The sequence below is a fragment of the Theobroma cacao genome, chromosome 1, assembly GCF_053813885.1.
Source record: "Theobroma cacao isolate CCN51 chromosome 1, ASM5381388v1, whole genome shotgun sequence".
In the NCBI taxonomy this organism is placed as follows: Eukaryota; Viridiplantae; Streptophyta; class Magnoliopsida; order Malvales; family Malvaceae; genus Theobroma; species Theobroma cacao.
The window spans coordinates 4,952,294-5,091,158 of record NC_142639.1 but is presented as its reverse complement, the minus strand read 5'-3'; the positions used below and the strand labels follow the sequence as shown (position 1 = coordinate 5,091,158).

The 138,865-nt window shown below is 34.5% G+C and overlaps 15 protein-coding genes, 1 long non-coding RNA gene and 2 other non-coding genes across 21 annotated transcripts; 5 read left to right on the top strand and 13 right to left on the bottom strand.

Annotated features, from left to right (window-relative positions):
- Positions 1-2,442: 2,442 nt before the first annotated feature.
- LOC148764459 (uncharacterized) lies at positions 2,443-4,394 on the bottom strand. Of its 2 annotated transcripts, XR_016025452.1 has the most exons (3): positions 3,820-4,394; positions 3,154-3,516; positions 2,443-2,713 (listed from the first exon to the last, which is right to left on the bottom strand). It is a non-coding gene; the product is annotated as an uncharacterized LOC148764459 (long non-coding RNA). The 2 variants fall into 2 exon arrangements; XR_016025451.1 differs by lacking the exon at positions 3,154-3,516.
- Positions 4,395-8,767: 4,373 nt separating this feature from the next.
- LOC18611528 (ABC transporter G family member 1-like) lies at positions 8,768-15,083 on the bottom strand. Its single transcript, XM_007047820.3, has 8 exons — positions 14,556-15,083; positions 11,436-11,515; positions 10,701-11,165; positions 10,466-10,552; positions 10,247-10,369; positions 9,947-10,141; positions 9,780-9,866; positions 8,768-9,682 (listed from the first exon to the last, which is right to left on the bottom strand). The coding sequence occupies exons 1-8, from the start codon at positions 14,986-14,988 to the stop codon at positions 9,005-9,007; spliced, it is 2,148 nt and encodes a 715-aa protein (XP_007047882.3). The 5' UTR covers positions 14,989-15,083; the 3' UTR covers positions 8,768-9,004.
- A 6,307-nt stretch (positions 15,084-21,390) lies between these two features.
- LOC148764458 (ABC transporter G family member 1-like) lies at positions 21,391-27,083 on the bottom strand. The gene is made up of 8 exons (XM_088804883.1): positions 26,541-27,083; positions 23,963-24,042; positions 23,228-23,692; positions 22,993-23,079; positions 22,774-22,896; positions 22,468-22,662; positions 22,301-22,387; positions 21,391-22,204 (listed from the first exon to the last, which is right to left on the bottom strand). The coding sequence occupies exons 1-8, from the start codon at positions 26,971-26,973 to the stop codon at positions 21,527-21,529; spliced, it is 2,148 nt and encodes a 715-aa protein (XP_088661009.1). The 5' UTR covers positions 26,974-27,083; the 3' UTR covers positions 21,391-21,526.
- Positions 27,084-49,020: 21,937 nt separating this feature from the next.
- TRNAI-AAU (transfer RNA isoleucine (anticodon AAU)) lies at positions 49,021-49,094 on the top strand. Its single transcript has one exon. It is a non-coding gene; the product is annotated as a tRNA-Ile (tRNA).
- Positions 49,095-49,796: 702 nt separating this feature from the next.
- Positions 49,797-51,962, top strand: LOC18611525 (ras-related protein Rab11A). The gene is made up of 2 exons (XM_007047817.3): positions 49,797-50,221; positions 51,279-51,962. The coding sequence occupies exons 1-2, from the start codon at positions 49,989-49,991 to the stop codon at positions 51,721-51,723; spliced, it is 678 nt and encodes a 225-aa protein (XP_007047879.2). The 5' UTR covers positions 49,797-49,988; the 3' UTR covers positions 51,724-51,962.
- A 590-nt stretch (positions 51,963-52,552) lies between these two features.
- Positions 52,553-59,029, bottom strand: LOC18611524 (uncharacterized). The gene is made up of 15 exons (XM_007047815.3): positions 58,731-59,029; positions 58,534-58,622; positions 58,362-58,428; positions 58,149-58,264; positions 57,469-57,535; positions 57,315-57,363; positions 57,072-57,157; positions 56,596-56,861; positions 56,449-56,504; positions 56,289-56,374; positions 55,313-55,405; positions 54,550-54,862; positions 53,740-54,344; positions 53,210-53,444; positions 52,553-53,131 (listed from the first exon to the last, which is right to left on the bottom strand). The coding sequence occupies exons 1-15, from the start codon at positions 58,902-58,904 to the stop codon at positions 52,887-52,889; spliced, it is 2,547 nt and encodes an 848-aa protein (XP_007047877.3). The 5' UTR covers positions 58,905-59,029; the 3' UTR covers positions 52,553-52,886.
- Positions 59,030-63,873: 4,844 nt separating this feature from the next.
- LOC18611523 (Peroxidase superfamily protein) lies at positions 63,874-65,929 on the top strand. Its single transcript, XM_007047814.3, has 3 exons — positions 63,874-64,204; positions 64,304-64,495; positions 65,156-65,929. Exons 1-3 carry the CDS (start codon positions 64,007-64,009, stop codon positions 65,735-65,737), a joined length of 972 nt encoding a protein of 323 aa, XP_007047876.3. The 5' UTR covers positions 63,874-64,006; the 3' UTR covers positions 65,738-65,929.
- A 933-nt stretch (positions 65,930-66,862) lies between these two features.
- EMB3010 (Ribosomal protein S6e) lies at positions 66,863-69,329 on the bottom strand. The gene is made up of 6 exons (XM_007047812.3): positions 69,195-69,329; positions 69,043-69,107; positions 68,056-68,113; positions 67,846-67,954; positions 67,476-67,748; positions 66,863-67,321 (listed from the first exon to the last, which is right to left on the bottom strand). The coding sequence occupies exons 1-6, from the start codon at positions 69,198-69,200 to the stop codon at positions 67,083-67,085; spliced, it is 750 nt and encodes a 249-aa protein (XP_007047874.1). The 5' UTR covers positions 69,201-69,329; the 3' UTR covers positions 66,863-67,082.
- Positions 69,330-72,357: 3,028 nt separating this feature from the next.
- Positions 72,358-75,423, bottom strand: SNRK2.7 (SNF1-related protein kinase 2.7). Its single transcript, XM_007047810.3, has 9 exons — positions 75,074-75,423; positions 74,845-74,919; positions 73,919-74,020; positions 73,749-73,802; positions 73,565-73,657; positions 73,390-73,482; positions 73,186-73,290; positions 72,992-73,090; positions 72,358-72,892 (listed from the first exon to the last, which is right to left on the bottom strand). Exons 1-9 carry the CDS (start codon positions 75,191-75,193, stop codon positions 72,605-72,607), a joined length of 1,029 nt encoding a protein of 342 aa, XP_007047872.3. The 5' UTR covers positions 75,194-75,423; the 3' UTR covers positions 72,358-72,604.
- Positions 75,424-78,322: 2,899 nt separating this feature from the next.
- Positions 78,323-82,169, bottom strand: GCL1 (GCR2-like 1). Its single transcript, XM_018114173.2, has 5 exons — positions 81,885-82,169; positions 81,508-81,701; positions 80,711-80,822; positions 79,245-79,715; positions 78,323-78,801 (listed from the first exon to the last, which is right to left on the bottom strand). The coding sequence occupies exons 1-5, from the start codon at positions 82,038-82,040 to the stop codon at positions 78,460-78,462; spliced, it is 1,275 nt and encodes a 424-aa protein (XP_017969662.2). The 5' UTR covers positions 82,041-82,169; the 3' UTR covers positions 78,323-78,459.
- Positions 82,170-83,532: 1,363 nt separating this feature from the next.
- On the bottom strand, positions 83,533-86,619 carry LOC18611518 (Myosin heavy chain-related protein). Its single transcript, XM_088804785.1, has 2 exons — positions 85,740-86,619; positions 83,533-85,580 (listed from the first exon to the last, which is right to left on the bottom strand). Exon 2 carries the CDS (start codon positions 85,541-85,543, stop codon positions 83,681-83,683), a length of 1,863 nt encoding a protein of 620 aa, XP_088660911.1. The 5' UTR covers positions 85,544-85,580; positions 85,740-86,619; the 3' UTR covers positions 83,533-83,680.
- Positions 86,620-87,060: 441 nt separating this feature from the next.
- TRNAL-CAA (transfer RNA leucine (anticodon CAA)) lies at positions 87,061-87,144 on the top strand. Its single transcript has one exon. It is a non-coding gene; the product is annotated as a tRNA-Leu (tRNA).
- A 408-nt stretch (positions 87,145-87,552) lies between these two features.
- LOC18611516 (pentatricopeptide repeat-containing protein At4g13650-like) lies at positions 87,553-91,415 on the bottom strand. Of its 2 annotated transcripts, XR_001928901.2 has the most exons (3): positions 89,981-91,415; positions 88,272-89,688; positions 87,553-87,971 (listed from the first exon to the last, which is right to left on the bottom strand). XR_001928901.2 is itself a non-coding variant. In XM_018125269.2 (2 exons), the coding sequence occupies exons 1-2, from the start codon at positions 90,810-90,812 to the stop codon at positions 88,727-88,729; spliced, it is 1,794 nt and encodes a 597-aa protein (XP_017980758.2). In that variant the 5' UTR covers positions 90,813-91,415; the 3' UTR covers positions 87,553-88,726. The 2 variants fall into 2 exon arrangements, 1 of the variants encoding a protein (XP_017980758.2); XM_018125269.2 differs by having other exon boundaries at positions 87,553-89,688.
- A 147-nt stretch (positions 91,416-91,562) lies between these two features.
- On the bottom strand, positions 91,563-93,147 carry LOC18611515 (histone H3.3). The gene is made up of 5 exons (XM_007047804.3): positions 92,999-93,147; positions 92,438-92,511; positions 92,260-92,336; positions 92,071-92,161; positions 91,563-91,975 (listed from the first exon to the last, which is right to left on the bottom strand). Exons 2-5 carry the CDS (start codon positions 92,507-92,509, stop codon positions 91,805-91,807), a joined length of 411 nt encoding a protein of 136 aa, XP_007047866.1. The 5' UTR covers positions 92,510-92,511; positions 92,999-93,147; the 3' UTR covers positions 91,563-91,804.
- Positions 93,148-93,877: 730 nt separating this feature from the next.
- On the bottom strand, positions 93,878-96,533 carry LOC18611514 (cyclin-dependent kinase-activating kinase assembly factor-related / CDK-activating kinase assembly factor-like protein). Its single transcript, XM_007047803.3, has 5 exons — positions 96,218-96,533; positions 96,046-96,119; positions 95,866-95,969; positions 95,675-95,740; positions 93,878-94,885 (listed from the first exon to the last, which is right to left on the bottom strand). Exons 1-5 carry the CDS (start codon positions 96,280-96,282, stop codon positions 94,619-94,621), a joined length of 576 nt encoding a protein of 191 aa, XP_007047865.3. The 5' UTR covers positions 96,283-96,533; the 3' UTR covers positions 93,878-94,618.
- A 1,133-nt stretch (positions 96,534-97,666) lies between these two features.
- LOC18611513 (signal transducer, putative (DUF3550/UPF0682)) lies at positions 97,667-104,058 on the bottom strand. The gene is made up of 9 exons (XM_007047802.3): positions 103,241-104,058; positions 102,024-102,236; positions 101,676-101,918; positions 101,079-101,145; positions 100,785-100,976; positions 100,542-100,633; positions 99,135-99,317; positions 98,893-99,029; positions 97,667-98,556 (listed from the first exon to the last, which is right to left on the bottom strand). The coding sequence occupies exons 1-9, from the start codon at positions 103,733-103,735 to the stop codon at positions 98,370-98,372; spliced, it is 1,809 nt and encodes a 602-aa protein (XP_007047864.1). The 5' UTR covers positions 103,736-104,058; the 3' UTR covers positions 97,667-98,369.
- Positions 104,059-113,605: 9,547 nt separating this feature from the next.
- On the top strand, positions 113,606-120,879 carry LOC18611512 (LMBR1-like membrane protein). 2 transcript variants are annotated; one of them, XM_018113866.2, is made up of 14 exons: positions 113,606-114,014; positions 114,112-114,200; positions 114,686-114,844; positions 115,164-115,377; positions 115,769-115,855; positions 115,952-116,091; positions 116,362-116,442; positions 116,541-116,605; positions 117,550-117,725; positions 118,032-118,162; positions 118,259-118,343; positions 119,027-119,240; positions 119,654-119,754; positions 119,940-120,879. In XM_018113866.2, exons 1-14 carry the CDS (start codon positions 113,847-113,849, stop codon positions 120,414-120,416), a joined length of 2,187 nt encoding a protein of 728 aa, XP_017969355.2. In that variant the 5' UTR covers positions 113,606-113,846; the 3' UTR covers positions 120,417-120,879. The 2 variants fall into 2 exon arrangements, with proteins under 2 accessions (XP_017969355.2, XP_017969356.2); XM_018113867.2 differs by lacking the exon at positions 113,606-114,014 and having other exon boundaries at positions 114,708-114,844.
- Positions 120,880-121,408: 529 nt separating this feature from the next.
- On the bottom strand, positions 121,409-122,126 carry LOC18611511 (protein SALT UP-REGULATED GENE A). The gene has a single exon (XM_007047799.3). The coding sequence runs from the start codon at positions 122,071-122,073 to the stop codon at positions 121,615-121,617; it is 459 nt and encodes a 152-aa protein (XP_007047861.1). The 5' UTR covers positions 122,074-122,126; the 3' UTR covers positions 121,409-121,614.
- Positions 122,127-138,865: the final 16,739 nt, after the last annotated feature.

Genomic DNA, 138,865 nt, shown 5'->3' with positions numbered 1-138,865 from the left:
CACAGGTAGTGGCTGCCATTGCACGGTACTCTGCCTCAGTAGAGCTGCGAGCAACAACCATTTGTTTCTTGGATTTCCAACTTATCAAAGAATCACCAAGGAAGACACAAAAACCTGTGACAGACCTCCTAGTATCAGGACACCCTCCCCAATCACTGTCACTATATGCTTTTAATTGTAAAGAAGATCGAGAAGAAAGTAAGATGCCTTTCCCAGGAGCACCTTTGATATACTTGAGAACTCGAAAAGCAGCATGTAAATGACTTTAAGTGGGTTTATCCATATATTGGGATAATATATGAACATCATAAGAAATGTCAGGTCGAGAAAAGGTCAAATATAGAAGCTTACCAACAAGCTGCCTATAATTAGTTGCATTAACCAACTGATCAGTGTCTGTAGCTTTATTTATCCTATGATTGTAATCAATAGGTGTAGTGATAGGCTTGCAGCCAAGAACTCCATATTCTGCTAACAAATCAAGAGCATATTTACGTTGACAAATAGAGATGCCAGCTTCAGATTGGGCAACTTCCAAACCAAGGAAATACTTTAATTTGCCAAGATCTTTAAGCTTAAATTTGGACTTTAAGAACTCTATAATTTGCTCAGTAGCATTGGAAGAGGAGCTGACAATAATGATATCATCAACATACACCAGAAGGACTAGTATCTCATCATTAGTTGTCATTTTAACGAACAGGGCATAATCAGCTAAAGATTGACAAAAGCCAAACTCCAATAAAACACTTGTGAATTTTGCATTCCACTGTCGAGAAGATTGTTTTAGCCCATATAAATACTTGTGTAGCTTGCAAAGTAACTTAACATTAGAAGGAAACTCCCCCTTAATTTGATATCCTTGTGGCAAAGTCATATAAATATCCTCATCAAGATCGCCATTAAGAAATGCATTATCAATATCTAATTGGGTAAGAGTCCATCCTTTGATGGCAGCTAAGGCTAAAAGCACACGAACAGTTGATTGTTTGGCAACAGGGCTAAATGTCTCTTTATAGTCAAGACCCTCCTTTTGATTATAACCATTTGCCACAAGCCTAGCTTTATATCTTTCTACTGTACCATTTGCATTGAGTTTAACTTTATAAACCCATTTACACCCAATTATATGTGCACCATGAGGTAAAGTTACAACTGTCCATGTCCCATTGGCTTCCAAAGCAACTAATTCAATTTGCATTGCATTGATCCATTGATCATACTGAATGGCTTGATGATAATGATTTGGTTCTGGAATTTTAGTTAGTAAGGTGGTAAAGGCTTTATGGGAATGTGAGAGTTGTTGAGGTGATAAGTATTGGGAGATGGGATGGTTTGTGACACTGTTAGCATGAGAAGGTAATTGACAATCATAAGCTTCAAGGTATGGTTTAATGACTCTAGAACTTTTCCTAACAGTAGGATTTTGATTTGCAAAAGAAATTCAGAGTCACAGTTTGGAATAGGATCAATAGAGATAGTGTCATGGTTGGTTTCAAATTCAATATTAGTTGTTGAATTGGAGGAAACAGGTGCTAAAATATCAGAAGAAAAACTGGTGGAAGAATTTTTAACAGAAGCAATATTATTAGGATCAAAAGAAAAATCAGCAGAGGATAAAGTATCACAATGTAAAATACAAGGATCATTAAAAGAAGAATGCATAGATTCAGATGATGATTTGCCCTTTTGAAAAGGAAAAATGGACTCATGAAATACAACATCTCTAGATATGAATGTTTGATGGGTTTCCAAATCATATACCTTGTATCCCTTGATTCCTATAGGGTAACCTATGAAGATGCATTTTTTAAATCTGGAATCAAACTTAGTTCTATCTCTTTTGAGGGTGGAAACAAAGCATAAACAACCAAAAACCCTCAAATGTGAATAAACTGGTGATTTGTTGTAAAGCAATTCATATGGAGATTTATTTCCTATAATGGAAGATGGTATTCTATTGATGATATAAGCTACTGTAAGGACTGAATCTCCCCAGAATTCTAAGGGTAAGGATGATTGAAAAAGAAGTGCTCTAGCAACAATCAAAAGGTGTTGATGTTTTCTCTCAACTACCCCATTTTTGTTGGGGTGTATCTACACAAGATAAGTGATGCACAATACCCTTAGCAGAATAAAATTCATTAAGTTGGAACTCAAGTCCATTATCAGATCTGATCTGTTTGATTGATTTATTGAACTGAGTGTAAATAAGGTTGTAAAATGTTGGAATGATGGTTTTGACATCTGATTTAGAACGCATTAAAAAAATCCATGTGAATCTATTAAAGTCATCAACAACTGTTAAAAAATAATGGTGACCAGACAAAGAAGCAGTAGAATAAGGTCCCCATATATCCATGTGAATCAATTCAAAAGAAGAAACAGTAGTTTGAATATGAACAGGAAAAGGTAAACGTTTTTGCCTTGCCTTTGGACACGTTTCACAACATAAACTTTCAACAGAGGAAACATTAGCACAATTTTCATGAATAAGTTTGATTCTATTCAAATGAGCATGGCCTAACCTAAAGTGCCATAAATCAAAATTTTTAGGCAAACTTTTACAAGTATTGGAAAACAACTTGGAAGGAAAGGAAATAAACTGTTCAACTTTAGCTTGACTAAGAGTATGTGCATCCCACTTGTCCTGCATAAAGTATAGTCCAGAAATGGCTTTAGCAAGCCCAATCGTTGTCCATGAACTTAGTTCCTAGACAATACAATATGAATCAGTAATCAACAGTAAGATATTTTTAGACTTGGTAAGTTCAGTAACTGAGATCAAATTGAATTTAAAGGAAGGCACCAATAGAACATTCTTTAGTATGAGTGATGAGGAAAGCTTGACTGTGCCTATATGTGAAACTAATACCTTTGTTTCATTTGGTAACTGAATGTACATGTTATGTACGGGTTTAAAGGAAATAAATTTATCTAGATAACAAGCTATATGATCTGTAGCCCCCGTATCCATAATCCAAGATGTATTACAAACATTTGGGATTGCTCTAAAAAAAGAAAATGCATTATGTGCATTAGATGAATAATTGTTGCTATGATAAGAATAAGAATGTAATGCAGCAGACAGACAACCTAATGACTCAATGGGTAAATTATCAGAAGAAATATATAAAGGGTTTAAGATTATACCAGATAACGCTGAATTCACAAGAGAAGTTGGATTGGTTGGTTCTTCATTCTCACCATCAGCAATATGATCATTGATCAATGACATTAGCTTTTGAATTTGATACTTAGAAAGAGTCAGTGAAGACAAAGATTCAGTTGATTCATCATATTCTTCCTTCGATGTAACAGGGCCAACACTATTAATAGACCATACATTCCCTTTCTTAAGAAGTTATTTCCCCTTTGAAAACTTGAAATCTGGTGGGAATCCGATCAATCTATAACACTTGTCCTTAGTATGTCCCTTCTTATGACAGTAAGAACAAACAACATCCACCTTAGACTTAACCTTTCCTTCTGTCATTGTGGCCATGGCAGAGGACTCTATGATAGGCATAGTATGCAAATATAAATTCCTTTGTGACTCATCCCTAATCACCAAATTATATGCCTCATTCAATAAAGAAAACGGTTTCATCATCAAAATTTGAGATCGAAGAGCAGAGAATGACTCATTTAGTCCATTCAAAAATCTAAATACCGAATCCTTTTGATATTGATCTATATAAGTTTGAAAGCAAGTTGAGTTATATTTGCCACAACTACAATGTGGGAGCAGTCTGTAATTCCTAAGTTTTTCCCAAATGCAATTTAACTCAATGAAATATGCATAAACAGATCTTGTACCTTGGGAGATATTGTAGAGATTGAACTGGAGATTGCAAATTCTTGCAACGTTTGGTTGAGAGAAGCGTTCCTTCAGAGTTTCCCAAACCTCAGATGTTTTTCTAATGTAGAATACCGTAGAGGCTATGGGTGGTGAGATTGATTCAAGAAGCCAGGCAAGGATGAGGCTATTGCATCTTGTCCATGGCACAAAGAGTTTATCTGAGACATCAGGTTCTGGAATCGAGCCATCTATGAACCCAGATTTGTTTCAAATGGAGAGTGCTAGCAAGAAAGATCTGCCCCACGATGAGTAGTTATTTGATGTCAGCTTAGGAGTGATGATGATGGAGCCATGGTGGTGTGAGTGGTGGAGATAAAATGGTGACAATGGATCTTCAATGGGTGAAGTTGACAATCGAAGGTCAGAGGTGGCAAACATTGAATCTGTCATGAGGCTTGAGAAATTTGCAGAAATTGTAATGGGTATTTGGAAGGAATATGAATGATCAAGAAAAGAAATCTAAAGAATCTCAAGAGAAATGAACCTGGCTTTGATACCATGAAAAAGGGGAATCAGGAATGTCCCCTGAATTTCATTTCTCTAGAAAGTTACTTTTTACAATTGTTTTCCACACTATTTATATACAGACACTACAACGAAATAACAACATGCTAACTAAACTAACTTTAATAATCTATTTACAATATAAACATGATTAATTTATACTTAAGATTGAACAACCATATATATGAGGGCTTAACTGTTTTGATACGTTCCTAGTAACATGAGATGATATAAAATCACCATGCCAAACAAGATGGCCACATCAATCCATTTAGAGCAGCCATCTGTTGCCAAAAGTTTCTCAACACTTCATCACCAGTAATATGGTGGGAGGTCCCCTTTGCTTGATATGTTAGGGGAAAGTAAATCCTTGAAATTCATTCTTGTAGAATCCTTGATGTGATTGCTTGTGAAATGCCATATATGGTACATGGGGTATCTCCAAAATGGTTTAAGGAAGATTATCCCGCAGAGGTTGTACATGAAAATTTTGATAAACTTAAAGATGTTGGAGTTAGGATCTACTTGCAATACTCTTTAGTGTGAAAAGTTAGTTTTTAATTTGGAGAAGTAGTACTTTGTGCTAATTACATATCTTTTATTTTGTGGTTATTTAGTTTCTTTTATTTAGTGGTTATTTTATTTGGTAGTTATTTGATTTTTCATGTTAGCCATGTTTTGACAATTAAAGCAAATGTAAGGGATAACCCACAAACTTAATGGTGTGGCAATCTCAAGTAGTGCTATTTATTTTTTTTTATTTTTATCAATTTATTTTTTAACATTATCCTTTGTAAGGCTATAAAAGTTGTTATCCTTATTAATGAAATAGTATGTGATTATCTTCCTCTTTTTTGTTTTTTAGCACTCAACAAACTTTTAAGTTTTTCAAAATTTTAACATGGTATCAAAGCGCTTATCTTAAGGGACTGTGTTAGTGTACAATTACTTCAAAAAAAATTTCCATTAGTTTTTCTTCCTTGCCCTTTACTGTTTATCTTTGAAATACCAAGAAAATGATCTTTACAAATTTCAATGCGGCTACTCCACCCGTTTTTATAGGAGAAAACTACCCAATATGGGTAGTAAAAATAAAGGCATATTTTCATGCATTCGATCTTTGGGAAATCGTTGAAGTTGTGGAAATCCTCCTGAGATGAGGCAATCAAACCCAACAATCGCACAATTAAAGCAGCACAGTAAAGAAATTACAAAAAGATACAAAACTTTATCCTGTATTCATTGTGCTGTTTTCGACTCAATTTTTACTCATATAATGGATTGTGAGTCTATAAAAAAAGTATTGATTTGTTAAAATTTTGAAAAACTTAAGGGATTATTGAGTACTAGAAAACAAAAAGGAAGAAGATAATCACACACTATTTCATTAATAATGATAACAGCTTTTATAACTTTACAAAAGATAATGTTAAAAAATAAACCGATAAAATTAAAAGAAAATAAATAGCACTACTAGGGATGACCACATCACTAAGTTTGTGGGTTGTCCCTTACATTTGCTTTAACTATCAAAACATGGCTAACATGAAAAACTAAATAACCACCAAATAAAGGAAACTAAATAATGACAAAATAAAAGACATGTAATTAGCACATAGCACTACTTCTCCAAATTGAAAACTAACTTTTCACACTAAAGAGTATTGCAAGCAGAGCCTAACTCTAACACACCTCCTTAGGGTCAGCTTTCAATACTTTCAATTTGGATTAGAATTCAAATCTATCATTTAGAGTCATATGTTCCTGAATCACTCCCATGCTTATCTTTATAAGTCTCCCATGGATAAATAATTTTATCATTGTCTTAGTCAAAAGAGGCAACATGTTGCTGATGGAGACTCATATCTTCCAATGCTCTAGAGCTTATTAACCTCTCAGGAATCTTGGCCATGAATAACACCTCTTCATTCACCTCATGTTCTTCAGGTACTATAGCTTTTTCTTCTCCTTGATTGGCTTTATTCTTGCAAATTTTCTCTACATGACCAAGTTGGTTACAAGACCTGCATGTAACATTTGGTTTGTACCAGAAAAAACACTCAATATGGTTGCATTTTTTACAGTAAGAACAGGGAAAGTACTGAGCCTTTTGCTTACCCTGTTTCTTATCACCATTTTTCTTCTCACTTGCATGTGCTAGTAAAGCATTTTCTACATGATTGTCCTACCTCAAAGCTCTTCTTTGCTATTGACCTTGAAGAACATTTACAAGCTTTGTCACGGTTAATGTGGACATGTCCCTCGAGTCCTCCAGAAAAGATATCTTGGTCTCAAATTTTTTATACAAGCTTATAAGGAATTTGTTGACTATTCTTCTGGTAAATTTTTCTCAAGTAATCTTAACTGATTGACTACTTTCAAAACCTTTTTCGAGTAATCTTTCACACTGCCCTCATCCTTTATCTTCAATACTTCGAACTTTCTAAGCAGATTTAAGACTTGTATTTGATGGGTCCTATCACTACCATGAAACTCAACCTTCAACCTGTCCCATGCTTCTTTTGTAGACTCACAATCCATTATATGAGTAAAAATCGAGTTAGAAACAGTAAAATGAATACAGGATAAAGCTTTGTACCTTTTTGCAATTTCTTCGCTATGTTGCTTTAACTGTGCGATTGTTGGGTTTGATTGCCTCATCTTAGGAGGATTTACAGCAACTTCAACGATTTCCCAAAGATCGAACGCACGAAGATACGCCTTCATTTTACTACCCATATTAGGTAATTTTTTCTTGTAAAAACAGGTGGAGCAACCGCATTGAAATTTGTAAAGGCCATTTTCTCAGTATTTCGAAGATAGATAGTAAAAGGTAAGGAAAAAAAACTATTGAAGATTTTTTTTTGAAGTGATTTTACACTAACATAGTCCTTTAAAATAAATGCTCTGATATCATGTTAAAATTTTGAAAAACTTAAAAGATTATTGAGTGCTAAAAAACAAAAAGGAGGAAGATAATCACGCACTATTTCATTAATAAGGATAACAACTTTTATAGCCTTACAAAAGATAATGTTAAAAAATAAACTGTTAAAATTAAAAGAAAGTAAATAGCACTACTTGGGATTGCCACACCACTAATAGCACGTTTGGTTCGCGGAATAGATAGGAATGGAGTAGAATAGTTATTACGTGGGAATAGAATGAGGTTGGAATATAATAGAATAAGTATTACGTAGTTTAGTATAATGAATGGAATAGAGTAAGAATAATTATTATGACTTATTACAGTGTTTGGTTGGTAACAATAGCTTTGAAATAAGAAATAAATAAAAAATAAAAAGATAAAAATATCCTTTATTATATATAATTATTTTTTTATTTTATTTTTTAAATATTAATAATTTATAATTAATTAAAATATTAATAATTAATAATTTAAATATTAATATTTTAGTATAATTTAATTATTAATATTTTAATTAATAATATTTTATTTATAATTTAATATTATTATGATTAAAATATTAATAATTTTTATTTTTTATACTCATTAAAATTTTAATATATTAATAATTTAATAAATAAAACATTAATAGTTTAAAATTTTAAAATTTAATATTTTAATCATATTAATATTAATAATGTTTAAATTATATATAAAATATTATTAATTAAAATTTTATAAATAATTTATTCTTTTTTATTCTATTTTTTCCTTTTTTCTTTTCATGGGCCGATCACCGGAAAGGCCATCGGTGTAACAAAACGTCGATCTGGAGCACCATGTGGCCGGATCTAGCCACTACGGTGCCAGATCGGTGCTTTCCAGTGGCTGGATCTAGTCATGGAGTGCTAAATCCAACCGTGGGATCTGGTCAGGAAGCACCATATCCAGTGCTCTGGATCTCGGTTGAATATTGTCGGAAAGGACTAGATCAACGCTTTCTGACCATATTTGATCACTGTCGTCGTTGTCTCCAATGTTGAGTGCCAGTTAGAGAGAGGAAAGAACGTGAGAAGAGAGAGAAAGAAAAGGGGAAATGAGAAGAAAAAAAGTATTTATAGGTCTAAAGTTGTAATATTTTTAAGTTATAAAAGGTATTTTAGTCATTATATATTTGAAAGCTATTCCATGTCTCATGGAATAGATATTACCAGGGGGAGAGAAGGGAATAGCTAAGGTTGAGTTTTAACTGATTTTGCAGAATCTTTATTCCTACAGAATCTTTATTCCATGTCTCAATCTTAAACCAAACAAAGGCACAAAAAGGGCTGGGAATAAAGGGGGAATAGCTATGTTATTCCTCATACTAAACGTGCAGTAAGTTTGTGGGTTATCTCTTACATTTGTTTTAACTACCAAAACATGGTTAACATTAAAACCAAATAACCACCAAATAAAAGAAACTAAATAACGACAAAGTAAAAGACATGTAATTAGCACACAATACTACTTCTCTAAATTGAAAACTAACTTTTCACACTAAAGAGTATTGTAAACAGAGCCTAACTCTAACAAAGGATTTGCAAATCAGAAATAGGCTAATACTTTTATCCTCCATTTTCACACTAGGAGAGTAGTCAAGTTTTATTCAACCTGCAAACGTAACAAGCAAACCTAAAGAAAGCCATAAATAATACTAGTAGTTAAATACATCGTAGCATTTCTTATTTTTAAGGACTGGAGAGTGGATTTTCTGATATCTGACTTGACTGCGTAGGAGCAACTGACTTAACTGCCATATAAGCTTTAATGAGAGGCTTAACCTTTTCAACAGTCTTAATAATTCCCCAAAACATGAGACGATATATAACTACCATGCCAAACAAGATGGCAATGTCAATCCATTTAGAGTAGCCCATCTCTACCTGCCAAAAATTTCTCAAGATTTCATCACCAGTAATGGTGGGAGGTCCTCCTGCTTGATTGTTGGGAAAAGTTAATCCTTGAAATTCATTCTTGTAGAATCCTTGATTTGCGTACTTGTGAAAAGCAATGTAGTACATGGGGTATCTCCAAAATGGTTTAGGAAGATCATCTGGCAACCGAAAGAAGCCTCCATTTAGCATCATCACCCCTTGGATACCGGCTCCCGTTATGATTCCCATGAGAAAATCTGGCACGATGCTTGCAACAGTCATCATTAAGCTCTCAACCAGCATCATGCAAGTGAAGAGCAATATCACGAAGTAGGCAAAATGTTCAAAACTCTTCTGAAGTCCAACCAGGTAATAAGCTAGAGCTCCAGGGATCAAAGAGATCAAAAACAAGTAAGGGACGGATGAAAGCGTGTTTCCAATGACAAATGCTCCAACCCCATAATGTCCATTTAATCTTTCACGTCCAAAGATCTGATTTCGAAAAAGACAAAGAAAAATGTCAACACTAATGGACTATGAACCTACCATGTCTTAAGTCATTATAGATAATAAAAAACAAAGCTAATACCTTCATGTCCTCAACGAAAGAAGGGAATCCACCTATTGCCATGAATGTCAAGAATGCTGCAACAAACATGAGCATGGAGCCTCTAGCCTGAAAATCCAAAGGTATTAATCAGTTGTTTTTATCTAATTTAGTAAAGCAAGGATAGTATTTGTTAATCATCAAGTTACCTGAATGGAGCCAAAAGTCAAGCCAATATCATAGAAGATAGTCCCAACACATAAACATAATGCAATGTAGATTGCAAGGCGAAGCCAGTAATAACCTAGATCACGATACATATTGACAAAGGATCTCTTTGTAAGAACAATGCTTTGGGTAATGAAGCTTGCTTGGCTTCCCTTCTTCTCTAGAGGTCCTCCTCTCTGCAAACAAAGAAATCTTACAAGTTACAATTGGTTTTCATAGAGTGGGATTTTTTTTAGTGGGGGGTAAGGGGTGGGTGTGGTTTAAATTTCAAACAAGCATACATTTTGGGATATCTTGAGTACGTGTTGCTCAACTTGCTTCCATATCTCTGAAGACTTGTAGGACTTGACGAGAATGTCGATGACTTTTTCTGTGTTAATGCTACCTCTTCCTTGTTCTATGTCCTAATCAACATCAATAAACAATTTCATAAATTGCTAACTTATCAACTGCATAATAATTTATCCTTGCAGTGAAAAAGAGCAGAAAAATATACTTACTTCATCAAAGTCTTTGTTGATGGTTCTAAGATAGTGATCTGATGGGTTCCTCAAAACTGGACATGGGAAGCCATTTGTAGCAAAAAACTAGAAACAAGATTAGTTTGCAAAATCCATCAATTGCTTATAATTACTGTGCCACTTTGCACTAATAGAACGTTAGATTTTGCCATTTCAAACGTCTAAGAGATTTGACATAATTCGAATCAATATGCACTTTGGAAAGGAATTAAACCTGCTCTGCCATTGAAATAGGACCAAAATAGACAGTTTTGCCAGAAGAGAGAAGGCAGAGATCGTGGAAGAGCTGAAAAACTTCACTGCTAGGTTGATGAATCGATGCAATTACAGTCCTTCCATCTCGGCGGGCTAGCTTGACAATGCGACTCATGACATGGTAGGATGCTGCACTGTCTAGTCCACTAGTAGGCTCATCAAGGAAGAGAAGCTTTGGCCTTGTTAAGATCTCAATGCAAATGCTAACTCTCCTCTTTTGTCCACCGCTAAGTCCTTTTGTGCTCCACCCTCCGATTCTTGTATCCATGGAATCTTGCAACCCCATTTCCCTAATTGTCATCTCAGCTCTTTCCTTCTTTTCAGATTTTGACATGGAGTCAGGTAATTGAAGCTGTGCCGAGTAGTAAACAGCTTCCCTTACTGTGAGTGTTGTCATTAGAGTATCATCTTGAGTCACGTAAGCCTAAAATAGAAACCCATCAGAAAAGCCGTTGATTAGTGAGAGATTACCAACATCTGTTAAAGTAATATGCAAAATGCTTTCATTTATTTTTACTTTATGCTCGAATTTTAGACATGTGAAATGTGAAAAGAATGGAAAGAGAGGGTTTTCAATCAAGCCATAAAAACTAAGTTGAAAAGCTTGTGTTACTTTTAGAATCAGAGCAGGGCATAAAAAAATTTAGAACCACTCTTGGGTTGTATTGCAATTTCCCTCTTTGCTTTTCCTTACCGAAGTTCCAAAGGCAAGTGTTTCCTTTCGACCATTAATTAAGATCTCCCCAGTCTGTCGTGTATTCGAACTTAGTCTTCCTGCAATTTTTTTTTTTAAAATGGAATTTTATTAGTGATAAAAGCTAGAATGCCATGAAGAATCTTAAACTAGAGACTCTTTTGGCATAGGAAAGAACCTATTCTATACAATTACAAAAGAAATAGCTGCTAAAGGAACAAATGGCAGCACCCTCAACAAGAACAGCCCCTAAAACAAAAGTGAGTTACCGATAAGGCCCTAAAACAAAAAAATGAAATCTAGAGAAACTCTGTTCCATAGAGAAAAAGACAAACGTAAACAACACCAAAAGATCAAAAGGGTCTTCGGCGAACTTTTTGACCATGTTAAATGAAATTATTTAGAAATTCCTTATGAGAGTGGAGAAACATATAATCATACCATTGATAAACAATAAATTTATAATGAGATATATAATATTTTTAAAAAATTGAATTATTTAAAATTTTTTAAATAAATTTTTATTTCTTATTTACATTCAATCAAATCTTTATATTGTTATTAGTCAAAATAATTTTTATCATTTTATATTACGTGAAGCTAATATGACATACTGATATATAATAATAATTGATGACATGATTATGTGTCATTTTTACACTCTACGTTAATAGCACGTGAAAATAAAAGTTATAAAATGATATTTTAACTTGTTAGTTATAAAAGTCTCTTTGATTTAAAATAATAATATATAAGATTGATTAAATATAATAAAACAATAAAAATAATTTAAAAATATTTAAAATATTATGTCTAATTAATTTTAAAATTAAACACAATATGTCATTAATTACTTGAATAATCAAAACTTGATGAGGTGAGTGTGAATATGAAAGCCCATTTAGCTAGTCAAATTAAAAGAGCTAAACTTTGATCAAGTGCTCATTTTTCCTATAGTATTTGACTTGACCCATGCCCGCGACATAGCAAGAATTCATATAGGCTACAACGGCCACCTACGAAAAGTGTTGACGTCAACTAAAAAAGGGTAAAGAAAAGGGGTACGAACAATCCTTAAATTATAAATGGATGACGCGCCATGAGTTAAGGGAGAAAGGAGAACTTGTATCTAGTTGTATCTCAAAAAGCCAAAACCCCGACTATGTGTTTTAGCAATTACTTCAAATTCAATTTAAAAAACTTAAACTAAAATAGCTAGAATCTATAATTGGATGACACGTCCCACATCCTCAATGTTTGAGAAACACAAATAATACGTTTGGTTAGGAGAATAGCTAAATCTATTCTTCAAAAATTGTTTCTCTATATTTGGTTTGTTTATGAAAAAAGAAATAACCAGAATGATTATTCATCAAAATCTTGCGAAACCTTAAAATAATTAATATTACTTTTTCTCCTGGTATTAGCTATTTAATAGTCCTGAGAATAGAATTTAAAACATTTTAGACTAAATTTATAAAATTAATATTTTATTTTCTTTGAAAAATTACGAACCTAAACTTATAAAATTAATATTTTAAATTAAAAAATAATATTTTATTTATAATAATATTTAAATTATAAATAAATATTTTATTTATAATAATATTTAAATTATAAATAAATATTAATCTTTTAAAAATATTAATTTTAAAATTATTAAGTAAAAATATAAATTAAAAAATAAAAAAATACAAATAGAGAAAAAAATAAAAAAATAAAAAATTATACTAATACTTAATAAAAAATTATTAAATTACTAAAATTTTAAAGTTTTAATAAAAAATAATTAAATCATTATAAAAGAAAATTTCACTTAATTTTATCTTTTGGTATAAATTTTACTAAATTATATAAAGAGCATTTTTGCTTTTGATGCAAATAAATCTTATTATCATAAAGAGTTTAAATTTTCAATTATATATTAAAAAATATTTTGAATTTAAAAATTAATTGAAAGTATTAATATTTTAATCATTGTTATATTTAAATTATAAATAAAATACTAATATTTAAACTATCAAAATTAATATTTTAAATTAAAAAATAATATTTTATTTATAATAATATTTAAATTATAAATAAAATATTAATCTTTTAAAAATATTAATTTTAAAATAATTAAGTAAAAATATAAATAAAAAAATACAAATAGAGAAAAAAATAAAAAAAAAATAAAAAATTATACTAATACTTAATAAAAAATTATTAAATTACTAAAATTTTAAAGTTTTAATAAAAAATAATTAAATCATTATAAAAGAAAAATTCACTTAATTTTATCTTTTGGTATAAATTTTACTAAATTATATAAAGAGCATTTTTTCTTTTGATGCAAATAAATCTTATTGTCATAAAGAGTTTAAATTTTCAATTATATATTAAAAAATATTTTGAATTTAAAAATTAATTAAAAGTATTAATATTTTAATCATTATTATATTTAAATTATAAATAAAATACTAATATTTAAACTATCAAAATTAATATTTTAAATAATTTATAAATTATTAACATTAAAAAATAAAATAAAAGTAAATAATCATAATAATATTTAAATTATAAGTAATATATTAATATTTTATAATGTTAATATTAGATTATAAATAAAAATTAATATTTAAAAATAAAATAAAAATAAATAATCATAATAATATTTAAATTATAAGTAATATATTAATATTTTATAATGTTAATATTAGATTATAAATAAAAATTAATATTTAAAAATAAAATAAAAATAAATAATATATATAATAAAAATATTTTTATCTTTTTATTTTTTATGTTTTTCTTATTTCAAAGTTAGTTTTACAAACTAAATACTGTAATAAATTTTAATAATTATTTTTATTTTATTCTATTCATCGTATAAAATAAAATAATAACTATTCTATTATATTTTTAAAAAATAATTTTTTTTTTTATTTATTTCACGAACCATGCAAAAACTTCTAAATTTCTATCTCAAAAAGTCAGAACCCTGAATATATCTGTTACCGCTTCTATTATTTTTTACGTTGTATCTTAATCCAGAAGATGTGACTGATGAACGTCCGATCAGAAGAAAATGCTTTTGGAAAATGGAAATCAAACACAAGCAATTATGTACAAATATACCTGCCAATGCATCAAGAAGTGTGGACTTGCCACAACCTGAGGGTCCCATGATGGCTAGTACCTCGCCAGGCTGAGCATACCCGGTGAGCCCCTGTAAGATCGCCCTGGGTCCCTTTTTGCCTCCGGACACGGTCACCAATAGATCAGTCCATGTCAAGAAAATACCATCTCCTTGTGTTGTGCAGTCAACTGGCTCCATCTCAATCCTGAGAGAGGGAACTCCATGAATACCCGAGTCAGGAGGAGGATTACTGCTCCTCGTAAAGCCAGTACTGAAGGGAAAATTTGTTGCCATCTTGGATAACTTGTTGTTATCTTCTTCAGAAACTATGCTTTGGACTTCAGAGTCATCGTGATCAGCTGGTTCAGGCTCTTTTTGTGGTGATCTTGCCGGGCTTGGTGTCCATCTTGGGACATTGCCTGAGGAATCCATGCTTAAATCCCGGGCAAAAGAAATGGATGAGAGAGAGAGCTATGGCGGATCGGATCTGGTTTCTTGATGACTATGGCGGTGCATTTATTTTGTATGGTACTTGAAAACACTTTGTGCTCACGATATTTATAACCTCAGCCTTAGCCACCGTAGAAGAAAAATGTATTACATTCTTCACAAAGCTCCAACAATAGAAGGTGGGGTCCCTAGCCAGTTCATAAACATTTAATTAAATTAAAAACATACGCTTTAGGCCGTGACCTTTATTATATATGTTAATTAGTTGCACTTCTTTTGTTTTTTTTTACTCCCTAACATTAATCTATGTACTTTTCAAACTTTGGTTTCCTTCGACTCTCTAGCAACTTGTTAAATATTATTACAATTTCTTACATTCCTTACAATGGTAGCTTTAGTTTTGATGATTTTAATCCATTGAATGCAAAACTATAAATTTAATAGTAGTAACTTTACCTTTTGCCTTACGGAATAGATGGACTAGACAAACCCCAAATGAAAATTGATCGGTTATTTACTTTAATTTATATTTAATGTTTCCAAAAGAAGAGTATATATACTCTTTCATAATCAATATGTCATTTATAATAGGTTTTTTTTTAATTAGAAAAAGAGGATTCGAACATGTACTAATTAATTAGTTAAATATTCGAATGCACTATTTATAGTCGTTTTTCTTAAGAAAATATTCTAATATATTTCACTTGTAATTTTATAATAATGTGCAATTTGTAATATTATGTTAATGCACTCAAATGTGTTTTTATATAGCTTAATTAGTGATATTTGAATCTTTCTTAATATTTTGGCGGAGTAGTGCAATATTTTTAATAAAAACAATAATTATTAAATAAAAATTCATATTTGAAATATTTATTAATATAAAATAATTAATCATGTGAGTTGCTGAATTCAAAAGGAGTAGAAATATCTCGTGAACTTTGACGTAACCATCAACGACGTTGACTTCTTGGCTAATTGTCCAATTCCACAAACTAAATTTCACGTGATTGGCTTGGTGGAAAAACTTGCTTGAGTTTGACCGTGGAAAAACTTGCTTGAGTTTCACTGTATTAAAACATAATCTTGGAAAGCTCTGATTCCTTGCTTGTGTGGATCACATTTCTCCTTCTAGAACCATTATCCATTAGTGGACTTTTCAATTATTCATAACAAGAAGAAAAAAATTAACTTGGAAAAAACGCTACCAACTGTTGTTTGTCCTGCTCGCCACCTTCTGATGGCTTGGAAATTTCTACCCAGCGCACGAATGAATGCCCAGACAGCGCCGTAAAGCAAACCTCCAAACCCTGCGGTCTCCTTGGTCCCAACCTCGGCTCCAAAAGTCCCACTTCCCCACTTATGCCACAGTAAATATCCAAAAGTCAACTTTCCAATTTATTCCACACTAAATTTCGTAAGTTTTTAGATTTTATATAATAATTCTCTCGTTGCTATCCCTCACAAAGGGTACACATATTTTTAATTATGGGTAATTAATATTTTTATGGGTGCTTTTGCTTTTTATTCATGCTTTTATTTTATTTTTCTGTACTTTAATTTATTTTATTATCTTATTTACTTTCTTTTGTATTTAGTCAATTCAATTAAATATGCAGTGGACTTTAAGGCTTATGCTTTTTCCTGGTTGCTCATCAAAAGCCTGTTGGATTTAATAAACAGACCCGATGTGATTAAAATTGAAATAGAATGGATCAAAAACTAAGAAAACTAAATTAAGACTAATAAGGTGGAATTAAAATGATCTAAACAAAGAAATTATGGAACACAGAAAAAAATGAGAAAATAGAAAATTTTGAAAAAAAAAAGTGCCAGCACCCCAAGAGGGCAGCGTTTTCTTACTCGGCCTTGCAAAAAACCCTAGAAACTAATTTTCAACCGGCTGGTTTTCACAAACCAAAAAAAGCCATTTTTTTTATTGTATGAAAGTAGATTTAGGTAGATAAAAAATAGGTTAATAGAGAATTTAGTTATGATATATGTATAGGGATCAAAAAATAAAAATGAGGAAGAGAAAACTTCCAAATGGTGGAATAATAGGGATAGATAGTAATTAATATTGAAACTAGTTATATATCATTTAACTATCATGGCATATGGACATATCGTATGCACAAATTTAAGCATTGATGATAGATGAGTTCTTTCAAAAAATTCTTTAGGTGAAAGGATACTTTCGAGCCCTATCAATACTATGAGAGGACTTGAAGAATATCTTTAATAAAAAGCTTTTGCTCATACTAGGATCTATATTTATAAAAATATCATTTTTACTTATAAATGACTATCCCAATAATGAAATTTATTCGTTAAACTTGCGAATGCAAGTTTACAGGAAATTTCTCTAGGTAAAAAAGTATCCTTGGATCTCACCAGTATGATGGACGAATTTAAAAAATATCCTTAATTAAAAGTATTCGTTTGGCATTTCTAGATTTTATGTCATGCATTTCATAATTACATTATATGCATGCCACATCTGTAAAACCGAATAAAATACTTTTACGTTGTTAATAAAATAAAAAATAATAAATAAAATAAATAAACAATGGTTAAGGAAATGAGATAATAAAATTAAAAATTAAAGTTCAAATAAGATAACATCTTATTATATGGTACTATTTGTAGAATGGGCATCAAGAGAGTGTTGATCCTTCCTCGTGCATAACCGTACTCATAAATTCAACTTTAAAACTCACAGATCAAATTATTGTCCTTTACACGGACCTAAAATCAAATTTAAAACCTTGTCAAATGGAACTAATTGAGTCTCTAAAATTCATAGACTAAATTATTATTCTTTAGATAGATATAAAATTAATTTAGGACCTCTTCGAATGAAACTAATTTAATAGGTGACCAATCATACCTAAATAAAAAAAAATAAGTGACAACTCTTAAACTTCCACATCAAACGGTTGAGTTCTCGGATCCACACGTTACGACATACACGATTTTTGTACGAAGTCTTATACCTTCTATAAAGATAATAATATGTTTATATATAATTTATAATTGACAATCCCATAAGGATATTTTAATTTATAAAGTTTAAAATTTTATTTGAAGGTTACGGGTCCAAATTTTGAAATAAAAGGAATGAGATTTATAAGATGAAAAATTAAATATATATCATGTGTATAAACAAATGATTAATTTAATTTGTAACTGGTGCATTTGAATAAATTGCTCAAATAAACTGCCACTTTTATAACCTGATTCATGCAATGAAATTCTGGTACTAAAAAGTAGTGATGTTTACAATTATTGTACTTTAGTTTTATATTGTTCTATAATTTTTAATTAAGTTTAAACCATGAATCGATATGAGTCAGGTATAGGCCTGACAATTCGTGTTAACGTGTCGTAAACGTGTCAGACACAATTAGACATGAAACACGTTAAGGTTAAACACGAACACGACACGTTTAACATTTGTATCTTAAATTTGAAATACGTACACGTATACGTTTAATACACGTGTAACACGACACGACACGATTAACACGTTTATTAAACATGTTAATATACGACACGACACGATTAATAACACGTTTAACACGATTAACACGATTAAATAAAAATATTTACAATTAAATATAATTTTATTATTTAAATTTAAAATCTATAATTATAAAAATAATTATAATAAAATAAAAATAATAATATCATCAAATAATCACTAAAAGTTAAAAATTAGGATTGAACATGTATAATTACATTATATCCTTTATAAAATTAAAAAAACTTATTAAAATAATTATTTAAAATTATTTATATAAGGTTAAAATAGTTTTTAACTATTAATTTTTAATAAGTTAATAAATGTGTCACGTATACACGTTTAAACACGATAACACGATTAAACACGATAACATGATTAAACATGATAACACGATTAAATACAATAACACGATTAAGTAAACGTATTTAAACGTATTTGTCGTGTCAGACACTTTAAGACACGATAACACGATTAAGTAAATGTGTTTAAACATGTTTGTCGTGTCAGACACGAAACACGTTAACACTAAACCCAAAACCTGTTTAACCCGTGTCTTCTCGTGTCATGTTAACGTGTCGTATACAAAATTGTCAGGTTTAGTCAAGTATTTTATCATCACTTTAAACTAGCAAGTATTTTATCTACGTACAAAGTATATGGTTTGGCAATTAATGCACGATGGTAGGCATTAAATTCAATTTACATGAATAATTGTTACAGATTAACAATTTTAATCCAATATATATATATATATATATATTATGTGGAAGAAAATCTTTATTTATAAGTCTAAGACTGATCTCATTTATAGACTTGTATTTGATGGGTCCTATCACTGCCATGAAACTCAACCTTCAACCTGTCCCATGCTTCTTTTGTAGACTCACAATCCATTATATGAGTAAAAATTGAGTCAAAAACAGTAGAATGAATACAGGATAAAACTTTGTACCTTTTTACAATTTCTTCGCTATGTTGTTTTAACTGTGCGATTGTTGGGTTTGATTGCCTCATCTTAGGAGGATTTCTAGCAACTTCAACGATTTCTCAAAGATCGAACGCACGAAGATACGCCTTCATTTTTACTATCCATATTAGGTAATTTTCTCCTGTAAAAACAGGTGGAGCAGCCGCAATGAAATTTGTAAAGGCCATTTTTTCAGTATTTCGAACATAGATAGTAAAAGGTAAGGAAAAAAAACTATTGAGGATTTTTTTTTGAAGTGATTTTACACTAACATAGTCCTTTAAAATAAACGCTCCGATACCATGTTAAAATTTTGAAAAACTTAAAAGATTATTGAGTGCTAAAAAACAAAAATGATGAAGATAATCACGCACTATTTCATTAATAAGGATAACAACTTTTATAGCCTTACAAAAGATAATGTTAAAAAATAAACTGTTAAAATTAAAAAAAAGTAAATAGCACTATTTGGAATTGACACACCACTAATAGCACGTTTGGTTCGCAGAATAAATAAGAATGGAGTAGAATAGTTATTACGTGGGAATAGAATGAGGTTGGAATAGAATAGAATAAGTATTACGTAGTTTAGTATAATGAATGAAATATAGTATGAATAATTATTATGACTTATTACAGTGTTTGGTTGGTAACAATAGCTTTGGAATAAGAAATAAATAAAAAATAAAAAGATAAAAATATCCTTTATTATATATAATTATTTTTTATTTTATTTTTAAATATTAATAATTTATAATTAATTAAAATATTAATAATTAATAATTTAAATATTAATATTTTAGTATAATTTAATTATTAATATTTTAATTAATAATATTTTATTTTATAATTTAATATTATTATGATTAAAATATTAATATTTTTTATTTTTTATACTCATTAAAAATTTAATATATTAATAATTTAATAAATAAAACATTAATAGTTTAAAATTTTAATATTTTAATCATATTAATATTAATAATGTTTAAATTATATATAAAATATTATTAATTAAAATTTTATAAATAATTTATTCTTTTTTATTCTATTTTTTCCCTTTTTCTTTTTTTCTTTTTCATGGACCGATCACCGGAAAGGCGATCGGTGTAACAAAACCCCGATCTGACGCACCATGTGGCCGGATTTGGCCACTACGATGCCAGATCGGTGCTTCCCAGCCGCTGGATCTAGTCGTGGAGTGTCAGATCCAACCGAGGGATCTGGTCAGGAAGCACCATATCCAGTGCTCTGGATCTCGGTTGAATGTTGTCGGAAAGGACTAGATCGACGCTTTCTGACCATATTCGGTCACTGTCACCGCTATTTTCGATGTTGTGTGCCAATTAGAGAGAGGAAAAAACGTGAGAAGAGAGAGAATGAAAAGGGGAAATGAGAAAAAAAAAGTATTTATAGGTCTAAAGTTGTAATATTTTTAAGTTATAAGGGGTATTTTAGTCATTATATATTTGAAAGCTATTCCATGTTTCATGGAATAGATATTACCAGGGGGAGAGAAGGGAATAGCTAAGGCTGAGGTTTAACTGATTTTACAGAATCTTTATTCCTACAGAATCTTTATTCCATGTCTTAATCTTAAACCAAACAAAGGCACAAAAAAAGGGCTGGGAATAGAGGGGGAATAGCATAGCTATTCCCCATACTAAATGTGCAGTAAGTTTGTGGGTTATCTCTTACATTTGTTTTAACTACCAAAACATAGTTAACATTAAAACCAAATAACCACCAAATAAAAGAAACTAAATAACGACAAAGTAAAAGACATGTAATTAGCACACAATACTACTTCTCTAAATTGAAAACTAACTTTTCACACTAAAGAGTATTGTAAACAGAGCCTAACTCTAACAAAGGATTTGCAAATCAGAAATAGGCTAATACTTTTATCCTCCATTTTCACACTAGGAGAGTAGTCAAGTTTTATTCAACCTGCAAACGTAACAAGCAAACCTAAAGAAAGCCATAAATAATACTAGTAATTAAATACATCGTAGCATTTCTTATTTTTAAGGACTGGAGAGTGGATTTTCTGATATCTGACTTGACTGCGTAGGAGCAACTGACTTAACTGCCATATAAGCTTTAATGAGAGGCTTAACCTTTTCAACAGTCTTAATAATTCCCCAAAACATGAGACGATATATAACTACCATGCCAAACAAGATGGCAATGTCAATCCATTTAGAGTAGCCCATCTCTACCTGCCAAAAATTTCTCAAGATTTCATCACCAGTAATGGTGGGAGGTCCTCCTGCTTGATTGTTGGGAAAAGTTAATCCTTGAAATTCATTCTTGTAGAATCCTTGATTTGCATACTTGTGAAAAGCAATGTAGTACATGGGGTATCTCCAAAATGGTTTAGGAAGATCATCTGGCAATCGGAAGAAGCCTCCATTTAGCATCATCACCCCTTGGATACCGGCTCCCGTTATGATTCCCATGAGAAAATCTGGCACGATGCTCGCAACAGTCATCATTAAGCTCTCAACCAGCATCATGCAAGTGAAGAGCAATATCACGAAGTAGGCAAAATGTTCAAAACTCTTCTGAAGTCCAACCAGGTAATAAGCTAGAGCTCCAGGGATCAAAGAGATCAAAAACAAGTAAGGGACGGATGAAAGCGTGTTTCCAATGACAAATGCTCCAACCCCATAATGTCCATTTAATCTTTCACGTCCAAAGATCTGATTTCGAAAAAGACAAAGAAAAATGTCAACACTAATGGACTGTGAACCTACCATGTCTAAGTCATTATAGATAATAAAAAACAAAGCTAATACCTTCATGTCCTCAACGAAAGAAGGGAATCCACCTATTGCCATGAATGTCAAGAATGCTGCAACAAACATGAGCATGGAGCCTCTAGCCTGAAAATCCAAAGGTATTAATCAGTTGTTTTTATCTAATTTAGTAAAGCAAGGATAGTATTTGTTAATCATCAAGTTACCTGAATGGAGCCAAAAGTCAAGCCAATATCATAGAAGATAGTCCCAACACATAAACATAATGCAATGTAAATTGCAAGGCGAAGCCAGTAATAACCTAGATCACGATACATATTGACAAAGGATCTCTTTGTAAGAACAATGCTTTGGGTAATGAAGCTTGCTTGGCTTCCCTTCTTCTCTAGAGGTCCTCCTCTCTGCAAACAAAGAAATCTTACAAGTTACAATTGGTTTTCATAGAGTGGGATTTTTTTTAGGGGGGGTAAGGGGTGGGGGGTGGGTGTGGTTAAAATTTCAAACAAGCATACATTTTGGGATATCTTGAGTACGTGTTGCTCAACTTGCTTCCATATCTCTGATGACTTGTAGGACTTGACGAGAGTGTCGATGACTTTTTCTGTGTTAATGCTACCTTTTCCTTGTTCTATGTCCTAATCAACATCAATAAACAATTTCATAAATTGCTAACTTATCAACTGCATAATAATTTATCCTTGCAGTGAAAAAGAGCAGAAAAATATACCTACTTCATCAAAGTCTTTGTTGATGGTTCTAAGATAGTGATCTGATGGGTTCCTCAAAACTGGACATGGGAAGCCATTTGTAGCAAAAAACTAGAAACAAGATTAGTTTGCAAAATCCATCAATTGCTCATAATTACTGTGCCACTTTGCACTAATAGAACGTTAGATTTTGCCATTTCAAACGTCTAAGAGATTTGACATAATTCGAATCAAGATGCACTTTGGAAAGGAATTAAACCTGCTCTGCCATTGAAATAGGACCAAAATAGACAGTTTTGCCAGAAGAGAGAAGGCAGAGATCGTGGAAGAGCTGAAAAACTTCACTGCTAGGTTGATGAATCGATGCAATTACAGTCCTTCCATCTCGACGGGCTAGCTTGACAATGCGACTCATGACATGGTAGGATGCTGCACTGTCTAGTCCACTAGTAGGCTCATCAAGGAAGAGAAGCTTTGGCCTTGTTAAGATCTCAATGCAAATGCTAACTCTCCTCTTTTGTCCACCGCTAAGTCCTTTTGTGCTCCACCCTCCGATTCTTGTATCCATGGAATCTTGCAACCCCATTTCCCTAATTGTCATCTCAGCTCTTTCCTTCTTTTCAGATTTTGACATGGAGTCAGGCAATTGAAGCTGTGCCGAGTAGTAAACAGCTTCCCTTACTGTGAGTGTTGTCATTAGAGTATCATCTTGAGTCACGTAAGCCTAAAACAGAAACCCATCAGAAAAGCCGTTGATTAATGAGAGATTACCAACATCTGTTAAAGTAATATGCAAAATGCTTTCATTTATTTTTACTTTATGCTCGAATTTTAGACATGTGAAATGTGAAAAGAATGGAAAGAGAGGGTTATCAATCAAGCCATAAAAACTAAGTTGAAAAGCTTGTGTTACTTTTGGAATCAGAGCAAGGCATAAAAAAATTTAGAACCACTCTTGGGTTGTATTGTAATTTCCCTCTTTGCTTTTCCTTACCGAAGTTCCAAAGGCAAGTGTTTCCTTTCGACCATTAATTAAGATTTCCCCAGTCTGTCGTGTATTCGAACTTAGTCTTCCTGCAATTTTTTTTTGGAAAAATGGAATTTTATTAGTGATAAAAGCTAGAATGCCATGAAGAATCTTAAACTAGAGACTCTTTTGGCATAGGAAAGAACCTATTCTGTACAATTACAAAAGAAATAGCTGCTAAAGGAACAAATGGCAGCAGCCTCAACAAGAATAGCCCCTAAAACAAAAGTGAGTTACTGATAAGGCCCTAAAACAAAAAAATGAAATCTAGAGAAACTCTGTTCCATAGAGAAAAGGACAAACGTAAACAACACCAAAAGATCAAAAAGGTCTTCGGTGAACTTTTTGACCATGTTAAATGAAATTATTTAGAAATTCCTTACGAGAGTGGAGAAACATATAATCATACCATTGATAAACAATAAATTTATAATGAGATATATAATATTTTTTAAAAATTGAATTATTTAAAAATTTTTAAATAAATTTTTATTTCTTATTTACATTCAATTAAATTTTTATATTGTTATTAGTCAAAATAATTTTTGTCATTATATATTACGTGAAATTAATATGACATACTTATATATAATAATAAATGATGACACGATTATGTGTCATTTTTACACTCCACGTTAATAGCACCTGAAAATAAAAGTTATAAAATGATATTTTAACTTGTTAGTTATAAAAGTCTCTTTGATTTAAAATAATAATATATAAGATTGATTAAATATAATAAAACAATAAAACTAATTTAAAAATATTTCAAATATTATGTCTAATTAATTTTAAAATTAAATACAGTATGTCATTAATTACTTGAATAATCAAAACTTGATGAGGTGAGTGTGAATATGGAGCCCATTTAGCTAGTCAAATTAAAAGAGCTAAACTTTGATCAAGTACTCATTTTTCCTATAGTATTTGACTTGACCCGTGCCCGCGACACAACAAGAATTCACATAGGCTATAGCGGCCACCTACGAAAAGTGTTGACGTCAACTAAAAAAGGGTCAAGAAAAGGGATAAGAATAATCCGAAAATTATAAATGCATGACGTGCCATGAGTTAAGGGAGAAATGAGAACTCGTATCTAGTTGTATCTCAAAAAGCCAAAACCCCGACTATAAGTTTTAGCAATTGCTTCAAATTCAATTTAGAAAACTTAAACTAAAATAGCTGGAATCTATAATTGGATGACACGTCCCACATCCTCAATGTTTGGGAAACACAAATTACACGTTTGGTTAGGAGAATAGCTAAATCTATTTTTAAAAAATTTTCTCTCTATGTTTGGTTTGTTTATGAAAAAAAAAATAACCAGAATGATTATTCATCAAAATCTTGCAAAACCTTAAAATAATTAATATTATTTTTTCTCATGGTATTAGCTATTTAATAGCCATGAGAATAGAATTTAAAACATTTTAGACTAAATTTATAAAATTAATATTTTATTTTCTTTGAAAAATTACAAACCTAAACTTATAAAATTAATATTTTAAATTAAAAAATAATATTTTAATTATAATAATATTTAAATTATAAATAAAATATTAATCTTTTAAAAATATTAATTTTAAAACTATTAAGTAAAAATATAAGTTAAAAAATAAAAAAATACAATTAGAGAAAAAAAATAAAAAAATAAAAAATTATACTAATACTTAATAAAAAATTATTAAATTACTAAAATTTTAAAGTTTTCATAAAAAATAATTAAATCATTATAAAAGAAAAAATTCACTTAATTTTATCCTTTGGTATAAATTTTACTAAATTATATAAAGAGCATTTTTGTTTTTGATGCAAATAAATCTTATTATAATAAAGAGTTTAAATTTTCAATTATATGTTAAAATTTTTTTTGAATTTAAAAATTAATTAAAAGTATTAATATTTTAATCATAGTTATATTTAAATTATAAATAAAATACTAATATTTAAATTATCCAAATTAATATTTTAAATTATTTATAAATTATTAATATTAAAAAATAAAATAAAAAATAATCATAATAATATTTAAATTATAAATAATATATTAATATTTTATAATGTTAATATTAGATTATAAATAAAAATTAATATTTAAAAATAAAATAAAAATAAACAATATATATAATAAAAATATTATTATCTTTTTATTTTTATTTTTTTCTTATTTCAAAGTTAATTTTACAAACTAAATACTATAATAAATTATAATAACTATTTTTACTTTATTCTATTCGTCGTATAAAGTAAAATAAGAACTATTTTATTTTATTATCACAGAATAATTATTTTATTTTATTTTTATTTATTTCACAAACCAAACATGTAAAAACTTTTAAATTTCTATCTCAAAAAGTCAGAACCCTGAATATATCTATTCTAAATTTCTATCTCAAAAAGTCATAACCCTGAATATATCTGTTACCGCTACTATTATTTTTTACGTTGTATCTTAATCCAGAAGATGTGACTGATGAACGTTCGATCAGAAGAAGATGCTTTTGGAAAATGGAAATCGAACACAAGCAAATATGTACAAATATACCTGCCAATGCATCAAGAAGGGTGGACTTGCCACAACCTGAGGGTCCCATGATGGCTAGTACCTCGCCAGGCTGAGCATACCCGGTGAGCCCCTGTAAGATCGCCCTGGGTCCCTTTTTGCCTCCGGACACGGTCACCAATAGATCAGTCCATGTCAAGAAAATACCATCTCCTTGTGTTGTGCAGTCAACTGGCTCCATCTCAATCCTGAGAGAGGGAACTCCATGAACACCCGAGTCAGGAGGAGGATTACTGCTCCTCGTAAAGCCAGTGCTGAAGGGAAAATTTGTTGCCATCTTGGATAACTTCTTGTTATCTTCTTCAGAAACTATGCTTTGGACTTCAGAGTCATCGTGATCAGCTGGTTCAGGCTCTTTTTGTGGTGATCTTGCCGGGCTTGGTGTCCATCTTGGGACATTACCTGAGGAATCCATGCTTAAATCCCGGGCAAAATAAATGGATGAGAGAGAGAGCTATGGCGGATCGGATCTGGTTTATTGATGACTATGGCAGTGCATTTATTTTGTATTGTACGTGAAAACACTTTGTGCTCAAGATATTTATAACCTCAGCCTTAGCCACCGTAGAAGAAAAATGTATTACATTCTTCACAAAGCTCCAAAAATAGAAGGTGGGGTCCCTAGCTAGTTCATAAACAATTAATTAAATTAAAAACATACATTTTAGGCCGTGACCTTTATTATATATGTTAATTAGTTGCACTTCTTTTGTTTTTTTTTTCTCCCTAACATTAATCTATATACTTTTCAAACTTTGGTTTCCTTCGACTCTCTAGCAACTTGTTAAATATTATTACAATTTCTTACATTCCTTACAATGGTAGCCTTAGTTTTGATGATTTTAATCCATCGAATGCAAAACTATCAATTTAATAGTAGCAACTTTACCTTTTGCCTTACGGAATAGATGGACTAGACAAACCCCAAATGAAAATTGATCGGTTATTTACTTTAATTTATATTTAATGTTTCCAAAAGAAGAGTATATATACTTTTTTATAATCAATATGTCATCTATAGTAGTTTTTTTTTAAAAATTAGAAGAAGAGGATTCGAACATGTACTAATTAATTAATTAAATGTTCGAATGCATTGCGTATAGTCGTTTTTCATAAAAAAATATTATAATATATTTCACTTGTAATTTTATAATAATGTGCAATTTGTAATATTATGTTAATGCACTCAAATGTGTTTTTATATAGCTTAATTAGTGATATTTGAATCTTTCTTAATATTTTGGCGGAGTAGCGCAATATTTTTTAATAAAAACAATAATTATTAAATAAAAATTCATATTTGAAATATTTATTTATATAAAGTAATTAGTCATGTGAGTTACTGAATTCAAAAGGAGTAGAAATATCTCGTGAACTTTGACGTAACCATCAACGACGCCGACTACTTGGTTAACGGTCCAATTCCACAGACTAAAAATTCCACGTAATTGGCTTGGTGGAAAAACTTGCTTGAGTTTGACCGTGGAAAACTTGCTTGAGTTCACTGTATTAAAACATAATATTGGAAAGCTCTGATTCCTTGCTTGTGTGGATCACATTTCTCCTTCTAGAACCATTACCCATTAGTGGACTTTTCAATGATTCATGCCAAGAAGATGTAAACAAACTTGGAAAAAACGCTACCCAACTGTTGTTTGTCCTGGTCACCACCTTCCGATGGCTTGAAAATTTCGACCCAGCGCACGAATCAATGCCCAGACAGCGCAGTAAAGCCCACCTCCAAAGCCTGCGGTCTCCTAAGTCCCAACCTCGGATCAAAAAGTCCCACATTCCCATTTATTCCACATTAAATGCCCAAAAGTCAACTTTTCAATTTATTCCACACTAAATTTTGTTAGTTTTTAGATTTTATATAATAATTCTCTCGTTGCTATCCCTCACAAAGGGTGCACATTTTTTAATTATGGGTAATTAGTATTTCTATGGGTGCTTTTGCTTTTTATATATGCTTTTATTTTATTTTTCTGTACTTTAATTTATTTTATTATCTTGTTTACTTTCTTTTATTTTCAGTCAATTCAATTAAATATGCAGTGGACTTTAAGGCTTAGGCTTTTTCTTGGTTGCTCATCAAAAACAGACCCGATGTGATTAAAATTGAAATAGAATGGATCAAAAATTAAGAAAACTAAATTAAGACTAATAAGGTGGAATTAAAATGATCTAAACAAAGAATATTATGGAACACAGAAAAAAATGAGAAAATAGAAAATTTTGAAAAAAAAAAGTGCCAGCACCCCAAGAGGGCAGCGTTTTCTTACTCGGCCTTGCAAAAAACCCTAGAAACTAATTTTCAAGCGGCTGGTTTTCACAAACCAAAAAGCTATTTTTTTATTGTATTCAAATAGATTTAGGTAGATAAAAAATAGGTTAATAGAGAATTTAGTTATGATATATGTATAGGGATCAAATAATAAAAATGAGGAAGAGAAAACTTCCAAGTGGTGGAATAATAGGGATAATTAGTAATTAATATTGAAACTTGTTATATATCATTTAACTATCATGGCATATAGACGTATCGTATGCACAAATTTAAGCCCTGATGATGAGACTTTTGAAGAAAGTTTACGAAAACGAGTTGTTTCAAAAAATTCTTTAAGTAAAATGATACTTTCGAATCACACCAATACGATGAGAGGGCTCGAACAATATTCTTAATAAAAAGCTTCTGCTCATATTAGGGTCTGTATTTATAAAAATATCATTTTTACTTGTAAATGACAATCCCGATAATGAAATTTATTCGTTAAACTTGCAAATGCAAGTTTCTAGAAAATTTCTCTAGATGAGAAAGTATCCTTGAATTTCATCAATATATGGACGAATTCGGAAAATATTCTTAATTAAAAATATTCGTTTGGCATTTTCAGATTTTATGCCATACATTTCATAATTACATTATATGCATGCTGTAGACACTAGATTAAAAAGACAATGAACAAAAAATGATGGAAAGAAAGGGAGAGAGGTACGACTGGCAGGGTGCGGACGCACCCTGCCAGGCACCTCTCTCACCTGCCAGACGCGAAAAATTCGCGTCTGGCAGGTTAGTGGAACTTGCCCCTGGGTGCCCAGGGACAAGGCAGTACTGGAGCGCCCCCTCCAAAGCCCAGAAATCGGGTATAAATGGGAGGGGGAGAACCTGCAGCAAGGAGGCAGCTTTCAAAACAATGGAGAGCAACCAAGGAGCAGAAAAATAGAAGAGGAAGGAGAGCTGGGCAGAAAAATAGAGAAGAGAGGGAGAGGTGTTCTGCTGCCGGCGCAAGAAGAAGGAGCATCGAACGGAGGAAGAGAGAGAGGAGCGGCGGCTGGCGCGGCACCAGAGAGAGAGGAGCGGCGGCTGGCGCGGCACCAGAGAGAAAGGGAGCAGCAGCAGCGAAGATCTGGCGCGAGGGGAAGGAGCACCGAACGGAGGAAGAGAGAGTGGAGCGGCGGCTGGCGCGGCACCAGAGAGGGAGGAGCGACGGCTGGCGCGGCACCAGATCTGCAAGTGACGCAGTGCCGGCGACAGTGAAAAATAGAGAAGGAGAAAGGGAGAAGAATGGTGCGTGAAGAAAGAGGGAGGGTCCAAAGATTTAAAATGGCACCGTTTTGACTCACCCCAAGACCCCTTTTGATTACAAAACGACACTGTTTCGGTGTTGGAGGGTGTGGCTATTCATAACAAGGTAAATTTTTCATTTTTATTATAGATATATTGGCTTGATTTTGTGGTGCTAAGTTTGACTTAAAATATATATATGTATATATAAAATAAAAAAAAGGAAGCTAATTGGTTTCGTTAGAGTATTAATTTAGCTAAAAAACATATAATATTTAGCGGATTGTTTGTTTTAAAATATATATATATAAATATGGGAAAAGATGAAATGTGGAACATATTTATGAGATTCATAGTCATGAAAATTTATATAGAGATAATAAGAGTGAAAATAAATTAGGGAGAACTAGAATTAAAATATGATGAAACAAAAATGTGGAAAAATCAAATTAGGTAAAAAGGTAGTTCTATATAAACGGAGAAAGAACAAAATAGAAGGAGATAAAGAACTATTTAATATAGATAAAGAATCATTTAACTTAGTGCCGATGATGGGATAATCGATCGGGATGCGAGAAGTCGCAATCCCGGGCCGATATTCCTTAGGTTCAGAATCCGAATCAAGGCTCCACCAGTACGATGGGAGGGCCTCGATTTCAAGGTTCCGAAATTCTTAATAAATGAAAAGTTTGACTATATCAAAAAATTACTTGATAAAAATAATAAATAAATAATTAAAAATAAATAAATAATAAATAATAATAATTCAAACATATAATAAATAATAAATTTGAAAATATAATATACATGACATTAAATAAATGAAAATAAATAAATATATAATAGTAAAAAAAGAACTAATTTAAAATTAAATATTGAGCATTAAGTGGCATAAACTATAAGAAATGTAAAGATAAAAAAAAAAAAATAATAATAATAAATATATATATATAAAATAAGATCTTAAGCATTAGGTTTGAATAAAAATCGCTTATGAAAAATATAATAATAATAAAAATATAAAAATACATAAAAATAGTACGATAAAAAAAATATATAATTTTTACTCACTAAAATAACATAGAATTATAAACAATTTGTCTAACTATAAGTGAAAAACAAAGAACTTAGAACAAAAAATGTAAAGTATAAAAATAATAATAATAATAATAATTAGAAATAATAATAGGAAATATGATAATAAAATAAAAATAATTAATAACAACAAAAAATATAGATAATTGCATTAGCATAGCATATACGTATTGCATCATACATATCATTGCACATAAATATTTCTGTTTTCGAGTCTAAGCCCCGATGATGGGATCTTTCGGGGATCCTGCGAAGGCGGGTATTTCTCGAAAAGTTCCTTAGGTGAAAAGATGTCCTCGGGTCCCACCAGTATGATGGGAGGGCTCGAGAATCATCTTTAATAAAAGGCTTTTGCCCGAATTAGGTTCATTATGCACAAAAATATTATTTTAAAAAGAAAACGTACGATGACCCCGATGACGGGAATTATTCGTCGAATTTGCGAAGGCGAGTTTCTCGGATAATTCCTTAGGTGAGAGAATATCCCGAGTCCCACCAGCATGATGGGCGGATTCGGAAAATATCCTCGATAAAAGGTTATTTGTCCGGCATTTTTATCTCACGCCACGCATTTCATCTCACCACCCATTTGCATTCCATTTTAGGTTAAATAGGAGATAAAATAAAAAATAATAATTAAGGAAATCTAGTGAAATTAAAAATTAAAGCCCAATAGGATAATCTAAAAATGGTACCGTTCATGGAACGGGCGTCCGAGGGGTGCTAATCCTTCCCCGGGCGTAACCGTACTCCCGAACCTAGGTCCAGAAAATTGTAGACCGGTTTAAGGTTCTTTTCGGTGGGCTTAAAATTAATTTAAGTTTGCATCGATTAGAATCGAGTCAATAGGTGGCCAATCACACCTAGTAAAAAAAAAGATTGGTGGCGACTCCTAGTTGAATTTTTTAGTGAGTTTTCACAGGTCACGTCTAGCGATCGGGTTCCCGGACCCGCACGTTACGACAGCTGGCGACTCCACTGGGGACTAGAGAGTCGAGCCATAAAAAATAATAATAGGTTATCCAAGGCTTTAAATAATTCACTGTTTTCTTAATATTAATGATTTGTACTGCATACTTTGTTTGGTACATTAGTTTATTTCGCATTTATTACTTTATTACTTCTAATACTTGTGGGGATTTAAGGTAGAGGGATGTGAGATTGTTACTTTGAACTCATGATTTCCTTCACACACACAGCACGTTCTACCTTCATGCATAAACCCTCCACCCGGGTTATGTCCTTTTTAGGAGGGAGTTTAGTAGCTACGCTCTCGTGAGGTGATAACCTCCGCACGGGCTAGTGAAGACTCCCACTCAAATCGAACCTAGTCCGTTTGAAGCCTGTAATGGGTGAGGACCGGGGTGCCTTACTAGTCCGCGTGGACGACAGTGAGGAACGATTTGGGAACCTTAGCTCTGTTTATAAACCCCGCTCAGCATATAGAGTACCGAGAGCAGCTTAACCTTAGAAAGAGCCATACCCGTGAGAACATACCTTATAAATAGGTACACATGAAGGAATTTCTTCCACTCCCTCCATTTTAAATTATGCCCCGAGATAATAAAGTATCGTGGAGTAGACAATAATACCCATGATATTGCTTGTTATTCTCTTATTATTTTTAACACCACATTATTTCTTTTTACCATACTAACTTAAGTTTATTTTGCTTGTCATGCGCATGTTACATGTTCATTTGCATACATCGTAATTGCATATAGGAGGAATATTGGCTACACAACATTCAACCTAAGAGATCCCAGTTATATCCATGGCATCGTCATCAGCCGGCCCGCTCAACATATACAGAAATGACTATGAGATAGAGTTACAGATGAGGCAGACTCAACAGGAAAAAGGAGACTGTTTGACCCAAGGACATATCTCAAATTTACCCGAGAGAGTTCACTTGGATCTTCAGCAGAATGACCTCACAGAGATGGTAGGAATTTGGGAACAATGGAGACGTGCTCACCGAGACGATTTTCAGAACAAGTATGGACACATTGCATGGCTCCTATATGTACCAGTCGATGACCAGATGCTCCGAGCCATTGTCCAGTTTTGGGATCCCTCATATAGTTGCTTTGTCTTTAACAAGGTGGACATGACCCCTACCATAGAAGAATACTCCTCTCTGCTCCGGATAGACCATATGCAGCCTGACAAGATCTATTGGAGGGCCCAGAAGACGGGACACCGACGAAAGTTGGCCAAGTTATTAGGAATGACTACGGTGGAAGTGGATCAGCATTTGAAGAAGAAAGGAGACACAGAATGCCTTCCGTGGAGTTTCTTGAACGGATATATTAAAAAACACATGGAGGATGAACAAGGTCTCTTGGCTTTTGCGATGGCGATTTACGGCTTAGTGGTCTTCCCAAAGGTTCTAGGTCATGTGGAGGTGTCAGTCATAGACTTCTTTGATCAGGTGACAAGGAGCATCAACCCGGCCCCGTCCATCTTAGCTGAAACCTTCAGATCCTTGAATTTCTGTCGACGCAAAGGTGAGGGACGGTTCATCGGATGTGCTCAACTCCTAACCATATGGATCAAAAGCCATTTCGAATGCAAAGAGAGCAAATTTCGAAAGCTTTATCTGTCTGCGAGTTGTCCTATCCTTGAGTTCTGCGAAAGTGAATGGCCTGACTACAAAAGGAAAGAAGAGTGGGTCACAAGGCTCCGGAGGTTAATGAGCATTGAAGTGACTTGGAGAGCTCCATGGATGCCACGAATGCAAGTAATGTATAAATGTGGGGATAAGCCGTGGGTACCACTGATGGGACCTTGGGGAGCCATCAGCTATGCCCCAATAATGGTGCGGAGACAGTTCGGATCTGAGCAATTCGTGCCCATGACTCACCAGCTCGACCAGTTAGAGTTTACATATGGAGAGCCAGAAACGCTAAAGAGAATTGAGGAAATTGCTCAAGACTGGAAGAAAACTTGCCGAGTAGATCAGGGAAGGGTTACTGATGAAGTCACCACAGGATATCATACTTGGCATGACCAAAGGGTGAAAAATGTCATACATCCCCCGAAGAACCCATCCAAACATCCCGTAAACCCAGAACCTCAAGACGTCCTGTTGGAGAGTGAGTTAACGAGGAAAAGACTTGAAAAGGAGATGATGAATATGAAGCGTAGGCGTGAGGATGAGCTAGAAGAAGTGAAGAAAGAAACTGCAAGAAAGGTACGAGTGGCTTTGAAAGAGCGGGATGAGTGGCAAAACAAGTTTGAGGAAGCGAGCGTGGCAAATTCTTCTCTGTTAGCCCGAATACAAGAACTCCAAAGTGCCAACAACGCTTTGCAGCACGAGGTACAAAGGAAAGAACAAACCATCCAAGAGTTGAAAAATGACTGCGACATGTTGGAAACTGCCATGGAGGGCTATAAGGCACAGTATGAAGCAGTAAGGCAAGAATATTTCCAAATGAGGGAAAGAAACAATTCATGCGCACAAAGCCTTCAAAGGAAAGAAGCTGAAATGCAATGGATACTGAGGCAGATGAGAGAAGTGGCATTTAGAGCTCGAGTAATGGCAGACAAGACTGAAGAACTCAGGCGGGAGATCCTTCCCAAGGATGAATTGAGTGAGCGGTTGATCAGTCACCTCAAGATGGTTAGGGACCAATATGACAAAGTCGGTTTTTCTTTTTGATAGTTATGAATGGTTTTAGACAATGATGTAATTGGATATTTAAGTTTTATGGATGCGGATTTTCTTATGGTAAATGTTGGATGGCCAATATTTTTTCTATTCAAATACATTTCATTTGCATCATAAAGCATGATTCAGACAAAAATAATAAATAATAATGCACTCAATATAAAATTCTAACTTATTCCTTGAACTAATAGAACAAAATTCCAGAAAAACAAATTCTCCACAGATACAATACAAGAGCCCGTTCTAAGATCATGGGGGACGAGCATTCAGAGAGGATGGATAAGATTGAGAAGAAGCAAGAAGAAATCATGGGTCAGTTATCAAAAATTTTGGAGTTAATATCTACAGATAAAGGAAAGAAAGTGGCGGGGAGTTTTGGTACACCAGAAGCCGTTCAACAGACAGAAACCAATACAGACCCCGTGTATCCACCAGGATTTACACCTCCACCTGCAAGGAATGCTTCTATTCCCATGCCATCCATGGGTCAATATCCATTTTTTGGGATGCCAATAGGACCACCACCGACTTATGCTCAACAAAGGCCAATTGGAGGGGCAAGTCCTTCAGATCCCATCTCTGTGCCTGATTTGGATGATCCAAAGGAACAAGAGAAGCTCAAATGTGGATCCGTTGAATCGAAAGATAATCCCGATACTCATCAAAAATTTGACCTTTTTGAGGAAAGACTGCGCATGGTAGAAGGAATGGGAATGTATTGTTCTATGGATGCAATTGAGCTTTGTCTGGTTCCAGATGTGGTTATACCCCCAAAGTTCAAAGTTCCAGACTTTGAGAAGTATGATGGAACCAAGTGTCCGGTCACACATATCACCATGTATTGTAGAAGAATGGCCGCATATGCTCATGATGACAAACTCTTGATACATTGCTTCCAAGATAGCCTTACTGGTGCTGCAGCAAAATGGTACGTCCAACTGGACCGCAATCGAATCCACACGTGGAAAGACCTTGCTCGGGCGTTTGTAGCTCAGTATAAGCACGTTACAGATATGGCTCCAGATCGCCTTTCTTTACAAAACATGGAGAAGAAAACCACTGAAAGCTTCAAAGAATACGCTCAAAGATGGAGGAATGTGGCCTCTCAAGTTCAGCCACCATTGACTGAGAAAGAAACCACTGTAATGTTTGTTAACACCTTGCGAGCCCCTTACTATGAACGATTGGTTGGTAGTGCCACCAAGAACTTTGCTGATATGGTGATTTCGGGAGAAATGATAGAAACTGCCATTAAGCAAGGGAAGATAGAAGGAGGTGATATGGCAAACACAAGGAAAGGGGGAACTTTCAAGAGGAAAGAAGGAGAAGCCCAAGCCATTACTTCAGGACAACACCAAGGAGGAACATACAACCCTTACCAGCCATACCTACCATACCCCTATTACCCAGCTGTGCACAACACTTCACAAAGCCCATACCCATACCCGCCTATGCCAAATGCCTTCCCTAACCCGTACCCATATAATCCCATCCAACGGACACCTTACCCGCCTGCTTCCACACCTGTTACAGCTTCAACCACACAACAAACAACACCTTCAAACAACCATACTACCGGTGAATCAAGAGGATGGCGAAACAAGCAAGAGAAAGTGCAGTTTGACCCTATCCCAATCCCTTATGCTGAACTCTTCACTCAGTTGGTTGCAAACCATCTAGTAGCTCCCTTATACATAGAGCCATTAAAACCTCCGTTCCCAAGATGGTATGACACGTCCGCCCATTGTGATTACCATTACGGAATCGAAGGTCACTCGATTGAGAATTGCACGGCATTTAAGCATAAGGTGCAAGGGTTGATCAAGGCAGGAATCCTGAACTTTGAAAAAAAGCCAGAACAGAATGTTAACAACAACCCACTGCCAAATCATGCTGGGGCGGGGGTAAATGCAATCGAAAGGGAGGTGTATGTTAAAAGGAACATTCGGGAAGTGGAAACCTCCATGGAGAAAGTATTTGAAGCCTTGGTAAAGGCCGATATGCTCGAGGTGTGGCCTGAATGTCCTAATGTGAATGACTCACGAGATATCCAAAGACTATGTTGCTTGTACCACAAAGGATGTGTGGGACATTCAATCCAGGGTTGTAGTTCTTTCCGGAAGGAAGTGCAAAGAATGATGGACGAATCAAAGATCGAGTTCTATACGGAAGTTTCAGAGTCAGCAGTAAACATGATATCCAAGGAGTCTACTCACCCAATGAAGATAAAACCTTTGACCATTTTCTACGAACCAAAAGGAGAGCTTGTGGAGGACAAAAACCATGCCAAGATGGTCATCGAAGTCCCTAAACCCTTCCCCTACAAAGACAACAAAGCTGTCCCATGGAACTACAACTGCAATGTACAAGTTTCGGAAGCGAAGAAATGGATAGCTGAATCTCAAGATGATGCTGCCAATATAACTGGTGTTGGAGGGATTACCCGCAGCGGGCGTTGCTATTCACCGGAAGCATTCGAGAATCTCAAGAATGAGAAGGGAAAGGAAAAAGAGCAAAGTCCTAGAGGAGAAGAGGTACAACCTCCGGAATCGACAGATGGTTCGAAAAGATCGGTGACAGAAAAAGAAGCTGCCGAGTTCCTCAAGTTCATCAAACATAGTGAGTACAATGTAATCGAGCAATTGAACCGGATGCCCGCTCGTATTTCACTACTATCTTTGCTCCTCAGCTCAGAACCACATAGGAACTCTCTGATGAAGATTCTGAACCAAGCATATGTGGATCATGATATCTCGGTTGAAAATTTGGACTACATTGTTGGGAACATTTCGGTGGGTAACATAATATCCTTTAGCGATGAAGAAATCCCTTCTGGAGGTAGAGGAAATTACAAAGCCTTGCACATCACTACCAAGTGTAAAGGTTGTACCGTCGCAAAGGTACTGCTTGACAACGGATCGTCCTTAAATGTGATGCCCATGAGGACCTTGGCCCGTTTACCCATCAACATGTCCTACATGCGAAAGAGTCAGATGATCGTAAGAGCTTTCGATGGAACAAGGAGAGAAGTAGTAGGGGACATTGAGATACCAGTAGAAATTGGCCCATGTACCTTTACCATTGAATTCCAGGTTATGGATATTGCTCCTTCATACAATTATTTGTTGGGAAGACCTTGGATACACATGGCTGGGGCCATACCTTCATCTCTTCATCAGAAGGTCAAGTTCATCGTGGAAGGGAAGATTGTCTGTGTTAACGGGGAAGAGGACTTACTCATAAGCAAGCCAGCAGATACGCCTTACGTGGAAGCAGCGGAAGAAGTGCCTGAATGTTCCTTTCGATCCTTCGAGTTTGTTAACACCACGTATGTGGGAGAAGGAACCACACCGCCTATTCCGAGGCTTTCCAAAACCACCAAGATGATTGTCAGTCAGATATTAGGAAAAGGATACCGAGCGGGGGCAGGATTGGGAAAAGAACTGCAAGGTATTAGAAGTCCCATACGCACTACCAAAAATGAAGAAAGGTTTGGCCTGGGGTACAAGCCAACTAAGAAGGAAAGAGAAGAAATGATAGCCGAAAGAAGAAAAGAAAGGTTGGCTCGCTTTAAGGGGCATGAGTTGGAAATCCGAGGAATGACATATCCTCATCTTTACAAGACATTCCGATCTGGAGGTTGCATCTTTCCTGAATCACTCACCGTTGAGAACCAAGAATCAGTGTCAGCTCTAGGAGGGACTTTTTCTGATTTGTCAATATGTGCAACGGAGGAAGGTGAAGAACAGCCAAGAAATGCGGATGAGATTCCTACTACATACCTTGGGCCACCAAATCTAAAGCTGAGCAACTGGACCACCATGAGTTTACCAGTCACTTGTGATTCAATTTCAAAGTAATGCAAACTAAACATCCATGCTTATGCCCAAAAGCATTGGAATTTTATGTATCGGGCTTTTTATCATTTATCATTTTAATAAATTGACATGCGTAGTGCATTTCTCATATCTCCTCTCATAATTAATCATTTTCATTAGTGTCGTTTCATCCTTTTATTTTAACTATTTACCTATACAATAGTTCTACATATTTCAATTCCCTTTACCTTCCAGGATTCCAAATAATGAATGCAAAGATGATAATGACAGTGGTTTTGAAGTTGATTTTGAAAAAGGTACAAGTGTCAGTGAACTTGACAGTACAGAAAACGTGGAGGATTATGATTTAACTCCGGACTTGTTAAGGCTAGTAGAACAGGAGGGGAGACAAATTGTCCCACATCAAGAGATACTTGAAACAATTAATTTGGGAGATGAAGAAAATAAGAAAGAAGTTAGAATTGGTGTGACGTTGGTGTCAATGGAAAAAGAAAAACTAATAAAGCTACTTCATGAATATGTAGATGTGTTTGCATGGTCTTATCAAGATATGCCAGGACTCAACACAGACATTGTAGCCCATAAACTGCCTTTGAAACCTGAATGCAAACCGATTAAGCAAAAGTTGAGAAGAATGAAACCCGAAATGTTGTTGAAAATTAAAGAAGAAGTGAAAAAGCAGTTCGATGCAGGATTCTTGGAAGTAGCTAAGTACCCTGAATGGGTTGCAAATATTGTCCCAGTTCCTAAGAAAGACGGGAAGGTGAGAATGTGTGTGGATTATCGAGACTTGAATAGAGCTAGCCCAAAAGATAATTTTCCTCTTCCCCACATTGACACCCTTGTTGACAATACTGCCCGCCACTCCATGTTTTCCTTTATGGATGGCTTTTCAGGGTATAACCAAATTAAGATGGCACCAGAGGATAGAGAGAAAACTACCTTCATAACTATGTGGGGGACCTTTTGTTATAAGGTAATGCCATTTGGTTTGAAGAATGCCGGGGCAACTTATCAGCGAGCTATGGTGACTCTCTTCCATGATATGATGCACAAAGAGGTTGAGGTGTATGTGGATGATATGATTGTAAAAGCTCGCAAAACAGAGGACCATGCGACTAATCTTGAAAGATTATTTAAGAGGTTACGGAAGTTCCAGCTCAGATTAAATCCGGCAAAGTGCACTTTTGGAGTCACTTCAGGAAAGCTACTGGGTTTCATCGTCAGTGAAAGAGGAATAGAAGTTGACCCAGATAAGATTCAAGCAATCCGTGATTTGCCCCCTCCCAAGACGCAAAAAGAAGTTAGAGGATTTTTGGGGAGATTAAATTATATAGCCCGGTTCATATCACAACTCACACTCAAATGTGACCCGATCTTCAAACTCCTTCGCAAACACAATCCGGGGGCGTGGAATGAGGAGTGCCAAGTTGCTTTTAACAAAGTTAAAGAATATTTGTTGAGTCCACCAGTATTGGCACCACCTGTGGTCGGGAGACCCCTCCTCTTATACTTAACGGTAAATGAAGGATCCATGGGATGTGTGTTAGGGCAACATGATGAAACTGGTAAGAAAGAAAGGGCAGTTTACTACTTGAGCAAGAAGTTCACTGAATACGAGTCCAAGTATTCCTCGTTGGAAAAGATGTGTTGTGCTTTAGCATGGACGGCGCATCGACTCAGGCAGTACATGCTATATCATACCACTTGGCTCATTGCAAAGTTAGACCCAATTAAATACATCTTCGAGAAACCTTCCTTATCAGGTAGAGTGGCAAGATGGCAAGTGTTATTGTCTGAATATGATATTGTATATGTGTCCCAGAAAGCTATCAAAGGAAGTGCAATCGCAGATTTTCTTGCAGAAAGGGTGGAAGAGGATTATGAACCAATGGAGTTTGAGTTTCCAGATGAGGACTTGATGTCAATATGTCAAACAAGTGGGGAGGAATCAGAGAAAGAGAATTGGAAGATGTTTTTCGACGGAGCTTCGAATGCCTTGGGGCATGGCATAGGGGTCGTGTTAGTATCACCAGAAGGAGATCATTATCCCGTTATAGCTAAACTCAACTTCTATTGCACCAATAATGTAGCTGAATATGAAGCTTGTGTCATGGGCATTCAAGCAGCAATCGAGAGGAAAATTCACATTTTGGAAGTGTATGGGGACTCTGCTTTGGTTATTTATCAGTTGCGAGGAGAATGGGAGACACGTGACTCAAAGTTAGTTCGGTATCACAAGTATGTATCAAAGCTGATTGAAAATTTTGATGAAATTTGCTTCAATCATTTGCCCCGAGAGGAGAACCAAATGGCCGATGCATTAGCCACGCTGGCAGCAATGTTCAAAGTTGGTACCAATGTCAAGATCCAACCCATCATGATTAATCTTCGAGAGTGTCCCGCGCACTGCTCTAGTGTAGAAGAAGAAATAGACGGGAAACCGTGGTATCATGATATTGTGCACTATCTCAAATTTCAGCAGTACCCGGATCAAAGCTCAGAAAATGATAAGAAAACCATTAGAAGGTTGGCAATGAATTTCTTCTTGGATGGGAACATCCTATACAAGAGAAGTAGGGATCAAACACTTTTGAGATGCGTGGATTCAGCCGAAGCTCGGAGAATAGTCGAAGAAGTTCACGAAGGAGTTTGTGGAGCACATGCAAGTGGACATAAGTTGGCAAGACAGGTCATGAGGGCGGGGTATTACTGGCTCACGTTGGAAAGGGATTGTATAGACTTCGCTCGAAAGTGTCACAAGTGTCAGATATATGCGGACAGAATCCACACCCCTGCTAATTCACTGCATGTATTGACATCACCATGGCCATTCTCAATGTGGGGCATGGATGTGATTGGGTTGATAACTCCGAAGGCATCAAATGGGCATCGATTTATTCTGGTGGCAATTGACTACTTCACTAAGTGGGTAGAAGCATCATATTATGCCAATGTGACCCAGAAAGTGGTATGTAAATTCGTCCAAAAAGAAATAATATGCCGCTATGGTCTCCCAGAAAGGATCATCACGGATAACGCTAGTAACCTCAATGGTTCGATGATGAGAGAGGTTTGTGCCAAGTTCAAGATCAAGCATCACAATTCAACACCTTATCGCCCAAAGATGAATGGAGCAGTGGAAGCAGCCAACAAGAACATCAAAAGGATAATTGAAAAGATGACAGATATATACAAAGATTGGCATGAGAAGTTACCTTTTGCTTTGCATGCTTATCGCACAACAGTCCGAACTTCCACGGGAACTACACCGTTCTCTTTGGTATATGGGATAGAAGCAGTTTTGCCAATTGAAGTGGAAATCCCTTCCCTTCGGGTCCTTAAAGAAGTACAGTTGGAAGAAGCCGAATGGCTTAATGCTCGTTATGAGCAATTGAATCTCATAGAAGAAAAAAGGTTGACAGCACTTTGCCATGGGCAGTTATATCAAAAGAGAATGATGAGGGCATATGACAAGAAGGCACACTCTCGACAGTTCCGAGAAGGAGAATTAGTATTGAAAAGAATTCTCCCGAACCAGCATGATCCTCGCGGGAAATGGACACCGAATTGGGAAGGACCATTCGTGGTGAAGAAAGCTTTTTCAGGAGGAGCACTAATTTTGGCGGAGATGGATGGAAGGGAGTTTTCCAACCCGGTGAATGCCGATGCTGTCAAGAAATATTTTGCATAAAAAAAAAATAATAATAATAAAAAAAAAAAAAAAAAAAAAAAGAGAAAGAAAATTTTCAAGTTGAAAACCTGAAAAGGCAGCTTGAATTTGGGAGATGTGTTTAGGGCGAAAACCCGAAAGGGCGGTCTAGACACGGAAAGGTCCAAATACTACAAAAGCTTAACACAGAATGGGTGAAGCTCATGATCCGAGATGTTCATACAAAAGGCAAGGGAGCTGACAAATGTGCCTATTTCGGGATAAAATTTTGAGACTACTGTTAATATCTATCGAAACAGTCATTAAGAAAAGACTGTATCCCTTTTGTATTAATCAATTTTCCCTTGTTCCTTGTCATTATACTTGATTGTAGAAACTTCACTTTTTTCTAATGAAAAATAGCCTTTCACTCCCAACAATGCCCTCATTTCCATTCTGCCAAAAGAGGAGATATGAGTACATTGCATTGCATTTGTCATAAAATTGGAATGATACTTAATAAAGAGCATGATAAAGTAAGAAATGTTTGCAATATTTTGAAAAAGGATTGTAATTGACAGGGAATGAAATGGAGTCTAAGAAGAGAAAGAAAAGAATGGAATTAGCAATAGAATGGAGCACAGTAAAAATGTGAAGAGTGATTGGACTATGCATATGATAGAAGAAGAAAACAGTTATGAGCAATGAATTGAGGAAGACGAGAGATCAGAAATGTGATCGATTCATCCCCCATTGATCAAAGAAAAGGCTCTAAAAACACCAAAAAAGGGAAACTAATGAAGATGAATTGACATGTTCAAAATTTTAAAACAATTGAAAAATAGGGAAATTTATCTCTAAAATCATAGGAATTTCAGATGAGGAATTGGTTATTTTTCACCATTTCGGAAAAATGAAAAAGTTCCATTGTCTCAGTTTTGAGGAGTTCATATAAAAGTTTCGTTGCCTCAGTTTTGAGGAGTTCATATAAAAGTTTCGTTGCCTCAGTTTTGAGGAGTTCATATTAAGGTTTCAGTGCCTCAGTTCGGAGAGGTTCATTTTAAAAGTTTCGTTGCCTCATTTTTGGGGAGTTCATTTTTAAAGTTTCGTTGCCTCAGCTTTGAGGAGCTCACTTTTAAAAATTTTCATTGCCTCAGTTTTGAGGAGTTCATCTTAAAAGTCTGGTGACCTCAGTTTTAAGGAATTTATTAAAAATATATATATATATGAATATAAATATAATAATGATAATAATAAATATATATATGTAATAAAATTTGATAAGAGAATTAAAGAATTTAGTCAAATACAGTGTCTACGTCTTTGCACTATTTCGAATTTTCGAAAAGCTCAAAGAGGGGCAGCTGTAGACACTAGATTAAAAAGACAATGAACAAAAAATGATGGAAAGAAAGGGAGAGAGGTACGACTGGCAGGGTGCGGACGCACCCTGCCAGGCACCTCTCTCACCTGCCAGACGCGAAAAATTCGCGTCTGGCAGGTTAGTGGAACTTGCCCCTGGGTGCCCAGGGACAAGGCAGTACTGGAGCGCCCCCTCCAAAGCCCAGAAATCGGGTATAAATGGGAGGGGGAGAACCTGCAGCAAGGAGGCAGCTTTCAAAACAATGGAGAGCAACCAAGGAGCAGAAAAATAGAAGAGGAAGGAGAGCTGGGCAGAAAAATAGAGAAGAGAGGGAGAGGTGTTCTGCTGCCGGCGCAAGAAGAAGGAGCATCGAACGGAGGAAGAGAGAGAGGAGCGGCGGCTGGCGCGGCACCAGAGAGAGAGGAGCGGCGGCTGGCGCGGCACCAGAGAGAAAGGGAGCAGCAGCAGCGAAGATCTGGCGCGAGGGGAAGGAGCACCGAACGGAGGAAGAGAGAGTGGAGCGGCGGCTGGCGCGGCACCAGAGAGGGAGGAGCGACGGCTGGCGCGGCACCAGATCTGCAAGTGACGCAGTGCCGGCGACAGTGAAAAATAGAGAAGGAGAAAGGGAGAAGAATGGTGCGTGAAGAAAGAGGGAGGGTCCAAAGATTTAAAATGGCACCGTTTTGACTCACCCCAAGACCCCTTTTGATTACAAAACGACACTGTTTCGGTGTTGGAGGGTGTGGCTATTCATAACAAGGTAAATTTTTCATTTTTATTATAGATATATTGGCTTGATTTTGTGGTGCTAAGTTTGACTTAAAATATATATATGTATATATAAAATAAAAAAAAGGAAGCTAATTGGTTTCGTTAGAGTATTAATTTAGCTAAAAAACATATAATATTTAGCGGATTGTTTGTTTTAAAATATATATATATAAATATGGGAAAAGATGAAATGTGGAACATATTTATGAGATTCATAGTCATGAAAATTTATATAGAGATAATAAGAGTGAAAATAAATTAGGGAGAACTAGAATTAAAATATGATGAAACAAAAATGTGGAAAAATCAAATTAGGTAAAAAGGTAGTTCTATATAAACGGAGAAAGAACAAAATAGAAGGAGATAAAGAACTATTTAATATAGATAAAGAATCATTTAACTTAGTGCCGATGATGGGATAATCGATCGGGATGCGAGAAGTCGCAATCCCGGGCCGATATTCCTTAGGTTCAGAATCCGAATCAAGGCTCCACCAGTACGATGGGAGGGCCTCGATTTCAAGGTTCCGAAATTCTTAATAAATGAAAAGTTTGACTATATCAAAAAATTACTTGATAAAAATAATAAATAAATAATTAAAAATAAATAAATAATAAATAATAATAATTCAAACATATAATAAATAATAAATTTGAAAATATAATATACATGACATTAAATAAATGAAAATAAATAAATATATAATAGTAAAAAAAGAACTAATTTAAAATTAAATATTGAGCATTAAGTGGCATAAACTATAAGAAATGTAAAGATAAAAAAAAAAAATAATAATAATAAATATATATATATAAAATAAGATCTTAAGCATTAGGTTTGAATAAAAATCGCTTATGAAAAATATAATAATAATAAAAATATAAAAATACATAAAAATAGTACGATAAAAAAAATATATAATTTTTACTCACTAAAATAACATAGAATTATAAACAATTTGTCTAACTATAAGTGAAAAACAAAGAACTTAGAACAAAAAATGTAAAGTATAAAAATAATAATAATAATAATAATTAGAAATAATAATAGGAAATATGATAATAAAATAAAAATAATTAATAACAACAAAAAATATAGATAATTGCATTAGCATAGCATATACGTATTGCATCATACATATCATTGCACATAAATATTTCTGTTTTCGAGTCTAAGCCCCGATGATGGGATCTTTCGGGGATCCTGCGAAGGCGGGTATTTCTCGAAAAGTTCCTTAGGTGAAAAGATGTCCTCGGGTCCCACCAGTATGATGGGAGGGCTCGAGAATCATTTTTAATAAAAGGCTTTTGCCCGAATTAGGTTCATTATGCACAAAAATATTATTTTAAAAAGAAAACGTACGATGACCCCGATGACGGGAATTATTCGTCGAATTTGCGAAGGCGAGTTTCTCGGATAATTCCTTAGGTGAGAGAATATCCCGAGTCCCACCAGCATGATGGGCGGATTCGGAAAATATCCTCGATAAAAGGTTATTTGTCCGGCATTTTTATCTCACGCCACGCATTTCATCTCACCACCCATTTGCATTCCATTTTAGGTTAAATAGGAGATAAAATAAAAAATAATAATTAAGGAAATCTAGTGAAATTAAAAATTAAAGCCCAATAGGATAATCTAAAAATGGTACCGTTCATGGAACGGGCGTCCGAGGGGTGCTAATCCTTCCCCGGGCGTAACCGTACTCCCGAACCTAGGTCCAGAAAATTGTAGACCGGTTTAAGGTTCTTTTCGGTGGGCTTAAAATTAATTTAAGTTTGCATCGATTAGAATCGAGTCAATAGGTGGCCAATCACACCTAGTAAAAAAAAAGATTGGTGGCGACTCCTAGTTGAATTTTTTAGTGAGTTTTCACAGGTCACGTCTAGCGATCGGGTTCCCGGACCCGCACGTTACGACACATGCCACATCCGTAAAATCGAATAAAATACTTTTAAGTTGTTAATAAAATAAAAAATAATAAATAAAATAAATAAACAATGGTTAAGGAAACGTGATAATAAAATTAAAAATTAAAGTTTAAATAAGATAACATCTTATTAGATGGTACTATTTGTAGAATGTGCATTAAGAGAGTACTGATCCTTCATCGTGCATAACCGTACTCCTAAATTCAACTTCAAAACTCACAGATCATATTATTGTCCTTTACACGGACCTAAAATCAAATTTAAAACCTCATCAAATGGAACTAATTTAGTCTCTAAAATTCATACACTAAATTATTGTTCTTTAGATAAATATAAAATTAATTTAGGACCTCATCGAATGAAACTAATTTAATAGGTGACTAATCATACCTAAATAAAAAAAATTGATGACAACTTCTAAACTTCCACGTCAAACGATTGAGTTCTCGGATCCACACGTTACGACATACGCGATTTTGGTGCAAAGTCTTGTACCTTCTAAAAAGACAATAATATGTTTATATATAATTTATAATTGACGATCCCATAAGGATATTTTAGTTTATAAAGTTTTAAAATTTTATTTGAAGGTTACGGGTCCAAAATTTGAAATAAAAGGAATGAGAATTATAAGATGAAAAATTAAATATATATCACGCGTATAAACAAATGATTAATTTAATTTGTAACTGGCGCATTTGAATAAATTGCTCAAATAAACTGCCACTTTTATAACCTGATTCATGCAATGAAATTCTGGTACTAAAAGTAGTGATGTTTACAATTATTGTACTTTAGTTTTATGTTGTTCTATAATTTTTAATTAAGTTTAAACTATGAATCGATATGAGTAAGGTATTGCATCGTCACTTTAAACTAGCAAGTATTTTATTTACTTGCAAAGTATATGGTTTGGCAATTAATGCAAGATGGTAGGCATTAAATTCAATTTACATGAATAATTGTTACAGATTAACAATTTTAATCCTATATATATATATATATTATGTGGAAGAAAATCTTTATTTATAAGTCTAAGACTGATCTCATTTATTACTGAAATGAGATTCGTGTTATTTTAGCCATCCAATTGTACAACGATTTCATTACATTAATTCTTTCACTCATAGAGAAAAAAAACTCATTTTAATCCAAGTTCATATCGATTCTAAATCTCTCACGTCAGTAAAAGGTTAAATATGCTATAATACCATTAATATTACGAATCTCACATTAATAACAGATGAAATGAGTCGTACACTTATATATAAATGTCTTCCTCTATTTAATTATGAATATACCTTTTAAGTTAAAATATGAGATTTTGCCTAACATACATATTATGATTGAAACGTTGTCCCTTAATTTCCGGCAGTTTGCGAGATAGTACGTGCATTTGGTATGTGATGGAGGATCATCAGTTCCTACCGCTTTAAAGAAGCCAACGTGGTTCCAATTTATAAAGAAAAGCTAAGGTGGTTCCAATTTATAAATTATAATCAGATCTCCGTGTAAATGAAGAATCAATTAAAATTGAAGTCCATCGCCAGATGTCAGATTCGAAAAAGAATCTAACAGAACAAATTAAAAAAAAAAGTAAAAAATTGAAGTTCCCGTGTAGAAGCACTAAAACACCCTGGAAGGATTGAAAGAATCTCAGGAGGATTTCCAATCTTTGCGAATCAAAATTACGGGCATGCTATTTCACATGGAAGAGTTGCCTTGCAATTTTTCATTCATACGACATGCTCCACTTAAGGTTTAATGGTAAGAAAAAGGGATTATTTTACCTCTAAAATTAAGGTTTTCAAGTTCTAAAAACACCCCCTGCCCATTCTTGTTTATTAAGGTTTCAGATAATTTCACCTAAGCAAATGTCCAAGAGATTATTAAATATTACTATTAACATTAAAATGGCAGATGTCCAACTTTCTCAAATGGCCTACAGCCTACAACTACAAGCTAGGATCAGAAAACCCAACAAGAAATAAAAAAACAGAAGGGCTTATATCATGCTGAACTGCCATAGCATTTGGGCCATTTTTGGCAATGGAATTTTAGGTCTGTCTACACTTTCATACTGATAACAGAAATGCATCCAACAAGATGGTTTCATATTGATGATTTTGGTTTGTGATGATGGCCCTTTTTTGCGAGTAAACTTTTGAATCTATATATGTCATCATCAAAAGTGAATATCTTAGTGAACTTTAAATAATTATACATACTATCACATTGTATAGATGGAGAAACGAATATAAGGCATTAATAATTGAAAAAATAAGAACTCTAATATGTGAATTCTTTTTTATGTACATGACGTTAACCTTTTCCATCATTTATTTACGCTAATCCTCTTTTTCTTTGTTCGGCCTACCTTCGTTATTCACTAATTTCATTCAAATTGAATTTCCTTGACGTATCCCTCACCAATTGTGTTTTGGGTTCGATCTTCTCACGGGACGGGTGAGCAAGTTAAGCCTAAATGTGGGCTTTGACCCATATAAGATACTCATTAGAACAAAACATGCTATACCAGTGAAATAGAGTGGATAACCACCATTTTCACAAATGGCCTATTAGCTCAGTTGGTTAGAGCGTCGTGCTAATAACGCGAAGGTCGCAGGTTCGAAACCTGCATGGGCCATTTTTTACATTTTTACTTTATTGCTACTTCGTTAAGGGTGCGGGTGGTCGGTTCTGGGGTCTGGCCGTCTGGGATGCCTGACCATGACTTGGTAAAGATCAAAATCAAAATGAGCCTTGGAAAGATCAAAATCTTGGAGCGGGAGGTCGGATCTGGGTCTGGCCGTCTGGGATGCCTGACCATGACTTGGTAAAGATGAAAATCAAAATCAGCCTTGGAAGGATCAAAATCTTGGAGCAGTGGAGTCAGATGTAATGGCGGTTGTTAAGAGCAAATTTGGCAGAAAAGGCAGAGAGAAAAAATATATATATTATTAAAAGAATATGGAAAGCAAGGAGTAAAGAGACAACTCACCCGTAACATACGCACAGAGCACACTCTCACGTCACTGACACCGCATCACACATTCATTCCATAGCCTCCCCTTCTAACTTTTTTTATTACCATCAAATACCAATTATTACTACATTTACACCCCATTATCTTCCATCTCCCTGCACCCTATCTCTTCATGCCACATCATCATTCACCTTTCCAAATATGAAAGGCAAAGTTTTAGAGAAGAACACTTCCTAGATTTGAAGCTTTTCAACATACAATTTAATCCCAAAATAAATGTCGACTACTCATTGGATTATCTTCCCTCCTTACTCTGTACCCACATCCACTCAATCCCCTCCTTTACCCTCATAATTAACAAATTTTCTTTCTTGCCATCAATGATTTAGAACACCCTTCCCTTTGCCTTTACACAACCAAAATCTCAACTTTACCAATTGCCCACCCGCGTCCTCTACTCTCCCTTCGCTATATTTCAGGGGGGTAAACAAAACAAAAATCAAAATCAAGTGGAAAAACAAAGACTAGAACTAGAAAAGAAAAAAACCAAGAGAAATGGCTAGTGGAGGAGGGTATGGAGACCCAAGCCAGAAGATTGATTATGTCTTCAAAGTAGTTTTGATTGGTGACTCTGCTGTCGGCAAGTCTCAGATACTTGCTCGGTTTGCCAGAAACGAGTTTAGCTTAGATTCCAAGGCTACCATTGGAGTTGAGTTTCAGACAAGAACTCTTGTTATTGAGCACAAGAGTGTTAAGGCTCAGATCTGGGACACTGCTGGTCAAGAACGGTACTCTTTTTTTCTTTTTACTTGTATTGCAAGTACTATGCTTTTAACTTTTCATGCAAAAAGATTTGTTTTTCTTACTTTTTGTTTTTGGTGAATGTTTTTTGGGTCTTTCGTTTTATGTGCATGTGCTTCTTTTTTCTGGTTCTTTAGTTTTAGATCTGTAGTTTGTACTTCGTAGACAGAATTATAAGCTTGCTAAATCTGTTTGAAAATGAAAACCCAAGATCAGGATTCTAGAATGGCAGTAGAAATATTTTGTTTGACAAGATTTAATGTGGACCGACAAGACATGGTTTAGTTAATGATTGCATTTAGCTGTCTAGATAGTTGGGTGGTGAAAGGTTTTCAATTTCAATCAGGATTGGATGTTTGAAGGATGAATTGTACAGTTACTGTTGATCGTTATATATTTGTTTTAATTTAATGATGGGATTGATAAAAATTTACATGGTGGTCGATGGCAATCTGCACCGCAGATGAATCTTAATACTTGCTGGTGTCACCGAGTCACCTTTCTGTGTAGATGATGTAGCTTGGTACAAAGCATTATATCCTATTAGATTCTTGATCTCATCATATTGGCAACAAATTTTGGCCTAGACATTGAAATTATGTGCTTGTGGGTGCTCATACTTGTATAAATGGTTCTGTGTTATCATGCCATGCTGCTAAGCAGGGTTGTGATCTATATCATTTATCTTGAATTTGAGCCCTTTAGTTGCAATTATATTTTTTGATATGTACCTCATTAAATAAGTGGTTGATCAACTGCCTGGCTTTGGTAGCTTTTAATCATTCAACCACTTGGTAATGGTTGAAGCAGTTGAATGCAACCCTTGACAGTTGATGTTTGATAAGGTACAGTCTGACCTGCTGATCCTGTCCAAGGCACTTGTTACTTGGTTATGGGATTCTTTTGCCTAATCATATTCCTGGCTGGATATACAAGTCTAGCCATCTACGTAGATTAATATTATTCACCTATATGAGTAAAACTTTAATACTGTTTTCTGAGCAGTTGATGATTTTGCTTCTTCTCTTATATTTCATTGAACAGATACAGAGCTGTTACAAGTGCATACTACAGGGGTGCTGTTGGGGCAATGCTGGTTTATGATATAACGAAACGCCAGACCTTTGATCACATTCCACGTTGGCTGGAAGAGTTGCGTGGCCACGCTGACAAGAACATTGTTATTATTCTGATTGGTAACAAAAGTGACCTTGAGAACCAGCGGGCAGTTCCAACAGAGGATGCCAAAGAATTTGCCCAGAAGGAAGGACTATTTTTCTTGGAGACCTCAGCTCTTGAAGCGACTAATGTGGAGACTGCCTTCTTAACTGTGCTTACAGAGATCTTCAACATTGTGAACAGGAAGAACCTAGTTGCTGGTGAGAATCAGGGAAATGGTAACCCCGCTTCACTGGCAGGCAAGAAGATCCTCATTCCTGGTCCAGCGCAAGAAATTCCAGCAAAGAGCAACATGTGCTGTAGATCGTGATTTAATTGGATTTGTCTCCTAATGTCAGTTTCTTTTTTATGCATTCTTAATAGCAATTTTTGAAGGGTGTGGTATAGTCTGTTTGTATATTTACATTGCATTAGATTAGTTTGCAAGGGCAGCTAATTAACTGCATGTTCTGAGATGGAAAATAGAAAAACAGAATTTGAAGCTGAGTTGCAGATTGCTTCAATGTTGTTTCTTAAAGTTATATATTTTGTCCATTTATCCTGTTAAAATTATTGTCTTCAACAAATGGTGTCGAAGAGAGAATAAGAAATGAGTTACTTTTAGAATGAGCAGATCTAAATAGCATTCTGGTCATTATTTAGTTTCCATTTTACAGTTTTAAGATGGCTGCCAAAGTGGTTGACAAGCTGCATTCCGGTATGGCAAGTGATTTAGCATATTATTGCATCCCGACTCTCCTTTTGTTTTGTACAATCCTTGAATGAATAATTGCAGCGCCTTGTATTTGTGTGGATAATTGAAAGCTCATGCCTACTGAAGTGCCAGAGCCAGAAGCCAGAAGCCAGGTTGGTGATTCCTGAGCAAAGCGTCCAACCTAACCTACCTAATAATACATGGGAGCATATGGTACTTGTATGAAGAGAGGAGTTGGTAACTCAAATCTCTAGTGCTTGATGCTTTGCATGAAAAGGATGCTCACTAACACATCATCCCTCCTCTTCCAAATTTTTTTTTTTTTTTACTTTTATTTGTTCATATAACAATAACAGTATGATTCCTCTTTCCTGATCAGCGAGGTTAAATCAACATAGTATAGTTGAAGACAGACAGAACCAAGAATTTAACTACAATGCTCTGATGCCCTACCAAAAATTGCATTTGCCTATTACATCAATGCAGATTGACAACGTTCGCAAAATGAACGAGTTATTGTTAAAACTGTGATAATCCACTATACCCATGGTGACAATAATTAGACCCTCAAATTGCTCGAGAATACATATAGGATCACTAAACACTCAAAACTCTGTTGTGTTCAACCTATCAGTCAGCACTTTTAAGGCTTTTAAAGTGCTTAAGAGTACAAATAGGATCTCTAAAATACTAAAAAATTTCTAGTGTTTCATCTATCAGTCGGCACTTCAATTTCAGTGTCCTTTTCAGTCCCATCCATATCCTGTATTTTCTCTGCCTCAACATTGTGTTCCTCCATTGAGGTTTATGTTTTCACCACTCATGTCCTGCTTTTCATCTGGCTCGCCACTGATTTCTTGTGCCAAAGTTCCCTTTTCAGTCTCCATGCGTGCTGAAAGCCTTTCTAGCAGTTCCTGGCAGTCAATTGCTGTAACCATCACACTCACACTTGCCCTACCCTTCCAGCAGCCAATGGCTATTGTTGATGTGTCCAGTTGAACACAATCTGACGAGGTTTTGCCACCTGCCAAAAAAGATTAGTAAAGGAATCGTGTACAGCAATCACTCTTACAGGCCCAGCAGATCAAATGAAGTTACTCACCTTCTCTCAAAACAATCACACAGCAGCCTAACATCAGGTTTGCTGCCTTCTGACCAAACTCAGCATCAACAAAGTCTGCAAATTTGATTGTTTTATATTGCAAAAGATGCTTGAAATCTGCTGGGGAAGCATATAGGATTTGTTTGGTAATGTATGGGAGAATCACCGGCAACCCTTCTGATGATATCCGGAATGCACATGGTGCAGAGGTACCTTCTTTAGATGATTGACGCTCCTATTTTTCAAACAAAATCAAATAAAATAAGAAAAGAAATCCTATGCGATTCAAAAGCAAAGCAAGCTATATAATTTCTGATGAAGATATATTTTTGACAAGTGTGGCAAAATAAAGTTAATAATTTAGCTTATCCAAGAAAAGGTTAATAATTTGACCTTTTCTTACTCTTATATTCAATCTGGAACAAGACATAAATTGGTAATAGACCTAAGAGATGGAAAATAATAATACCATGTTTCTAGATGTAAAAATCACATGACAGGATTTGATTAAAGAATATAAATATACTCACAAATATCTTCAGGCCAACAGAAGTTATCTTCAGTTGCTGTCCCACTCGAAAATTCAGTTCCAAAACATCCTTAACTGACTTTGAAACATAATAAATTCTCTTCACGTGGTTAGTTTCGCTGTTTCTACAAACAAGGTGGCCACTAAACGGGAAGGATTCATCAATACCATAAAATGTCTTAATGCTGTTTATTATAGCTTCATCTTTGAAGAAAAGAACAGGATCAACTCCTCTCCACTTGCCCTGAATCTGCAACTTTCTCTTCTCTCCAGCTTTTGCAGAATCAATTTTCTTATCAGCAGGTGCTTGAGCTGCCACAGAATTGGTCTCCAGAGCAACTCCATCTGGCCCATCACCAACCAAATTGGTCTCTAAAGCCACTTCTGAGATCTTTTCATCAGCCTCTGAAGCCACTTCTGAAATCTTTCCATCTGCCTCTGAAGCTACTTCCTCGACCTTTTCATCTGTCCCATCCGCAGAACTACTTTCTAATCCATTTATTTCTTCAGTAACTTGATCTGACCATTTTTCATGCAGTTCATCATTTTTAGTTGACAAATTCTGTTGTGCACTAACAGACTTGTCCAGAATTGCTGCAGCAAGTACTAGGGAAAACCATTGTAAATGCCCGATTAAGTAAGAAAAAGGAGAAAGAGTGGAGGAAGAGAATCAAAATCAAATGGAAGCAGCAAATAGCATATCTGAATCAAAGTACAGATGAAGCATCTTAGAAACTGCTTATAAAGAAGTATACGCAACACACTGAAAACCACCCGTAGATATAAAAAGAAGGGGATGATTTTGAATTACCTGCCAAAGGAGATACTTTGTGGAGAACAGCAATGAAAAAGGCTCCTGTGTTCTGATCATGAGGCACTATTCTCATGCAGCGTTCTAGTGGGAAATCAGAAACTTCTTCCTCCAAATTATCCGAAGAAGAAACAGGATCGTCAGGCTGGGCTACATCTTCAGAATTTCCATTCTCAACATTCTCACTCTTCTGGCTATTGTCAGTTGGATCCATATAATTTCTGCCAGAAGGGAACATGCTGGGAACAATCCCATTTCTGCGGAACTTGCGAACATCCTGATATGATGCTAACCAGACTCCCTTATCACGTACCTAATGCACATGGTAAAAATTTGACATCACATGAAAAGAAGAAAAATGAAATGCTGAAAGTTGAGGTTTTTTATACAATAGTATATCATTGTTATTAATTGGTAGTTACTTTATATTGGTTTTATGTGGGTCTGGAGATCTATTTTTCACGTCTACACAAGGTCGGGAGCACATATCAAACATCAATACCCAGCACATGTATCAAATGAAACCGTTACCGACTATTGCCATTGATAACTTAAGGAATACATATGACACATTTGTTCAGACATGAGGCACCATATATTAAACTTGATTGCATCCTTAGATACAAGGTGAAATGCATGCATATGCACACGGCAAAACACAGAAAATGATGCAAAATCAGAATTTCCACTTGTACGACTATGACATTCCAATTTTTCAGTAGAATGGAATACCCAAAAACGGATTTGCTGAAAGGTAACTAACCTTCCACTTTCTTAGACCTGGGCGTCGAATTAATTGAGGCAGCTGATTTGAGACATCAACCAGTTCAACAGACCCTCCACATCTCCGTAAAATCTGAATCAAATAGGAAAGGGGGGTCAAAAGGGAAAAAAAAAGAATATGTTCAAACAGGAATGCAAAATCCAGCAAAATTAAAGGATGAGGAAGAATAAGATGAAGAAACTAAAGAAGAAAATCTCATATATATTGATAGCAAAAATTGGCTGCAAACTGTAGGAGTAACTATTCAGACCAGGGTTGCAGTAAAAACTTCAGAACAAAGAAACTGAAAACATACAATTAAAATTTAATATTATCTACTAAAATACTTTAATTTAAATATATAAAACATAAAAATACATGTTCAGAATAGAACATCTCATCAGATGCCAGAACTGAACACCTAATTCAAACACTAGGGCACTAACTAGTTCCATGTTAATCTTTTATTATCACTGGCATGACTTTATCAATATAACTTCTCACCAAAGATTCATCTTGGAGGGATGAGTTATAATTATTATCTACTTTCATCACCTTTCAAATTTATATCCGACAACTAGAAGTTGCATTTTTTCATCTTTCTTAAAATTTATCTGGTTCTGACATGGTCGATTATCTTCATAACATTAGGATCCTTCTTGGGCCTTCAACTTTCATTTTAATGCAGCTCCAGCACATTATATTTTATTAGGTGTTATTCTTTTCCTAAGAGGAGATGATATTCTAAATCTCTGATGCAACTAACATCAGTATGCACTACATTATTAACAAAGAAAATAAAGCAGCAAATGTACCATGTTGAACAAAAAAGGCCGACTAAAGTTCTAAAGGATATAAATGGGCCATAATGAGCTAAGATTACCAAAACTAAATTTAAAAAGAAAAAAACACTTTATAGGAGATATTTTAGTTATTTTAAATTTAGTACTTTTTACTTTCACGTAGTATACATTACCTCAGCAACCACAGCTTCATTTTCAACTGGATTCATTGAGCAGGTTGAGTAAACCATTCTTCCACCAACTTTTAGCAGAGATAGACCTGCCACAATGCAACAATTTAGAGACTGCAACATCCACTCAATTAAATATCCGAGGTCTCCAATAAATTGATACCTCGCATGGCAATGTGAATTTGTAGGCAATGAAGTCCATTGCCCATTCCTCCGTTCCTGTATAAATACACACAAATATAATCTAATGAAATGTGACATTAACAATTTAAGAAAATGTGAAAGGAGGAAAGGGAAGAGCAACACAAACCATTTACGCCAGATATCAGGAGCCTTGCGAAGAGTGCCATCCCCACTGCAGGGAACATCACATAATACACGGTCAAAGAGAAGTTGATTAATGCTCGGCTCCAACTTATTCGTTGTTTCTGAACCATTTGAGATATTTTTGTGGGAACGGCAGCCAGGGAAGTGTTGACCTTCATGATTTGTGACTATCAGGTTAGCGGTGCACATTCTTTTTGTTTGGTGGATGAGAAGGTTACATCTTTGTACATCAAGATCATTTGCTAGAACCTAACCAAGAAAAAGACAATGAAGAATTAATTCTGCATACAGAATAAAGGGTAAAAGTTGTTATCAAAGCAGGCCAAAACGCTACCCAAGAAAATTAACAAGTATATTAAAATCTACCAATTCATGATCATTGTAAAGTGAGGATAAACAAGACCAAGTAAAACCTAAAGTTAACAGAGGAGACAAAGAGATAAATAAAAGCAAACAAACCATGCCATCAGGTAGAGATCCTTCTTTGGCTGAGTGGTGTATAATCTCAAGCAACTGAAAAGTTTTCGAACCAGGTGCTGCACACACTGCATAAGGGAGTAGCAGGTATAGTAACTCTATTTCCAATATTGATCAGATATAGCTTCTTGGTTAAAATTAAAGGTGCAGAAAGCATGGCTGTGATCTTTAGAAAGAAGAAAAAGAACAATATAAAGCTATCTGAATGCATCATAAGGTGCTTACTATCAAGCACAAAATGATCTGGATGTACATCAAGGAAGAGAGGAGGCACCTGCACCACAAACAATTGGAGAATATTGTTTAAAAACAAAACCTATTGAAACTTCCCAAAAAAGTAACAGCAAATTATAAGAATTAGTAATTCAAGTCCACCTACCATGCTGACAGCCTCTTGTCTGCTGATGTTTCCAATTTCAGTTTCAAGTTTCAAAAACTCATGAAACCTGAAAGTTATTTAACCAAATCATGAATCGACCAATGACTATATGATAATAAATGAAACATCACTTGAGTATGGAAACATTTGAAAGAATACTGGACGGGTTGCTCAGGATGCAGACATACTTAGTAGCCAACAAGGCATCAACTTGAGATAAAAACCACTTAGAAATCACATCATAGATATTACAAGTAAAAAGTAGGAATGTTGAAATGATGAAAATATTCATTTCAGACATCCTTGTTTCTTTTCTTTTCAAGTTAAGATCATAATGGGCAGTTGCCCCAACAGTAGATCTGCCCCTAAGCATGTAGCCACAAAATATAAGAATGTATTCATCTACAGAATATAAATAGATACAAACAGAAGGACATAAGCATTTTGTCTTTATAACATTTGCAGCACTTAACTAACCAGAGTTGGTAATTTGTACAATCAATATATAGACCTATGTATTAATCAGGATTCTATGACAGCTGAACCCATTGTACAAATTTATACACCATAAAATTCAAGATCAACAAATACCAATACCCCAACCGTTACTAAGGCATTATGTGAACACCTTGTTATTTACATGAGATAGCTGATGCATGATTATGTATAATATGACTTACCTCTCAAGAGTTTGGTTTTTCCTTATCTGCATGCGTGAAAAATTCGATTGCCACCCAAGATTATCAGGGTACCAAGGCAACGGTTTGATAGGCTCCAAATCACTCCCTTCATTAGCCTGTAAAAAAAGAATTATCAACAGCCAAAAGACAGTTACTTAATAACACCATAAAGATTAAGATATCCTAAACACAAAGTAAACCTATGCCACTTACTTCAGCTTGAAGAGATTTCATAAAGTCATTCTCTAATAGTGAACGAATATCGTCACAAAATTGGCTACTGCAGAAAAAATAAGGAAGATATTATTAAGCAAACAAATGGTTTTTTACATTCAAAACTCAAAACCAAATCTTCATAAAGTAAAAAAGAAAATGAAAAACCAACGTGGAATTAATTCTGAAAGCAGCAGGCAATGGTTTTCTAAGCATGTCCATGAAAGCATCCCATTCTTCAGGAGAAACAAGCCCTTGTTCCTGCCAAACAAAAAACAGCACAAAAGCAATGAAAAAAAAATTACATTAAAACATTTCCATTTTCAAACATGTAGATGAAATAAAAGCTTATAAAAAGATAAATTTTACTTTGTAATATTCATCAAAGGAAGGGTTTTGGGTGGCAAAAGGCTGCCAAGCTGTATTATTTGAGTTGGGGTTATTGGGGTCAGATGAAGAATCAGTTTTCGGTCGTTTCCAAACATTTTCTCTGCTTTCTTTGAAATGTTTTCTTTGAGTACGAGACCCTCTTCGACCTCCCATTGTTTCTGCTTCTTCTTTTGGATGGTGTCCGCCGCCGAGGTCTTAAGAGGGGAGCAGAGAGTGGGATTTTTTATTTTTATGTGCGTTTTCTTTCTTCCTTTACTCCGTTGTTTCGTCAGAAAACCTCGGCTTTCAACATAGACTTTGTACAACGTAGCCCATTTGGTCTTGTCTAGACTGAAATGAAATCCAGGCAACTCGGGGCCTGGGGGGGTTAATTAACAGGCTGCCTGTGCAGGTCGCATAGGAATAATGGCTAAGGCCCATGAATTAAAAGTTGGGTTGAGTTGAATATATATCGGCCTGCTGAAAATTGGAGTTTGGACTACACGCTCTTCAGGCCTTGAACTCCGACACCATCCTAACATCTTCATTGCTGCTTGCGCAAGCCTGCACTTTTCTTATATTTTTCATCCGCTCTGTTACTGCAACTGCAAATCTCATGTCCCATGGTGAATCTGTTACTGAACATTATTTAAACAACCAAATGACTCCAAGACCCAATAGTTTTTTACACCAAACAATAATCCAATAGTTCAATACATATAATTAAAACATATCCCATATCGTGCAAATGTGTAAAGCAGATTGTCAGTTCTTACTCTGCCAACCTTAAATCCTTCAGGAATTCCATATTAAAAAAAAAAATTTCTCTCCAAATGGAAAAAGATAGTCGGCTTTTCTAGCACTGGCATTGTTTCAACCAAACAGTGTCAAATCATGGAAGCCTCAGAAAAAAACACTCCCACTAGCCGACCTCCTTTTAAAGATTCTTTCAACTCTCGAGAAAGTTGATCATGTTCTTATCCTTTGAAATTATCTTACACCCATAAAGTGATGGCACAATTGGTTTAATGAAAGCTTCGCATCTGTGCAAAAACAATTTTTATATCAACACAAATCAATATTGGGTAGTTAGAATGCTTAGCCCACAGTCAATTTGTCTGTACTTTGCTTTAAAATATATTCTAAAAACTTATATTTACATTTGGCTCAAATTAGTCTTTCTAAACCTTGGGAAGGGAAGGCTTCAAATCATAATTATTTCTATCTTTCACTACTTGCCTTCCTTTATGATAAATGAAATCTCATGTGAATTGAGGTTATGACTTTAGATATTATCTATTATTAAATGATTTTAGATTAGAATTTAATTATTCAAATTTAACATGATATAAAAATAAACATCTTTCTGATGTTATCTCCTTCCTGATAAGATTATTATTTTTACATGTAAAATTTATGTCACATGATATGTTTATTATATTTACATGTAAAATTGATGTCACGTGATAGTAAATTTTAGTATTAAATTAAATATTTGTGTTTACGCTCTTTTTCTTACCGATATATTCCTCTTGTTAAAAAGAAGAAAAAATAAAAAGATTGCCACTTCTCTTTTGCGGGGATAACGTTCTAATATAGCTAAAGGCGACACAATTGATCAGCAGGCATCCAAATTTGATCCCACTAGTGATTTTGATGGTGTAAAAAGTTTGGTGTCCTATTTACACTGTTTAGGATTTGGTCACTGCCACTAGAGTAGATATTCCAAATGAGAGCCATTAGTGATTGAAACGTGTGTTCCATTTTTGTCCAAAGATAATATCATCGTTTCACCCTGCCATTTCACTGGCCTTTTCCCTCTCCTTGAATTCAACTCGTAAGTGAAGGGGATTTTGAGTCAACAACAGATTGTGTGACTAAAAGCACAGACAGCCGTATCCTCCATGCAATCAGGGACTCGTTTGATTTCTGTTCGATAATCTCTGCTACCCATCGTTCTTATGAGTTATTATAACACAAATGAAGCTAGTTATTTCAAACTATCACATGTCACACTTGTTTGATATAAACTTAGCAATTTGTGCTAACGTGTCAGACATTATTAAACATGAAATATATTAAAGTTAAATACAAACATGACACGTTTAATATTTATATTTTAAATTTAAAATACATACACGTATATATTTAATACACGTATAATATGACACGACACAATTAACACGTTTATTAAACGTGTCAATATACGACACGACACGATTAATAACACGTTTAATACGATTAACACGTTTAACATGATTAAATAAAAATATTAATAATTAAATATAATTTTATTATTTAAATTTAAAATCTATTATTATAAAAATAATTATAACAAAATAAAAATAATAATAATATCAAATAATCACTAGAAGTTAAAAATTAAGGTTAAACATGTATAATTACATTATACCTTTTATAAAATTAAAAAAAATATTAAAATAATTATTTAAAATTATTTATATTAGATTAAAATAGTTTTTAACTATTAATTTTTAATAAGTTAATAAATATGTCGCATATACATATTTAAACACGATTAAATACGATAATACGATTAAATAAATATGTTTAAATGTATTTTAAACGTGTTTGTCGTGTCTGATATGTTAAGATATGAAAATTTTCGTATCTTAATGTGTTAGACACGAAACACGTTAAGATTAAATCTAAAACTTATTTAACTCGTATCTTTTCGTGTCGTATTTAAAATTATCAAATCTAATTTAACAATAAAGTATCGTATAAGATAATAATAATAATAATAATAATATGATAATTAATTTTCATCCCACTGCTGGGTTTTTTTCAAAAAAAGAAATCCGGGAAAGCAAGGAGAAGAAAGATCACTTAGGCCTAGCCCACTCTGCTACCTATCATTCTTATGAGTTATTATCAGGCAAATGAAACAAGTTATTTCAAACTATCACATGTCCAACTTGTTTCACAATGGAGTATCGTGAAAGAAAAGGAATCTGAGAAAGCAAGGAGAAGAAAGTTCACATCATCCACGTGTACACTCGTGTGAAGGAGGAAAATCTGAATTTTTTTAAAATTTAATCTGATTTTGTGTGTGCATGAATTCACTTTTTTTTTATTCTTTATATTAAATTTATAATGGGTTCACTTATTTAAAACATTCACTTATTTTTATATCTTAATAACGTGAGATATTGAAATCTTATAAAATATATTTTTTTTTCAACATAACGACGGATTTTCAACTTGACTCTCGAAACTTGACAGTACACACTTTGGGGGAAGGCATACGTACCATACAAATTGCACAATGGACCACTAATTTCACTCATTTTTACCTTTTTTTTACAAGAAAATTACTCACATCTTGAATAATATAATTAATAAAATTATATAATATTACAATACAATCACGTTGCAGTCAATAGAAATAATCACATTATAACTAAAAATCAATGTAATCTTACTTTTACCACTTACTTAACAAAGTAAAAAAAAAAAAAATTGATTTACTATTATTGTCCCGTTGTCTTCTTCTTTTTTGACCCAAAGAGACTCACTGTAGTACTTTATTAATAGAATCCTCTAAAGTAAGTAGTAAATCATATGGTATTATTGCATTGTATTAATTTAATGGTGGATATATATGTATATTTGTTTTTGTTTTGGTTAGTATAAGTTAGAAAAAGGGTCAAATGGACTTATTAGAGTTTAAGATTTTGCAAAACCCTAGGCTAAAATTATGCTTAAACCCTTTTATGTTGCCAGAATTGAAGCCCTTTGTCTAGTGGTGGGCGTAGATCCTTACAACATACATTTATCTCAAAATGGGGTTTTCTTTTTCCATAGGATAGATACAAGCACAAATCCTTGATCAGTGTTTCATTAACTTTTCAAGCCTCTCCCATGTGGCCCATGAGTGTAAGAGAATTGGAAATATCATTACAGTAGCAATACCTTGTGCATTTAAATTTCCTGCAATTAATTGCGGAGCAAATCATAGGGGGGAAACTGACAAATCAAGACCTAATAAAAAGCATAAAATATTAAATTAGAAGATGACAGACTTACGTCTTGCCAATAATAATACAAATAAATGAAAGTACCAAGATAGCCTAACCTTGAAATAATCCACTCTCCCTTGAAACAGAAAAACGTGAAATAATATATATAGTCTATGAAAGTCTAATCCACGTAATGTATCATTTCCAAGCTTTCTCCTTCAATTATGGCCAAAAACTTTAGATGATGCACCTACCACTTTATCATCAACAATTGCTGCCAAAATCACCTCATGCCTAGTTTTGTATCGTGATTAAAAGAGAATTTACCGTTCGCAAAAAAAGTAATTTGTGATTAAATTCGTCTTCAATTCAACAATTGCAATCAAATACAACTCCAATCACAAATATATGCCTCATCAACTTTATAACCATTTGATATCAAATTGGCATGCAATACGCACATTATCTTTAGATTTTATTAAAATGGAAAGTAGCAATGATGACCGAAGATGCCATTGGTAAATATGTTCAAGAAAGTGCATTGAAGAATTTTCCTTCTTCTTTCTTTTTTTGTTTTTTAATTTTTGGGAAAGGGATAAAGGATATCTGTTGATGGCATAGTGGACGTCGCAATTGCTGACCTATTCACTGGGGGGACATCCCCACCCCCCACAACCACAACAAGCTATGGACTATTTTTCAGTTAACTCTCCCTCTCACACTCTTAGCCAATTGGCTTGCCTTGCCTCCTTTTGTCATAGCAAAGCCCTCTTACCTGTTGACACCCATGCAATTAAAGAATCTCACCTTCTTCTGTAACTTCCCACCCCCTCCACAAAAATAATCAACAAAGAATAAAAGGAAAACAAAATGGCATATGTGATTAGCTAGGTTCTCTCTTTTGGCTAAGTGAGATATAAGAAGTTTTTACCATAAATAGTTTGTTTAATTTTTTTTTTATTTTTTACAGAAATAAATAGTTCATGTTAGTTCCATAAACCTCATTTCGTTTACATGAATTGTACTTTTTATAAATTATACATAAGTATGCTTCAGATATGGGGTCTGATAAGACACAAATGAATAACTTTAAAGGATTCTTTGGTTATTTATTATTGTCTTTTATTTGATGGTGGTTCGAACTGAAATTTTTAAGGTTAGTGTTAAAAACCAACCAACGACACCATCATAGCTCACCCATAGGCTCTAAGAATACTTCCAACAAGTTTAAAAACCCCATTCAAAAGCCTAAATTGGTCTACTTCACACACCCCATCCGCCACTGTCCCCAAAATGATGTCTCTCCTTCCTTCACTCTTTCTCCTACTAGTGACCATGGCCGCTGCAATCCCTCTCCGGCCTGGTTTCTACTCTGAAACATGTCCACCAGCGGAAGTCATAGTCAGAGATGTGATGAGGAAAGCCATGATTAGGGAGCCAAGAAGCGTTGCCTCGGTCATGCGCTTTCAATTCCATGATTGCTTTGTTAATGTAAACTTTTTACAAAGCTAAAGACCTCATATATGTTCCTGTGTCTGCCTTTTTTTCTTGTTACTTTGTATATGATTTGTTATTTTACCTCATTTACAGGGCTGTGATGCTTCTTTGCTGCTAGATGATACACCAAACATGACAGGGGAAAAGCTAGCTCTTTCCAATATAAATTCGCTAAGATCCTTCGAAGTCATCGATGAGGTCAAGGAAGCCTTGGAGAAGGCCTGTCCAGGAACAGTTTCTTGTGCAGATATCGTAATCATGGCCGCCAGGGATGCTGTTGCTCTGGTAACTAGTGTTAACTTTCCCCTGTTAGCTTTTTTTTATGCTTCAAAAACAAGCTGTATTCACATTTGCCATAAGGTAGCATGATTGAGATATTCACTTCGCTGCTGAGTTGCTTTTGCCAGAAATTCAGCAGAATGGGCGGTTTCTGTCCAAACTTTGTCAACTAGGGCAGTTTATAACCTTATAATATTTGCCTAAATTATTTTATACTTTATCCCATCCAAGCTTTTAAAAAGAACAGTTCTTTTCATAACGTACACAAAACGCATAAATTAATTATGTTATACAATGAAAATGATACTACAGATTCCTTAAGTACTGTCACCTGATCTCATCATACTCGACCCTAATGAGGCCTGTTAATAAGTTAGTCCCCCCCCTCCCCCTAGTTTGAATATGACATAAAGGCTGATTAATATTGCAGCTTTTAGTCCATGTTTTGTTTGCCATTGGGTCTCTCTTTTTAATCCTTATATTTTTGTTATTAATGAATTCTTGTTCTAGGTAGCGCAAAACTCTTTTAAGGTTTATGCAGAGAATGTACAGTACTTGACAGCAGCCAATATTGTTTTGTTTAAGCTAACTTTGTTGAAAAGTTTTAAAGCAAGCTCTGCTTCACAATAAAGAGAGTTGCCTTATTCTTATTGTGTTTTAATCCAGACTGGAGGACCTGATTGGATAGTGAGGCTGGGAAGAAAAGATAGCTTAACAGCAAGTCAAGAAGACTCAGACAACATAATGCCAAGCCCGAGAGCAAATGCAAGTTTTCTCATTGATCTCTTCAGCCAATTCAACCTATCTGTCAAGGATCTTGTAGCCCTTTCTGGATCACACTCAATCGGCGAAGGAAGGTGCTTCTCAATAATGTTCAGGCTCTACAACCAATCTGGCTCAGGCAAGCCCGACCCTGCCATTGAACCAAGGTTTAGAGAAAAGCTAGACAAGCTTTGTCCGCTTGGTGGAGATGAAAATGTAACAGGTGATCTTGATGCAACACCAAGATTGTTTGATAACCAATACTTCAAGGACTTGGTTGCAGGGAGAGGATTTCTGAATTCGGATCAAACGCTTTTCACATTTCCTCAGACTAGAAAATATGTCAAGCTTTTTAGCGAAGACCAGAATGCGTTTTTTAATGCCTTTGTTGAGGGAATGTTGAAAATGGGTGACTTGCAGTCCGGGCGGCCTGGTGAGGTTAGAACCAATTGTAGGGTGGCCAATAGCCGGCCAGTGGATGTATGACTGGAATCTTGAAGGAAGAAATTTTATTGTACTTAAAGCCATTAAGAGTAGAAAAGTTTGAGAATTGAGAGATTGGCAGAGAATAAGGCTAGCGAATTCATATACTCAAAGCTTATCACAACTAAGATGCTTCTGGTTGGAATCTTTGACAGAATTTATGAGAGCGATTTAGTGAATTATGCAAATATCAAAGACGTTTTCCTTTCAGTTTTTTTTTTTTTTTTTTGTTCTCTTTCGGAAAGAGGGGGGTGTAGGGGCCAATCTTTCTGCCTTGACTGCCAGAACTGCAGTCAAGAAGAATTGCCATTTTGCGAATAGCCATATAGAGTAATGGGAACAAAACTGTAATTGTACTTCAGCAATTATGCACAAGATGCCAATCCAGTTCCCCTTTTTGTAATTATCCCTTTGTGATCTATTCAAAAAGATAGTTCCATCCGTCAAACTGTGAGAAGCAGAGATGAAAAGGTTAATAGAAAGGGGACCATAGGAACTTGGAAGCACTATCAAAGTTTAATAACATCCTGTTGCTTGTACATCAGGACGGTTTAGGGTGGTCCATAGTCCTCTCTGTCAACTTAGAGAGAAGCTTTATATGGGATTGTATTGATTTGCCGTGGTGAGTTCCCTGACAAAATTAAGGTTCTAGGAAAAGGCACACTTAGGATCCAACCTGTGATTAAGCCAACATTAAATTAACTCCACTTTCGGGTGAAGTCTTTCGATCTGATAATTGGTTTTTCACGAAAAATATATATCGCGTTAAGTTTTTCTCTGCTTTATAGACAAGGTTTCCTTGCCTTTTATGGTAAGTATCTCGTTCAATTAAGATTCCTTGCTGATTAATGAAACCCATCTCATTATCCACACCAACATAGAGAAACTCGACGGATTGGCACAAGCGCTGGTAAAATTCTGATCATTGCTCCATCTCGATGTCAAATTATTATTGACTTATCAAATAACCAATTTAAACCATGATCACTCGATGGCAAAGGAACCAGCTATGTTGATAAAAAATGTCGAATAAAGGTGAATTTTGGGAAGATAAAAATGGACATTCCACAGATGCCAATCCATTGAGTTTAACGCTTTTGCAGGTTAAGAAAATAAACATCATCACAATGCAATCTAATCAGTAATTAACCATTCATAACGTAACCAGAATAATAGGTAAACACCCGCAACATAATGTCACAACATTTTAAAGCATAGTGTTCATCTGATACCCAAAAAAACATTGTTGAACTCCTGAAGATTAAACAATCAAAATTAACTCAACCTATAATAAGATTTTAGAATAAGCATTACGCAACCAACCTTAATACCAAACCTTGTGGCACAATTAAGCTGCAACGGATGGCTTCGAGGCAGCGGAGAGCCTGGATCTCTTCTTGGCCAAGCTCTCGCTCCTGCGCTCTCGCTGCTCCTTCAACCTCTGGGCAAGGAGCTTCTGGTACTCAGCAGCATCAGCCTTGGCCTTTGCAACTCTCTTCTTCTTGTCTGCAATTCTGGCCCGCTTCCTCTGCAAGGTCAAAGGAGTCACCAGCCTCTGAATTTTGGGAGCCTTGCTGACTTTCTTTCCTGCATTCCAGAAAAGTGATTTTTATTTTCAAACTGGGGACAGCCTTTGTCATTAACTTATAGAGGCATATTTTATCAAAAGTAAATCACAAAAAACGAAAAAAATTCTTTCCCTGACAACTTAACAAAGCACTAAATAATATTTCCAACTTACCAGATTTCGTATTAAAAGTTCGACGATAAGTATTAACATACTTCCGAACATCATCCTCCTTAGAGAGGTTGAACAACTTCCGGATTTTTGATGCTCTCTTTGGACCCCTCATTCTTGGCTTCTCTGTGTCAGTCAATCCAGGAAGATCATTTTCACCCTTCTTCACAATAACCAAGTTCAGAACAGAAAGATCTTGACTAACAATGCATCCACGAACTGACTTTCTCCTACGCTCTCCATTTCTCCTTCCATACCCACGGAAGCAGGGAGTACCTGTTCAAAGAAAAACAGTCATTCAATGAATCAACCCATACAAGAAAAATGGTTATACACGTACACAAAAGAAAACAAAATTGCTTAGTCCACAGACCTCTGTGAAGCAAAAGACGAACACGGCCAGGAGTGAGAACTCCTTGCTTCATAGGAAAACCCTGCTTGTCACAGCCTCCCATGATCTTGAACACATAGCCCTTAAACTCCTGTTAAGTGATAATAAGGCAAGAGCAAATTGCAGTTACAAATGCTAGATCCAGCAGCAGAATATTAAAAAAGAAAAGGTAGAAACAACATGGAAACATACCTCACCCAGGGCATCCCCACTAACTTCCTGTGAAATCCTCTTGTCAAAAAAGGCTCGGCTGCAATTTCAAAGTTCAAGGTGAGAAAATCTTCACCTTCAGAAACTATTTCAACTTGAATTACGGCAGGAGAATAAATAAAAGCTTGCAGATACAATCAGTCATACCAAACTGCTAGCAATAAACACACTGTGAGCAAGTAATAACTATGGAAAAAGGGTACTGTATGCAGGATCCTTTCCATTTTCTTTACATTAGGTAAACAATGAACTTTCAAGAAGAAGGAAACACCATTATACACAAACAAATACTTGTGCCAAAAGCCACTGTCACTTAACCAAATAATCACCATAAAATTCAAAAGGCTTGCAATCATCTTATAAGGTATAAGAGTTAATTTTAGCTGAACTTGTTTGTCAATTCAAGTAATCTAATCCATCATGTTCTAAATCCTAAATTCATAAATGAATGCAGACAAGATTTACAAATTAAATCCATCGGCTCCTATTTGTTTTTGCTAGACTTAGGAAAATATAGATATTATTTTGCGTTTGACATACAACGTACAAGACCATAATCAATGACGTTTCCGCGATATAAGAGAGAGGCAAGTAGGCAAAATTCATATCACAATTGTTCTAGTCTTTAACAAGTCCAAATCTACTACTCAAAACCACACTCAAATCAAAGGGAAAAATCATTTAAAGAAAATTGATTTTTTCCACTGTTGCATAAAATTTATGCAACAAATCCCATCCATCCAAATTTCATTAGCAAATATTCTACATGTTCATTCGTTTCTACCTTACTTTGCACATCCCTAACTACTCTACAAAATTCAATATCACCCAACATGAAAACCTTAACATATAATTCCCGAAATAACAAGCATGGGCTTTAATAGCAATAGTAAAATTAAAAGGAAGACAATAAGCTTCAACCCAACATTTCCTTAAGAAGAAAAGAGAGAGAGAGAGAAAAGAAAGTACAGTTTCTGGTCATCGTCGATTTCAAGCTTCTTCTGGCAACCAGTGGTTGGATTTGCAATGTTGAACTGAAACAAAATAACAATGCAAAAAAGTAAAGAGACTAAACAAAACCCAAAAAGGATTGAAACATCATCTTCTTTAAAGAAAAACACCTTCATCTTTCTTTGATGGGTCTTTTGGCTACAGCCCTGGGGTGAAAATGCCGCCGCTCTGCTGCTGCTGCTCTTGCTGGCTTAGGGTTTCCTCACAAAGGACGGTTAGGTTTTTTTCGAGGGTTTATACAGAGAGGGAATAATCAGGTGCTGATAAGGAAGACTATACATTTTTCTGTGTCAAACTAGATTCATACACGTGGATTTGTGGGGTCCATGGTCTTCTAATTTGGGCTTTGGGTTAAATCTGCTAAATGGGCTGTTTGAACCTAACATTCTTAGTACTACTCATGTGCCCAAAAACAAATTTCATGGGTCTTAATTTCTTATGGCTCAAGAATTCGTTTTTTTCATTTTTTTATTTGAAGGAGGAATTTTATTAAATAAACTTAAAATAACATTCTTGGTCATTGCATACTTAAGGTGTCAATAACAATAGTAGAAAAATGTTTTTAGGAGGAAAATCGAATATATGTAGGCCTAGACTTAAATCTTCATGATGAGTAATCATTTAATCGATACATTGATTATCTTCATGATATATGTAAGTTAAAAGACATTTACATTCCCTGTTAAGTAGTTGTCAAATTGATCTCAAAAGATAAATATTAGACTCCAAATCATTTTCTTGGTTCTTATCTTCTATAAAGCTAATAATGAGTTTGTTTCCATTTGCACTTTCTTATAACCCTTTGATCAACACACTTGTAATCCGTAATAAATTATCCATAGTTCTATTGTTAAAGAAAAGGAGACTCCTATTTTATACACAAAATCTGTTAACCACACACCAAAAAAATCTTGAATTAGTCCACCTGTTGCTGCTAATCCTAGTTGCCCTCTAGAACTACCATCTATATATTCAACTTTACAAATGGTGCCACAAGTTTTTCCAAACTAACCATAATCTCTTGTTTAATTTTTTGTTGGCTCGATGTAAAATGTCCTAGGCTTCTTTGGCTTTCGACCATATGATCTACTTACCATTATGAGGCCTAGTAAACTTGTCATCAAAGATGGCTAAATTGCGCCAAAACCAAAAACACCATAGTGAGTGAGTGAGTGAATATAGACCCCTAAGGGATACCATCAAATAATGTCAAGTTGTGCATGTTGGTCAATATCCAATTTTGTAAATCTTGCTCAAAATACTCACTATTAGCCAGCCTTGGATTAAAAGCTAACCACATATACTTAACTCCACTACAGTCACGAAGAGCATGAACTAAATTCTTTTCATAAGGCCCACAAAATGAGCAGATAGATGAAGTTAATGATCGTCTATTTGTCAACCAAGAAGTAGTTGGTAATGACTCATGAAGTAATCTCCAAATAAACATTCTCACCTTATTTGAAACATGTAGTTTCCAAACTTTTTCCTAACGTATCATGAGAGAGGGATGGTTTTCAAGTTGCAGTTCATAGTAAAAAAAAAATCATTTTCGTCCTCACTTGATGGGTTAATCATCACTGTTGAGATCATAAAGCTTATGTTTAGAGGAGGAATTTGCATGATCAGTTCCATTTTCCATCTTTCGTACTCATCACAGTGGCTCACCATCGGTAAGTCGGATTCAGCTGTTGATAGTCCTACACTTATATATTTAATTAATGGACCGCAAAGAAATCAAGTCTCTGTCCAAAATTTGGTAATTTGTCGGTTATCTATTCCTTTCCCCAACTCATTGAAAAGTATTGATCTGGCTTTCAAGATGCCTTTCCACGCTTGGGAATCTGTAGACTTCATTACTGCATACATAAAATTTTGTTTCCTCAAATACTTTTGTTTTAAAACATCCACCCATAAGTTGTTTGTGTTCCTCCATAGATTCCAACCTAATTTGGCTAAGAGAGCAAAATTAAATTTATTTTAGAATCTTTTTTCTGTATTCTTTTTTTTTTTTTGTATTTTCTATTTTCTCCATCCAATAGCAAATAAATTTAGGATTTGGTATATTCTTGATATTATTTAATCATACAGCAATCTCAATATATCCATGTGGATACCAATACAAATAAGTAGAGATTCTAGAGTCAAATCATCTCATATGTAACATCTCACTTGATAAAAATATGAAGACAAATATCTTTGACAATGACATTTTCTTCAAACAGCTGGAATCATTATGGCTCTTTTAGTTATTATTATCATCTATTCACAGATGAATCTTGCTCAGCATCCCCAAAGAAATGGGAGAGAGAGAAAGAGGGCTTGTCACCATGTTTATGCCATGAGATGCAACATCTCAACTAGATCTCAAACTCAGTCAAGATGACTCTCTCTCTCTCTCTCTACAGTATAAAAAGGTTGGGGAACCCAATGTGAAATATTGAGTGTGACTCCTCATCGCACTTTTATGGTCCATTACACCTAAATTACATTAGAAATCAACATTTTATACAATTCCAACGATTTAGTAGATATGGAATCCACAAAGAATAAAGTTTTTAACCGGGATTGACTCTCAAGGAATTATTGATAAAATATTGTCAACCTTCCCCTCATATTCCTAGCTATCAAATTTATATAATTCAAATACCCTTTCCCAAGGGGCTTTTTGCTTAGCCACCAGTTCATGTTTTCCATCACCGAAACAGAGAGGAAATAAGGTTGAAGTAAGCATACACTCCTTTCTGGTACATGATGAAGTATATTAAGGGCAATAAAGAGCAACATGGACTGCTATCAGATCATTAGCTCAATAATAGTAATAATACCAGCATAAGTGTTCTAGGCTGTCAAACCAAACATTAGGTGGATTTGGACTCAACGTGTCCCATAGTTGTATAAGGAAATCCCACCATCTGATTTGCAAAAACCACGTTCTTTTTTTCTTTTTCTGGTAATAGAAAAAAAATTCCTATCAAAACTTATCCACCCGCAGTTTCCCACCCAACTCCTGAATTGAATATTATCCACCCAGCAATGTTTGAGCCTGACAGCATTTAAAAATTACTAGTTAGTGTATCACTTTTCTTGTCTATATTTAGGTGTATACTAATACTTTTCCGAATGACCATGACATTCATTACATAATCTATACTACTTTATTTCATTGCCATTACGTAGATTGGTATCAGACGTCAACGCATTGGAGATTTGTTCGTGGAATTGTTTTTCTGCAGAATTACATATACTAGAGAAGACCAAGATAAGCAAAAATGGAAAAAGAAATTCTGAGAATTTTACAGACATGAAAATGTAGAAGCAACATAACTTTTAATCCCTCTCAGCTCCTTTACAGAAACAAAGGCTTTCATGCTGAGGAAAAGCAACATCACCCACTGAACAGATTCCGTCTAGCCATGAAAAGGAATATTGTGCCTTATCTTCAACTGCTTTTTTTTATTTTTTCTTTTTTTTCTTTTTCAGAAAGATTGGTTTTGCAAAGTTTACATGATTTTTAGACTCACACTTGTAGTGCACAGACAAAATCACCGCTTGTCTCTATATCATCTATGTCTGCATCAGCATCTATATCATCAAGATCCATGCTACCACCAAGTGCCTGACTACCAACTTTGGGGCCTTCACCAGGTTTCCTAGCTTCATCAATTATGGACAATATTTCTTCAATACTTTGAGATTGGTCATTTTCTTCTTCAGTTCCCAGGTTGCCACCCTCTCCTTCCACGAATTCTGTTGGCAAGTTCTTTAAAAACCATGGGTGCTGCTTGATTTCTGGTATGGTTATTCTCTATAACAAATGTAAGGAAGTGAATATGTATGGGAAAAAAATTTGATAGCCACAGCAATACATTAATTTGAATTCAGGAACATGACAAGTAGTATTTACCTTTTCGGGGTTCGATACAAAAATCCGGGATAGGAGATGTCTACACTCCTTGGAAACTCGAACGTAATCAGGAATAGAATAGTGGACACTCAGAATCCGCTGCCATAAACCATTATAACATTTTTTTTATATAACCTGAGCATAATAAACTACAATATCTACAAGCTATGCAAAGAGGGCTGCTACCAACTAACCTGAATTGTTTTTCTGAAGTTTCTAGGATCTTCAGGGTCTTCAAAAGGATAAGCCCCAACCAGCATGACATACAAAGTAACCCCACAAGACCAAACATCTGCAATCTACAATTTTCAAAGATAAAACATTGATCATGGATTTCTTGCGTGGCCAAAACTAGGCCTTAATGTGATAACAACTAAACAAAGGGAACTAGAATTTACCTTCCCATCATATTCTTTTCTAGACAAGACCTCTGGCGCGATGTAGGCTGGTGTTCCTACAGTTGATTTGGGCTGGGAGTGAAACACACTTGACTGCAACAAGCAGTACTAGAAAGTTAATAGCTTGCTTTATATTTAAGTAGATCAGATGCTGAAAAATTAGTAGGTTCATTGCCTTGGAGTAGCCAAAGTCGCATATTTTGAGTCGCGGTGCAGTGCTCCCATCTAACAGTGTGTTTTCCAACTTAAGATCTCTATGACAAATTTGCTGTGTAAAAGGGGGGGAAATCTCAAGTTAGCTAGATTAGGCGAAAATGGCAAACTATTTTCAGAATTAGAGGGATCCAGTAAGGCTATACCATTGCATGGCAGTAACTCACTCCTGATATCAGTTGTTGAAAGAAAAATCTTGCCTGATGAAATAAAGCAACAACAGTTAACGAACAATGAAAACTGATTAAAAAAAAGAATGAAATTCAATAAAACACAACATAACATGAGAAAATCATAAAACGTTTATAAAATATACCTCATCCTCACTGAATCTACCAGCATTGCATATTCTTTCAAAAAGTTCTCCGCCAGCAGCATACTCCATGACTATGGCTAGATGAGTTGGTGTTAGCAGGACCTGCATAGCCAAAACAAAAAAAAAAAAAAAGATGAAGAAAAAGCTGAAGAGCCACTTAGAAGGCCTGCTCAATAGAAGAATTACCAAGTAATTTGATAGAATTTTTCTGTCGAAACAAACAAGACAGACCATTTCAAGTTGATCAATTCAAGCAATTGATAAACATGTACACTTCATCTTATACTTTTTTGTTTTTTCGCAGGCATGGAAACATTCAAATGGTAGCTTTCTGTTTGGGATTTGCATAAAACATATCTAGAAACCATTGACTTGCCCTGTTTAGTTGCCAAGGCAGACGAAAAAAACAATATTTGAAGATCACAAACGCACATCTCCTTACTTTAAATCTTGTCAAGTAAACCTCCAATCAAAAACTGATCAAGAATGAGCTTCTGATCACTCTTGTTCATTTTTGGCAGTTCTAATTACCTAATTTACAGAATGAAGCTAAAGCAAGACTGAAAGCTACATCTCTGACATGTGGGTTGCAACTCAGGCAAAGCTATGGAAATTCTTGAAGCTGGAGATTATCTGTCTTTCTTCTACTCGGACCATATATGGGATATAAAGAACTTCAGGAAATAACAGAAGCTAAAACAGAACAAACGAGATCCATTATAAAGCCTGTTCTGCTCAAAACAACTCTGATTTTCTCTGGATGTTCATTCTATAGTTGAGAAGAAAAGTAAAGCCACTTCACTCCTCTGTTTTTAAGGATCTCTAAAACTTATGTGCAAGTAATGCTTCCATAGAACTCCGGCAACATACAGGGAAACATATAGTAATACTCAAAAAAGGTAGGTGTGACAGCAGTATATATTTACCTCCTTGAATCTTATTATATTGGGATGCTTCAAGGACCTATGGTTCATAATCTCCCTTTGAACATGCTCATCAATCTGCATAACCAAGAATCCTCATAAATCAATCCATAAACTCAAAAAAGACACAACCCAAATTTGCCCATGAAGAAACAAAGCCAACAAATACAAGATCATGAGCATAAACCTTGGAGAGCAACTGAAATGAAGCCAAAAAAAATATAGTACGTACCTTGGAGTCTCTTTCAATATACTTGACAGCATAAAGCCCACCACTCCATTTATCCCTAACCAGCTTAGCAACACCAAAGTTCCCCGACCCAATATCTTTCAGTATTTCATAGCGCTCCATTTACGAAAGCTAACTCCCAGAAAATATATATATACAAGGCAGCAACTATATGAATCTTCTATGTTGGTTTTTCTTCTCCTTGTTTTTGTTATGAACTTGCAACAGATATTCTGTTGTTTATATTTGGTTTAGAGTTGGAGAATCTCCATGATTTCCATGGCCACGAAGGGTGAACAGGCCTTTTGATTTTGTTGGATAGCTGATAGCAAAGGCCAAGGCCACGATGCTATGAAATGAGACTGTCAAAATGGTGTCAACGCCAGAGAGACAAGAGGAGAAGACATTACACGTTGCACATAATTAGAGGTTAGAATATCGAGCAGAACTCAAACAAGTTGCACAGCGACGTCGCTTGCTTTTTGGGTTATCCTCTCGCTTAGGTTACTTCCAGCTACTCGCTTGCTCCTTCTGTATTGTGGCAAAATATCGTCACCCATTTTTATTGGTCAAAATGTAGAATCAAAAATATAAAAAAACAATTAAATATGTTGTTAGAAAAAGTTTTAAGAGCCCCAGAAATCATAAAAGTCTAACATTTCATGTAATTAAATATAATTAAAAATTTCATCTTAAAATTTGATTGAATAATTAATGTCTATTTTTTTTAAAAAATAAATTATAATTTTTCATCAAGTAAAAAATATTTAACATTTAATTCACTCTTTTGGTATGTGGGCTTTAATTTCTTACAAAGAGTTTTAAAAAAAAAAAAATACAAGACTGTCTGTTGCTATACAGCGAGTACATGAGTTTTGATAGTCGAGGCGAGTAGGACTGTATTTAAGAAAAGAGAAATTGTACAAAATTCTTTCACATTAGGAGGAGAAGAGGATAAGTTGACAGAGGGTAGAAGAACAGAAGAATGACGTGGACGGTGGAGGAGGGATGATAGAGAGAAATGGGAGGGTGGTCCCAACCTTGATTGGGTTTTTACTTTCTTTTTTCTCCTTTTCTTCGTTAGTTTAGTTTTAGTTTTAGGCCTCATTTTCATTTTGGAAAAGAACAAAAAATATTGAAAAAGTTAGCACAAAAAACAATGTACCTATCAATTATAACTGAGTGTGATTGCTCCCTAAATTTAATAATGGCAACCGTCTGTGTCTTCCTTTATGGGATAAATCGAAAATTTTATTTTTCCTTCAAATTATTTTATTCCATTAGGCTTCAAAATCACATCAAACAAATCTTACTTGATTCTATGAAAAAGATACCAAAAAAAAAAAAAAGAAGCTCTACAACATTTGAAGTTGATTAATGAAAGATTTGAAAGATGATTAAGTATTTTTTTATGAATAATTAAATAGTCAATTTAAACTACCGACTAAACACGTGAGTCATTTTTTAAATAGTTTGAATATATAATGATTATTTAATTTTTTAAACTTTACTTATTTGTAATTGAAATTAGACTAACAAAATCTCTATATGATTAATAAGATCTTATCTCAATAGTAAGTTGGAGCAATATCTTTTATAATTTTTAAATCCTCGATTTAGGGTGAGATTTTTTTTAAAAAAAATTTGCAATTATATGCCGAGATTTTAATTGTTTGTTTTAATATATTAAATGATTATTATAATTTTTATCTATACATATAATCTCTTTAAAATAAAATCCTTATGACTTGGAAAACCCATTCTTGACTATGTAAATTATAATAGATTAAGTTTGTCCAAGTACAAATCCTTTGGGCCAAAGTTGAAGCTGAAAAAATAAAGAACTTGGAAGGTTGATATAAAGGTTAAGTTCACTTCTTTTAAAGCTGTTATTATGTCTCCAATGTGGGGATGTAAAAGGAATTCTTTAATCCAACTCGTGGTTAGAGCTAATGTTTCCTGTTGACATGCCGAGCTGTCTCCGTAAGTATTGCAGATTAACAACTTGTAACTTGCTCTGTCTAATCCATTGCAGATCTTTAAGTCTTCTTGTTTTCAAACATACATGCGTGAACCTCCTAAAGCCAATCTCACCCTTGCCAAAGAACAGACTTCCATAAACCAAGGCAGGTTAGGTTGCCTCAATTCCTTTGAAATATATATATATATATATATAATTTTTCTTTGTTTCATTAATTTGATAAATGGGCAATTATTATTTCTCTCCAGTCCCAGCCAAATCAAAGTCCGGTGAATGCGGGCATCACCAACTTCCCTCGAAGTTGATAGCTTCTGGGCCACCTCAACTGCATGTCATTGTGGTCTCAACTGTTTGCTAGAAGCGAAGGGTCGATGGAATATAAAGACACCACGTGATAGTATGATTTGATAGCCTTAATTGGAGTGATCACTGCCATGCGTGTACACAAGAATATTGTGTACTTTCTAGCTGTTTCCGATCTCAAAAAATGATATTAATGGTCAGAGATTAGCTCTTTAATTAGATGCATGAATATTTGTAGCTACCTAGCAACATCGTTTGATTAATCATTGTTATATATGTTATACAAGGTGTTTTACGCTTTCGGGCGTAGTCAATTCTGTTAGGGATACTGGCCAGAGGAAAGAGACAGGCTAATTTAGTGTGCAAATACTGCATAAAATTGATCAAAATCAACGAGGTTAACAGAGAGTATCAATCAAATACATAATAAATAGAATCTAGTAAAAGAATATAATAGTCTAAATTTTATTTCTTGCCTACATCCATCATAGGATCTTCTTCCTTTTTCCACCAATGAGTCAATGGAGGCTATGATCTTCTCTTTTATTCTTTTTCTGTTTTTCTCTAAGCCTGCAAATTAGAACGTTAGAGCCCAGATAAATATTATGATTTTGAGATGGGGCTCAATAATGTATTTGGGACACTGACAAATTGCCATCCAGGAACCAACCCGATATGCACGCTTGATTTCAACACAGGTTCTTCTCAAATATGATTTTTCATCACTAAATCAATTTTGCAGAGAATAAAATGAGATAAGCATGGCTTTTCATGAGTCCAGAAGGAGCTCGGGCCCTACAGGAAAGTGTTTAGTGTAAGAAGCTTTTGGATAACATTCCATTGTTTACCTTCCTCTCGCCAGCCAACGATAATTGACTTTACCAGGGAATGTCACTTTGGATGCTAAGACCGCAAATTTTACTTCAATTACATCAGGTTCCCGCCAATTCACCCAACTCATAATCACATAAGCCCAGGTAATTAAACCCTCGATTGACAATTTTAAGATATGTTGCCATTACCGTAGCTCAATAAGTTATACACTTATATACAAGTTTCGAGTTACCCTTCATAGTCATAATGATTTAACTCCCTTCATCTTCACTTAGAGCTCAAATCCTGGGAACTTAGAGTTCTGGGGTTCAAGCAGATCGAACCAGAGGCAAGCTGTCCCAGCAAGTCCTTGGAAAAGGGAGTAGGCATGATCAGCTCCACAGGCATGCCCCACATTTACAAGCTTCCGTGCATTATGATACAAGAAGCTTGCAAACGCCTTTGCCCTTTCTTCATATATGGTCTCTCCTGTAAGGCGATAAAGGGAAAGGAAAGCATAAGCATTTCCAGCAACACCATCAGCTAGTCCCACCTTCTTCACTAACCCATTCTTCCATACAACCTCCCCTGCTTCTATAGCAGCATCACGGAATTCTCTTTCACTTGGATACACCTTCACAAACAAAGCAAAAGTTCTGTCAACTCAATTATATACAGCTTGATGCTGAACTGTGCTAAGAATACATGTTCTAAACTTGTCCTAATTTTTAAGGCCCCCTGTTTAGTAGTACTTGATACCCTGCTGATTAGTTCTATGTATTTAACCACCCAAAACGAACAAGTACTATTAAATGAACTACATTAAACTTGCAGTACACATCTAATATGATTTAAGGTTTTGCCCTTTTCTGTATGTGTGTGACAAATAAGTTTACAGGCCTGACTAAGGAGAAAGTTATAATCTAATCATATTTTTCCACAAGTTGCAATGTGATAATGGAAGTCGTTAACCCTCACCAAATTGGACCCTCTGAACCTAAATAAATTCATGACATGCTCATTTATGTTAAATTGCCCTCAGAAATAAGTTGCATCAAGTGTACTAGAGTTGCTAACCTGTGATGCCTTGGCTAGGGTGATTGCCATGCTAGTTGCACCATGAGACCACTGCACCAACTTGTCCCTTGGGTTCCCTTCACTTGAGGGGTAATTTCCACTATGAGGGAACCTGTTACTCATCATGTATCTTAAAGTTCCTTTGACATCCTCAGCGTCGTTTTCAGAAAGAGGGAAGTGCAGTAGCACGTGCAAGATTCCCGCAAGACCATTGGCTGCACCCCAATACCTTGTCCCATGCCATCTGTACATAAGCGGGCAGGCTGGGTGATCAGAAGCCCCTGTCCTGCCCCCAGCTAATATGGCATCGATAATTGGCATAAGAACATCGCTGGGCACCGTCTCTTTCCCAAGATGCTTGTTTAAGAACAAAGCAGCCCATAAGAATCCAGCTCGCCCATAAAGAAGATCATATGACATTCCAAAACCTCCTTCTTCAGGTCCTACCGGGAGGGCTCTTTCTTGTGCTACCTATATTTTGTTAATTGAAATACTAGAGTTAGATATTATCATAATGCTTCCCATGAACCTCACAGTGTTTAATGAAACTAATATTACAATTAAGAAATACATTGATCTCTATGGATTGATCAATATAAATTAATGCCTTTATGAATGTTGCAGATAACTCTTGACAAAAAATACAATTTTGGGTAAAAAAATACTAATTTTTTTAAAATGAGAACTTTGTAATGATAATAGGTGCTCACTTAATTGACAGCTTAAACTTCTAAGTTTTGTGGCTCCTTAACATGTAAAATAGGAAAAGAGAAAAACATGAAATGTTGTTTCTTATGGTCCAATTCAGTTAGGGTCAGCTCCAACAAAGGAATAGTAAGAATGCTGGCCATCTAAGTAGAGATATAATAACACCATTACAATCAAATAACAAGAAATGGCAGTACTAGATCTGTTGCATAATGTGTAGCAGCTAGTGCTGTCCAGCAGAGCAATGACCAAATGAATATCAATCAAGTGAACCACCCTAGATGCCATCGAAACAAATCTTCATGCCTCAATCATGGATCCCACACAGTCATGATATTGTCTACTTTAAGTACCTAACATTTCATTGACATTTTTGGCAGAATCTGACCCGAAACTGATAATAGAAATGGAAATAAAAAACTAAGGATTAATTTCAATATCTATAAATAGAAAAGCCAACTCCCACTAGCAATACCGCATATACCTTATCAATGGCAAAAATAAAAATTTTCTTATCTATGCTGCCACTTCTCGGTAATATTAGTCACAGACCTTGGCCAAAAGGTGCCCACACAGCCAAGCAAGTAACATGTTTTTTTCATGGCCACGAGTAGTTATCTCTTCCTCGTATTTTAGGCGGTGATTAAGACAACGAGTCATGGACTTTTCATGACAAGTCAGATTATTAAACCAATTGATGAAGCACATAGATTTTTCGTCATGTATTTAAAGTGATAAGCATGGGGTAAAGACAATACCTCAAGGAATTGATTTAGAAAGAAGTTAAGCCTTTGACGGTCCCCCATGTAATTAGCCACCACGGCTCCGAGTGAATACACCCCTCCTCTACCACACAAAAATGTCACGTGTCTGCATATAGAAGATGGTTTTATCAATATCTTAGCATTAAAGATTAAATATTTTTCATTTTCATAGTGCTTCAGGAAGAAGAAGAAAAAAAAAAAAGATTCTTCATTTAGACTGTTGAAGATTTTCCATCCTCCCTTAAAACACTATAATCTTTCCATATTTCTGAGCATCAAATACAACCAAGATTTGGAAACCTAATTCGTACAATGTCATCACTCAATTTTACCTTGGACATTTACTGAAATTTGTAAATTTAGGGAGGGGAAAGAGAAAGGTCAAAAGTACATTATTAATCATAGTACTTTTTAGTCGCACAATGTCCACGAATTAATCATCATGGACCAATTTTTTGTACGATGATAAAAAGATGTTGAGCAATCACATTAAAGCCGTTAGGACGACAGCTACTCCTAACCCATTTTCCATTAAAATTAATAAAAGATATTTGCCCTAGTTACAAAAAAGATCTCTTTGCTTCTTCTAAGATATTTTCACACCAAAAAAGGGGTAGATGGGTACTTGTTCATTAGGCAAAACAAGCAAGAAAGTGATATTTTCAGCTTCTTCCCACCGTGAAAAATCTGTACGGTCACTCAAAATACCCAGTTTTTTAACACATGATATGATAGTATACCTCTTTTATAATACTAGCAAAAAAAAAAAAAAGAGAGAGAAAAGACTCTACCTGGTGGAGGCACGTGCGACAGAGGCGCAGGTGTCAACGATCTTAGCGGACAAGAGCAAGTCTTGCTGGTTGCCCGTCACCTCATACGATCTCAAGCATGTGAAAGCTGTCCCCAGCAGACCCGTGTTCACAGTCGGGTCCATTCCCGACCCGGCACAACTACCACCACCTTCTTTCCACGTGACTTCCACTACCTGCACCACCACACCCGAAAAAATAAAAGCTCAGTTTAAACTCTTCCCTGACAAGACAACCTTAGGAAATCTGTTATCGATAAGTGAAATCTGTATCTTTTATAAGAGGATAGACAACTGTTCGTGGTTTAAACGTTTAAAGAAAAAAACAAAATAAAAGGAAAAGACATGAAACTAACGTACCTGGTCCTTCAGAGCTATGGCAGCTTTGAGGAGAGTATCAGCAGAGAGTGACAACTTATTGGCAACCGTCGGATCCATGTTAAGCATACCTAACCGTTCATTGTTACCCTCCTCATGGCTTTCTTTAGATGCTGCTAACTCCACCACCGAAGACATTGCTTTCCCTTTTTTCCTGGTTGGCGTTTGGTTTGGATTTTTTAGCAATGAAAGAGAAGAGAAAGCGTGGAACCAGATGCCATTTAAGTAGGCAAATTGACGAGAGAAGAAAAAGGTACGAAAACAAATAACAACTGTTGCTGCTGTTGTTGTTGTGTTGGGCTGTGGTTGTATGGAATGGCGGTGCAGCACACGGAGACAGAGGTTGGTACACGTGGCGTATTCTCAGGGAATTTTTAAGATTAAAATATTTAGCCGTTGATAAGCACGGGGTTCACGTTTTCTTACTTTAAGATCAGATCGGACGATGGGATAAGGTGGGGCCACTGTGCTGCTTTGTTGTTAAGGTGAAAAGTAGGGTGATCTGATTTGATTTCATTCATACTGTAATTATACTGCTATAAAAAAAGGTATATTCTAGGGGTGGGGGATGATAAATGTGTGATTAAAGGCAGTGTTGGGGACATTGGAGAAGAACAGCCCGTGGTTTTATGGGCATGTTATTTGTTTGTTTGATTGGATCTTACCATGGATTGCGTGGTTTAGTAGGTTACTGGGTCAAAAATTGTTTTCTACACCATAATCATTTGGCAGTTCGAAACAAGAGAACATTAGCAAGAGAAGCATCCTAGTGGGATAGGAAATTGATGCAAACATCTGTGATATGGATGTAAATCGAATATACCAATCTAATACTTACAAGTAATCAAAGTATTAAATTATTTGCAAACTAATATATAGTTAAGTTAGGCAAGTTACACTGACATACATAAACCAAATGTATTTTATTTCAATCTTGATGTCTAATTATTTCTTGATTTGAACCAACCTATGTCCAAACTCTTGTGTCTCTGTCACATCCACCAACAATTTGCCATTTCCAGTTTTGCTTATTTCCTATTGGAATATACCACCCTTTCAAATGAAAGATTAAAAATTCCAATTATATATATACATATATATATATATATATATAAAATGAAAAGAGTATTATCCTTGAAAGAAGCTGTTTTTTGCTCGATTGTTTTAACTTAAAGAGGATCAAGTGGGAACATACATTGGAAAAGCTTAGCTTCATCGATGGAGTTTATTTTTCTATAAATTTTTTAAGTTCACCTGCTTTCATTTTCGGGTGCTTTTGATTTAACATATACTAATAAAATAATTGCCCAAATTGTTCATGCAATTATGGTTTCGTTTTTCAGCTACCCAACTCTATCAAGAATTTGTTGAATGCTGGGTTGATTAAACCCCTCTTTATTACCAAATCAAACCAACTAATTTGGATTTGATTTAAGGATCTCTTTCTTTTGAAGAGTAAGAATTTTGATTTTGTAAATAAATAAAATTTTAATTCAAAATAATCAATCATTGAATTAAATGTCGAAGTAGGATAATATTATATTTTTTCTAGTTTATTATTATGCTTGAAATTTTGTTTATAACTAAATTATTATATAACTGTTTCATGGATGCTTTGCAAATAACAAAATTAAGAAGTGAAAAGTTTCATTCCTTGGAGCATATAATCAAACAAGAATATAGACAATATGAACAAATTTACATACTGTGAGAAAAATATCTTACAATCAAGTGTACGAACAAATTGAAGTAGTCATACATACAAAAGATTTTTATTTTTACTCTAAAGATGGTTCCTTCTTCTGAAAACTTCTTCTCCTTATAAGATCACCAAACCTTCTAAGCAATGCTCTCTTTTTCCTGGAGCTCCGATCACTTTCTTCATCGAAATGGCCTGTATCAAGATGATCGAAATCCTCACTGTTCATTGCTTCATCGTCTGTGAATGCAGAAGAAGACTTTTTCCGGTGATGGGTTGCTATTGCTGCGGTGTCTGGAGTTTCTGCTACATCAAAGATGGAGCCTCTAAGCGGGTCAGAGGTGTCAGAGTCTGAATCTTCGTCACTTTCTTTAAGTGGGATTTTGGGCTCTTCTTCTGCGTCCTTGTGTTTATGTGGGATTTTTATACTCAAACAGGTACTGCCGTATCTATGATGCTTTGGTTTCTTGGTTTGTTCTTTGTCATCTTTGTGCTCCTTATCTATAGAATTTTGTGGCTTTTGTTGCTTACCTTGTTCTTGATCCTCTGTTTCCCACTCCTTTGTAGTTGATGTTGCCTCACAAAACAATCGCTTCAACTCCCTAATATTCTCAAATGCTGCAGCTTCATTAATCTTAAGGTTTTCGTTCTCTTGGGAAAGGAAATTCAAAGCTTCATCTTTTTTAGCCAAGGCATCCTTGAGTCCGGAGTTCTCCTCCCTAGCAATGCTTGCAGCTTCCTTGGCTACATTAGCTTCATTTATTGCCTGTTTCATTATATCACGTAATTTCTGATTCTCTTCCTTGGCCGTTTTGTACATGTTTTCTGCCTCTTTAAGTGATTCAAGCAGTGCCTTACTCTCCTCTTGTGTAGCATTCCTTTCATCTTCAGCTTTCTTAATGCAATCAACAAATCCAGTCTCTTTCCCATTCCATGCCATAAGGGACTCTTCAGCTTCTAATCTTAATCTCTCGGAAGTGTTTTTGAATCGATCAGCTTCTTTCTTTGCTTGGCTATACTTTTCCTCAACGTTCTTCAACTTCACCTTCAAATTTTCTACCTCTTCTTTTGTTTCCTCAAGCTCATTTTTCGTTAAGGAGAGTTTCTCCTTGGCTTGGTTTGCTTCTGTTATCACTTCTTTCAATGCTAAGGCTAAATCATCCATAGCCTTCTTGTTGTTTGCTTCTGCCTCAGTTGTAGACTTCAGTTCATTTTTTAGCAAGCTCACCTCCTCAGCTAGACTCTTGGCCTTCAAGGAAGAAGCTTTCTCTTCGTCCTGAGCACGAGCCAAACTCTCTTTAGCCAATTGAAGCTCAGACTCAAGTGTCTCTAATGCTTCTTTGGAAGAATGGTCATCCCCGAACGAACTCTGAGATGCAGCCTCGGATGACATTTCCAATTCCTCAAACTTTTTGAGGAGATACTTGATTTCATCCCTTGATTCTTCAAGTGAAATCTTTGTTTGCTCTAACTGTTCCGTTTGGGCAACAAATGAATCATATATCTTCTTTTCAGATATCTTCCCTTTCTCAACTTCTTCCTCCAGTTCATGAATTCTTTTCTTACCTTCAGACAACAAATCCATTGCTTCAGACTCAAAGGATTGCACCTTAATCAACTCCTCTTTCAACTTATTAAATGAAGCTTCTTTCTCCGCTAATTTCACCTCAAACTCTTTAGCCTTTCCAAGTTCTATTTTCAAGGATTCCATATATCTCTCCTTGTTCTTCAATTCTTCAATTGCACCAGTCAATGAGTCCTTCACCGCGGAAAGTTCTGTATGGATGTCTGCAACCTTCCCTGTTGCCATTGCAGTAGACCTTTTATTGAGCTCTTGAGTTAACTTCATCCCTTTGAGCTCATCAAGTGCTTTATCTCTTTGTTCTTCCATGGCAGACGGTCGCTCCTTCATTCTTGTTGACTCCTCCTCAAGCTGCCCCATGTCTTGTTTTGTCTCTGAAACCCGAAAATTCCTTTTCCTATTCAAAAAAGTCACACACACAGATGCACACAAAAAACAACAGATTATATTGTTAGACGATGTTCTAAGCAATTACCATGAAAAGCTCAGGCTTTGATCATGAAAAAAAAAAAACATGCGCAGGAAAAACAAAATACAAGCCATGACATTGATATACCTATGATTGAGTTGGAAATGTTATGAGGGTTCTTTGGGAGAGACAAGGAAAGACTTGGGATTGATCTCTGATAATGTCAAGAGACTTCCCTTGTCATACGTTGAGAAAGAGGATGGTTTTTGATGAAGCAACGAAAGCGGGTTCTTCTTTCTCAATAGACCAACAGTTCTAAAAATAAACAAGATTTGGTGATTGATATCATACTGACTCAATTGTCTAATAACAGCTACAAAGGCACGCAAACAAAACAGAAGCTAACAATACTAAAAACTTGAAAATGGATAAATTAAGCTAGAAGAACAATGTTGGACAAGAAAAGTTCTTGTGGAGAAAAATACGGGGACCAAATCTAATAAATAAAATAAACAAAAAATGGAGAAAAATTAAGAATCAGAAAAAAAAAAAAAAAAAGTCATGGTTTCAAAGGTAACATTAGCATAAGTATCTTCTAAATTTGGGGGAAAAAATCAAGTAAAAAGAAGAAATCTAGGGAGAGAGAGAATGGACAAAAGGGTTGGTCTTGTGAGAACATCCGAGGTTGGCGGGTATTCCACTAAACCAAAGCTAAGAATTTTACGACATTGGGAATCTTTGCCGCAACGAGAAAAGCGGACGTATCGAATGAGGAGGGGGAGTGCTTTGGAAATGGGACGGTTTGGACTTTCTTTTGTTTCAATTTTCGGCTGCCGAATTTAGGCGGCTGACATGGTCTCCAAAGATTGTTCCAACTTCCAAACAACCAAATCAAAAGAGAGTCCTTGAAACGATGGCGCTGCCCTTGGACTTGGTATGTACTCACTGAATCGGGAAAGTTTGCTGGCTAACTTGGACACGAGGGTTTAATTATTTTGTAGAGGTACTACAGCTTCATCTGAAGTGCCTGCCTACATATTCACGGTTCCTCAAAATATGTCGATGACTATTGAATCTTGAGTTTGGCATTTTTGGATCAAATTAAACATAGATAGAAGATGAGGGTTGAAAGAGGAAGGAGATATGAAGAAAATGGGAAGACAACAAGAAAAAATGGATGGAATTGATGTATATTTCTACACCATTTAAAATCTAATCCTTCCTCAAAGGGAGAAAAAGGAAAACTTTCCATTTTATTCAAAACTTCTCCATCTATAATTTACAATTCTGCTGTTACTTAATCTTTTTTTAAATCATTTTCATTTGTTCTTTTCTTGTTGTTACTATTTACACTAGACTGAGGGTATAGGAATTAGATAGATTAGGATCGTATGAAGTTAGGGAAATTAGATTAGATGATATGAGAACATCATCTCATTTTTGTATTGTTGTGGGCAACTACACGCACGTCAGGATGGCCGAGTGGTCTAAGGCGCCAGACTCAAGTTCTGGTTCTCGTTAGAGAGCGTGGGTTCAAATCCCACTTCTGACAAGATTTGTTCTTTTATTTCTTCTACACACGCCGTTTACTTCCATAAACACTCTTGCTGTCTTGCTCAGATTTTGGTTGTGCCTGATTTGCTTTCGTTTTTGTTTTTGTGGGTCTGTTTAGATGAAAACTTAATGTGAAAATAATATTTTAAGCCTTTACCGCATCATAAACTGTCGGAAATGTGGCAACAAGGCTTTTGGAAATTTATAGCTGATTCAGATCCCTACAGTGTGGTATCATGTACTGAAATTGGGTGTTACCTATAACTAAAGGTATCATTATAGAAAATGAGGTTTTGCTCATATTTTCCCTCTGCAGTTACGTAGGCTATCAAAGAGAACAGCAATCTGTAAGCAATCCGCAGCAAAGTTTACACAATTCTTAGATGATTAATAGAGTAAAAAGTAATTTGCAATCCACATTGAACATATCACATACACTTTCATCTTAATGGTCCGATTATTGGCTTATAAGCTTCAGACAACAAGGGAAATCAGTTTTGTGCTTTCGTACAAATTGCAGTAAAGAATAACTAGCATGTAAACTACTTAATGACATGAGCAATCAACAAAGTAGCATGTTCATCGTATGGAAATTCACTCTGAAGATCAGAACATCATTAATCTTACTAATGTCTTCATGCAACTGCAGTGGATCCTAGTTTTCCTCTTCTTGATTGAAGTATACCACTCAAGTAGTCCCATCCCTTTGGATGATTCAACTAATAGCTTACATGATCACTTGCCATACATTCATCCTTTAGCAAAGGAATATGAAAGAGCCCCTTAGTAATCCCTCCGGACTGTTCGCAACTGAATCTCACATTCCTTAAAAGGAACAATACAGCAAATCAAGTCAGAATCCATGGAAATGCCAGCACCACCTGGCAGATCACTATTCACACTCTTAAATAACACCTAATCCAGATGGTACACAACTATTGTCCAGAATATGAACCAATGCATTTAAGGGCCACATATAGCTAATAAAAAAAAAAGTGTCCCTTCATTGATCAGACCACATTTAAGACACTCAGATAGGGCTCACTTCAGTTATCTTCTAGCATGAATACCGTCAATTTCATTTCCTATAAAATAACATGCAGGGGTGGAGTTACGCCAACATACCTTCTCAGTATGTGAGAGGATCACTTCCTCCAAGGTCACCAAATTTGTGGTGTAAGCAGAAACAATCAACGACTCATTGGTTGTGGAAGAATAATCTTCCAGTGTGTCTGCACAAAACTCGTGGCACTTAAGAGTCAATGGTTGATTGATAGAACAAAAGAACCACTTCAGTCACAATCACAAACAGAGCACCCCAAGGTGGCTGATAGCAGATAAGTAAAAGGACAACAGGGTACGTATAACATCTTGTCTTCACAAGGTTCTACCTCAGTATGTGTGGTGACATTCTACAACTTATAAATCACTGTGGCTGCCCTGTTTTTCCTGAAATTCCATGACTAGTGAGGTATCAAAACCTGTACTTTTTTCTAACTTGCCACAAGATATCCCCATTGGCTTTTGCCAAATGAATCCAGATTTTCAATCATGAACCACAACTCAAATTGAGATATATGTCAAGCAAAACAACTCCACAACAAATCAATTTCTGCAATATTTACTAGTGCTTTCATTTGTAAACTGATACTCTTAATCTCTAAATGGATCTTATCAGTGTCTGGATGAGAGACATCCCCTCCAAGGAAGTGGTGCGCCTTACTACCAATCTCCATCCAACTATATGCACATTGCTTTTTTACTCCTTGCTCTTTCATCTGTAGCCTCACTCTTGTGACTTCATCCCACATGCCAGCAGCAGCATATATATTGGACAAAACAATATAAGCTCCAGAATGATGTGGATCCACTTCCACAATTTTCTGAGCTGCTAATTCCCCTAATTCTACATTCAAATAAACACTGCAGGCAGCTAGAAGAGCACCCCAGACTCCACCATCAGCTTGAAAAGGCATCTCTTGAATTATCTTGGATGCCTTTTCCAGCTGACCTGCTCGACTCAGTATATCAACCAAGCATGAAAAATGTTCAGATCTGGGGTAAATCCCATAATTTTTAACCATCAAGTCAAAAAAATCCATGCTTTCATTTACCTTCCCAGCATGACCACAAGCAGATAATAAACTAAGAAAAGTTACCCCATCTGGTTTAACACCAACCAACTCCATCTGGTTGAAGAAAAAAACAGCTTTTTCATAGAGGCCATGCTGCGCAAATGCAGCAATGATTGTATTCCATGAAACAAGGTCTGCTCCATTAATTTGTCTAAAAGCTTGCTCAGCATCAAGGATGCCACCACATTTGCTGTACATTGTAATCAAGGAATTACACAAGGAAAGATCCATGTCAAACCCATTTTTTATAACAAGCACATGTATTTGCCTGCCTTCCTTAAGTGAGGCAAGACCAGAACAGGCAGTAAAAACAGAAACAAGTGTCAAATTATCTGGTTGGATACCCAGCTTAAGCATTTCTGAACACAACTTCAGTGCTTCCTCCCCAATCCCATTTTGTGCATAACCTGTAACATGTGAAAGGCATATCATAATCACCTTATCATGTTTAACTTTCAAAATATAGCATTTCTTTAAGACTACTACCATTTTTTTTCTGGAAAAAAAAAAACCTATTCGAAATAAACGAAAACCTTTTGCTTTTTGAGACCCATTTTAAACTATATTGTGCATCAACTTTTATATACAAAGCATTTCCTCTCAAGAAGTCTAAGAAACATAATGCAACTAATTTACATTCTCCTGGATCACAGCAAAGATGCCGTTTATAGTAGACAAAGGAATTCGAATTTGCATTACCTGTTATCATTGCATTCCAACACACTCGATCCTTATACCGAATTCCATCAAACAAAACCCTTGCATCCTCCACTCTTTTTTGCTTAGAATAACCTGTTATCATAGCCGTCATAGCAACAACGTTCTTATTAGGCATCCGCTCATACAGCTCCCTGGCTTCATTGAACTCGCAATTATCAACATACCCACTAATCATCACCGTCCAAGAAACAACATTCCGACATGGCATCCCATCAAACAAATCCCTTGCCTTGTCAACTTCCCCTACCTTCATATACCCATCCATCATCGCCGTATAAGATATCACATTCTTTCTAGGCATTTCTTGGAAAAGCATTCCAGCTTCGTTTACTCTGTCCCATCTTATAAACCCCGAGATCATGGCGTTATAAGACGCCGTATTTCTCTCAGGCATTGCTTGAAAATACTGAAAAGCTTCATCTACGCTGCCGTTTTCGACACAACCGGCGATCATGGAATTCCAGGAGACGATATTTCTTTCAGGCATTGAATCAAAAAGTTTCTTTGATTCTTGGAGGCACCCATTTTGCCAGTAGCCGGTAATGATAGAGTTCCATGAGACGACGTCGTTGTTGGGCATATTATCGAACAGTTGGCGGGCAGCAGTAATGTTACCGGCCCGTGACAGTTGTCGGATCCTGACGTTGGAGTTAAACACATCGCGGGGAGAGAAGCGCTGCTTAGGAGGCGTTAGAAGGGAATGGGGAGTGAAACTGAAATAACGGTGAAGAGATTTGGAAAGGGGAGGAATTTGAAATATGGGTGGAAGAGAGGTAGAGTTGAGAAGGGAAATGCGAAGAGAACGGAGCATGAGACACGGAAAGAGGACAATTTGGGGTAAATTGAGTTTGTGCGAGAAAGAAAGTGCCACTCCTTCCTTCTAACGGTAAAGATTAAAGTACTCAATACCACCCACCGCTGCTTTTCTTCAACTAGAAATGCTTACAGTTTCGCTGCCCTCTACGATTTCCGTTTAATAAAATTCTTTTTGCCCTTCTGTCTTGGCCGAAGTCCAAAATTGGCTAACATCATCAGCATCACGTGCAGCAAAATTGATAAACGAATAGTCCAGAATTCCACAATTGGGGTTTTACAATAAAAAAGCGTTACTCTATTGCTAATACCTTGGAGTCCCATCCCATGTCCAAACACAAAAAGACAAGAACTTAAATAAAAGCTAGACTTCAGTTGTGAAAATTCACTGCGAATTTAAGTTGCCCCACCCCATTTTCCTCCAAAAAGGGCCCGAGAAAATTAGCCTGTCCCCACTCCTCCTAGGGAGCAAGGAAATACAAGCCCATAATTTTGCACAAAAAATGTCAGCCGCAGAATACGTACACCGACACGCATAGACACGCGCCGGGCCAGGTAATTACAATCAACCGCGTTTCTTGCACTTGAAAGAAAAGAACCGACGAGTTCAAACAGTCAAAAACGACGGCCCATTGTCATTTATCGAGAATACATAAAACAATCAATCTAAGAATTAACAACACTAAACTAGATTAGATTGGCAGATAATAGATAGACGTTCTAAGCCACAATAGCGTGGCCGAGCACATTTTGTCCAAGAAAAACACATTTAAACAGAATATACCCAGACATGAAGTTTGTCCATGAACAGATATTAGACAGACACCCACCGCCACCATACCCCATTCATCACAATCACATTAAACCTACCACTACCATCAATCCTATCTTTTTATCTACCTACCAAAAGAACATAAAATAGAAAACAAAAAACACAACCTTTCCTAAAAGCCAACAAGAATTTCTTCTTCCTAACTGAGATCATCAAACTTAAGCACGCTCGCCCCTGATCCTACGAGCCAGTTGGATGTCCTTGGGCATGATTGTGACACGCTTGGCATGGATGGCGCACAGGTTGGTGTCTTCGAAAAGCCCCACAAGGTATGCCTCTGCAGCTTCCTGGAGAGCCAGAACAGCATGGCTCTGGAAACGCAGATCAGTCTGAAAACAAATTCCCAGCGGACACAAGTCAATCAACTACCAATAATAGAATATCAATTGGCAAAGGAAATGATACAAGAAACACCCTTCTCTACCTTGAAGTCCTGGGCAATTTCACGGACAAGCCTCTGGAATGGCAATTTCCTGATAAGGAGCTCAGTACTCTTCTGGTACTTACGAATTTCACTGTTCAAACAAAATATAAGATAAACATCATTAAACCCATACTGAAACAATCTTACAAGAAAACAAGGATGTAAAATATAATGTAAAAAAAGACTAACCGCAGGGCAACAGTTCCAGGACGGTAGCGATGGGGCTTCTTCACACCACCGGTGGTTGGGGCGGACTTACGGGCAGCCTTATAGGCAACAGAGACAGATCGCAAGTTAATAACAAGACAAGAAACATTAAATTGGGTTAAATTATGATGTTTAAAAAAGAATTAAAAAAAGAAGTTACCTTGGTAGCTAGTTGCTTCCTAGGAGCCTTTCCTCCAGTTGACTTACGAGCAGTTTGCTTAGTACGGGCCATCTCTGTAAAGAAAGGGGAATATTTTCAAACGGTTTAGAAAACTTCTTATCTACATTTGCTCATCAACCAAAACAAAACAACGACATGTCAGATCTCGGTTCTTTATTAATCCCGTCTACACATTAACCCCAATTATTCGTAGCAGTCACACAACAAGCCCTAATTTTCGAAGTCAGCAATCTCTAAACCCTAAAACTCATCAAATTCAGAATTGAAAGACCAAAATATCTAACACAGAACTTTAACAACAAAACACACCTAAAGAAATTCAAAAATCTCCAGAAACTCAACCAAGTCCAAATTCAAACCATTTCCACCTAACCGTAAAACCCTTCCGATTTCCAAATTGAATTAACACTAATTAAAGAAACATAAAGCGAAATTAAAGAAAGAAACAAACCTACGAACCCTAAAATTTTAGAAAAGAAATACAATTGTTATTCGACAAAAAAAAAATAAAGAAGAGAAAAGAGAGAGCAGGGAACAAACCTCAAGATTGTTGGGCACTCTTTTTTTTTTTTTCTTCTCTCTTCGTTGCTGGTACTCTCAGGGAGAACGAAGTTAAAAGTTTGACCGCAGAAGCGGTTAAGAGATATTTATAGAAGGTAGGATGGACTAATTAAAGTGAATCGGACGGATAAGATTCACTATCCGTGTGTTTCTTCTGTACGATATCTGACGGTGAAAAGTGTCACAAGTTGTGTTTTCTCAGCCGCAATGGACGGTTTTGATTAGACTAGAGGGGTAAAGACACGGATCGTCTTGGTTGAGTGCTCGATTCTTATTGGTTGATGGGAAACGCTTTTTGGGCTCCGGTATTGGGGTCAGGAAAGTTAACAAAGACGTTTTGTTTAAAAGTTATTTTCGCTATTTTTATTTTCTAAAATGTGAAAATAAATAATTTATAAATAACTGAAAAAAGAAATTGATCACAAAAAGCTGAAACTTAATATAGCAAAAGTTATCAATAAATTTTCTATAAATTTAACATTTTTTTAGTAAAAGATATATTTTCTATTCCCTAATTTTAGCAAAATTATATAGTGCTATTAAAAGTGGACATTTTTTTCTGGGCCCAAATAAATGAATAAGACGACGTCGTGGTTGCAATTTTTGGCCATGTTTCATGACAATTGCTTCGGCCCAAATAAAATTAAGCAGTCTCTGTTCTGGATTTCAGTTTTGATCCACTATAAGCCCAAAATAGAGCAATCAAAAAGATGGAAATTGCAACGTTCAACCAGCCTAGAACTTACCCTGCCATTAGCATGTGATCGAGAAGGGTGATGAGCCTTTTCAAAATTTAAATGTTCTTAAAAGCAAGAGGTTGTCCAAATAAAGGGTTACTTCACCCTCACAAATAGGGACTTTCTTGTGCAATGAGTTCCATTCCTATCGATTGAAAATATTAATCCATGTATGAACCAGAGAACGATGAACAACGCAGCCGAGCAAACACACACACCACTTCATAAAAAAGGTATTAAGTATATCATGAGATGAAAGAGGAGGAAAAATGTGGAGAAGAAGAAAAAGGATGTGAATGCCGATGGGAGACTTGTGATTGATCTTTAAAATGATTCTGAAGAAGAGGCAAGGAAAGGGAAAGGGCATATGCAAAACCTTCTGGTTCGCATTCCTCCGAGCCTCTTGGAAGGAGAAAAAAGAGGATGAAGATGATAGTGGTTCTTGCCTTACAAAAGGAAAAAATCATTATCATCTACAACAGAACCATTTATCATCTTCATCCTCAGTAGGCGTGGTTTTGGTAAAGGTCGCTTGCACCTTCATCAGAACTGTCATCATCTTCGTACTCACAAGATAAATGATGCAACTTCATTTTTCTCTGTCAAAGGGGCTGGGAAGAATGTGAGCTAGAAGGTTTTGCCACATTTCCTGTACCTGTCCCTGCCTCGCGTTCAGAATCTTTTTCAAGATCAATCTCAACTTTCCCACCATCATTCTCCTCCTTTTTCTTCTTCTCTTTCATTTCATGATATTCCTTAAGTAATTGAGCTTCTCTCTTTCAGCATAATTGTTTTTTATGCAAACATTTGTCAGGAGCTACATCATGTAACATGGAGCCAAAATTGGTATTCATCAAGAACATCAAATCCAAATGCTTGCAAAGGCTTCTTCGAGGGCCCTCCTCTTGCTCAACTCTATACTCCACCCTCCCGCTCGTCCACCTCTTTCTGCTCGAAGCTTCATCATTTCCTCATCATCCAGAGCATAACCATGCATGTCCAGCCCACCTGCAAGTGGCACAGGTTGTGGAGCCATGCCTGTTGGTCGTGGCTGCCCTCCAGGAACCGTAGGTGCATATTGACCTTGGGCACCAGCAACAAACCCTGCTTGAGAGCTCTGGCTTAAGGCCTGTTTCGAAAAACCAAACAATCAGTTTAAAACATGTTGCATGTATGATGGCAGAAACAATAGAATGAAAGAAATTTAAAAAGTCTATCTGTCAAAATATCCATTATTCTTACTAATGAGAGCAGCAGAAGAAGAATTGTTGCAGAAACATGGAAGCTAAGAAGTATTTACTCAAAAAATACAGCACCCATAAACCATTTAAGCAACTTGAAGTGAACCAAATATATTAAAGTTGCCCCAAATCTCGATTACAAACTGAAAGACAATTAATCAAAATGGAGTACACATTATTTAGAGAAAAAAAAAAAGAAATAAAGAAGGAAATATAGTTATAAGTCCTGGAAATAATGCAAATTAGAGTAAGCTGAAAATGTTCAAATCAAAACTAGCAGAAGGTTAACCGATGTCAAAAACATGAATACTAAGGTTTGACAAAATAAACTACCACACTGGCATATTTTCTCTTCTTTGTAGTAATGTGAAACAAAATTAAATGAATAAGTTTAGAATTTAAAAAAACAAAACCCAGAAAACAGTAAAGTCCACCATCATCATCTATCTAAAATGTCACAATATTTGAACTGGCTACTAATCATTTTTCCAGAAGCAAGTAGCAACAAAAATGACGTTAATTGATTAACTAAAACAACTTTAAATATTGAGACTAATCCAAGGCATTGTTCTAACAACATAAGGCCAACTGCCGATGCATGCTTTATAGTTGAGAACAGAAATTCAACAAGATAACTGACTGAAAATTAGCAACGATAATTAATAAAATTCTCTCACCCCATCAGCATCAGCCTGTATGGGAAGTCCCTTGCTTGCTGCCATAGCTGCAGCTAAATCTTCAGCCTGTTGGATCAAAACAGCTGACATTAGGAAATCATCAAAAAAAAGTTAATGATACTACTATAAACCTCAATCACCCTGGGTAAAACCAGAGAGAGAGAAGAAAGAAAAGAGTTCTTCAGATTTACCTTCCGAGCTTGATTGATCATTATCTGCTCAGCATTTTCTACCTGATACTTACTAATTTTTTCTTCAATAGCTTGAACATCTATTCCTTCAATCAAATTAAAAACTGCCCAAAAACCCCAAATTAACATTTTTAGCTAGAAAACCCAAATAGTTGGGGATAAGGAATCTGCACAACTTACTCATATCTTCCACTTCTTCCAAATAATTATTGTATTCTCTCAGGGATGGAAAATCATCTTCTCTTTTATTGAATCTATATATATATAAAAAAAAAGGGGTTGATTTTTTGCATCATTAATGCTGAAAAGCAATAGACAGACAAACAGACAGCAGAGAGAGAGAGAGAGTTACATGCTGTTTATTCTTCTACGGATTTGCATCTCCCTGTTGTGAGGATTGGAACTAGCAACCACCATGGCTTTCGAGTTTTGGGTTTCTTTTTTTTTTTTTTTTATCTTTCTTTCTTTTGCTAGATTAGGAGATTGGGATTTGCAAAACTGGTTTTGAGTGATAAGCTATCGGTGGGATCGGAGCTCTTCTAAACTGCAACCATTCTCCAGTTCCTGAAAACCCTAAAATTGAAACAAAGCAAGGAAATGGTAAAACTGACAGAGCAGAGCGAAATGGGATTAGAGTAGCTTGTTTGAAGTTTTAACAGATTGATATTAGGGATTCCTTTGCTTAAGCACGTGTTACCATTTTCTTTTCTTTTTTTTTTGGCATAACAATTAAAAGTAAATTCTTTGAAGAGTTAAACAAAAGAATACAAAAGTATAAAAATAAATTTTTAGACCTAAATTTTAAAAAGTTATTTATTTTTCAATTACTACTAAACATTAAAATAACCTTAATTTATCAAACTGCTAATCTTCAAAATTAAAGTTTTTTTTTTTGTTCACACACAAGTCTTGTACAAACATAGTATATTCTTTTAAGAGAAGAGGATCTACTTACACAATTGTAAAATTAATTTTGTAATTGATTATAAATGAGAAGATACTTTATAAAATCCATGGTATTTTATTTGATTAATTATTTTATTATTATTTTTAAGTCTCTATATTTTGTCTCTTCGAATTATAAGTATATTATTTTATTAATTTATTTATTATATTTGAAACACTTGTAATGAAGGGAATTATGCTTAGGTGTTCAAGCAATTTGAGGAATTTTAAAAAAAAAAATTTTGAGGAATTTTCAAGGTTTGCAAAGGCATGGAAATGTCGTTCCTAAACACCTTTTCTCCCATATTCTTGTTGTCCCCTTTCCCTTTTCATAAAATTGATATTATGTGATATTTAATGTCAAAAAGTAGAAAATTAGAAAAAAGAAAATCATAATATATAAAAAATTTAAAAGTATTAAGTATTAAAAAAAAGATGGCATCATTTTAAGCCATTCAAAAAAGAAAAATAGACAAACTAAATAGGAAAAAAAAAGTAATAAATAAAGTGGATGAAAGTGCCTATCACAAGGCTAATTCCCCCCACCTTTCGAGTACACGATATATTTTGTTTGGCACATATTCTTTTCATTGCTAATTAAATATTTGTCTTTTTTTTTTTAAGTTATCTCAAAATAATATTTATTTTTCAAATTAAAAAATGCATCATTATCTCTTCAATAAAATTAAATAGAAGCTTTTAATTTTATGACAGTTGAAAAGTACAAATTATTAAAGTTAAATAAAGAACAAAATATTCCATTTTTTAGATTTTATGTCATTTGAAAATTAAACATTCAATTTGAGAACCCCCCCCCAAAAAAAAAAAATTGGTATTCACAAAGTCTGGAATCAGGTTGGTTTCATATGGTATTATTAGATTTGCTTTCATTGATTGTAAAGAAAATACAAGTCCAACTATTAAATGTATTACAATTACAAGTGTTGAAACCATTCCTCGATTACGAATATTCAATTTACATTCTAGCTCTTCATCAACTTCCTTTTTTTTTTTTTTTTTTTTTTTGAGAATACAAGTAAATCAAACTGACCAAAAGGGGGAAGAAAAAAAAAATTAATCCCACTAACCTACCTCATTTCTCTTTTACAAAGTTAACAAAAAAGAAAAAGACAAAAAAATACTAATCAGAAAAGGCTCGTAACATGCATGACAGCAATTACCTTGTACACCAATGGGCTCCTAAAGACTACCCAGCTATGTTCATACACACCTTGCAAGTTGTCAGACCCCATCTTAACGAAGTAGCAAACCAGCATCCGTAAACATTAGCAAACCAGCGTCTGCACACATGTCGATACACCAACAAGGTCGTGCATAGGCAACTAAAGAAGCTGAAGCAAGCATGCTCGAACAAATACCCTCGACAATGCCGGCTTGAGCCCACTTAGCAATCATATATCCTTTAAGTGCCCAGAAAGGCCAACTGGTGGTGAACTTCCAGGAGCTACTGTGCCATTAAATTAAATCTATATGAAACCAAACTTCCTACCAGAAAGCCACAACGTTATATCACAGACTTCATCAACTTCTGGTCCCATTTACATGTTGTCAAAGTGGAAGCAGTCAGCAACTTTCAGGTGATCTGCAAGATGGCTGACAGCAGACTGCACAACATTGGACTTGGGAGAGAGAGAATTAGGAAGTTGTGGTAGGCAAACGGGCAGATATTGATCACTCCCTTCTGGAGGGCAGAAGGCAGAGAGCACAGCTCGACAGAATATGAATCTGAAGAAAAGTCACAAGATCAAGCCATTAATATGTTCATCTAAGCAACCAAATTGTACAAGACCAGACTCAGATGATGGCACACCTATATATTCTAAAGCCCTAGCAGCATCTCCCAACCACTGCCACTCGGTAATAGTGAGTAATGGCAACCCAAACCAGGGTCAACAAGTATGTTGGGGTGTCATAAGAGAAAACGCAAAAAGCTTTCTCTCTATCCTATGATATCATTAAATAGATTTTTTGTCCCAGCATGCCCCCACTAAACCATATGAAGTGAAATTGATTTGTATACTTACACAAAATTACTGAGATAAAGATGAAAAGATAAAATACCTAACAATAAGCCGCCTTAGAAAAGGATCAGATAAAACCTGCGCCCAAACCAGATCCAGGCTAGGTGATTTGCAGAGAATGACTTCCCACTTGGAGAAAGCAGTAGACAGTATGTTTTCAGCACTAGTGAGAACTTCCTAAAAGTAGAAAAGTATAAACAAGTGAAAGTAAGACCAACTGGCACGGATTGAATCAGAGAATGTATTATTAAAAAACTCAAAAATATTTTGAAATCAACTTACCACATCACTATCAGACAAGGAGAAGCCAACCATTTGGCAAAATGCTTGTAAAGGAGAAGTCAAGAAAAAGGAAAATTGACTTCCATTCTGAATAATATCAGCACTAGATGGGTCCTTGAACATTGGTCTTAGTGGCGAAAGTAGTAGGGCAGCTTTCTCTCCCCTTTCTGCACCATGTAAGACCTGAAATTCATATTTTATGATGTAAGCAACTTTATGGATGAACCAGAATTCAGATGAAAGCAAGACGACATACTGCAAAGCCTACCATCACAAATAGTACAAACACAGTTAACTACTTCCATGAAGCTATTTGCATGTTAGCAGACCCCACACCTCTTCCAAAAAGAGTAGAAGAACCTAACACCCAGCACTAAACAAACATGTTCATAGAGGTTTAATTCTCAGAAGAGGCTGTTGTAATTTTTGTTTTATTTCTTTTTATGTTTTCATCTCAGATGGATTATTGAAAGAGCATATTACATGTAGGAACCTACCTGTAGCAGAATAAATGAAACCTTCGAATCAAGTAGCAGAATAAATGAAGCCTATCCATCGAAATTTCATACAAGGGTAAAATTCATCTGTTCTGTTCACTTACTACATATCATTATCATCTCCGAAAGCAATCAAAAGGGGGCTTTATTTGCACATTGCAACAAGAGCCATCTAGTCATGATTGCAGACCAGCTTAGAGGTTTCAAATATCCTCTCAATCCTTCAAATTGCATTTTACCTCTTTTTAATCATACTCTGGGTAAATATCATTTCTTCTGTTGAGTTGACTACCCATCATTTTCATCCCCAAAAGGCATCGCAATGAATTTAACGTTATTGGCAAGTTGCAGTAAGAGCAATCTACTTCATTATCACAGACCAATCTGGAGGTTTTATGTATCTTTTCAAATCTTCACATTGCTTTTTTCATCTTTTTAATCCAACTCCATTTCATGGATGCCAATAGGTACTCTTTTTAATCATACTCTGATTAAATATCATTTCTTCTGTTGAGTTGACTATCCATCATTTTCATCCCCAAAGGCATCGCAATGAATTTAACGTTTTTGGCAAGTTGCAGTAAGAGCAATCCACTTCATTATCACAGACCAGTCTGGAGGTTTTATGTATCTTTTCAAATCTTCACATTGCTTTTTTCATCTTTTTAATCCAACTCCATGTCATGAATGCCATAGGTAATCACATAGTAGGTATTGGAAGGAAAATAAGTGATTCAAGTTGTCATGAATGACAATATTTCCTAATACCCCACCAAAGAATACTATAACAAGACACCTTTTGCATATCGTGGCAAAATCTGGCACAAACTAAATTTATATATATCTGTGCATTTATATAGAGTAAATATACCTATCCTGACAAGGCATACACAAGTTATGACAAACCTGCCTTGAATGCATGGCTGCTGTCACTATCAATGATCAAGAAAAGTGGTCTTCGGGTGAAAGGAATTATATCACCAGGGTAGAGATTACTTGAACCTGCAAATCCCAGAGAAGCATACCCAAGATTAATTGGAACATAATGAATAAAGTTCACATTGCACATAAATTCAGGAGTTTTGGTTCACAAAACCCTGAGGATAAAAGCTAAAGATAGCATATAGTATTAAATATGGCTATAGCTACCTACCACGATTTGCTTTAGGACCTAACCACAGATAATCCTCATAAAAGTCACTAGAGCCTTTCTTGCCATTAATGTGCGATTCAGGTGTAGATTTATTCAGTTCTAGGGAATTGTGAGAAGCAAGTTTGCTTTTTGTTGTACGCCTAGACCCTCCTGAATTTTCTACCGGAGAAGCAGTAACATGACCAGGCTTCCCTGCATATTTCATGGTGTCAACAACTTACGAAGAAAAAACACATCAAATTATTTTAATAAAAAAAATTTTCTGAGATAGTAATAATGTGGAAGCAAAATTACCCGAGGCTGATAGATAAACTAGAATAATGCTCTCTGGAGGGAGCTCCTCGCAAATTGTTGCCATAGCCTGCCCAAACATTATTTGTCAAACATGATCCGTGAGGATTATATCCATGCAAAACCAAATTTTAAAAAATACATATAAGGCACAAAAGAATATATATTGAAAAGCAGCATATATATAATTTTAGCTGGCTAGCAACCAATTATTAATGACTAGAACCATCCAACCTGGTTTAAGTTTTCATTGAATTACAGATTCTTAGTCATTGATTTATGTAGAGATTATGCCTAATGCTCTACAGTATCCTTTTCCAACATAATAATAAGCCACAGAAAACACATTAATATAAAATAACAAATCTCTTGACAACTGAGGCTAATAAAGCAAATTAACAATAGGTATCAAATTTCTAAGAAACTCACATACTTTTTTCTTTTCATTTTGTTTCGTTTTATTATGTCATTGATAGCCTAAAAATGCAGTCAGATAAGCCAATTGAAATAATCTAAGAAAAGCAGCACTGGCCAAATTGCTTCCTACTAACAGAAAAATGTTACAGAAGTAAGTTCAACAAAGAGGGCTTTATAACTTACTGCTATCAAATGTGTTACAGATGGTCGATACAGGATAGCCTTCCTAGGATTTGGAGGTAAAGAAGGATCAGTCATCTCTGCAGCCAAATTCATATCTATTAGTCCAGAAGCTCCAGAATAATCGACTGCAACACCATTCTCCTTCGGTTCAGCTTGATGCTTTTGGTAAAATGATCCACTAGGCTCCCATTCCAAACATTGCAGCATTCTGTATGCATCCAGAGTAAGTTCTGCAAATTTTACCTAAAATGACAACAGAACAACATATTATGGAAATCTCAATTTGAAGTTACAGCTAACTTTGAACGATCTCAAACTCAATATCAGACCACCAAAAATAGCTTTCACCTCATTCCGATGATAACTCATCAGGATTGCTTCTCGAAACTTTAGAACCTTCTTTGCATGGAATCGAGCCACATATGGAACAGAACTTGGATGACAGTCAAACATAGCACAGTAGCGAAATGGCCTGGCACCTGTAATTGTAAAAGTTGTATCAACATTCATAAAGCGAACAATTTCTTGCACTACTAGCTTCCACTCTTTAAAATTTGTTTCCTGCAAGAAAAAAAAAAAGTCATATGCCTTGATTGGTAGCTGCTATTTTGCATAAGCTAGTAATGATGGAAGAGTCAGAATATGTTCATCTAAAATCTAAATGTCACTATAAAATGCTTCGTCATCCTCTAGCACTCAGCAGCCATCATTACTAATAGGAAATGCAGGAAATCAAACATTCACATTCATTAATTTAAACAAACATATTATAACAAATTTTCACGCCAAAGACTTTGAAGTGCAGAAAAATAATCTAACTCAACCCAAGAAATGCAAATATTTCAATTCTTACACAAAAATGAAAAACATAAGGTTTATAAGAATAGACTAAAAAATAGACCCAAAACATCACTTGAACATGATGCTATCCTCAATTTTTAGCTCATTTATTATTATGAAACAAATTTAATGATTAGTCAAATATGCGATAACTGACTTTAAATAATTGAAAAAATACAGGTATTTGTTTTTCCTTTACTTAGTTATTGCAAAGCACCATACAAGATATTAGAAAAATGAGGGGAAGACAAGGAGAAAATTGAGGATTAAAGCAAAAAAAAAGACTGCAGAACAGATCCATTCATTTATTCAAAATTTAGATATTTTATGAAAACTCAAGTTATAGAAGCTACCTAAATTGCACTTTGTATATATTTGGAGTAAGAAAAAGGATTGAATCTATTACTTGAAAATAATTTATTGGTAATAAAAAATATCCAATAATCTTCCTTCCCCAGCGTTCCCCATATCGTCATACCTCATATGCCATAGAGAAGAAATTAAAAGGGAAAAAAGTTCTTTTCATTTTCTTAACATCCCAAAAAATTGAGGAAAAAAAATTTCTCTTTTATTCTGAGATAATTAGCAATAACTTTTTAATTTCTCTTGGCAGCCAAACAAAGCCTACAAAGCTGAAAGAGCACCATGTCCAACAATAGTAAAAATAAACATATAAATTTTCAGCATCAAATTCCATACGAAAAAGAAAAGGAAATTTTTTTTACCCGGAAATTAGCCTTGCAATCATCAACAAGAGCTCTAAGCTTTTCAACAATAACTTTGACCATCTCGGTCCGGTTCAAAATCAACGAAACCAGCAAAAACCGGGCGTAAAATCTCAATTCCTTAAACCGGACACCGAGATCCCTCACTTTACACCCTTCAAAATACTTCCTCTTTAAAATCGCTTCATAAAAAATGTACGCTTCCACGAGAAACCTAGCCTCGCTCGTCCTCATGTACTGGCCGAAATACAACTGGCCGATCCGACCGGCGATCTCGCCTATCTCCCACCGGTTCAAACCGGCTTTGACAAGCTCGGTTCGGTGCTCTTGCTGGTACTTCCATAACCGCATGTAGGCTTTGAAGACTTTCTGGAAATAGTGTTGGCCTTGTGCTCGTCCGTACGACGGGAAGTCCCGGACTCTTGCGAATTTACGGTCCGCGTTCTCGACAAGAGCTCGAAAGGTCTTCGAAACAACTTCGTCCTCCTCCGCCATGTACGGAACAGGAAAATAATAGTAATTAAAAAAAAAGAATCGAGAGACGTAGCGGCGGTTAGCGAATTTTACGGACGGTGACGGTCGACATCGGCAAATGTTTCAGAGAAGTTTGGAGAGAAACAAAGAGTGGACTTTTTTGAGCTGGAGCTGTGGTTTTAAGGCGTTAGTGTAATATTCCTTTTTCTTTTTCTTTTTTGTTTCTTTTTTTTTATAATTTCTTTTCCTTTTTTTTTTTTTGGATTATTTGGGGTTTTATAAATTCAGTGATTTACAGTGGCGGCGTTGGGGTGATTGATTCACTGGTCTGGCGGTGTGACATTTCTTTCTGTGACGACGAGGAACAAAAGGCCAAAAAGAAATTTTTTTAATAAACAAATAAAAGGGAGTATAGAGTGTGTACTAGAAGTAAAATATCTAAAAGTTTCGACCGTCTGTGGATCTGATGTGGCAAAAGTAAGGAAATCCAGCGGCTTCGATTCTAGCTGCTTTTCAATCTATGTACGTACTATGGAGGTGATCAAAAAGTAATAAATTAATCACTGAAACCTTGCCTGATGATGGTTTCATACGAATCTATCCGTGAAGGGAAGAATTACCTAAATATGCACACCAGTTTTTAACTCATTGTATAATTTTTTACTTAAAAAGTAAAGTTTAAATTTTTTTTAATTATATAAAAACTTACCAAAATATAATAACAATATTAATTTCCGGAAAAAAATAACAAGGAAACGTGCAAGTGCATTGAGATCTGATTTTTCACAAACCTTTGGTAATTGTCCTGTTTCGGCTCCATTATTAAACATAATCACACAAAAAAATTATTAAATTGTATATATAGAACTAATAATTTAATTTAAGTGACAGGTCGTTTCTTGAATTCTGAGTGAGAAGCCATAGGTGGCTTCAATCACACTAGGACTAAATTAATTTTTTTTTTTTGTTCAATTCTGCTTTATGGGAATTGTCCTTGGTCGGTTTCCGTTGCCAGTGGCGGGTAAATCCAAATGGAAACAACAGGGTCATAATATTTTGGCAAAATATCATTTTGTTGACTAAAATATAAGCAATTTATCTTCTTTTTTTACATACGTAAATTCATTAAATGCTGTATATAAATAGGAAAAATTTGTAACTTGTTATAAAGTTATTAACCTTAGTATGAAATAAGTTACAACACCATTAAGGACGAAATCTAGATAAATAGGTAAAATTGGTCAATTTAGGGTGGTCCTAGAAAAATCAACCCTTAGTTTTGATGGGTAGTGACTAATAGGAAAACTCTAACCATAGAGAATTTTTTTTTCACAAAAACAAAAAAAAAAATTATCTTCCATTGGTGGTCCTATAATATATGTATATATCCATTTTGACATAAATTATGTCGAATTTGTGCATCTTGTTGCAGGGAATAGAGAGACAAAGACAAGTTGTTTTCCAAAATTCTACTTATTCCCTTTGATCAAACAAAGAAAAAAACAAAAAACAAAAGCACCTTACCAAAAATAAAATAAAATTTGCAAAAGGATTGATCATTGATGCTTGTGGCTATGAATTTATGTATTTTGGTAGAATTAAAAAGGAATGTTTTCACTTAGGACAAATTCTGCATATTTCTTTCAAATCCAATCTGGCAAGATTGCATCACAATCATGGATTCATCATTCGCGATCGTGAAGAATTCAAGTCCCCCACCTATCCCCACTGGCAAATGCAGTATTTTTTCTTTTTTTAGTTTCCATTTTCGTTTTAATTTCTTTGCATCATTTGCTTAATCATGCGAATGATTAATACCTTTTTTATTGACTCAATAATTTTGGCATTTGGTTTTGCCGAGTTCCATTAAAAAATACATTTTTCTTCAATTTAATCATTTGCATTACTGAAATTTCTTTAGTAATAATACAACTAGGCTGTTCCTCGTCGGCTGTTACTTCAATTTTTTCCTAGGTTGTAATGATTTTGGCCATTTTGGGTTTTTTTTTTTTTTTTTATCATTTTGAGTAGTGGTGGACCAAAGGGTGCAGTGTGACCATTGCAATGATTTCAAAATCAACTACATTTGGTTGATTTCTTTAATGTTATGGAGAGTAATATTAAAATTGCAACCTCCGATTAGCTACCATCATAAAATTTAGCTCAACCACCTCGTGACCCTTTGTTTATTACCTTAATTAAGACTTATGGATTTTTTTTCCTTTGAATTGTAGGTTTTTTTTTTTTGGTTAAATACGTCTCTAAAATGGGATATGTTCAACTTTAAGAACTAAGGTTTTAATGAATGAGAATTAAGAAATATATATATAAATGAAGTATCAAAACTTATGAACAATAAAGAATAAAAGATGTTATATGAAGAGTAACTAGAGAATAATTATAAAGGTAATTATACTATATAAATTAAGTTTTATATATATAATAGAGAAAATTAAAAATTTGAAGAGTCACAGTCGCTTCGCTGACGCATATATATAGTTTGAGATTCAAACAGTAAAAAATGACAAGATTGGTATTTTATATTGTAAATAAAATACTTGGATCTAAGTTAAACATGTGTTAAACAAAGTTTCAAGGATTGTTGATTTATGTCCATCAAAGTCAAAAGCCCATATTACTTCTCAATTCATTGTTTTTAATCATCATCTTCAAGTATAAGCTAATGTCCTCATGTATAAATAAAAAGGTCAATGAAAAAAATACTTATTATATTTTAGATATCTTATCTCGAATCTTATTGATACTTGATTATAAAATATTTTGATTCTACTTAATCGACTCGGATATTATAAGATATCTAATTACACAGTACTCATAATCATTTCTATTTATAAATGAAAATATTTGTATGTTTGGTATGCTCTGATTTGAATGTCTTAGAAATAAAGTTTCATTTATAGAGTTTTGGTTTTTTTTATTTGGTAAAAGAATAGCATTACAGCTTGAATCAAGCTAAAATCTGTTACAAAATTCCATCACATCCTCATTATTGAAATTACATATATGATAACACGTAAGTCTGTTTCACCTTTTACCTAAACCAAAAGTTCAATCTTTTAAAGCAAATGAGACAGGCAAATTAGGAAAATCATGAGAATTTGGACACATGGTTGGAAAAAAAAACCACTTTGCCTTTGCTAACTCACATAATCTTTTGCACTGTGTCTCAAAATCATAGCAAACTTTTAGGTTAAAAGCTTTGATGAACAAGAGACCCCAATATTATTGTTATTATTATTATAATTATAATCATGAAAGTAAGAGCTTGGAAAAATTAATATATATGGACAATTTTAAGTGAATCCAATGTGAAGAAAGTCTTTTCCAAACATGTCTCACATATAACCACTCTTTTATTATTGTTGGATGCCTTGAAAACATAGTTGTTTTCCAGGGGGTTGACCTTGACAAAAAGGCAAAAAGAGGCTAAAATGCTGAGAAGATGACAGACATGATATGTCCCATTTGCTAAATCCAAACACCCATGGTACATTGTCACTCGCAAAAACAATTATTTTACCCTTTCTTTCTTTCTTTCTATCACAATCGATGGGGAAATCCTTCCACCAAAAAACTGGTGATGACTTTGAACATTCAAAGACTGACCATTTCTTCTGATTTTTGGAAGCTACTGATCTTAAGATATTGAGAAACGATCTTGTTGGAAATAGTTTTATGGTGGTTCATGAAACAGGGGCCCCATTTCTTGTCATTACCTATCTGACTCTACTCTTCAACAAGATCTCAGAGACTTGGGTGATTTGATGTATCAATGTATTTTTTTTTTGGAAATTCAACATTATTAAATTTCCATAATTATTTTGAATTTGGTGACAATCGGGCAAAGTTGGGTTAACAAAATTTCTTTATGGCTCACCACTTCTTTAAAACGGACAGACTTGCATTAATTGTTCAATAGCTTATTGGGGGAATAAATTAATGTCCCTAATTATCAAAATCCAAAAAAAAATAGAAAAAATAAACAAAGTATCTACATATAGGTGGATATCAAATCCAATATTACAAGGAAATCATGATCTAAAATTAATCGAATATTTTGCGATGGGAGTAGTTGGAAGTTGGTGGTCTTAATTGGGTTTTCTTGCATTGCAATGAAACGCACGCCATTAAACAAAATGGCATGCATAAAGATGAAAGTTCCTCCATGTTTAGTGTGAGTTCTCATGCATGGCTTTTATTTACTTTTGCAATCTTCAATGGAAGTCCTTTTCGTTTGCTTTATTAGGTAGAAGTTTTCCCTACTTCACCAATTTTGTATCCTTTTCCTTGGACACCTTTAGAAATGCAACATATGCACCATTGTTCGGCATATAAATGCACGAAACAGTCATCTAAACATTAAAAAATTAATTCATGGATACAAAAAATTATTTTCTTTTACGTACTTTGTATTCACTCCGTCTCTCACAGTTATGAGCTTTGAAGAATCGTATAATTTCAATTCTAATCATAATTAATTACAAAAATATATAATTATATTTCAATTTATATTTACATATGATAAAAATTAGTATTATTCCATTCAAAGTGCATTTAAAAAGTAGTGATGACTTGAGTTTTTTGTTTTGAAAGAAACAACAAAAGTAAGTAATTAACAGTTGTTGGCCAGAAAGTGACTAGTATAAAATTTCTGACATTAATGCCTTAAGGAATCCAAGAGAGTGTAGTGTATAGAGTAATGTAAGCTGCTGGTAGCTCAAGTGTACCTTTTATTTCTCATCCTGGGTTAGCTGCAACTCATCGTTTACTTCTTTAATGACCAAACAACAACTTCAATCTTTTACACTTTATACAGAGTCAAAGAAATAGACAATAGGTGAAAAACTTTGACCACATGGATGGAAAAAGAATCATATAAGCGAAAAGTAAAAGAGAAATTCTGTTTACCCAATGGAAAAGCATATTTTAATATGTTTGGACAAAGAGGAAGCATATTATAAAGTAGTAGAATTCACACCTACACCAGCAGAAAGAAAATTTTGTTCCTTCACACTGAGCTAAAGAAAGTTTTAGGTTAGTTAATTTCTAATATCCAAGAAACAAAAAACACATATTAAGATTTCTTTCAAAAATAAAGTTTGTTTTTATTTTTTATAACATTTTTATTTTGTTATAATATATGCGTGTATAACAATAAAAAGTAAAAGGATCACGTTTGGTATTGTCTTTTTAACTATAAATCGTTAGTTTCTTGAACTATTTATAAAAATTAAAATAAATTTTTATTATTTTATAACATTTAATTATGTTTTTATATATTTATTTTGAACTAAATAGATTCTTATAACTAATAATTAATTAATTATTGTTAGTTAAAATGTTAATGCATATTCTTTGTCATGTAACGTTGATGTGATATATTGACATATCATAATAAATGATGACGTGATATATCAATGTAGTATAATTACATGATCATATGACATTTTCACATATCACGTTAGTGTCACGTGAAAAAAAATGATAAATAATATTTTGATTAATAACAATTAATGAACTATTAATTATAAGTATCTATTTGATTTAAAATAAAAATATAAGAGACTTTATTGGATGTAATAGAAAAAATAAAAATTTATTTAAAATTTTTTAAATAATTAAGAGAATTTCAAACATTATGTCTAAATTATTTATTATATATTCATTATCGTAAGCAAAACTCCCACTTCTACTAGAAAACCAAATTATTTTCTCTTTTAGAGAAAACAAATTTTCAATTTTTTTAAGAGAAGAAGAATTCTCTACTACTACTACTTTTTATATCTTAGAATGAATAAATGGAAGTAAAATTAGTCAAGAATTATCAAATTAATTCTCAATTAACTTAAGAGTGTGTCCTTATTTTTTATTTTAAAAAAGGAGATTTAGACTTAAATATGTTTAATACGAAAATATATGCATTTAGCACGAGTTAAATACTCATATCCTAACTTGAGATTATGTAAAAAGCCATCTTACCTGGAAGTGAGTTTTGTTTTATTATACTTTTTTATGACCTAGCAATTTAAAACCAAAGGTAACCGAACTGCCGAAGGAGGAAAATGCTTTACAAAGACGTGTGTTAAACAAGAACAAAATCACCCAATCCAAGCAATCGTTTAAACGTGACATTTCATGTGCAATTAATGAAGTGGAAGCTTCTATCAATCATGCCAAAATATGCAAATTTTGATTTCTGAAAGTCTATAATAATCTAATAATTTCCCACAATTTCTTTTTCCCAGTGATGCTACCATTAATTTGAAATTAATTTTAAATAAAAAGCGGTAGGTGCTAACCAATTAAAATTGAGGTTCAAACTTCAAACAAGAGAAGCCACGTGTGGTATGAACCAGTTAATATCACAATTGAGTATGGCTTTGGAAAGAAGAGGGTAAAGGTGAAACTTGAAAGGGGCCAAAGGGGCATCCCATGTTCACAAAAGCAAACAAAAGAGAAGAAAAACGGAAACCAATGGCCACCAAAGGAAGTGCAAGGGGCTTTGAGAATCTTCCAATAGAGAGAGGGAGAAAAGGCGGTGGGATCAAAAGCTATTGGCAAAAAGAGTAGTAGCTAATGATGATGAGAGGGGAAGGGAAGGGGCTTCGAAGTTTGACAGTTTGTGCGGGAGATGTTGTGCTTTTAAGGCCCTAATGGGATTTCAGTATTGGGTGGACCTTCCTCGTGCATTGCAGGTCAGGATGGGATCTCAAATGGGGCACTGACATTGGTTTCAGGATGTTGGAAAGCTGTCTCGACTTACAGTGCTGTCTGGATATCAGTCTACTGCTGCAATTGTAAAAGCAAGAAAAGGGCAACTCAAATATAGGCAGTCCCTCTTTCCCTTAATTACCATATGATTTATGGGGCTTAACTTAATAGTATCAAAAAAAGTTTATACAACCGTTAATTTTAAAGGGTTTAATATTTATGAACTGTCAATGTATAGTATTTCAAATATTATTATTTTATAAATAAAATAAATTTAAAAATTAAATTTTTTTTAAAAAATAAATACTCATAATTTTAACAATATTTATTTAGACAGATTTTTACATTTATAAAGTAAGGCTTTTATGGTTAAGTGATAGTACATAAATACTATACATTGATAATATGTCAAATTTTTAATCATATAAATGATTTAAGTTGATTAATTTAATCCAGAACAAGTATAAAGTTTGGATAAAAATCTTTGAATTTTGAATCGTAATAATCCTAAAAATGTAAGAAAAATAATCTACCAAAAAGCAGAAACTGCTAGTTGATACTGTTCAGATTGAGGCCCGACCCATGACTTTTACTGGACTTTTCTAAGTTGAAAGATACCAGGCTATGAATCGCAAGCAATCCAGAAGAATCTACATGGTCAGACAAGTCTACATCAAAAAAAGAATGTCCAAACTAAACCTACTATTTTTTATTCTTATTTTCGTTCATTTCTTGCTTTTCTTTTGAATTTAATTTATATATCGCATCATGACTTTTTCCTTTGGCAGGAAAAGAGAGGAAGGGCAGATAAAAAGGGGACCACAGTTTGGGCTAAGTCACCCTGTTTGACAACGCTGTAACTTTTGGATCATTTTAATTCATTAATGATTAATTACACCAATTTTTTTATTCTAAAAAAAGTGTTTCTGAGGATAATAAAATTTTCTCTAGAATGTAAATGGACTCAATAAAAAAGTTATCAATACATGGCCTAAATAATAACGAATCAAAAACTCACTTTTAAAATTTTCTCGAAGGCATTTTTATTTGATTTTAAAAAACTATATCTAAGTTGAAAAATAAGAGAGTTTTTAGAATAATTTGATTGTTAATGTTTTTAACAAGTATTTTTTTTTGAAAGACAATCACATTTTCATTAAATCAACAGAAAAAGAACCTTCCCCGTTAACACCCTACAGCAGAGCGCACACATAAAAAACATAAGGAATATTGGTCAGTACCCCTTTTTGTTAAATATTTATAGTCTCAAATAATGCTTTGCGAATGTATTTTTTTTTTTCTAAAAAATTGAAACAAAATTTCACTTTAATGATTCAAAATTTTCAAATTTATTCAAGTTTAATTCAATTAAAACATTCACAAAAGTAGATTACTTGTATTTTCCAAAAATTAATTTTTTCTCGCCCAAGAAATACCTAATTGATTAACTTGTTAGAAAGTTCCAACACTTGATTCTTTTTGTGTCATGCACCATTGTCCCGATCACTTTCACATCTTTCTTCCTTGAGAGGGTGGAACAAGAGTACAGGACTTGGCTAGTTGCATTGTCTGGCTTAAGCTCATCTAATTTCTCATGGTGCCAGTCAACCTCCGACCCAACTGATTCATGATCGTGAATGTCACTAAGCATGGACTTGAGTCTTGACCTCAGATTCTGTCAAATTATCAAATTCCACTGTCTTGGATGACACGGTAACTTGCCCTCCAGAAACTTGAATGTGCCTTCAAGACCATTCTTGGGATCCTTGGAGTTCATCAATTTCTCCATCAACATCATCAGGGGAGACTTCAACCTCTTGTATAATTTCTTCCATGTCGCAAAAGAGTACTACAAAAGAATTGGCAAAATATGGAAATCGAGATTGTTGGCCATTACCGTGATCAAGCTGCCGGAGTATTTCCCTGTCCCTGAGGGCCATATAACAAGTACCAACATTTCCATATTTTGCCAATTCGTTTTGCACTACTCTTTTCCGTTGATGAAGCTATCAGGAACATCCAATAACATCTCCTTGAGACCTTCACCAAGCGCCAATGTTGAGAACAGAGGTTGGTGTTGAGGTCCAATCCAACCATGGAAGGAGACAGGGTCAAGCTTCACTGCCCTGTTTTTGATCCAGAACAGAGTTTTGAGGAAGCAAAACAACAAAAGATTGGTTTATATAGAAAATTTCACGTGCCATACAATACAAATGCATGTGATTTCATTTTGGATAAATAATCTTTATTCATTTCTGTTTACTCTTTACGATGGCCTCTTTTTGGTTAGAGCATTCAGATATTCAGGTGTTCTTATCCCTTTTCCAAATGAAACCCTTTTTGTCTAATCTTGTTGGAACTAAGTATACTGAGTCAAATGTTAAATGCACAACCTAAACCATGTATTTTTGTACCATATCAAGGGTCTTATAATCTGAGTTTCTTATTTGCTTGACGTTTCTTGTTGATTCAAATTTACCAAATATTATTATCTATAGTTAGTGTATTTAATCTAATGTCAACTGTTAAATATTATTTTTTACTGCTTTGATTTTTTTTTTTTGTAATTTATCGTTGAAGTTTATAATGGCATGAAATGAACTTAACGTGGGTATTTTATGCAATAAGAAAAATAGGTATTTTATAAATGTCAATTTGGGGATCATTTTCCATGTCCAAATTAAATAATGATGTATATACGCTTTTACAAAATTTAATGGATGGATCATCCATAATGCAACAATTTTAATGTGCAGAGTTTGACGGATTGTGATTAAAATCTCAAGAATTATTATTATTTTTGAAATATACTTTTTTTCCAACTTTAACTCGTACATTGAAATGCATCACATTTTATTTTATTAACTCTTCTAATTTAAGTGGTAATTTTTTTTCAAAAACTTGGAATTCCAATCAAAAAATTTTTGGGTTTGGATTACGTAAAAAAAATGAAATGAAAAAAAAAAGATTGTTCCTTAAATAATTTGTTGAAGAAACAAATATATATATATATATATTTATTGTCTTTAGATAAAATTTTAGGATTAATTTCTTTTTGGTTTGTGATTACTTAAAAATTAATAGTTTAACAAATGAGATGAATTATCTTTTACTCTTTTCCCCTTGTGGTGTTTATTATTAATAAATCCCTGTTCTCACTTGGCCCTTGTACGGGTCCAAATTTGCTGCAGACTATTTCATTTCTCCTGGCACGGTATTCTCTAATCACGAAATCGACCAAAGGAAACTTATTCCCAGAACGCCCCACTGCGCACGTAGCGCGCAATACAAACTTCCACCGTGACCGAGATCGGCAAATTTATTTGCAGTAGAAAAGAAATTCAGAAGAAACAGAAACCCAGAAAAAGAAGAGGAAGAAAAAAAAAAAAGGCAGAGAGAGATGTGGGTATTTTACCTGATCTCGTTGCCTTTAACCCTAGGCATGGTCATTTTCACCCTGAGGTACTTTGCTGGCCCCGATGTCCCTCGATACGTTCTTTTCACCGTCGGATACGCCTGGTTCTGTTCTCTCTCCATCATCATCCTCGTCCCCGCCGATATCTGGACGGTAATTTTTTTTGAATTTCCATTTGAGGTTTTGTTTTATTTAATTGGTCGGTCTCTTTTTGGAAATTAGGGCTAAGTTAATACTAAATTTTATGCAGACGATATCGAAGCCGGAAAATGCCAGTGAAAATGGAGTCATATCCTTCTTTTGGAGCTGGTCTTATTGGGGTACCTTTCTTCTTACTTGGTAAGTTACGTTAATTTTTTTATTTGATTTTGCAGGAATTTAGCTACGGTTCGTTAGATTGCTTAATCTTATTGATGATTGCTTGTTTGTGGAACTGACATTCTTTGGCAATATGCAAATTTATATTTTGGGTTGATTTTCTTTACTACAGCATTTGATTAAATTTTCTATAAATCTTTTCAATTTCCTTTTTCCGCGATGTATATATGTTGTCAAGTTTTTAGATTTACCTCTTGTGCTCCCTCTGAATGTTAAAAAGCTAAGGTAAAAATAATTTAAGAGCTGCGCATTGTATTCATGTTGTTGTGATTTTGCTGCTATTTTGTTGCGTGTGCCTGAAATGACAATGATTTATGGTTCTACTTATCCTTTTATTGTATCATTCTGTGTGTTAGTTTTATTGCAAGTAGAGATGATTCTTTTAGATGGTTTTACAGATTGTATTGCATTTCCTCATATATTTAAATTATGCTATCTCTAAGCAGGGCTGTGGTGCCCCTTATTCAGGGTTTTGAAGATGCTGGAGACTTCTCAGTGATTGAAAGATTGAAGACTAGTGTGCACGTCAACTTAGTCTTCTATTCAATTGTGGGTTTTATTGGCCTTGTGGGACTTATTCTGCTCATCACGATGCACAGGAACTGGTATACTTTTCTTTCTTTTTATATATCGTATTCTTTGGTTTATTACAGTATTTCCGATATGGTCTTGGTTGTCTTATAAATGTTAGGATTATACTGAAAGTTGTTTCAAGGTTTTATATCTTTTAAGTCTCTGGCATCTTTAGCGTCACTTTTCCATCCCCTATGTGCTGAATTTGCATATCTAGACCAGATATGTTACATGCAGATGTAGATGTTTGCCAACTGATAAATTCTACAAAGTATAGAAAAGTGGACATGGCAGGCTTTTCCTTATTTATTAGTTGACAAAATGTTAATATATCTTGTCACTTGATAATAGGAGTGGTGGTGTCCTCGGTTTAGCAATGGCCTTGTCGAATACATTTGGGCTTGTTACTGGTGCATTTCTTCTTGGCTTTGGCTTGAGTGAAATTCCCAAGAGCCTTTGGAAAAATGCAGATTGGACCATCCGACAAAAAGTTCTATCTCATAAAGTTGCCAAAATGGCTGTGAAGCTCGATGAAGCTCATCAGGAATTTTCAAATGCTATTGTGGTACATGCTATCCCCATTGTAGTTTTAAATTTTCTTTCCCATCCACCCACCCACCTACTTCTAACCAAATCATTGTATGCACACACACACACACACACACACGTGGCCCCTAATAGAATAATGTATGGTTTTAATAATTGTGCATACGCATATCATGATCTCTCTGTCATTTACTCACACACATGCACACAGGCGTGCCCGCAGGCATATTTGCTTATGTTTACATTTGTGGAAGTGAATTAATTTGGAGTTTCCACATGCAATGAGCAATCGATTTATCAGCAGTTTACCAATTTCTCTCATTTCTTTCCTCAGAGGCTAAACATTCTTTATTTATTGTTGTGTCAAACAATACGTTTTATTTTGTCTAACTGGTTATTTGCTGCATCAGGTTGCCCAAGCAACATCCAATCAGATGTCCAAGCGTGATCCTTTGAGACCATACATGGATGTTATTGATAATATGTTAGCTCAAATGGTATTTTCTTTGTGTTTATTTCCAAACTTTTCTATGGACTAGGTACTCTTTTTGGGAATATTGCATGTGACTTTGTATGCTTCATTTATTCATCAGTTTAGGGAAGATCCATCCTTTAAGCCACAGGGTGGTCGGTTGGGAGAAAATGATATGGACTACGATTCGGATGAGAAATCGATGGCAACACTCAGGCGTCATCTTCGGTTGGCTCGAGAGGAATATTATCGGTACAAAAGGTAAATTGGATGCTGATTTTACACTTTCAGTTTCTTATCAACCGAGAACGTTGGTTTATTTCAAGTTGTACACCATCTTCAAGCTTTTTTAAATGTGCTTGGAAAATGAATATTTTAATCCTCTCTTTTTGTGAATTTTAGTTGATTTCGTTGTAGGAGTAAGTTGTGTTCTTCATTTTTAGATTTGAATAGGGTGCACAGAAGCTTTCAATGTAATGGTGTATTTGGAACATTAGCTATTTTGCATCTGACGCATGGTTGGTTTCACAGTGAGTACATGACCTATGTCTCTGAGGCCCTTCAACTAGAAGACACCATAAAAAATTATGAACGCCGCAGTTCAACTGGATGGTTTTCTTCTAACCTTGTTTTCTTCTGTCAATTATATTTTTATGAATGTCTAGTTGTTTTTCTTCAACCTTTAATGTTCACATATGATGTCATTTCAGGAAATATGTCTCCAGTTTCAGACCTGGCCGCTCTGGGAAAACAGGAACATTCTTAGATTCAACAGGTAATTAGATCTATAGTGATTTCGTGTTGTAGTAGAGTAGTAGTGTTGACCTTGTTTCATGATGCTTTACGTATGTTAAGTTTTTGGATGACCCAACGTCTTTTATTTGTTTTCTTTTTCCCACTTTCTCTAAAAGGATTTATTGGTTTGATCATTTGAAACCAATACTCCAAATTCTCTTTTGGTTTTTGCTGATTTCTAAGTGTGGATGTGCTATGCTTGGCCTCGAATTAATATTATCAACTCTTCTGAAAGAAAGCGGTTTTTGGATGGTTCTTGAACATGGGCATGGCCCTTAAGGGTTGCGTAAAGTGGCACTCTGTTGGCTGATTTTCATTTTGATGTAATATGATGCTTTGTCTCTTTTTGTTGGGAATATACTTGCAGAGAATTTTAGAAGAGTTAGCAAACCAAGAGTTAAAACAGCCCAAAATGCTTTTTTGTTATGTTTGATTGGGGTAGCTTTGTTGGAGAAGTGATTGAAAATATATATATATATATATATATATATATATATATATATATAGATATATGAGCTAGGCTTGCTGGTAGTCCCAATAATTGAAGAACATATGGTGGTCTGCTCTCATTGTAAATTTGGTAGGAAATTTTTGAAGTGAGTTTGGGTTTTCTCCCCAGTCTACGAGCCTTAGTACTTTCAAAATTTGGGCTGTTGAGTGAGTAACGAATATGGGGTCATCTTTTTCTGCATAGTGTTTAAACAATACATACCCTGTTTGAATCAAAATGTTTTCATAATACTGTTGGGGTTTCTGTGAATCCCACGGTTTGTAGTGCCATCCTTGAAAAGCTTTTTGGATTGCAACAGTAGGGGATTTTTTGAAAAATCCTTCCTCAATTATGGATTAGAAATCTGCTTAGTAAATTGTTTTATTATAGGTTTTAAACTACAATGCTTGAACGAAATGGCGGTTCTTTTGCAGAATTTATTTGGCGATGCATCCTAAGAAAACAACTAAAGAAGGTCTTGGCTATGATACTTGGTATCATGTCTGCAGCAATTCTTTTAGCTGAGGCTACTCTTCTACCTAGAGGAGTTGACCTGTCTCTTTTCTCTATCCTTATAAATTCAGTAAAGAAGCAGGAGGTGCTTGTGCAGGTACAATGTTGTATTTTTCTCTTGTATAGAGATCCAAATTTATAATTTCATGGAGATTTTGTAATCTCAATTCTATTATTTGTTTGGACTAGAAACAGTAGGTCTTGTAAAATGTCAATTTGGCAATCTGTGGTTGTTATCATCTTTCTTGCGTTGTACATGTTTCCGCTTCAAAAATTCCCTCACTATTGCATGCTGTTGGTAACTACTGCCATTGTTAACGTATTTGTCGTTTGATATTTCCTTTCTCTCTTCTGCAACATCCTCTCCTTGCTCTACAATTTTGCTGATTACTTTCTCTTCCAGGTCTTTGCTTTTGTACCTTTGATGTATATGTGCATCTGCACGTATTATTCCTTGTTCAAGATTGGAATGTTAATGTTTTACTCATTAACACCACGGCAGACTAGCTCAGTCAGCTTGCTCATGATATGCTCGTAAGTTTTTCCTTGGAGCTCTATTGTTATGTACTTTAGCTTTTTATTTCCTTTTCTTCATATAGAATTCATTTTACTCATTAACATCTCTACTAGGATGGTTGCTCGATATGCTCCTCCGATTTCATACAACTTTCTCAATCTCATTAGCCTTGGTGGTAGAAAAACCATATTTGAAAAGGTAATTCTCCTATAGCATTCATTGGTTGTTAAACATGTACATCCAGTGACTCCAATGTTAGCAGAAACTTGAAAAGAAAGATAAGAAAAAAATATGGCTTGTCCATGTTGATTGCAAGATCAGCATTTCACGAGTGAGGTGGCAATTAAAGCATCTTCTTAATTTGTGTCAAAATGTTAAACCCGTGTGGTTTGTAGGGGGAAAAGAGAAGTGGTAGTGTGTGTAGTTTGATTTGCTGGTTTGGCGTTTGTCACTGGTTGCCATGCAACAGAGAAAGGAACTCATTTGCTTTTCAGTCTCAACTTGATAAGCTGACAGTATTTGGTAATTTTTAGAACTTTTATAAAGAAATCAGGATACCTGTACATAACATCGCCAGCAATTTTGGAAAGCAGCATTTGGTTCCCAGTGTTCTTTTTTCATTGGTTGCCGGACATATTGTTTTATGAATGTTATGTCTGATCTAAAGCTTGTCTTAACATTAGGGTCCAAAATTTTGTGAGCATAATAAATTGTATGATATCATGTTTGCTCCAATTTTTTAAGTTTATCTTTTTATTTCCACTGTGCTTAAAAACTGGAGATGCTCCAAGGTTCTTTATTATTAAACAAGGCATGTGTGCTAATCTTCTTTGATTCCCTGCATAGTTTTTGATATATTTCTTTTGAACTTTTCATTGCAGCGAATGGGGAACATTGATGATGCTGTCCCTTTTTTCGGAGAAGGGTTCAACAATATTTATCCGCTTATTATGGTTTTATACACCTTGTTAGTTGCTAGCAATTTCTTTGACCGTGTAGTTGGCTTCTTTGGGAACTGGAAGAGACTTAGATTTCAAACTGAGGCAGATGATATGGATGGATTTGATCCCTCAGGATTAATTATCCTACAAAAGGGTGAGGATGCTAAAGTCTTTTTTCTTCTCAATTGTGTATGCTGCCTGTTTGGTAATATCTTATCGCTGTATACTACTTAATAAATACTCTCTCCATTTCTAATATTAGTAATAGTAAAAATTGAGCAATTTAAGAAATATATTTGACATATTCATGATATGACCTTTTATGTCTTCTTAGTGATTGTGCTTGTGGTGTTTATGTGACACTTTATGATAGAATAAAGGTTATGATAGTTCATAATTAATGCTGATCCAAATCTAGTAAATGATAGAATGGATTGTTATTAGCAGACAGAGGAGTAGCTTTGATTTTGAATTCTGCAAATATCTGCTCTTTATCTTGGTTCAAATTCCTTGCATAAAAATTATTTATATGTATGTTCAGGAATTAATAAGCTGTCCTCTTTCCAGAACGATCATGGCTTGAACAAGGGCACAAGGTTGGCGAACAAGTTATCCCATTAGCAAGGAATTTCAATGGTGCTGATATTGAGTCTGGCAACAAAATTGCGGTATGTAACCAATCTTAAAAGATAAGAACTTTTAGTAGTTGTACTATTAAAAATGGTAAAAAGAATGCTTCTATGAATTATAGATTCACTCCTTCTAGTCTGCAATTTGGTTTTTTCTTTTCTATTTTTGTGTAAAACCTATAATTAAGTTATGTTCAGATTCTGACTTGATGCAAACTGCTCAGGATCGTACCGTTGTTGAAATGAAGGCAACAACCACTTCAGTCGCTGATGGTATGAAGGGATCACCATCAAGACCTCTGAAAGAAGAGACCCATAAATATGGCACAAGCAGAGAAGCCATCAGCAACAAGTATGCTGCCATGAGAGAACAGAGTCGACAAGTGCCACATCCTAAACTGGTGGAGAATAACATAACCTCTGCTAAGGTTTCATTGCTTGAAGCGGGAAAATCTCATTCTAGTAACCAGAAGGGAGGGCCATCCTCTGGTTTGGCCTCAACATGGCTATCAATGAAATCTGGTTTTCAAAATTTTAAAGCAAATGTCGAGGCGAAAAAGTTTCTTCCCCTACGCCCGAATCAGGAAACCAAACTTGTCTCCCGAGTCAACTCATCTGATTCTGAGTCCCTAGATGAGATATTCCAGAGATTGAAACGGCCATCTGTAGACCATATTGATGAGGATGAAGACGAGAATTAGACAGAAATCAAGGTCACGGGTTCTACAAGTTGATATTAAATTCATTTGGAGAAATGTGCTTGTTGCTTGTTGTAGAAACTGTGATACGATATGTACAGATCATAAGGGTCATTGAATTCTTGCGGTCCCATATAGCAGGTTGGAGTCCAGGGAGGATGTTTTGCTGTATTGCGACTGCGCCACTTGTGTCAGCAGTTGGAAATTTCAGACAAATACAAGAGGGGGAAAATAATTATTCCCCATGATTTCAAGAAAAATGTATTTGCGTAAGCAAATTTTGTAATTCGAATGGTAACATGGAACATCTAGGCAGGCAGCTTCCTACACATGATATTGTACATCCTTTGCTACAGTCTAAAACCCATTTCTGTTTTGAAGACCATTCTGCCTTGTGAAAAGTATACTCATGAGTGTGATGGTGATTTTCAATATTGACGGCACTGAAAATACCTATTTGCTTAAATTGTTCAGCTTAGACGAGAAAGGAATCAGGTCATCGCTGGGAAGTTCTTGGTTCTTCATATATATATATATATATTTTCTTCTTTCTAGTGCTATTGTTAAATGTATAATGATGATATAATCTGAAAGGACCTTCAAAAATGTCGCTAGCATCAATAGCACGTGTGCAGCTGATGTGACAAAAATGGTCAATGAATCGGTTAGCAATCCGCGGGGTTTAACGCACTTAAAACTGAGAGAAGAATCAGAGGCAGAGCATGATATGGACATTCTTTTCTATTGTTTCCAACTAATTCAACGAAGTTGGCTGAGAACAATGTGGAAAATTTGAACCCTTTATCACAATTAACCATGTGGTCACTTGCGAACCGAAACAAGCTAAAATCATGTTGTATGATAAATCACGGCTCTTTCTAGTCATATCTTCTCACTTTTAAATTACTATTTGCGTAGAGATGGCGATCCTAATCACAACTGGAAAAAAAGTCAACATTCATGATATGCATGAATTATGGAAAGACATCATCAGCTAGGCAAGATTCAAAACTCAAGGCTTGTTTCTCTCCATGGAGATTTACAGAAGAAAGAATCAACAATCATACTTCAAAGGATTCAAACCTGTTTAATTCATTCCAATCCCACAAGAAATAAAAAAGAAAATAAGAGAAAAACTATGCACAACTTATTAAAATCGTTCCCTTTCATTTCATTCCTCGAAATTGAACCCCCTACAAAATTATTTCACTCTTTCAATCATTCTCATACTCGTTGAATGCGTCAGAACATCCTTCTTCCCCTTGAAACCAAGCAACTTGGACCAGAACCCTTTTTTCTTCTTCCCATCCTTAACCTCTTCGTCATCCAAGTTCCTCGGTACAAACGCTATCGATCTACTCTTCTTCAAACCATTACCAACCTTTACCATGAAAGACAACGATCCCATCACCACGGGACCATGTGGCTTATGTAAACTGTGTCGAGCCGGGGAGGCAGATTTCGAAGATGAGGCCGAGGAGAAGTAAGCTGGAGAAAAAGGCAGTGAAGTAGAGCAGGAAGGAGAAACTCTTGAAACTTCTTTATGTGAAGCAGAGCAAAGGCGAGACAGTCTTTCTCTTAGACAAGATGGGCAAACCCCTTGCTTTTCCTGGTGATGTGGGTGCTTCTTGCATCCATGGTCTGCTTCTGACAACCCCATGAATTTTGTATTTTTGCCTTTTGCTTTTCAACTGTTCATTTTTTCTCCTTTCCTCTAAATGCTCTGTGTATATATAGACAAGTCGGAAAAACAAATTCCACTTGGTTCCAAGAAGGTTCCTCGTATGCACCAAACAACTTCACTGCCTTACGTTTCAGGATGGTGAGATAGCGTAAATCAACGCCTTCTTCACCACCGTTGGATCCTAGCAAACATAACGTAGAGCCCACATGATGTAGTGAAAATGTTCACAACAGGCCCGTGACGTTAACCCTCTTCCCCTCACATGCACGGGGACAAAGAGGCTGGGAAGCTGCGATGGTTTGCTAAATGAAAGCCCGGCATAAAGGTTAAAGTGAAATGGTCCCGCCTATCGAGGCTGATTACGTGGGCAGAGATTTCTTTTCTTTCTAAAATTGTTTTTTCTTTTGCATGCATTTTTGGAAAATTAAAAAAAAAAAAAAATATTTTTTCCTCAAATTTACAATCATAAACTCTTAATTAAAATTTTAAAAATAGAGATGTATTAATTGTTTAATATTTTTGGAAGGGCGTAACACGTGGAAAGAATAAAAGGGTCTCGAGCCACGGCGGCAGGTGCAAAAGTCGCCGCATGAGGATTATACTTTTCATTAATTTTATCAAGTTACACGCCCCGCCCTGTTATAATAGTTAATTCAAGTAAAAAAGCCCTACGTGTGTTTGTGCCCATTGAGGGCGGAGCTAACCTACGATTGTTGTGCTTAATAAAATCCTACGCACGTGAGGCATGTCACCTAATCGGACGACCAGAATTATTGGAATCAGAAAAACATCCTGATTCAATGGATGATTAGCATCGTCTTTCCGTACATGTATCTTATCTCTGTAATGTTTTTGAGAAGAATTTAATGATTATGTAATGAATCCAGTGTAGCAGAGAAGGAGATGAATGTACGGATTGGTGCTAGATTTTCTGGCAGGAAAATGTTCTCCGTGGCTTGCAATCAATTTCTGACAGCATTATTTAAAATTAAATATTATCAAAATTCAAAATTTTAAAATACGATAAAGACAATACCTATATCTTTTCGTCTCATAAATTCTAATTTCTTATTTCTCTTCCAAAATTTGAAGACGCAAGCTCTAATTTTAAATTGCTATTAAGAGTTCAGAGCCCTGACCGCTTGCAAGCCTTGAATGATAGCTGAAGTTCAGTTTGTCCTTTATATTTTTAACCAAATTTCTTTCCTGCGTCTCGTCTGGAGGAATGGTTCTGCTTGCAAGCCTGAAACAAGAAGCTTGCTGCATACTATTGAAATTATAACCCAAAGAGCGTGTTGATGGGCTTTTGCAATGGACAATCGAGAATTTCAAAGACTAGTAAAATTCTAGATGGTTTGCTTCCATGGAGTTTCTTCATTCCTTTGGAAAATGACAGATTAAACTGATACCGTTAAGAAATGAATCCTTCTCACTTTATATGGGAATGAAAGGACATATCCCAGAAACCCTCCAACAAATGCCCAATAACTTAGATACAGTACAAGACATTTATGGTAGCTCGTAGCTCAAAAATTCTTCACGAAGATCTGTGCATGAGGTATTCTTTTTGGTCTTTGGTTGTAAGAAAGAATAATAGACGTATATTAGTTGTTTTGTTATTAATCATATTAAGATTTTACTGTTGGTTAAAGGGGTCAACTCTGAAAGTGCAAAGACACAAATACCAAACCATCCAACACTTTATAAAAAAATTACTAGGAATATGAATTTTGAAGAAAAATTTGCAGTGCAGGGTGCTTTGCCAAGAATATACTTTATTCAGTTTAGTTAAAATTGTTGTACATTTTAAACAACAATAATAGAATAATAAAAGAAAAGAAAGTCCTTATTATGATTGTCGAGTTATATTTATTCAAATAATTAAATTTGTTTAAATAATTATGTAGAAAAATAAATAATTGTGTCTATTAAAAGTAAACAGTTATATTTATTAGGAAGAGGCATTTTCGCAATCATTCTCTCCACTTTCTTTATCCGGTCTTCTAAGATTGCTTCCAAAGCGTTATAAGAGTCTTGTTATACTCTAGTGAGCGTTAAGTGAATTAATTTCGTAAGTACAAAACGTAATTAATAATTAAATTTTATTGTATATTCGAGATTTATATGATAATAATTCTTTTGTACACCACAAGTGGACACGAAATTTATAAGGTAATAACATTGATACACGTCTAGCTATTTCTTTATATTTCAGTTCTGACAAAAAAAAGATTGGAAAAAACTAAAAAGCTGTGAAGAGGAAGGCAGTTCAGTCTGCAAAGGTTTCTATTCTTTGGTGTTTCCTCTCAAGAGTTTCAACTGCAGCGAATACAAAAATTACATGCTTTGCAGCATTCGTCAATCTGCCAAATCATGCAGAACGGAACGAAGAGCTATGTCAGAAACTGTACAAGTGAATTGAATAGTAGAGGATGTATAAAAGCTTCCACATACCAAGTTGAACATGAATTGCATTTTCTTCAATTGTCTATATGCTCAGACTTCCAGCCGAGCAAACAAAATTTACTGTGGAAGCAGGAAGTTAAAGTGAGAACTCAAAAACCCAAGTTGTCTTGTAGCATTTGGCAGAAAAAAAGGTTTTCTTATGGGCTTTTATGCTAGCTAGTAAACATACAGATTTTAGCAAGTACACTATTTCTCACGGATTTCTTCCTCACGAAGGGTGCTAAAACATTATGGACTTTCTTCGTTGGATTTGCCGCAATGTACTTACTATCTCTCGGACTTGGGAGGCCCATATGATTCCTGACAGATGTTAATTGAATACCCAATTTGAAAAGAAGATTGTTTCAACAAACTGTTCCTCAGTCGGATAATTCATTTATAAGACAAGGACTAATGTCCCAGAAAGTTCATCGAATTGAATATGTAAAGACACATAATCAGATGATACATTTCCTTGTTCATCACCAAACTTGAAGCACTTGTTAGCTTTTGCCCAGTAGGTGTTTTCCCTGCTTTTGTCCTAACGTTCCTTATTTAATTTCAACCATCACAATGGTGTTCAAAGATAAATTGTTGGATGAACATGTTAATAAATAAAATTTAAATCCCAACCTCAAGAAAACAATGTTTCCTCTGACTTTTAGGAGTTAGGACTTCAAGAGACAAAGGACGATATCTTTTCTGTCTGTTCTTCATCTACTCCATTTGGGCTCCATTTTTAGCTTGTTTGATTGGGCCAAGTTTTGTTTGACGGGAAGGGTTTCTGTTTTTTAGCCTGGGCTGGAATCATCGATCATGTTTGGGAGAAAAGGAAATAGAGGTTTCTTCCGCAGAAAGCATTGATTGCTTTTGTATTATCTCAGTTAAATTTAGCAGTTAAAATAGATCATTGCTGTACTACTAAATGTTAGGAAGGGGACTGATCATTCTTATTTTGGGGGGTTTGTCTGTTCTATTTGTGGGCATATCTTACCTGCTCAATTTTCTGTGGAGTTTCTTTTCCATAATAGCATCAGCAGTCCAGCCCTTTGGTGTTGTCTTGTTGTGCAATGAAGTTAATGAAAGCGTTCAGCTTCACCACACAGAGCTTGCTATTTTTACCGGTGAGCTTGTCTTATATACAGTTTCTAATTGGCATTATTATTATTTCCACCCAAATCATTTATGACTTAGAAAATGGTAATTATTCCTGGTAGAATTATGGATATCCTTGACACTTTTGGACACCACTGTTACAAATTAAGCCTGTGAGCCACGTCTACTAACGCCTGTTTGACAATAGTTCCAATGAAGCCATGAAACGTATGTATCAATTTTTGAACAGTCGCTATTCCATATTTGCCAGATCATTAGTTTTGTTTTGATTTTATGCTGCAAGCAAATCTCCTATCCACATATATTCTTCTTTGGCTTTAAGTTAGACGTGTCCTCATGATATCATAACAAGCCAAATTAAATTTCGCACATGATATAGCTATTTGAGTCGCACGACCTTTAAAGGTCTTGCATATTAATTGCACTCTCGCTTTCTTGTTCCCCCTATCGTTTTCCTCCAATACAAGCCCTTCCTTTTCCTTTCAACAAGCAAATATTTCTTCTATTCATTATAAATTGATGAGCCTTTGGCAGAATGCAATCCCATTGAGTTTGAGGCTGAAAATTTTACAATGGAACGAATGCGCCATTTGTTTTTTCTGATTAAGGTTGGGATATTGTCCTGTTTCATTTGGCCATCAATAGCCGATTGATTGCTACCCCGTTGGCCTTGCTCTAGTTCAAATTTACATGACATATTTGAGCTGATTTTAGCATTCTTTATAACTTAATTAGCAGATTGAATTCTCCTGTAGCTAGAGCAACCAAAAACGACTCGATTAGCATTCAAGTTCTTTGACATTAGTAAATAAGCCAATTATTCTTCCATGGTGATAGACTGAGGTTCGTCTTCCCTAGTTAATTATTTGAAACTGATAGTTAGCATCAAAATTCCTCAGCAATGGTCTATCCCTGGCAGCAGTCTAGTGAAAAGAAAACCGATGCAAATCAAGCCGTCGACAAGCAAAGCCTTTTATGAAAGTAAAATTGAAGTCCTTTCACTCAGGCTAGCTCTTATGTATTGTCTCGGCTTAATCATAAATAGGGTAGCTGATGAGTCTTATCAGCTAAGGCAATCAAACCAAGCTGTGGTTTGTGCTGCCGCCCCCACAACCCCACGAGTAGCTGTATTTTTACGTTTAATGCTGTTCGATCTGCCAGATATCTGGTGAGGGAGCTTTCACCTTTTAAAGACCCGTTGTGGTGCAACTGCCACCTGTAATCGAGGTTACTGTCTCAGTGACCCCTCAAGAATGGACAACTTCCGTCCAAGTCCACCCTCCAAAACACTTCCAAAACTAAAAGAAAAGCTCATACAGCCGACCCCCTTCCCTCCCCCTGCACTTATTCAACAAGGTAGGCCAACCCCAGTCACATTTCAAATGGCTTTATACATATTCTAAAACGTGGAAATATATTGTTTCTCAACCTGCAAATTGCCATGGAATAATCATTTCAAATCTACGTTTTTCTCATCGAATTATTTTAACATAGCAAGCTTGAGTTCGACATCGCTTTTAAATTCAAACCATGCAGACGTGAAGCGCCTGATAGATATATGCTTGTGTTCTGAACCCATATCTGCTTGTTTCTTTGATTTTCTGCTATTTTTTTTCTTTTTGACATTATACAGAAGTTTGTATTTTCTGCTTGTTTCCGGGGATTATCAGCTTCAACTCCTCTACCGGTACCCAAAAAACAAAAGTGGGGCAAATTTGATTAGTCTTTTAGGCAAATCAAATCGAGTGGTCTCAATCTTCAGCAAGATTAAACTTGCAGAGTCAAATCGTGCTTCATAGCAAACATTTTCCTTCCTGGTGGGACACTTGCCGCCCTTGCTGCAATTGCTTAATTATACTAGTGCTTGATAATCTACTGAAAACCAACACCTTGCCAAACCAAGTTTTTGTTGATAGTTCTTTAAAGAGATCATATGATATGTTCTTAAAAAGATCTCCCTTAATTTCTCATAATTGAACCACAAAATATTCTCCAAATCTTTTTAGAAGAAGAAAATGACTTGCCGAAAGAAAAAAAAGTAATTAAATTTATAGGTTTTGAATATTTGGGATGTCCTTAATTTGTTTCCTTTATCAGAATAGTAGACAAAATATAAGCCATTAGCATAGAAAATGAAAAAGAAGTGTAACAGAGGCAGAGCATAAAATCGGGAAGAGAAGACAAAGCAAAAACGAGTAAGGAGGTTGGCTGGCTCGGGGTCGGCTGGAGCCAAATTTGGCCAAAGCCCAATATGGGGGAAGTGGGAGGGGTAATTGGTAAAGGTAAAGGGCAAAGGCAAGTTGATTTGAACCCCATAACCCAAACAAGAGCACAGAAATCTAGGGCCAAAGCTCAGATGCTTCTAGGGATCTGTGCGAAGAAAAAGAACAGTGTGTGTGTGTGTGTGTTTTAGTGTATCTTGAAAGCCCCGGAGCCGCAGAGAGTCAAAAATCGGTGACGAGGCACAAGCCAACAAACTCCTTAGGCCCCACCCTTTCTGACAATAGAAAAGACTAAGAGGTATGGGCCTCTGCCCCCACCATTTAGCCCCTCCACCCCTTTTTATTATAAAAAATAAATATTTATTATAATTTGAAATATATTGATTCTGAGATAATATTTTATAATTTAATAATAATTTATAAATATTATACAGTAATAATACATCAAATATAAAAATTTTAATTACAATAAACTTGTTCCTTTCGATAATTGATATTTTGACTTCAAATATTAAAAAGGGTCTAATCTTGAAACAGAGAATTTTTTATTTTTGAAAAGTTGGATAATTTATTTATCCCTAATTTTATATACAAAAATGGTCACGTATATTCTCATATTTAAAGAGCGAAACCATGTGGAGTAAGAGTTTATATGCGATGGGAGAAAGGGAAACGAGACTCCGAGTCCAGACGAAATTGGAAAAAGAAGAGGCGGTTTGGGGAAGACGGGAAACTGTTGGGTGGATCCAAAAGCCAATGCTCTACTGTCATGGTTCAAATTTTCATTTTTCTTTTATTTTTTTTCTATTTTTGGATTGTAATGTTTTATTTTTGATGTGACATAAGACGTCTGTCCTTTGTGGGGGGTCTACTTCCCACCAACCATGTGAGAGCTTATTGCCCACCTCTCTCACGCGCCTCTCTTCACCCCTGTCCGTGTGCATTACTTATCAAGCCTCGGGGTGATATGAACGTGGCCTTATGTAATTTGTAAAAAAATTTTAAAAAATATAATAGAGGATTTAAAGGTAAAAAATAAAAAAATATGATAACTTAATTTGAATTAACTTGAACTTTAATAATTGAAAGTCTTCAAACTAAAGCAAAAAATAAAATGAAAATGATAAATCGATTGTACTTGTGAAGAAAGTTTAAGAAAAAGGTAAAACATTTTCACTGTTTTAAATTTTAATCAAAATTTTAAACAAATTTATTAATTTTAAAAATAAACACTCCATTTTAAAAAATATTTTTTACTTGACATATACGTTCAGTCATTAACCAATCATTAGATTGATAACGTTGTAATATGAGAATAATAATTTTAAAATTATTATTATATAATAATAATTATTTGTTAAAATTTTTTTATTTTTTTAAAATAATAATAGTAATTTTTAAAATAATAAAATATAAACTAATATTTTAATATTTTTATAATTTCTGTTAATAATGTTTACACTTTTAAAGTAAAATATCTATTTTCAAAAATAATAAATTTACTTAAAATTTAGATTAAAACTATGAAATTATTTTATCCTTAAGAAAACGAAGAAGATTGGATTTAACTATTTGTGGTAAGAATTTGGAGTCCACGCTCTGCGCCAATGCGGTAAAGTCGCAATTCTCGAGGCCGGTTGAGGGCCTGTCAGCTGTTGCTGTCGCTGGGCCCATTTGTCCGGGCTCCTTGGGGTTCAGGGGCCCACAAAAGTCGCCCTTCTTTTGTAGGCCCCACCTAAAAGACACCCTTTCTTAATAAGCTATATTCCCGTTGTCAGCCATGGGCCTAGCCCATCCTGCATGCCCATTGTAACTATCACCATAGCATTCACAGCTCTCTGCCTCACACCTCACTTTTCATTGTACCTATCACCATAGCATTCATAGTTGTAAATTATAATTACGAGAAGAAATTCAAAGTATAGACCTCATCAATAAAAGAAGGATATTATTTTTGAAACCCCAAGTTACTTGTATTTTTCTAACATTGATTTCTCAATAAATAGGAATTATTATGTACATTATTCTTGACCAAAATTAGAGTTGTCATGACTTAAAATTGGTAATCCTCTTGCACCCTTGACTTTGTTCTGAAAAAATCAGTTAAAAAGCCACTACTGTGGGCCTGTGACTACATATGGTTATGGTATCTTTTAATTGGCTTAATCGAAGTGAGCTTTCATTGAGGTTTTAAAACCCAACTTGTCAAAAAATAATTATGGTTTTGATGTTCCCTTATAACTGTGATGATGATGATGATGATGATAATGGCAATTAATTATTTTAATCGTAAGCATTGATTGCCAATAGAATCATCATTTTTGGCTACCAAAAGTGGAAAATTTATCTGTCATTATCTGATAATAAAATTATCTTCATATTTCAACGAGCTCATCCATTCTTTTTGAACTGAAATAATAGCCATTGCTGAAGTTTTTAAGTATCTTTCCACACACCATAGTATCTATATTACTTCCACGTAGACTTTGCTCACTTTGGATGTCGTTGCACCTCAATTTGTAGGCAAATGTGAAAGACCTAAATGTGTAGCACTGAAATTAACAAATCCTGATTTCTTTTATTTAAAAGTTTAAAGGCTTAATTAAGTTGTCCATTTAAATATTTGTTGTAATAATATTATAGTTGAATCTGATTTTAAATTTGGAGTTCACATGGTGTATGTGAAAGAAAAGTCCAGGGAATAAACATAGGATCGGCTGCAATAAGGGCACTGAGATGTATTTGTCCAAGAATACTTATTATTGAATTCATTATAAAATTCTAAAATAGAAAGAAGAGACCAAAAACATTACACTTCATATGATTTAGTATCATGCTCAAGACAAAACATAGGATTTTGTGCTTCCAAATCGATTTCCTAAGCATTATAATACTTAATATGTTGTTGTAAATCTCTTTCAAACATAATGTTTAATTCATTTAATTTCCTTATTTCAGACAAATTCTTACGGATTATCATGAATTTATCTATACATTCCATTAAATAAAACTAATTAATAATTTTTAATACACGTATCAGAATCTTGTTAGTTAATACTTCTACCAAGCTACAGATATTATATATATATATATATATATATGTATGTATATATATATATATGTATGTATATGTCTAAGAGGTAAGGTTAAGGAAAAATATTGACCTTCCCTTCTTTGACAAAAATTTAAAGTTCAGTAAGTAATTATGACTAGTAATTGAAAGGGATTGAACACATAAGTACATGTTTTCTTTTCAAAACATAATGAAGGGAATGACCAATGTGAAGATTGAGTTTTATGAGCCGACATGCTAGAAGTGGTTCACATGCTTGGTTTGGTGCATGGGCAGCACCAAGTTGGCATATGTATTAAAAAATTTGCTTTGCCTAAACAAGAGATGGTGCTTTCATGAAACAATGGATTCTTATCAAACAAGTCCAAGCTCTTCCTATGTTGGAAATGGGAAATGTAACAACCGGCACAAACCTAGCAATTCCAGTTGTAGCTTACTAAATATACATATATGCAAAAATCAAAGACGTGTACTATAGTGCTCGAAGTCCTAAGCAAATTGAACACTTTGAATTATTTATTAATTTGACGAGGAAAAGGATTTAATTTTTAGTATTGTGTTAATTTTTACTATTATTATTTATACGTGACAGTACAAAATAAAATCACATTAAAAATATTATTGACATGATTATTATAAGATATAATAAATCGACCAATTAAATAAATTAGACCCAATTTATCATGTATGATGGAAAAAGTTGAGTATGAGACTTTAAAATTTTTAAACTTTCCCTTATTAATGAGATAAGATCTCATTAGATTGTGCTTATTATACATATTGTACTCGCAAAAGATGTAATTTATAGAAGATGAAGCAGTCTATACATAGCTCTACTGTATCTGGATATTTTCTATAACCTGTGTGTGGATATTTAGCGAAAGAGCCAGGAATGGCGTCTGTGACAATATATAATAGTACACTAGCTAGCTAGCACTTGAATTCATCAAGCCAAGTACAACAATTAGATGATGATAGTACATACATATATTCCGATTTCCAGAACTTGATGGCAAACCCCACCTAACCTGAAGTTTCTTCAATGGGGCTGTTAGTTTCAACTGTTACAGTTTATTAAAGCAGATTGTCCATACTTAGCAACCATTTTTTATTTGAATTTCACCTACTACATATGAATAGAAACTGTACACAAAACTTTCGATGACGAAGAAGGTAGACTAATCTGCACAAGGCTCGAGGCTATTGCTATTATTTTATAACGATCGCTTCTACCTAAGAAGATTAACATTTCTTTGCCTGAGAAGAAAACAAATTAGCCCTGGATTAGAATCTCAAAATCGCTAGCCCCGAAGCAATTAGAAAAGTTCACTATTTGATTATTAAATTGGTTTTTTTTTTTAAGTTAAATTTCCAGAATAAACCTAGGATCAGGCATATGTATTTGTCCAAGAACATTGTACCGTGTCCTAAGAAGTTAGAAATAAGCAGAACATAGGGTAAACGACACTGTTCAAGAATATAAAAGCCAAAGGCCTGCTAGATTTACCATAATATATTATCACATAAGGACATCTATCTCCTGTAATAAAAATGTTCACCCAATCATATGCAAGATTCTATCTGCAAAATTACAATCACCATTGAAGTAAGTTATATATAACTTATAAGTATTGTTTATTTATGTTATTCAATCCTGCACTTGAGCAACGCCCTTGTACAAGGTAATATTTATTTCTAACTTGTTAGATTTTTAGCAAGAAAAGAAAAAAAAGTCAAATTCTATAAGCAATGTATATTATACCAAGGAGTTCAGACTTATTGCGTTGTCAATCGCATTAGCTTCTCCCCTGGCAATTTAAAAAAGCTTTGATGTTGACCGCAAAAATGCGTATATCCGCCACAAAAGTAATGGATGTATTTACTACTTCATTCTAAGATGATTAATGCACATTAAAATTTATTTATTTATTAGAATTTAAATTGTCTTAATAATTAAAATTAATTAAAAAAGAGAAAATGATTTGGATAAATATGACCCTACATTCTTTGAAAATATTTGTGTTAATCTAGGATGAACTAGTGAATATCTCCACTTTTTTTTTGTTAAAATAGTGAAAAAATATAATTTTTTGTACTTAAATTAAAGGCATCACATGCATGAGTTTACAATATTTGTTTTTTGGAAGGCGAGTTTACAATTCATTTACATGAACTATGAGTTTTTGAACTTATCGTATATTTAAATCATTTAAAGTATTTAATATTTTTCTTTATATTTGAGAAAGTTTACGAAAATAAAACAAAATCCGAACCTACTTTAAACTTTAAGAATTTTTTATTATTATAAATTTTTTATACAATATGAGATTGCTCGATATAAAGAAAGAGAAGAAAAAATGTCTCGATCATTTAATTTAATAATTAATACGTGCATTTCTCTACTTAAAAGAGAGATCTTTCTGTGTATTTATTTACATAAAAACACACACACCTTGAAGGCTCTAAATAAAGTCCCAACCAAAGATTTTTTTTTTTTTTTTTTTAAGAAAGAGATTTCAGCTTTAAAATTTTAAAGCGGCTAAGCCGAGTTTGATTCAGAATTTGGCTAAGTTGGGTGTATGACATCCTGGATGCAGACCTTAGTGTTGCTTTATCTAATCTTTATTAAAATCAAATTGTGTAACGTTTCTTGATTAATATAAAATTTGAGTGTATAACTTTTCAAAATCATGTCCCCACAATGGATATAAGACACACACCAAACTGAAAAACTTTATAAAGTTGATAGAGAGAGGCTCCTTTTTCCATACTTATTTATATTTAGCAAAGAACCTTACTAATACTAAACAAATCTCCCCCCCTTCCTTACTTTTCATTTGGAAGATCTTTAATAATCTCAAGTAGAAAATTTAAGTATACGTAATTCGAGTCTAAACTGGCATTTGCTTCACGTTTAACTCTTCCCAATTTCTTCGTTTAAGCTTTCTTTTTTTATAGAAAAAAAATATGGTTTCCGCCAATTACAAGCTAATGATGTTGTTTTTTTCAAGCTAATTTTGTGGCTTGACTTCATTAAACTCGGTCCTTTTTGGTACGATTGATTATAAGAATGGAAATTAATTAATCTTCTTGCCAATAGCAAAAGCCAGACTAGTAATAGATGTGTGATGAAAGGGGGGGTTTAATCTCTCCCATGGAATTTTTTAACTTTTCAGGAAACTTTGGAATTTTCTTCTTTGGATTACTTGGCCATTAACAATACAAAAATTCCCTAATGTACACAAGAAAGAAAATGCAAAGTTCATGCATGGAGTGTTGTTCGGACCCATTTGGCCACGACATCCAAACTAGTGGAAAATTGCATCCAATTTGAGGTCACTTTAATCAACAACATGATAAATATTGAACCCAAATTAATGCACTTATTCCTTCAAGAATATATAGACAAAAATATTAATTAAGTGAGTTTTAAACCAACCCAAAATCTATCGAATGCTTTTTTTTTTTGTTGAATTATCAAACAAGTGATATAAATTTTAAGTACCATTCTTTCTCCTATATTAATTTCTCATTAATTGAAAGGTTTCTATATTTATAATGTTACTTACTCTTCAAAATAATTTTCTGTGTGCTAGGAGTTGTCATCCACTAGGGATTTTTTACATCATGCAAACTTACCAAGCAAGCAATCTTAATTACCTAGCAATTTTTCAATCGGCAGACTACTGAAATAGTTCTAATTTGAGCTAAAAAAAATCTTCAAATTTATAGGAAAAATGACATCAGCTAGTTAGATGAGTGCTACCTATTATTAATTTGAGAATGATATGAAAGTTATAATTAATTAAGGAGAAGATGACAATATGAGCAACATCCTAGTAATATAAGATGCACCAAATAAATTCAATTATTTATTTAAAATGCTCATTCCTTTGAAAAATTCTATATTCCTCTGATATAAGCTACCACCTTTGAATACCACAGTATACAATTTGGGCATAAAGATGAGTTACCAATTGGAGACTTCAATTTCTATGGTTGCAATTTGAAGTGAATGCTTGTTCCCTTGTAGCCATGGTGGAGGTATTAGCATTAATAATATAATCATCATCAAGATCAATTGTTGGAAAAGTGGGGATGGACCACAAGAAGCAAAACAATTTGTTTAACAGTTTTTTTCTTTTTTTAAATAATCACATTCATAGAGAATCTTCTGGTGAAGGCCATTCTGACCGATAAAGAATGTATTCAAAATTTAAGATATAATATTCATTTTATTTTAATTAGTAGTTAATTAAATCTTTATAAAGGAGTTCCTGCATCGGCACCAATTTGTTGTCTAATGACATTTATATGTTAAAATATCTGGTGGCTAAGCACAGAACACAGTATTCACAAAACAGAGGCGGCAATTTCAAATCCTTTATAAACTCAAATTGAATCATCTATGAAGCTACTAGGAAAGGCCCCAATCTAATACATAAAAAAAAAATTGCTAACAAAATATTGACTTATTTGAGTACTTAGTTAAAAATATCTAAATATAATATTATTAATAATTCATACTTGTATTGTTAAATTTTTAAAACAAATGTCTAATATAAAATCAATTGATGATAAAAGAAGAAGTCTTGTTATATTTAAATATCCAAAATACTTCTAATTTTATTGACATAAAATTTATTTTGTTATCACTCTAATAATTATTTTTTTCAAAATAACAACAATAGACTTATCACATGGCATAAAATTTTATATGTTGAGATAACAAACCTATCATGAAAGAGTTAATGAATAAAGGTAATGTCTATTATGATATCATGTTAAATTTTTATGACAGACATTTAATCTAAAATTAATTAATAATGATGGAGATATCATATTTATATAAAAATAATAAAGATATTCTCAATTTATTCGATGTATAATTGTTTTTATATCATCAATCTAATATGTACTAACCATTATGATTATACCTGCTTAACAAGAAATCCAGTATATGAATTTCCTCTCTCCCCTTATACCTCTCAATATATATATATATATATGAATTAAAAATTAATGCTTATCGACACAATATAGTCTGTATTTTCAATGCTAGTTAGGTTGAGCATAAGCTAAACCAATCAAGCGAAATGTGTGCGAAGGGAGTAACAAAGAGAATGTATGATTCAAACAAAATTAATTCGCATTAGTTAAGCACTCATGCGTCGCCCCTGTAATGGAATTATATATATATATATATATATATATCTCTCTATATACAAATGGTTACTAAAGCGGCTGCATAAAGAAATCAATAAAGTTAATTTTTTGCTAAAGTTGGAAAAGAAATTCTCCCCAAGTTGAAATTTAATTCTGAAGTTGGCTTGTTTTTTGATAGAAAATGACACTAATGGTGACATTTGAGGTCAATTTTTATCTCAATTGAAATGAAAGTTCGTGGCTCACAGAAGTAACCTTCCTAGTTGAAATTTTCTTTATCATGAAAACCATGTGGTGAAACAGTGAAATTTTGTTTTTCTTCTTAAATATCATAACCATCTTTTTCTCATTATTGTTACTTAAGGGGCAAGTTAATTTTTTTGGGGGGTTCACTTTTGACTTTAGAAGAAGATTTAACATCAAAGTAATTTATATTCTAATTGCAAGCACCTAACTGTGGTATTGGGTTCTTTTTCTCTTCGATGATGAACAAAAAGGTCATGGATTTTTAATAATAAGAGGTTTTTGATATCAAATCAGCCGGCGCCGGCACAACAATCTACATTCTAGAGAACACCAACCATGGATGAGCTCACGAAATTTAAGTTGCAATTTGGACACACATTTCTTATTGCATTTGAGTTGTTTCTTTGGCAATTGATGTTGCTAGTTTGAAAATATGGTCCATCTGTCTTTCAAGAAAAAAATAAAATAAAATAAAATATATTTACCTATACATTAATAAGTCAAGTTGAACTTAATGAGCTTGATTGCTACCCTTCAATTAGGATGGCTGTTTGCAGCTACAACGATGGTTTTTTAATGTATACAATTTATATTTGGTACTTTGTTCAAAAAAATTTTTTTTATAAAACATTACCAATAAACTACAAATTATTATCTCATTAAAAGTTGTTGTACCTGTAACAATTAAACTAAATTCAAGTGACAGTGTCATTACGTGCAATTCATAACTACAATATAAAGAATTGGGTCCAACTCTGATGCATATTCAGCTATTTGCATAGTACTTTGTACTACAAAACCATTAAAGTTTGTGAAAGAAAAATGCGAAATTGGAAGGGCAGAGAAATTTGAACATCAAATTTCATTCAAAACAAATTCCAAAGTCCGAAAGCATGTACAATTTGGACAATTGACTTGCATCTTTGCCTTCTTGCATGAGATGCTGAGAGCAGTTCCCAAAAAACCCCCCATCTTAGTCACCATGAGGAAAAAAATATGTATATGTATATATATATATTTATATTTATATTTATGGACCCACAAAAAAATAAAAATAGAAATAAAAAGTTGTTTTTTCCAGGTCAAAGAAATTGACCATGATAATGTAAACACGTCCTCATGTGGGCAAAGTGAGAGAAAAAACAGTGAGAGTCGCTGTCGAGCGTAATTTGTCCTGAACGGCGACGTCTCATTCAACTCTCCGAATCTGTCACCAACACTGTCGCTATCCTTGATTGAACCTTCTTCCACGCCACTTACCCCTCAAAATTGACCGTTGATGTGTTTTTCTTTATGTTTTTGTTTTGCAAAATATTATATTATACATATAATTTAATTTCACGAGGATCACGCTGTTTTATACTTTTAATACCCTTTGAGTTGGAAAGTACAGTATTTTTTCTAGAATTGGAATTCAAATGTTAAATTTGAGTGAGCTCAAGGTGCTTTGTTATTGCAATTATTTTTCTTAATTAAGATTTATATTAACGGTTCAAAAAAAAAGAATTGTTGTGTGATTTTTATAATTACTTAATATTTGGATATTAACTCAAAATTTAGGTTACTTATAATTTTCGAAATTGGAAGATAAAAATTAAAGCTGAAAATTAATATTTTTAATAAAATGCATGACTTTTTTTATATAAAATAATTATATTAAGATTTATGATATTGCTACTTCAGTCATTTAATTTTTTTTACAATTTGGTTTTACATTTTAACAATTTTTCAGAATAAATTAAGAGAGTACTAAACATTCATGTTTTAAGGTCGTTTACACCAACTCCTGAATTTAAGAAAAAGGGGTGCAATAGGAGAATTTTTTAGAAGTTATCCATCCTTGTACTACTTTTGTCTAAAAACGTTTAATTGCGGATTACAAATAGGATCTGGTACATTAGCATGCAGATAATTAATTGAATAGATTAATCACCACAAATAGTTAACATAATTTGATGATTGATACTGAGTACAGTTTTGTACTAATAAAGTTGAAATTTTTTTTTTCTATTTCACTCTTTCGATTGAATCATGAAGCAAGTACTAAAACCTACTTACTTGGCAATATTGAAGAATAATCCAAATATAAAGTTTAAAAAGTACATTGGCCTCCATTATTGAAAAAATTAAATAAAAGTTTTTTTTAAAAATTCATGACCCATGACTAATAAAACTCAATAGCTAATTAGTACGTTTATCCCTTCGTTATAAACATGCATGAAAATTTTTTTTTAATAATTTGAAGAACTGTTAAATGTTTCAAATTCAAATCTTAAAAAAAATCGAAAGAATCTATATGTGATTTTAATTTTGATAATACAAGCTCAATAAGCTTCCATTGAAACCTGATATAAAAAGGAATTCCGAGCTCATGATAAATTTTTTGGAAAATTAACAAGAAATGAAACAGTTAATCACAATCTAATAGCTCACTAAAAACTTTGTCAAGTGAACAGTTGCACCAAGCTAAAAACATGAGCTTAATGCTCTGATATCGATT

Bases quoted from the DNA above. Each gene is read 5' to 3' on its own strand.
- SNRK2.7 (XM_007047810.3), bottom strand. From the start codon at position 75,193: ATGGAGCGCTATGAAATACTGAAAGATATTGGGTCGGGGAACTTTGGT. The intron at 73,658-73,748 runs GTATAGCCTTAC...CCTTTTACACAG, and splicing joins TGAGTTACTGCCATGCAATG to CAAATTTGTCATAGAGATCT. The intron at 73,483-73,564 runs GCAATGAACCTA...TGCTTGTTGCAG, and splicing joins GCGACTTTGGCTACTCCAAG to TCAAGTGTGTTTCACTCCCA.
- LOC18611525 (XM_007047817.3), top strand. From the start codon at position 49,989: ATGGCTAGTGGAGGAGGGTATGGAGACCCAAGCCAGAAGATTGATTAT. The intron at 50,222-51,278 runs GTACTCTTTTTT...TTCATTGAACAG, and splicing joins GACACTGCTGGTCAAGAACG to ATACAGAGCTGTTACAAGTG.
- LOC18611511 (XM_007047799.3), bottom strand. From the start codon at position 122,073: ATGGGGTTGTCAGAAGCAGACCATGGATGCAAGAAGCACCCACATCAC.
- GCL1 (XM_018114173.2), bottom strand. From the start codon at position 82,040: ATGTCTTCGGTGGTGGAGTTAGCAGCATCTAAAGAAAGCCATGAGGAG. The intron at 80,823-81,507 runs GTAGAGTCTTTT...TTCTATATGCAG, and splicing joins GTCGCACGTGCCTCCACCAG to ACACGTGACATTTTTGTGTG. The intron at 78,802-79,244 runs GTTAGCAACTCT...TTGTTTGTGAAG, and splicing joins CCCTAGCCAAGGCATCACAG to GTGTATCCAAGTGAAAGAGA.
- LOC18611518 (XM_088804785.1), bottom strand. From the start codon at position 85,543: ATGGGGCAGCTTGAGGAGGAGTCAACAAGAATGAAGGAGCGACCGTCT.
- EMB3010 (XM_007047812.3), bottom strand. The intron at 67,955-68,055 runs GTATGTTTCCAT...ATCACTTAACAG, and splicing joins GTGGGGATGCCCTGGGTGAG to GAGTTTAAGGGCTATGTGTT. The intron at 67,749-67,845 runs GTCTGTGGACTA...TTCTTTGAACAG, and splicing joins TCGTCTTTTGCTTCACAGAG to GTACTCCCTGCTTCCGTGGG.
- LOC18611524 (XM_007047815.3), bottom strand. From the start codon at position 58,904: ATGGGAGGTCGAAGAGGGTCTCGTACTCAAAGAAAACATTTCAAAGAA. The intron at 56,862-57,071 runs GTTTGTTTGCTT...TTTCTTGGTTAG, and splicing joins GATCTCTACCTGATGGCATG to GTTCTAGCAAATGATCTTGA. The intron at 53,445-53,739 runs GTGAGTATATTT...TTTGAAAAATAG, and splicing joins CTGTTGGCCTGAAGATATTT to GAGCGTCAATCATCTAAAGA.
- LOC18611523 (XM_007047814.3), top strand. From the start codon at position 64,007: ATGATGTCTCTCCTTCCTTCACTCTTTCTCCTACTAGTGACCATGGCC. The intron at 64,205-64,303 runs GTAAACTTTTTA...CCTCATTTACAG, and splicing joins TCCATGATTGCTTTGTTAAT to GGCTGTGATGCTTCTTTGCT. The intron at 64,496-65,155 runs GTAACTAGTGTT...GTTTTAATCCAG, and splicing joins CCAGGGATGCTGTTGCTCTG to ACTGGAGGACCTGATTGGAT.
- LOC148764458 (XM_088804883.1), bottom strand. From the start codon at position 26,973: ATGGATTCCTCAGGTAATGTCCCAAGATGGACACCAAGCCCGGCAAGA. The intron at 22,663-22,773 runs GTATGCTTGTTT...CTTTGTTTGCAG, and splicing joins TACTCAAGATATCCCAAAAT to AGAGGAGGACCTCTAGAGAA. The intron at 22,205-22,300 runs GTATTAGCTTTG...TTTCGAAATCAG, and splicing joins CTTTCGTTGAGGACATGAAG to ATCTTTGGACGTGAAAGATT.
- LOC18611514 (XM_007047803.3), bottom strand. From the start codon at position 96,282: ATGGTGGTTGCTAGTTCCAATCCTCACAACAGGGAGATGCAAATCCGT. The intron at 96,120-96,217 runs GTAACTCTCTCT...ATATATATATAG, and splicing joins CGTAGAAGAATAAACAGCAT to ATTCAATAAAAGAGAAGATG. The intron at 95,741-95,865 runs GTAAATCTGAAG...TTGATCCAACAG, and splicing joins TGATCAATCAAGCTCGGAAG to GCTGAAGATTTAGCTGCAGC.
- LOC18611515 (XM_007047804.3), bottom strand. From the start codon at position 92,509: ATGGCCCGTACTAAGCAAACTGCTCGTAAGTCAACTGGAGGAAAGGCT. The intron at 92,162-92,259 runs GTTAGTCTTTTT...TTGTTTGAACAG, and splicing joins CCTGGAACTGTTGCCCTGCG to TGAAATTCGTAAGTACCAGA. The intron at 91,976-92,070 runs GTAGAGAAGGGT...ATTTGTTTTCAG, and splicing joins AAATTGCCCAGGACTTCAAG to ACTGATCTGCGTTTCCAGAG.
- LOC18611513 (XM_007047802.3), bottom strand. From the start codon at position 103,735: ATGGCGGAGGAGGACGAAGTTGTTTCGAAGACCTTTCGAGCTCTTGTC. The intron at 101,146-101,675 runs GTAAGTTATAAA...ATGTTTGGGCAG, and splicing joins CTGTAACACATTTGATAGCA to GCTATGGCAACAATTTGCGA. The intron at 100,977-101,078 runs GTAATTTTGCTT...TGAAATATGCAG, and splicing joins AGTTTATCTATCAGCCTCGG to GGAAGCCTGGTCATGTTACT.
- LOC18611516 (XM_018125269.2), bottom strand. From the start codon at position 90,812: ATGCTCCGTTCTCTTCGCATTTCCCTTCTCAACTCTACCTCTCTTCCA. The intron at 89,689-89,980 runs GTAATGCAAATT...CACATGTTACAG, and splicing joins TTGGAATGCAATGATAACAG to GTTATGCACAAAATGGGATT.
- LOC18611512 (XM_018113866.2), top strand. From the start codon at position 113,847: ATGTGGGTATTTTACCTGATCTCGTTGCCTTTAACCCTAGGCATGGTC. The intron at 118,344-119,026 runs GTAATTCTCCTA...TTTTCATTGCAG, and splicing joins GAAAAACCATATTTGAAAAG to CGAATGGGGAACATTGATGA. The intron at 119,241-119,653 runs GTGAGGATGCTA...TCCTCTTTCCAG, and splicing joins ATTAATTATCCTACAAAAGG to AACGATCATGGCTTGAACAA.
- LOC18611528 (XM_007047820.3), bottom strand. From the start codon at position 14,988: ATGGATTCCTCAGGCAATGTCCCAAGATGGACACCAAGCCCGGCAAGA. The intron at 11,166-11,435 runs GTAAGGAAAAGC...TTTCTATTTTAG, and splicing joins CACTTGCCTTTGGAACTTCG to GCTTACGTGACTCAAGATGA. The intron at 9,867-9,946 runs GTAACTTGATGA...TTGGATTTTCAG, and splicing joins TGACTTTTGGCTCCATTCAG to GCTAGAGGCTCCATGCTCAT.